Raw genomic sequence first — 121,050 nt, 5'->3', positions numbered from 1 at the left:
CTCCCAGGATGAGAGTCTGACCCCTGCCTGCCTCTGCTTCTTACTCCCCGCTCTGGCTGCGCTGCTGGCTGTACCTGGCACACTTCAGACCCCTTCTATCAGGGTCTCTGCTCTTACCCCTCCCACAGGTGGCTCCTTCAGTCCTCAGCCCTGCCTCCCGAAGACCTTCCCACCCAGTGGTAAATACAGTCATGCCCTCCCCTGTGACAGCCCTGTTTTATTCCCATCAGACTATGCATCGCCATCCGAGACTGTCATGACTTTTATGGGTTTGTCTTTGCCTGCCCGCCCCACCCGGGAGGATGCACGCTTCTTGCACAGGGCTCAGGAGCCTTTTCTGTCTTCACTGCTTTTTTCTTGCCTGATGCTGGCACATGGTAGACCCTCAATACAGCGTGTGCCAACATGGTGTGTGCTCAAGCATCTCCAAGTGGTAGTCACGACCTCTTTGAAGTGACCTGTCTGGGGTCATACAGCAAGCTAGTATCAGAGCTGGGCCTGGGACTCGAGGCCCCTGCTCCAGTGCTCTTCCCGGGGAGTAACCAGCATGCAAAGGGTGGCTTTGAGAGAGGTCTGAGCAGACCCTCCCCGCCTGTCCTGCACCATGGTTCTTGGTTTTTGAGTGGGTCCCATTTCTGTTTCTGCTTTTGCTCCTTGAGCATCCCTTCTGCACACAGCAGTCAGCGTGATCTTTTCAAAAAGGAAACTGGATCACAACCCTCCTCTGCTTAAACCCATTATGCCTTTCCCTGGAATAAAAGAATAAGGTCCAAACTCTTTACCATGGCCTATCCATAACACGTCCCTCCGGGGAGACAAATAACAACACAGCTTCCCTTTCTCCAGGCTGACAGCAGCCACATAGGCCCAACAGTTTGGTAACTGGGAGCCTTTTGTGCAGTACCCAACCTCTGCAACTATATCCTGATGCCCTCCATGAATCCCTCTAGAATCTGGTCCCTGCCTCTCCCTCTGATCTCAAATTGTTTCTCCTTCCATGTCACTTGTTACATCTAAGCACACTATCCCTTCTGCTCCTGTTCTTCAAATATGTCAAGCTCTCTCCTGCCTCTGGCCTTCACCCATGCTGTCTTCTCTGCCTGGAACACTCTTCTTTGCAAGAATGATTTCTCTATCCTCACACCTCAGCTGAAACATCACCTCCTCAGAGAGGTTTGCCTTATCAAATAGGAAGTAGTTCCCTGACCCCATTATTTATTATTTATTTATTTTTTTGAGACAGAGTCTTGCTCTGTTGCCCAGGCTGGAGTGCAGTGGCACAAAAAAAATCTCGGCTCACTACAAGCTCCGCCTCCCAGGTTCACGCCATTCTCCTGCCTCAGTCTCCCGAGTAGCTGGGACTACAGGCGCCCGCCACTAGGCCCAGCTAATTTTTTTGTATTTTTAGTAGAGATGGGGTTTCACTGTGTTAGCCAGGATGGTCTCGATCTCCTGACCTCATGATCCGCCCACCTCAGCCTCCCAAAGTGCTGGGATTACAGGTGTGAGCCACCGCGCCCTGCCGACCCCATTATTCTTTATCTTGAGTCTTCTGGGTTTGTTTGTTTGATTTTTGAGACAGAGTTTCACTCTTGTCAACCAGGCTGGAGTGCAACCTCTGCCTCCTGGGTTCAAGCAATTCCCCTGCCTCAGCCTCCTGAGTAGCTGGGATTACAGGCGCCCACCACGCCCAGCTAATTTTTGTATTTTTAGTAGAAACAGGGTTTTGCCATGTTGGCCAGTCTGGTCTCGAACTCCTGACCTCAGGTGATCCGCCCGCCTTGGCCTCCCAAAGTGCTAGGATTACAGGCAAGAGCCACCGCGCCTGTCTTATTTTCTTCTTTACTTCATAGCACTTTCTCCCAATTGGGAATTGCACTGACTTCTTTTGTTTCTGTCTTGCCTTTGTGAGGGCAGGAACCCAGCCTTGTTTGAAGTTGCACCTCCAGGGTCTAACAGAGCCTGGCACACAGGAGGGGCTCTATTAACTCATGCCGATGAGTGAATGCCTCCTTGGGGCCAACCCTGCCTAGGGGTGACCATCACCTCCCCACCTCTGAGCCCCAGGGGCTGGGTGAGACAGCCCCTCTTCTGCTCCATCTGTAGCTGGCATCTGTAGGCCCTTCTCTGAAAATCCCTTTGGGGCTGGGTGGCGGCCCCAGCCAGGGCACCTGCACCTGGCCACCCTGTCCTCCCTAGTCCCAGGAAGGGAGGACATTTGATTAAGAAAATGGAGATTCCCCAAGCTCCCTGTTTGAACAGCTGCTCTGTGACAATGACAAATATTGGCTCCCAGGGGCTCAGGTCTAGGGGAGGGGCCCCCTCACACCTTTGTTCCCAGATACAAGGCTGCCGGGAGACCAACTGCCTGGGCATAGCCTGGCACCTTACAGGGGGTGGAAGGCTGCAGGGGCCTCCCTAGATTTCTCCTCCGAGTAGAGAGTCCAAGTCCCTTGGCCACCAGTCTGTCCCCACCCCCTGCCATGTAGCTAGTCCCAGGAGTGATGTCGGTGCTCCCTCACCCAGGCTGATGGGGACTCCTGGCCAGCCGTGAGTTCATAGGGGAGGGTGAGGGGTGCCCAGGGCGGGGCTAGATCCCACCTCTCAGCTGATGGGATGACGGCACCAGCACAGCAGCCTCCTGCCGTGTAGGTGGGTGACAGGGAGTGACTAATGTGTGAGCTGCGATGCTAAAAATTAACCCAGGGATCGTGTTTGGCGGAGGGGGTGGGGGTGGATGGGAAAAGGAGCAGGGACTCAGAATATTGTGTGGTCGGTATTCCCCCTGCCCTGCCACCCCTCCTTTGCCTCCCACCAGCCTTCTGCTCCTCTCAAAGCCTCAGGGAACTCTGTGGGAGCCCCTCCCCCATGCTAGGGCAGAAGGGGCTCCCAACAATTCCAGGGAAGGACAGAGGCCTCCACTCCAGGCTTCATGCATGGTCAGGGGAGGGACATGGCCCTGCTGATAGGGTTCTGGTCTGAGGTCCCCACAGAGCCCTGCAGAAGCAGCCAGTGCGCCTAGCAAGGGCAGGTTCCCATCATCAGGCTCGGGGGTGGGCAGTGGGGGTGGCAGCTGCACCACAAGAAAAGAATAGGTGGCCAGGCGTGGTGGTTCATTGAAGCCTGTAATCCCAGCACTTTGGAAGGCCGAGGCAGGTGGATCACCTGAGGTCAAGAGTTCAAGAACAACCTGGCCAACATGGCGAAACCCCGTTTCTTCTAAAAATACAAAAATTAGCCAGGCGTGGTGGTGGATGCCTGTAATCCCAGCTATTTGGGAGGCTGAGGCAGGAGAATTGCGTGAACCTGGGAGGTGGAGATTGCAGTGAGCCGAGATAGCACCACTGCACTCCAGTCTGGGCAACAGAGCGAGACTCCGTCTCAAAAAATAAAAAAAAGAAAAGGATAGGTGACTTCTGTGTCCCTATGTGCTGGGCTAACACTTCCACATCCATTACCTTACTGAGACCTCACAGTACCTCTGAAAGCTCTCTCTATTTGACAGATAAAGAGACTGAGAATTAGGTTAAGGCAGCATAGCTGGCGCCTGGCAAGGCCAGGATGCTCTCATGCCTGTTTGTCTCTATAGCTTAGGGTGGTGAGAAGGAAGCCTTCCTGGAGGAAGGGGTGTGAGGACACGGTGGAAGAGATGGTGAGTAATGAGCTGAGCCTCTCAGGCTAGGGGCCTCGCCTGTGGAAAAAGTGGTGTTGGCATGGTGGGTATATGAGGTATATGAGAGGTAGGACCCGAAAGAGCAGGTCCAAGGTTTGCCAGGGAGCAGTAGGAGGAGGGGCCAGCCCAGAGAGTTTCCGGTTCCATGCATGCAGGTGCTGTGCTGGAGGGAGGGAGAGCATTCCCATCTAAGGGGAGCATAGGGGGGCTCTGGAGACTTGGTGGGGTCCACAGAATAGGGGAGGTGGGCTTGGAGAAGAGCTCTGCTAACACATGTGGGAAAACTTATTAGAAGGAGTGAACCTCTGGACCCTCCCATTTCCCCTGGAAACCAAACCAGAGACCTTGCACTGAATGGCAGCAGGAGAAGAGGAAGGACAGCAGGAGGCCCCTTCTGCTGCCCAGCCCAAGCTCATGAGGCTGGGAAGTGAGGGAGGCTGTGGGATTCCCCAGCTCAGGAGAGACGTCAGGCTGGCTGGCTGGGAGGCTGCCTGGTCCTGCACCGACAGGTGGATGAAATGACCATAACTGGGGAGTGATGGGCTCAGAGAAGTGAGACAGAAAGGAAGCTGAGGGCTGTGGAGGGGCCAGGGAAACCCAGGAGAGTTCCTCAAGAGAGTAAAACAGCCAGAGTGCAGCAGTGTGCTGACCCCTGGTGGGGAGCCAGGACCATACCAGGTGGAGAGGGGCACAGAGCAGGGCTCTCCCATCAGCCAACCACTGGGAGCAGCCTCCCTCCCTCCTTAGAGCCCACCTCTTCAGCCCTTCCTCAGCCTGCTGCAGGCTCGTACAAAGTGGAGCCTCCCCTGAACCCCACAATCATTTATCTGAAGTGCTCAGACACCCTCCCACTGCTTCTGGTCCCAGGGCCTCTCCTCACTCCACCACCCAGATTGTGGGCTCCCAAGGGAGTGAACCCCATCTCATGCCAGCACTGATTGAAGGCAGGTACGTCTGAATGAATGAATGAACAGTTGAGTTCAGAACATCTAACTAGATGACTAAATGACTCCAACCAACAGACCTTCTCTGCACAGAACCCTGTGTGGTATGAAAGCTCATGGACTGGGGTTGATAGCGGAGAGGAAACATACTTTTCAACGGCAAGATGCAAGAGTGTTTTTATTATTTATTTATAATTTATTTTTATTTTTAGAGATGTGTCTTGCATGCAATCAATATGGGGACCTCCCAGGAGCAGGAAGCCACCAGGTTGCCTAAGACATATGAATTTTTGCTTTCAGGGACACCTCCTAAGCTTCAGTGATCCATCTTGGAGTTGGCCTTTGTGGGGAGAACATATAAATTTATGCAAAAAGTAAAAATGCAAATACTGCCTCTGGGTCTCTTTCCCAGCTGCTCCCCTACAGAGTCACTTAGCCTTTAGTGACTCACAGTTGATCTGGTCCACTCAGCAACCCACAGAGTGACAGCCCACCCAGATCCCAGCATACATAGCATCTTCTTCTGGAGCCCCCCAAATCTCACTCTAATTGAGGGCTTGGCTGGAGCCACTCTCTCTGAGGAGTGTGGTCTCTGGGCAAATAAGGCAAGACCAGTGGCTGGCAGCTACAGCAGTCAGTAGGGTGGGGGACATTTAATAGCAGATAGGGCCATACTCCTACTCTTGCCATTCTTTTTACCCTTCCCCTCCCCCTTGCAATTCTTTTCTGGTTTTTTTTGGTTTTTGAAACAGGGTCAGCTGGATGCGGTGGCTCACGCCTGTAATCCCAGCACTTTGGGAGGTTGGTAGATCACTTGAGGTCAGGAGTTCAAGACCAGACTGGACAACACAGTGAAACCCAGTCTCTACTAAAAATATAAAAATTAGCCGGGCGTGGTGACACATGCCTGTAAACCCAGCTACTGGGGATGCTGAGACAGGAGAATCGCTTGAACCTGGGAGGTGGAGGTTGCAGCGAGCAGAGATTGGGACACTGCACTCCAGCCTGGGCAACAGAGCGAGACTCTGTCTCAAAAAAAGAAAAAAAAAAGAAAAAGAAAGAAAGAAAGAAAGAAAGAAAGAAAGAAAGAAAGAAAGAAAGAAAGAAAAGAAAGAAAGAAAGAAAGAAAGAAAAAGAAACAGGAAACAGGGTCTTGCTCTGTCGTCCAACCTGGATGCAGTGGTATAATCACAGCTCACCGCAGCCTCAATCTCCTGGGTTTAAGCGATCCTCAACGTTTGGAGTAGCTGGACTGCAGGCGTAGGCCACCACCCCAGGCTAATTTTTGTATTTTTTGTAGAGAGAGGTTTCGCCATGTTGGCCAGGCTGGTCTCAAACTCCTGGGCTCAAGCAATTCTCCTAACTCGGCCTTCCAAAGTGCTGGGATTACAGGTGTGAGCCACCACTCCTGGCCCCCTTGAGATTCGGATCCAGGAGTTCTAGGGTGGGCTGGGGTGTTGGTATTTTTAAAGCACCCTAGGTGCTCAGTGAGTCTTTATTGAAAGGATGTTGACTGAAGATAATTCTGGAGATCTCTGAGCTCCCTCCCACACAGATCCTTGGAACTCTAAATACGGCCGAACTCGGCCCCCTGAGGCTGTGTCTTCTTGGGGAGCTAAGGACCTGTGCCTCCCACTGGCCCGGAACCACTTTCTGCTTCCTGGTGTAAGCTTTGGTATGGATGGTGGCCGTCTCCCTACAGACTGGGAGCTGTTAGAGGGCAGGGATCCTAGCTGACACACCTATGTCCTCGCCTTGGTTGGAGGTAGGTATGGGTGGCGGCGAGGGAGGAGATGGGGGTGGGGCTCAACACACTGTCCAGCCCCTGTCGTCTGGCTGGGTGTCGCCAGTGCTCAGGGGCGAGCGGAATGGAGAGGAGGCGGGGCTCGAGCGCACAGCCGGCAGGGGATCCCTGCCGGAGTCTGCTTTTCACGGGTTCCCGTCTAGACCAGAGTTGGGGCTCAGCTTGGAGAGATGGGACAGGTGGAGGTGCTGGGGGTTGGAGCCCCACGCGCTGCTCAAGAGGCTGCAGGCTGGCCTTCAAGGCCTGGGCTAGACTGCGGCGCTTGGGGGCTGGCGGTGCGGCTCGGGTGGAGTCCGCCGGGCACCGCCCTCCCTCTCCACCCTCGCCCACCCCGGGGCCGCGAGGCTGTGGGTTGAGCTGCAGAGGCGAGCTCCCTCCTGGGCGTGCCGCCGCCGCGAGTGGGGTGGGAGCGCAGAGGGGGCCTCGGGGTTATGCTTTGCTGGGATCTGGGAAGGAAGCAGGTGGCAGCGCCGGAGTGAGTAACCGCCTCCCGAGGCAGCTAGTCCCGCCGCCTCAGGAAGTCCTGGCGCCGTAGCGCACCGCCGCCCGCCACACCGGGACCTTCCCCTCGCACTAGCCCGCCCCCACCCCGCCTCCATCTCGCGCTCCCAGCCGCAGACGCGGGCGCCTCTGCGCGCTCAACCCCTCACCCACGCAGACCCTGGCCCGCCGGTGACCTCCCCTGCCGCTCCTCCTTCTGCCCCGGCCCAGCCCCTCCCCTGCTGCTCCTTCTCCTGCCCCGGCCCAGCCCGTCCACCGTCCTCTCATCCCCATGGCCTCGAACCCCAGCCCGCCGAGCCGCTCCTCACAGGGTGCTGTGGCTCCCCGCTGCAAAGGGGCGGGTCCTGGTAGGGGGCGTGGCCTGGCCGACTTGCGGGGCGGCGGCGCCCTCTGCCGGCAGACTCGGGAACGGCCACACTCGTCACCCCGCCCCCGGCCCGGCTCCTGGACCCCCCTGGACCTCTCTGCCAGCTCTCCTCTCTCCTGGAAATGCGCCTGCAGGACTCGGAACGTGCAGAGGTCGGTCCTGGCCCCAGCCGTGCCACGGGCTATCTGAGGGAGAGTCGCGGCCTCTCTGAGGCTTGGCTTCCTTTCCTGTGAAATGGCTGTGGTGAGGAGCAAACGCTCAGCAGTGAAGAAGGACCCTTTGTAACCGCAAAGGAGCCTGTGAGTGTGAGGTATGGTTGTTATCAACGCTAAGGGCAGTCTTTTGCCTTCTGCGGGGGTGACGACCATCCTTCTCCCTGCCCCAGCCCCACAGTGGAAGGAGAACATAAGTCACCTCCAGAGATTATCACATGCAGTGGATTGCCTTCAGCCTTTTTTCTGGATATAAAATATACATATACGTATTTTAATACAATTGTGGCCCTTCTCTACGTGCTGTTCTGTGCTGCCTTTTTTTCCTCTCTCTCCAAGTGCTTAACTTATGTTTTAAAGCCCAGATTCGGCCAGAGGGGTGGCTCACCAACACTTTGGGAGGTCAAAGCCGGAGGATCTCTTGAGCAGAAGTTCAAGACCAACCTGAGCAACATAGCAAGACCTCGTCTCTACAAAAAATTTTTAAAAATGATCTGAGTGTCTGTAGTCCCAGCTACTGGAGAGGCTGAGATGGGAGGCTAGCTTGAATCCTGGAGTTCCAGGCTGCAGTGAGCCGTGATTGTGCCACTGGCCACTGCACTCCAGCCTGGGTGACAGAGTGAGATCCTGTCACAAGAAAGAAAGAAGAAGAAGAAAAGAAAGAAAGAAAAAGAAAACAAAAAACCAAAAAGAAAAGAAACAACCACAAAACTAGAGTCAGACAAACCGGGATTTAGGTTCTTGCTCTGTGACTTTATATTTCCACCCTTGAGCAAACCACACAACCTCTACCTTCCTCAGCCTCAGTTTCCTCCTTTGCAAAATGGTGGTAATGCCAGGAATACCCACTTCACAGGCAGTGGTGAGGCCCCGCACACAGCCCAGTGCATGCTGGTTAGGGCTCTCCTTTTGCTTCCTGAGCCTGCACTAGCTCTGCCTTCTTCATGCACCACGTGGTAAGGAAGGAGCTGGAGGCCTCCGCCTCTCGGACCTTGCTCACTGCTGCTTTTTTTTTTGACAGAGTCTCTCTGTCGCCCAGGCTGGAGTGCAATGGCACAACCCCGGCTCACTGCAACCTCCGTCCCCCGGGTTCAAGTGATTCTCCTGCCTCAGTCTCCCGAGTAGCTGGGATTCCAGGCGGCCGCCACCACGCCCGGCTAATTTGTCGTATTTTTAGTAGAGATGGGGTTTCGCCATGTTGGACAGGCTGGTCTCGAACTCCTGACCTCAGGTGATCCACCTGCCTCGGCCTCCCAAACTGCTGGGATTACAGGAGTGAGCCACCGCCCCAGGCCTCTTTCGGCACTGCCCTCAATCACATGGGCCTCATTGTTCTTCCGGCGTACCCAGACTTTCCCCATCTCAGCGCCTTCCCACCCGTCCTGTGTTTCCATGGCCTTTCCCCGGGTAGTGGCCTTTCTGTTCCTAGCTTCGCTCAGTTCCCTGCTACATTGTCGCCTCCTCGCAGAAGCCGTCTCTGGCCGTTCCGTATCGCTGGCGCCCTATATCATTCGCTAGCAGCTCACCCGGCTCTGTTTTTCTTCATTGCACTTCTCGTTATGTGCCGTTCTCTTATATAAGTTTTTGTCTTTATCCCTCCCATAGGAGGCACCTCCATGAAAGGCCAGGGCTTTCCGAGGTTCTTTTCCTCTGTGGTTCATAGAAGAGGGCCCGGCACATAGCTGGCCTTGGCTAGCTTTTTGCGTAAATGTGAAGGGATCCACGTTCCTCCTTTATAAGAGGTAGCAGTACCTCCTGTTACCAGCAGAGGGCACCACCGTACAGCACTTGGGGGCCGCAGGGAATCCTGCTGGGATGGGAGGTATTTAAAAAGCCCACAGGCCTCTCCTCCCATAATGTGGGCGCTCCCACAGCTGGGACCGGAAGCAGGAGGGCCCCCTGCGCTAATCTGCCCTGGCAGCAGCGAGCTGGCACGCCCTGGGTGCATCATCCGGTGTGCTCTGGTGCCCAAGGTCGGAATACCCTCACTGGTGGCTTGGACACACCCCTGAGCAGCTGATGCTTCTGGACAGATCACACCCTGTCCCGGGCTCTCAAAATGAGGGCAATGACATGAGCTGCACTGCTCGCTCACGCGTTTGCTGTGAGGTCGGGACAGGAGTGCATGGGAAATGTTTTATGAATGTAAACATGGGACAAATATAATTTATGCACGCCTTTATTGGTGGTGCAGCAGATTGACAACAAACGAGGGGAGAAGATAAGGTATTTAAAGGGAATTGCAAGGCTAAATGAAGGTGGGAATTAAGACAGTGAAGGAGAACGAAGAAGTTAAAAATAACAACTACCTTTCACCAAGAGCTTATTAGGAGCCAAGGCAGAGGAAAGTGATCTCCAAACATTGTCTAATTATAGCCAACACTTACATGGTGCTGACCTCATGCCAGGAACTCTTTAAGTGCTTTATGCATGAAAACTCACTGGATCCTCACAACAACTCAGGGAGGTAGGTCATATCGCTGTCCCGTTCTACACGAGGAAACTGAGGCCCGGACAGCTTAAGTGACTGGCCCAAGGCCACATAGATAGACAGGGCTGGGCAATCTGCCTCCTGGAATGTGCTCTTAAAGCCCCACAGTCACAGCCACACCAAAAGGGAGATATTATTATTATCATTCCATTTCCCAAACAAGAAACTGAGGCTTAGCAGATGTACAAAGCCCACCTAAAGCCACACTGGGAATATGTGTATTTGAGCCCAGCTTAACCACCCACCAAACTAGGCCTGCAGGAGCTAGGAGGGGCTTCAGGAATGTGCACAGGTTCTCTCGGAGGGCAGCAGCAGACATACCCACTCTTCCTCTGAGGGGGAACGGGAAGGTGAGAGCACAGAGGCTGGGCAGGGCTGATGGGGTTGAGGAAGAGGCTGCTTGGTGGCTTCAACTCCATGGACGGCAGATGGCCAGGCATCTTCTGGCCAGGAAGTGAGAGGTGTGTTGATAGGCACAGTGGCTGTCCACAGGGATTCCAGCCAGAGCTGTGGGCCCCCCACAAATCTCCATAGGGAGACTAGGGACTGAGGGGTGGGCCTTACAGTGGGAGGTGGGAGCAGCCCCATCCCTACCACAAGTGCCCCTTAGCCCAGCCCCGACTTCCAGCCCGTTACATAAGCTGCTGCATACCCAGGCCTGGAAATAGCTGATGCTGTACTGGCTGGGCTGGGAGATGTGATGAATGGTCCCCAGGAACATCAGCTGACCGCCCTGTGCTCCTGAAGTGACCTGAGGGCCTGCCAGCAGCTCGGGTTACCCAGCTCTCCCTGGGAGGCAGCCCTGCCTGGTCTGCTGAGGATGGCTCTGATGTGATTCTGTGTCTGGACATTTATGGTTCGAGTGCCCGCAGGATGGTCCCTCTCCCAAGCCTGAGCAGCTAAGGCAGCTCCCAGCCACGCTGTGCCCATTGGCAGCCTCTGGATGCTGGGAGCCAGGGCCTTGCCCAGAGCAAGCACTTGGATCTCTGCAGACAGTCAGCACTGGGAGGGCTGAGAGCTCTGCTGCTCTGGGTCCCGTGCTAAGGGCCCGCAAGGAAAGAGGAAGAGGAGCCTGAGAAACTCGGGGTGCACATGGGGGCTGCAGGTGTCATTCCAGGGCTGCACTCCACCCACATCCCCATGCCTCCTGTTTCACGGCCCACTCTGTTACTGAACTGGTGGCCCTGGGCACATGGGGGCACCCACACACTCTGATGCCCACTGCAGAGGGCAGAGCCACACACCCCTCCAGGGACTAGGCACATACACCCTTACTTCTGAGAGTAACGTGGCTAGGCTCAGGAGTGTAGGAGGGCGTTCTCCCAGCATATGGTGATCATATGTTAAGAATTATTATTATGTTGGTTGGGTGCGGTGGCTCACACCTGTAATTCCAGCACTTTTAGAGGCTGAGGTGGGAGGATTGCTTGAGTCCAGGAGTTTGAGACCAGCCTGGGCAACATGATGAAATCCTGTCTCTACAAAAAATACAAAAATTAGCCGGGCGTGGTGGCATGTGCCTTTAGTCCCAGCTACTCGGGAGTTTGAGGTGGGAGGATCGCTTGAGCCCAGGAGGTTGAGGCTGCAGTGAGCCAAGATTATGCCACTACACTCCAGTCTGGGTGACAGAGTGAGACCCTGTCTCAAAAAAAAAAAAAAAAAAAGAAGAGAGAAGTATGAATGATTATGGCCATGCCAATTCTGTGCCTTTAAGATACCTGCTTAAGGGGCCGGGTGCAGTGGCTCACGCCTGTAATCCCAGCACTTTGGGAGGCTGATGCAGGCAGATCATGAGGTCAAGAGATCGAGACCATCCTGGCCAACATAGTGAAACCCCGTCTTTACTAAAAATACAAAAATTAGCTGGGCATGGTGGCTCATGCCTGTAGTCCCAGCAACTTGGGAGGCTGAGGCAGGAGACTTGCTTGAACCCAGGAGGCGGAGGTTGCAGTGAGCTGAGATTGAGCCACTTCACTCCAGCCTCGTGACAGAGCAAGACTCCGTCTCAAACAAAACAAAAAAACAAAAAAACAAAAAGATACCTGCTTAAAAGACAAAAAGACCAGGCCAGGCACGGTAGCTCATGCTTGTAATCCCAGCACTTTGGGAGGCCAAGGTGGGTGGATCACGAGGTCAGGAGCTCAAGACCAGCCTGGCCAAGATGGTGAAACCCCGTCTCTACTAAAAATACAAAAATTAGCTGGGCGTGGTGGTGGGCGCTTGTAATCCCAGCTACTTGGGAGGCTGAAGCAGAGAATTACTTGAACCCGGGAAGCGGAGGTTGCAGTGAGCCAAGATGGTGCCACTGCACTCCAGCCTGGGTGACAAAGCGAGACTCCATCTCAAAAAACAAAAACAAAAAGACCAAAATTCAACTTCTCCCTAAAAATATTAATGCTTTAAGTGAAATTATCTCTCTAGTATTCCCCAAATCCTTTAGTGGAATAGGCATAATAGGCACTCCCAGGGAGCTAGGACCTGTTTACTCTGATTCCAGGACCCTCTGACAGGTGGGAAGCCCCCAGCTGGAGAAGTGCGGGACATTTTCTAAAAGAGCAGTGGAAAGTGAGTGAGTTGCCCCGTCTGCCTGACCACAGATTGCCTGTCCAATGACAGGAGGGACGCATACATGCACACACACTCCACCTCTCTCCTTGGTGCTCAGATGTGGGGGCAGAACTCCTCTCCAAACGCCTGCAGCAGCATTCCCTGAAGGCCCTGCCTGTGCCCAGACCCTGCCCATGACTTTGCACCCTCCTTGTGTGCCTGTGGGTCCTGCAGTTCTGAGCCCATGGCCAAGGCACAGGGGAAACAGGCCCCTAATGTACTCCAGAGACGGCCGGTGTGGTGGCCCACACCTGTAATCCAACATTTTGGGAGGCTGAGGTGGGTGGATTGCTTGAGCTCAGGAGTTTGAGACCAGCCTGGGCAACAGAGTGAAAGCCCGTCTCTAGAAAACACACAGAAATTAGCCAGGCATGGTGGCATACACCTGTAGTCCCAGCTACTTGGGAGACAAAAGTGGGAGGATCACTTGAGCCAGGGAGGCTGAGGCTGCAATGAGCTATGGTTGCATCACTGCATTCAAGCCTGGGCAACAGAATGAGACCCTGTCTCAAAAAACAAAAACAAAAACAAAAACCACACACACACACACCAGAACACCAGAGAGCTAAGGAATACCTACCCCTCTGCCAGATAAACCTGTGTGGGGAAGGGCTTGGCTTCCTTCAGTTCCCTCCTGCCTGCCTCATGTCTCTCCAGGCACTCTCCCTTGAGGGTTGTCACCGGTAACCAGAGCTGGCTCCCCTGGTGAGAGCAGGAGCAGCGTTACTTAGCAACAGGCACAGCACACAAAATCCAGCTAATCTGGGCTGCCCCAGTGGCCAGCCCTCCTTACAGCCTTCAGGGCGGTGGCTGCTGGCCAGCAGCACACCCCTAGAAGTGGACACTTACAAACTTCTGCATCTTCCTACCCCAGCAAACCCTAAGTTCCAGCTTGGGCAAGAAGGACTCTTGCACACAAAGGCACAAAGACATGGGCAGGGTCTGGGCACAGGCAAGGTCTTCAGGGAATGCTGCTGCAGGAGCATTTTCTCCACCCTCCCTGTCCCTCTCCCCTTTCTTAGGCCCTGTCTCCCTTCACAGTATCTACAGAACTCTCTGAGGCAGGGGTCCCAGCTCTGCAGCAAGCCATGAAATGAAGGGCAAATCCCTTCACCTCTGGGAAGCTCAACTTCTCTGGGAAGCAATCACATAGCAGCTCAGTGTAAGGACTTTGAGGCCACACTGGTCTGGATGCAAATCCATGCTGTGCTACTTCTCAGCTGTGTGACACTGGACATGTTTACTTAACCTTTTATTTATTTTTTATTTTGTATTATTTTTTGAGACGGAGTCTTGCTCTGCTGCCCAGGTTGGAGTGTAGTGGTGCAATCTTGGCTAACTGCAACCTCCACCTCTCAGGTTCAAGTGGTTCTCCTGCCTCAGCCTCCTGAGTAGCTGGGATTACAGGCATAGGCCACCATGCTGGGCTAATTTTTGTATTTTTAGTAGAGACAGGGGTTTCATTATGTTGGCCAGTCTGGTCTCGAACTCCTGACCTCATGTGATCCGCCTGCCTTGGCCTCCCAAAGTGCTGGGATTACAGGCACGAGCCACCACACCTGGCCTACTTAACCTTTTAGAGCCTCAGTTTCCTCAATACTAAAATAGTGCCCACCTTAGATGGCTGCTGAAAGAAGAGACAAAGGAAAAAAGTCATCAGCACAGAGCCTGGCACAAGGGCCTGTGGATTGGGCTGAGTGCTCCTCTCGCCGCATCCCCAGCTCTGTCCCCCTTAGTCACTGGCCTCCAGCCACTTGCCTTACCCTGCTGCTCTAACAAGCTGGTACTCTTTCATTACTGTTTCCTCTCCCTGCAATTTATCCCTTTCCCCTAACTCTCCACTGACAAACTCCCCTCAGTTTATTTATTTTGAGACAGGGTCTCACTCTGTCGCCCAGGCTGGAGTGCAGTGGTGCTGTCACAGCTCGCAACAGCCTCAGACTCCTGGGCTCAAGTGATTCTCTCACCTCAGCCCTGAAGTAGCTGGGACCACAGTCCCGTAACACCAAGCAGGCTATTTTTTAATTATTATTATTATTTTTAGTAGAAACAAAGTCTCTCTTATGTTGCCCAGGCTGGTCTCAAACTCCTGAGCTCAAATGATCCTCCCATCTCGGCCTCCCAAAGTGCTGAGATTACAGGCATGAGCCTCCAGTGGTGCCCAGCCTTCCCTCAGTTTAAAAGCTACTTCCCGCCAGGCACAGTGGCTCACGCCTGCAATCTCAACACTTTGGGAGGCCGAGGCGGGCAGATCACATGAGGTCAGGAGTGTGAGACCAGCCTGGCCCACATGGTGAAACCCCATCTCTACTAAAAATACAAAAATTAGCCAGGTTTGGTGGCATGCGCCTGTAATCCCAGCTACTCATGAGGCTGAGGTAGGAGAATGGCTTGAACCTGGGAGGCAGAGGTTGCAGTGAGCTGAGATCATGCTACTGCACTCCAGCCTGGGTGACAGAGTGAGACTCCGTCTCAAAACAAACAAACAAACAAATAAAAAAGCTACTTCCTTGGAGAAGCTTTCTCTTATCCATCTCTTGCGAAAATTACAGCTACCTGTTAAATATCTCACTGACATCCTCCATTTCATTTTCTCTTTATGGTTGTGATGGTTAATTTTTTTTTTTTTTGAGACGGAGTCTCGCTCTGTTGCCCAGGCTGGAGCGCAGTGACGCAATCTCAGCTCACTGCAACCTTCGGCTCACTGCAACCTCCGTCTCCTGGGTTCAAGCAATTCTCCTACCTCAGCCTCCGGAGTAGCTGGGATTACAGGTGCCCGCCACCACGCCCAGCTAATTTTGTATTTTTAGTAGAGACGGGGTTTCACCATGTTGGTCAGGCAGGTCTGGAACTCCCGGCCTCAAGTGATCCGCCCGCCTCGGCCTCCCAAAGTGCTCGGATTACAGGCTTAAGCCACCGTGATGGCTAATTTTAAGTGTCAACTTGACTGGGCTAAGGGATGCTCAAATAGCTGGTAAAATGTTATTTCTAGGTGTATTTGTGAGGCTGTTTCTGGAAGAGATTAGCATTTGAATCAGTAGACTGAGTAAAGAAGACCGCCCTCACCGCTACGGGCAGGCATAATTTAATCTGTTAAGGACCTGAATAGAATAAAAAGGCAGAGGAAGGGCAAATTTGCTCTTCTTTGAGGTGGGACACCGTATTTTCCCTGCTTCAGACATCCATGCTCTGATTCTTGCACCTTCAGACGCGGACTGGAACTACTCCAGCTTGCGGAGGGCAGACCTGGGTACTTCTCAGCGTCCATAATCATGGGAGCCAATGCCTCATAATAAATCTTTTTCTATATCTCTGTATATCCATCCTATTGGTTCTGTTTCTCTGGAGAACGCTGGCTAACACCATGGCACTTACTGCTTATGTGCAAGATTGTTGAACATTCATCTCTCCTACTTGGCTGTCAGCCCGGGGACAGGAGCTGTGTCTGTTTTGTTCTGTGCTGTGCTGTGCTGTGCTGTGTTTCCAGTGAGACGGCTGGCCTAGGTGTTTCTCCGAAGTATGTTCCAGCTTTCGGTACCTCTTTATTTCTTATTTCTTCCTTCCCCTGCTCTCCAAGTTGACCTAAATAGTTGTTGCACCTTTTCTTAGGTTCACTGAATCTCCAACCAGCGAGGTGTACCTGGAAAGACAGCTCAAGAATTAAGGGTGCTCACCCTTAATTACACTCCATTTTCCTCAGGACAGGCTGGAACAGATTTGGGATGGCGAGCCCCCAAACCAGCACTCTACAGATTTCAGGACCCCTCTTAAACTCATTTCCCCCATCTTCCCAATGACGTCTATTTGCCTACAGCAGACCCGAAGGAAGCTTCGGCTCAATGGTTCATTTGCATGCGCCCGTGCTATTGGTCGGAGGGGCGGCACCGTAGCCAATGGTGTGCAGGGGTGTTGGCCGAGCCGCAGCTCTGCGCTGCCGGGTGAGGTAATGGAATCCTGGCTGGACCTGCTGCGGCTCCCTCCGGACTGGCTAGTGACGTAGCGGCTTCCCCGGCCCCACCCCGCCCAGCCCGGCCTGGCGCAGCGCAGCGCGGCCGCCCCCGGGAGCGCAGCTGGAGCTCGGCCCTGTTCCTTCCGGCCCGGCGTTCCGGTCGCGGGCCCCTCAGGGAGGACCCGCCGGGCCAGATCCCATCTCTGGCGACGCGGAGAAAAATCTGGAAGCCGGCGTCGGAGGATGACCAAATCCTCGCTCCTCTGGGAGTGCGATTACGGGCCTCTCACTTCGTAAATCACGCAGGCCTGAAACGCTCACATTTGTTTACCACGAGCATGTTTGATTTTGTAATTTAACAAATAAAATTGCAGAGGATTTTTAAGAGCGCTTGCCTGGATTTAGGGGAAATCTCGCATTAATTCCAGGTCTGCCATTTCCGGTCTGGAGACCTTGGCCACTTTCTCTTGGGGCCCTGACGCCTTCCATGGCAACTAAGTAGAGCAAACGTGGAAGTGCTTCGAAAACACCAAGTGGGGTCTCCTCATCCTTATGCAATCTGGAGAGTGTAACCCCATCTGGGCGGTGTCTCTGGACAGCCCTTGAGCCCTGAGACAGCCCCAGGAAGACCCGTCTTTGTGTCTCTATTTTTTCGGCCCTTAAATTGCTTTTAAGCCTGGGGAGAGGTCGGGGGACCCCGGCCAGGTAGTTCTTGATCCTCAAGAAGAGGAAGGAAACCATGAAGGGAATCCCTTCCACAGCCCCTCTCCTTATTCAGGGCCAGGGCCTGAGCAGGGGAGCCCCTTCTTGGCCCAAATGCCCTAGGGAACCCCCTTGACATCCTTTTACCCCCGCCCCCGAGGGCCAGGATGGAGGTGGAGTGGAAGGGTGTCTCCTAGGTGGGGTGGAGTTTCAGATGCTGTGAGATGGAAGGGCACCTGGGGAGGGCCACTGAGAGTCTGGCTTATGGTCCTGGGTCCTGTGGCTTACCTTGGCCCACTGCTTCCCACCCTCAGGATCTCAGCCCTGCCCTGCCGCATACCTAAGCTTTGGGGGCAGCCTCTCTCCTCCATGGAGTGCCTTTTCTCTATACCCTGCCTGGTCCTGTCTCTTCTTTCACACTGGGCCCTACATTCTCTTCCTCCAGGGAGACCTCTTGAGACTAGTCCTCTAGATTCTACCCCAATGCCAGCTCAAGGCTTCTTGGAGGCCACTTCTTGGATGTCCTGGCAATGTTTCCATACCTATTCTTGTGTCCTGCCTCCCCATCAGACTAGGAGCCAGCTTTCTGTGTAGGAGCTTGTCCTCTAGGAACCTCCCACAATGTGGGGTGTCACTGGCCATGGGGCCTGTCTCCCCTCTGCTCCGACTCCCTGGGCCATGCACGTTGTTCACCTTTTCTCTCCTCACCTTTCCTATCTGCAATAGGGGCTGTGAAGCAGTGCCTGTAGAAAGGAGAGGAATTAGATATGAAGGAACAAGAGGCTGGGTAGAAAGAGCACTGGCCTGGGAGTCAGAAGACCAGGACTATGGAGACAGAAGACCAGGGCTATGGTTCTGGCTGGGCCACTCACTAGCTGAGTGACTTGGATCAGGGAGACAACAACGAGGCAGACGTTTACTGGACATTTGTAATGACTAAGAGGCGACATTGCTCCTATCTGTGCAGCCCCCAAGGCCCCCAGTATTCCCAATAAACATACTGGCTGGGCAAAGCTAGGGTAAGCACCTTGGATGTACAGCTTCAAGACAAGGTCCCAAGTCCTCCAAGTCCTCCTGTATGGAAATGGCAGATCTGCCATGATGTGCCAGACTCCGCTTCATGCTTTATGTCTGCTATCAAAGAGGCACTCTCATGGCAACCCTGTGAGATAGGTTTCTTATCATCTTTGTGTTTGAGGTGAGGAAACTGAAGCCCAGAGAGGGCAAGTAACTTCCCTGGAGTCATGCAGCTGGTAAGAGGTAGAGCCTCTTGTGGGTTAGGGAAATGAGACTCCTAGGGCAGAGCAGGGAGGAGAACTAACTCTGAGTGCCTGCTGTGTACAAGGTACCTCCACATCTGTTCAGTCCTCCGACAACCAGTGTCCATCCCAGACCTCTAGAGACTGCTTCTTCCACCATCTCACGCCGCCTCCACATGCCACCCAAAGCGTGCGTGTTCTGGCATTCCACATTTTAGAATATGTTTTATTTGATTATAAATAGGAGAATATATAATAAAGACAAGTTATGCTAAAAGTATTTATGGAAAGGAGAGACCTCTGTGGGCTGGAAGCCTTCATGGAAAAACTGGTAACTGAGCCCTTTTTTTTCCCTTCCTGTCTAAATAAATGTATTTCTCCCACACAGGCAAATATTTTAAAATGTATTTCAAAAGTTAGACTTCTGGAAAAAGAAAGGAAAAGAGGGGGTGGGGTAGCTGCTCCTCTAAGAAGCCCATGTGAAAGAAGCTGCTGGGGTAGGAAACAGGAGGGCACAGGGTGAGTGAGGAAAAGCCAGTCCCTTTCCCACACCCCAACGCCTTGTCATTTTTGAAGCCTCAGTTTCTTTATCTGCAAATTGATCTAATACTTGAACCTGGGAGAGAAATGTACAGGTTCTTGGGAGGTGATTTTGAGAGACAAACTCTGCAGAGGTTCTTGGAATCATTATGAAGAATGAGAGAAAGGGAATTCTGAGTTGCGCCAAGAGTTTAGGATTTGTCCAGCAAAGGATTTCTGGGGGTGGGCAGGGGGGTGGAGAGAGGAATGCAGCCCCTGGAATGAGGGCTGAGTGGAGGTGTGGGGCCTCTTTTGGAGAATTTTGAGCACAGAAGAGATTCTTTGCTGCGTGGGGCCTGGGCTGGGTGCTGGAGATTGTATAGCATGCTCATAATTTAAGGTGGCTCCAAAAAGGATCAGGGGCTAGTGGCTGGCACAGCAGAGCACATGACTGGATCCTCCCTAATGGGTGTTCCCCAATGACCTTGCCTGTACGGGGGTATAGGAGCAGAGATGGTAACCCCCAACCCCACCCAGCCAGCCCCAACCCCATTGCTCCAACTTGGGCCGGGCCTTCCTGACCAGCCTCTCCTGAGTGGGCAGCTGCTGGGGGAGAAGGATTTGCTCAGGACAGGATGGTTCTCCCATTTCCAAAGAGGGCTCCAGTCACAAGGGAGAGAGAAACCTTCCAAGTGCCTGCACCCCCAGGAAAATTCTTACCATGGAAGCCTGGGCCTGGAGACTCTGGTCAGAGGAGGGTGGGCTTCCCAGGGCTCCCTGGTCACGGTGGTGGGCCTCTGAGTGCATGAAGCACTCCTTTGGATTGGGGAGAGCAGGGAGAACTAACTCAGTATCTACTGTGTACAAGGCACCTCCACAGCTGTTATCATCCTGACAGCCAGATATGGTGGATAATCTGATCATATCATGTTTTGGAGATGAGGAAGCTGAGGCTCAGGAGGTCAAGTGACTGTCCTAAGTCACACAGTGGTATGGGAGCAGCCAGATCAGTGAATCCATCACCTGGGCTTTGCCGGGGCCTGCACCCCCGCCTCGGGAAGTGCCCTCTTCAGGAGAAAGTCCTATTTCTCTGTAAGCTGCCTTCTCGTGTGGAAGCTGGGTGCTCTGCTACCTGGGTTCCTTGCCCTTGGGGTGGCATGAATGCCAAGCGATGCAGGCAGGGCTCCCGCAGACTCAAAGGCCAGGCCCTGTCCTCGCCAGCAGCCGAATCGCTGTGTGACTTTGGACCGCCACCGAGTCTCTCTGGGCCTCGCTCTTTCCACCTCTTCCTGGGGAAGCCCCGGCTAAGTTTATTTATAACCTAGCCCCAGGTGCGCAGCCTCGGAAGGTGTGAGCGAGACCTCGGCACCCTCACCTGAGAACCAGCTCCCCGGCTCTGGCCGCCGGTTATGTAACCGGGTGTGCGGCGTGGGGGGAGCCGCGGGGCGGGGCGCTTGCGGCTATTCCGGGCGCCGCTATTTTTAGCCCCATTGATGAGGCTGCGTCGGCCGCCGCCGCCGGGATTCCGGAGACGTCAATGGGCACGCGTCACGGTCCCCGCCCCGCCCGCCGGGGGAGGCGCGCCGGGGCTGGTACAGCGCGCGGGCGGTCGCGGGCGCGGGGGCGGGGGGCGCCGCGCGGCCGGAACTGCGGGCGGGGGGCTTCCCGGGGGCGGGGGGCGCTGAGCGGCTGCGGCGCGGCTGCAGGAGCGCGAGGCGGTGGCGGCGGCGGCGGCGGCGGAACTGGCGGGGGTCCTCTCGCAGCGCCCGCGACCCCCGGCCTCCAGGCATGGGCGCCCCTGCGGCGCAGAGCAGCTCAGGGCCGGCGGGTGCGCGACCCCGGAAAGCGGGGGTGGAGAGGCGAGCGGAGCCCGCGGGGCCAGGTGAGGGGCTGCCGGGGTGGCGGGAGGTGGGCCCCGGAGAGGCCGGGCAATCTCGGGTCTTCGGTGGATGCCTTTGGGCGGGCTCGGGGCCACGCCGGAGTCCCGCTTGGAAACTGGGGAGTTGGGGGGAGGGACTGGATTCCCAGCGGAACCGCTGGCTCCGAGTCAGCCCCCAAGGGCGACGGCCAAGGCTTTCTCTCCCCAGTCCGCCAAGGGTGGGGTTTGGCCCACGAGGGGCGCTGGAGGTGGCCAGGCCAGAGAAATTCCTTCCATTTCTCCGTCGGCTGCGGGAACCGGTTCCAGGAGCGCGGGAGCTCGTCTGCCAGGAGACCCAGCCGGGAGGGACCGATGCTGCGTGATGCAACCCCTTCGCGGGACTGAGTCAAGAAACCAAGGCTGGGGGTCTCGTGGAGTCAGGCGGAGCTGGGGATTAGGACTCGGGGCTTGTGCCTCCCAGACGTGTTTTTTTGTTGTTGTCTTGTTTTTTTGCCACAACATCTTCCATCCTTATACTGAGTGGGGTGGGGGCGGGGGTGGTCTGTATTTCTAGACCTCCTTCATGGTGGTCTGGCTGTGTGGAGGGCAGGGCACAGTTCCTTGACTTGGCTCATTTCCCCCCAACCCCCCCCCTTTCTTTTTTTTTTTTTGAGATGGAGTCTCGCTCTGTTGCCCAGGCTGGAGTGCAGTGGTGTGATCTCGGCTCACTGCAACCTCCGTCTCCCGGGTTCAAGCGAATCTCCTGCCTCAGCCTCCAGAGTAGCTGGGACTACAGGCACCCACCACCACGCCCGGCTAATTTTTGTATTTTTAGTAGAGACAGGGTTTCACCATATTGGCCAGGCTGGTCTGGAACTCCTGACCTTGTGATCCGCCCGCCTCGGCCTCCTAAAGTGCTGGGATTACAGGCGTGAGCCACCGCGCCTGGCAGGCTCATTCCCTTTTTATGCCTTCGTTTTTGATAGATGACCTGGGGATGGGAGAAATGCTGCAGAGGTGGTTTATTTACAGTGAATTGTTAATTTGGGTGTGGGGCTAGTATTAGGGGCACATTGGGAAAATACAGGCTGGGCAGAGGTTGGTAGGTTCACAACAGTTATGCCCACTGGGTGCTGATGGATTTGGGGGCTGTCGTCGTCCTGGCTTGGGGCCCTAGTGGTGGGGCTACAAGGCTTGCTCCTAGATCTACTCCAAGTGAACATTTAAGATCAGTGACTTGGATAGAGACTTAAAAAGGAAGTCAGCCGACTCCTTGTAGTCATCCAGAGCTGTGAGGAATGACAAGTGCACAGTATAAAATCAAGATTCTAATTGAAGGTAACTGGGCAGAAGGATGGGCCGAGATTAACGGTGTGAATGTGACTGACGAGGCCTGTGCTGAGGCCTCTGCTGGACTTAAGAAAGTCAGCTGAGGAGTTCAGGCCCTGTGCCTGGCTCAAAGGCCCAGGGACCCAGGCCCTTAGCTTCTGCCCTGCTCTCTGGATGGAGGCTGTGGGACTGCTCTGTGCAGTGTGAAGCCTCCATCCGCTACACAGGTCCAAGTGGGTGGCAGGGGGAGCGAGAATGCCTGATTCTGGACTCCTTGGTTAGGCTCCCTGGTTTCTAATCCCAGTTTTGCCAATTCCTAGCTGTGTGACCTTGGGCAAGTTGCTTAACATTTCTTTCTGGGCCTTAGTTTCCTCATTGGTAAAATGTGCATAATAATAATCCCTTCCTCATAGCATTGTGAGGCTGAAATGAGAAAACGCATGTAAAGTGCTTAATGTATCTGGCACATGTTGTTTAACAAATATTAGCTGCTGTTGTTATTGCTAATAATAGTAATATGCCCACTTCTGGGTAGGGATATTGGCCAATGCAGAGCTTGTACTCAGGAGGCCACCAGGACCTGTCAGGCAGAGGGCCTGTCAGCGGTGTCCTGTTGCAACGGGCAGTTTATTAAGAAAAGACTAAAATACTTGCTAGGAAGGACTAGAATGAGGCTTCCTGTGGGTCAGTGCAGGGGACAGAGCTGGGATCCAGGGCTGGGGACTTTTAGAGTCAGGGATGTGATTCAACATAAGGAAGAACCTCTGCTCTGGCTCTTGGATCTGCCCCCAAATGGAAGGGACAGCTCCTGAGCTGCAATGCTCTCCCCACCTAGCTGACCTTCCTCACAGCACAGCTCCAGTGCAGGCATGTGCATCCCCCACCCTTCCACGCACACTTACTGAGCACCTGCCAGTGCTGAGCAGGGTTTAGAGACTGCAGACTCTGCAGTGATTGAGATGGACAGCGTCCTTAGATTCTGGTTGGGTAGACAGGTGATAAACCAGTGAACAGATGTGAACATTAGACCTATGATGAATAAAATCAGGCTAGTGTGGTGGGGTGGGGATGCAAGCTGTTCAGGGAAGTGACATGGGAATGGAAACCTGGTTGATGAGGAAGAGCCAGTTCTGGGCAGAGGGAATGGCAGATGCAGAGGCCCTGAGTGGGGAGAGAAGGCCCACGTGATGGGACCATAGTGAGTGGCTGGGAAATGAGGTTGGTGGGGAGCAGGAGCTGGGGACTGAAGTCTGGCCTGATGGTCCACCCCATTTTGGGGGCCACTTTCTCCTCCTCCAAGCCCACTCAGCCTTTGGTTTGCTCTCTGCACAGTGCAGACTGTACTTGACCTTGGTTCATCCCTTATCAGCTCCTGGGGCTCTGGGATCTTGGTGTGCTCATTCTTAGCTCTCCTGTTGTTCGGGGCACACTGCCTGGCTCCCGGGGGTCCTCAGTAAATGCTTGTGATGTGACTATTGAGGGGGGCATTTTGATCTGGAACAGGTGGGGAAACAGATACCTGTTTGAAGATGCTATGAATCATTTGTGGGCACCACCTGGTGCCAAACTCTGGCCCCCGTTCTGAGAACCAGATGGGGAAGACCTGGGCGCTCAGGTTGGGCCTGACTATGGTAGGTGGTATTTGGCCCTCCCTACCCTTCCTCCTCAGCAGTGGGGTGGTAGGGAGAAAAGACAAAGCTGGGGGAAACTACAGACCAGTTTCGGGGGGATGGGAGGATGACACTGTCATCCTGGAAAGCAGGTGTAGTCCATGGGCCGGGGCAGGTTGGAAGCCTTGTCTTGCTTTCTGTTTGGGGTTAAAGGTACTCCAGATGTTCCAGTCTGCCCTCCCTTCCCTCCTTGTCTCCTGTGGCCTTTTCCTGCTTCCCATCATACCCACAGGATCGGGAGAGAGGGGTGCTGACAATGTTGTAAGGGGAGAGCCTGGGTACTGTGGGCCAGAGGATCTTCCCTTGGCCTGTAGACCTTGGGCAGAGGTCAGGAGGGTGAGGAAGCCCATTGCCCACCCTCTGGGGTTCTCCTCCTCTTTGCCCCTCCTAGCTCCCATCATCTCCTTCTCTTTTCCCAGACCTCATCTCAGTCTGAAGGGCAGTCCAATAGCCAGTGAAGGCCTGGTCCTGCCCTCACTCTGGTGCGTAGTCGAGAGGAGAGAGCACTGGAGGGGATGGAAGAAGAGAAGGGGAGATGTGGGTCAAGGTGCTGTGGCTGAACGGGGTTGGGGGACAGCTGAAGAGGCTGGGGTGTGGGGTGAGGCACACAGTTGGCTTCCACCCTGGAAGGAGAGGCCAGGTGCCCAGGGTGCCTTGGACTAGGAACCAGGGTCTGGGGCTAGCTTTTATGTGTGTGTCCTCATTGAACTTATCCTAATATTGATATGTAGTAGATATGTGTATCCAGCACTGTCCTTAAGTCTTTTACACATTAACTTTTTTTAAGCCTGCTGATAACCCTGTGATTGTTAATTTTACAGATGTTATCATTTTTACAGATGAGGAGCATGAGGTACAAAGAGATTATGTAATTTGCCCAAGGTGATAAGCAGTGGAGCTAGGATTCGAACCCAGACAGTCTGGGATCCCACGTCCACTCTACTCTAAGTTGAGTGGAGCCCCTGTCTCTTGGGGGCCTCCGAGGCTTTAGGGGCCAAACTGGAGCCCCTTAAGGAGAGTGGGGTATTCCGCTCTGTCCTCACAATAGCTCCCTTCCTGTGCCTGCAGCATGCCCTTTTGTGCATGTCAAAGGCCGAGAGCCGGGAAGGGTATGAGGTGGAGGTGCTAGATGCTGATGTGTCTATATGGCTCTGAAATGCCCCAGATGCTATCAGCAGCTCCTGGCCACACCCTACACCCCTGGAAGCAGATTGCCTGGGGCCTCGGCCCCCAGGCTCCAATGCCTAACCCGGGGAGGTCCTTGGGCGCTGGCTTGTCCCCCTCTTGTGGCCTAGGTCCTGCCACTGCTCCCATTCCTGCGTGTCCTGGTCATGCTGTCTCCAGGGAATGTGCTTGCTGGCTGGTTTCTCTTCACTCACATCGACTCTCCCTCTGTAGGCCTCCACCATGGACAGAGGCCAGGCCCTGCCCCTCCCAGGCAGCCTGGCTCCTTCTGCTGGGCCCTGAAGGCAGACGGGATAATGTGGTTGGCCAAGGCCTGTTGGTCCATCCAGAGTGGTAAGTGCTCTGCTATTGTCCTTTGTACACCCCTCCAGCAGGTGGGGTTGGGGGGCAGAGGTGGGGGTGGAGCTGCCCAAAGCGGATGTGGTTAGGGGGATGGAGGGGAAGCCCTGGGGAGGTGGCAGCCGAGGTGCTGTTCAGTGTGCGGGATCTGATTTCTTCAGAGGTTGGGGTAGTGTGAGTGTGGGGACTGGGGAAGCCTTATTTTCTTGGCAGCATAGGCTGGAGGGCTCTCTGGGCCCAGGTGACACAGGCTCGTGGGAGTAGGGGATGACAGCTGCTCCCAAGGCAGCATGTGCCTGATTCCAGGAAGCAGATAGGGTAGAATAGGGTGTCTGGAGGCTGGGCTGGGAGCGTCATGGGGCAGATGTGGCAGCGGGGAACTGGCCTGTCTCCCAGGTGTAGACACTTCTCCAGGTGAGTGCATGAAGGGAAGGCTGGGACCTCCCCTTCCTCGTGGAAAGCATGGTGCCTGCCCCTCCTCACTGTGGCAAGCCGGAGGGCCTATGGAGTCTGTGGTGTGGGGGGTGGCCTCTGTGAATGGGAAGGCAGGGGCAGCCCTTCCACTACTGGTGTTCTAGCACATCTCCTTCACTTACAGAAGAGGAGACTGAGGTACAGAGGGGAGAAATGACTTTTCCAGGGGTCCTGCAATGAGGATGTGTAGAGCCAAGCCCAGAACCATGCCTCCTGGGTGGCTGGCAAGCACAGGCACCTGGTCTGACTGTGGAAGACATACCTTCCTTGACTGAGGGTGCTTCCAGAGAAGGCCCACACTGATCTGGGGCTGAGAGGTGGAGGACGGGAATGGGATTTTCAGCAGGCCTTTCCTGGGGACATGAGATGGGGCCAAGGGCACTGTAGTCCTGGTTCTGTGCCTAAAGGAGCTGGAGCTCTGCCTTAAACCCCAGACAGGGGTCATGAGATTCCCTTCCTCCTTCCCTGGAAGAGGGCCATCTTTGAGCAGCAGCCCTCCCAGGCCTTGAGAAATCCAGGATGAAGCACGCACTGGCTCAGTATCTCCCGCAGCTTCCCAAACACTGTTGCCTCATGGGGGGTCAGTGTTCAGGGTGCAGAGAGCCCCAGAGAGGTGGCTGGGGTGGGGAGGATGGGGTGTCTGGTCCCAGCCTGGAGGGAAGGGGGAAGCCCTGGGAAGCAGGGCCTCCTGTTCTGGGGGCAGGGATGGGTGTGTGCCTGGCCTCCTGATGGCAGCAGGTGCTGTACCACCAACCTCGGGCTGAAGACAGGGAGAGGAATTACTGTAAGGGGGAGAGGCAGGTGTTCTCTGGTCAGCTGGAGATCTGGACTTGGGAAGCACGTGAGTGAGGATGACAGCAGTGGCCAGGTATCCCTCCCTCAACTCAGCCCCTACATCCGCCCCCAGTCCAGACCCAGCTTCCTGAGCACCCAGCCCTCCCTCTGGGTACACAGCAGCCCTGGTGGGCAGAATTCCTTGTGTTTACCTCGTTGTCTGGGTGATGGTGGTGATTGGGTGGAACTCCCATGCCAGATATACTGCCAAAGCCACCCTGAGGGGCTGCCAACCGGGGCCCCATGAGTGCTAGAGCTGCTGGTCTTGTGACGTGGGCACCTGTCTGCCAGGCCTGGGCACGGGCCCAGGGTCACGCTCATGCTGGGGCTCCCGTCAGCTGACTATTTTGGGCTCTTGCTGACCTGGGCCAAAGTCAGGTCCAGTCAAGAGGGCCCAAAGTGGCTCCCCCCATCCCCAGAGGCCGGCTCTGGTTTCTGCTATATAAACAGAGGAGGACACGCCGGCTTGGAGGCAGCACCACATCCAGAGCTTGCTCAGCTGCTGCCCAGCCTCGGCTGTGAGGATAGGCTGGCTGGGCAGCACGTCTCTCCCCACAGGGCTCCCTGAGACCACCAGGAAGAGCCCCCAACCAATCTTGGGATTCTCCCTTCGTGTGGTTGTCTGGGACCTTTTTCCAGGGTCAAAGCAGATCGTGAGGAGGAAGCTGGTGAGTCTTGGGACAGGGACGTTGAGGAATGGGAGCTGGGCTGTTTGGATTTTTTCCCATTGTGACTGTCATGCCAAACCCTTTGGCCTTGGGCTGCGGGGAGGAAGCAAGGGTGGCCGACAACTGGAGGCATGAGTGTGCAGCTTGACCACAGCTGGATGACGGTAGTTGGACTTGTGAACGCTGTGACTGAGAACTAGGAGAGGTGTACAGAGACAGCTAATGCAGTCTAGCTCCTTTCTCAGAGCTTCCCCACAGGGTCTCCGTCCTCCTCTCCTCTCCACCCCGCCTGGATGAGGCACTGGTCACTGCGGCGAGTTTGGTGTCCATTGGGGTATCTCAGGATTGGCTTCTGAGCGGGGCCCCTAAGCCCCCACTAGTTGGGACTCAGTGGCTGGGCCAGGGGCTTGGCGTTCTGCTGAGCCCTCAGTCCCTGGCCTGCCCCGCTTGCCGGGCCCTTGCCCGGCCTCCCAGCTGCTTTGGGTGCCTGAGAAGCAGAGCTGGAGAGAGGTCTGGCAAGTCCGCCAACGAGCTTGCCACAAACACGCTCCGGGACCTGGGCCAGGGACTCTGGCCCGGCATGGAACAGGCAGCAGCAGCTCCTTACGTGGGAGGCTCCTGTGCTCTCCTTCCCAGTTTCAAAAAAAATTTTTCCCCTTTCTGAACGTGAGTCTCTAAACGAATCCAGAGCCTGTGACTAAAAATACTTTAACAATAGGAAAGTGCATCAGTCTTTCCGGCTGGGACTCGTTATCAGAGAGTTTTTATTTTGGAATTTGAAATTTTGCCCACATAGGCTGGGTGGAGACCTTGGGCAGAGGCAAGGGAATTTGGTGGGTGTTGATGTTCTGCAAGGTGGTGGGAGACCCTCCAAGGCGAGAGGAGAAGAGAGCTGGCCAGGAGCTGAAGAGACTGAGAGGGAAACTGAGGGAGGTTCAAGGCGTGGGGCAACCTTTCCCAAAGGAACTCCGTGATCTTGTCTGTGTTTTCCAGCCCCGTCTGGTTGTTCTTCCTGATGTCTGATCTTATTCTTTTATGCTGTATGTTAATTTCTTCTGGCCTGAGAGGGAGGGAGGGAGGGGTAGAGAAATCACTGGACTGAAGATAGCCTCTGTGGCCATAGCCTGACCTCCTTAATTAACTAGCTCTCTCCAGAGTATTAATTGACCACTCGCTGCATACACAGTCTGGAATTCTCCCAGTGCTGGGTAGAGCCACATCTCTGGGCACGCTCTCTTTTCCTCTCACTCAGCCCAGGAGTGGGAGAAGTAGAGATGGGGTTACTGTTTGTCTGTAGTTCCTGGAGCAGGAGGGCTGCCGGCTCCCCCGTCCAGCTGAGGACCCTGCTATCTCCTGCCCCTGCCGCCCTCCCTGCCAGCCCCATTCTGCTGCAGGCTGCTGTGGTCGTCCCGTTGCAGACATGAGTTCCACAGGGCCGAGTGTGGGACTTGAGTATGCATGGATTTTGGTATATGTCGGGGTCCTGGAACCCATCCCCGTGTAGCACTTCCCTGTGCCCTGGAGGTACTGCCTGCCTCCCGACTTCCACCCTCACTTGCCATTACAGGTTTCCCATGACAGTGGGGGAGCCCAGGCCCCACGCAGTGCTACATTTGGCTGTTGAGCCTCTCCTTTCCATTGTGAACTGAATTCTACCAGCACTGGGACTGGTGATGTCTGCATTAGGCAGATGAGGAAGCAGTCTTGGAGAGGACGAGGGACTGGCCTCAGGTCACACATCAGGCTTGCTAGCTCCTGGACAAAGATGCCTCTGATAGCTCTTCCATCTTTCGCCCCTGCTGAGAGCTGAGGGGAGGAGTGCGGCCACTGGCTGACCTGCCTGGGTCCCTGGGAGGCTGGTTTTGGGGAGGTAGTGATACGTGTGCGCATGGTAGGGCTTGGGCAAGGGCCAGGAGAGCAGAGCCTGGGCCTGACCTTTCACCCCTGGTTCCCAGAGCTGCCCATGGGAAGCCCCCAGGGCAGTAGGCAGTGCTTCCCTGCCCACAGTGCAAATCCCCCTGCCTACAGCCAAAGCAGGAAGAGGAAGTGGCCAGGTCAGGGCTGGCAATAGGCCCTGGGGCCGAGGAGGGGAAGCTCCCAGGGCCACTTCTGAGCTGGAGAAGGCGAAGCTCACTCCTTCTGCCCACCCCAGGGGAAGGGTGTGGAGGCCCATGGGTGGGGACAGTCTCAGTGAAAGTAGGGCAAGTTCCTGACCTCTACTCAGTAGGGGTGGGGCCCAGCCCAAGGTGGAGGGGCAGCGTGGGAAAAGGGCTGTGTAATTCCACTTCCTTCATCCCCTGTTTACCCATCTCCACCCCTACCCTCTGGGCTGGGGAATGGTGGTGGACATTGGCTGCTCATTTGGGGCCTGCCCTGGGCTACTTACTACTGAGGATGTACAAAGGATCTTCCCACCACGGACTAGGAGACAGTGCCCTTGTCCTCATGATGTTCACATACTGGTGGGTGAGGGATGGGTCTGAGTACATGATAAATCCCTGGGCCCCATAAGATTTGACTAGGAGGGGTAAGGGCCTGGTGAACTGCTCAGAAAATAAACTGTGTTGTCAGCAGGAGGACCCCTTTCTACTATGAGATATTGCATTCCCTGCTAATCATACTTGTGTTCTATCTGTTGATAGAACAAATACATAATGAGAAACAGCCACTGTGCTTTCAGAAGAACACACTTGAAAGAATTTGTTCTCAATAAATTACATCTGCATCTGGATCCATATGAAGAAATATGTTCTTCTCATTCAGGCGTGGCTATTTTAAAATAAAATTTGGGCTGGGCACGGTGACTCACGCCTGTAATCCCAGCACTTTGGGAGTCCGAGGCAGGCGGATCACGAGGTCAGGAGATCGAGACCATCCTGGCTAATGCAGTGAAACCCCATCTCTACTAAAAATACAAAAAATTAGCCGGGCATGGTGGCGGGCGCTTGTAGTCCCAGCTACTCAGGAGGCTACTAGGAGGAAGGGAAACAGTATGCACAGTGGGTGAAACAGTATGTGCAAAGTGGGTGGTGGGAAGGTTTAGCTCAAGGTCCTTATATGGGGTCGGTGGGGAACTGCGGTGATGAGGGCAGATGGATAGGCTGGGCCGTGGTGTGGGGGCCTGACTAGGTGGGGCTGTCTCTTGTCTCCATCGTGACATCTCTCCCCGCCCTTCCGTGTTGTCATGGCCTTGCTTTACCTCCAGGTCCCTGTCTCTAGTTTTGGATACCTCTCTCATTATTACCTGTTCCCTCCTACCCCATCTCCCCGACAATTAGCTGTTCACTCTGACCTTGTTCTTGAAGGTTAGACTTGGAGGGGTGTGTGCTGGGAGTCTCTGGCCAGTCTGGGACCAGCATTTGTTTTAGGCCTCCCAAAGTCCACGTCAATTGTGCCTTTCTCCAAAGTTCCACTAGCTGGACCCCACTCTCTCAGAGGCCCAGGCCATCCTCCCTGGAGGGCCCACAAGGCCTGGGATCCCCAAGCCCCTTTCACCTCTCTCGCCTTTATCTTAGGCTAGGTGCTCCACACGGGAACCTGCATTGGTGGCCCCAGCTGTGTTTCCACAGAGGGACTTTGCCTTTTTCTCCTTATTTACTTATTTTCAGAATGTGGTGTGTTGAGCACCCCCACCATCTCCCACCCCTGCAAGCATGACCAGGTGGCAGCTGTAGTTCCTTATCCTCCTCCAGGCTTTGGGGCAGCAGGACTGCAGCCTCCATAACCTGCAGCAGCTTGGGGAAGTGGGGCCTGGGCTGCAGGCCCAGATCTGGAGGCTAGATGCTGAGATTCAGACCAGGGACCTGGACAGCTCCTCACCACACTCAGTTTTCCTTGGGCTTATGGGTGGGCCTACCCCACAGGATGGTCTGTGCCACTTTTTACAAATGCCAAGTTGTGAGGAGGAGAGGAGGGTGCCTGAGCTTGAGGCTGGTTCAACTCTCAAAGAGCTAGCAAGGCTGGGCCGGGGGCGGTGGCTCACGCCTGTAATCCCAGCACTTTGGGAGGCCAAGGCGGGCGGATCACGAGGTCAGGAGATCGAGACTATCCTGGTTAACACTGTGAAACCCCGTCTCTACTAAAAATACAAAAAATTAGCTGGGCGTGGTGGCAGGCACCTGTCGTCCCAGCTACTCGGGAGGCTGAGGCAGGAGACTGGCATGAACCTGGGAGGCGGAGCTTGCAGTGAGCCGAGATTGCGCCACTTCACTCTAGCCTGGGCGACAGCACCATCTCAAAAAAAAAAAAACAAAACAAAAACAAACAAACAAAAAAGAGCTAGCAAGGCTGAGATTGAGCACAGACTGGTCAAGCCACAGATAACGCACTTGTTCTTGCTGGTTGGCAGGAAGAACAATGGCTTGGCTGATCATCTTTTGCTACCTATTAAAATTGGTTTTATTTTGGCCGGGTACAGTGGCTCATGCCTGTAATCCCAGCACTTTGGGAGGCCAAGGCGGGCAGATCACAAGGTCAGGAGATCAAGACCATCCTGGCTAACACAGTGAAACCCTGTCTCTACTAAAAATACAAGAAAATTAGCTGGCGTGGTGGCAGGCACCTGTAGTCCCAGTGACTCGGGAGGCTGAGGCAGGAGAATGGCGTGAACCCAGGAGGCGGAGCTTGCAGTAAGCCGAGATTGTGCCACTGCACTCCAGCCTGGGCGACAGAGCGAGACTCCGTCTCAAAAAAAAAAGTTAGTTTTATTTTCCAGGGAAGGCTCTGCTGGGGTGGAGGGAGACATCCTGGGGCAAAGCGGGTGCTAGGTGAGGAAGTCAGCCTGTGACATAGCTGGGATCAGTTCCACCCAGCAAGACTTGCTGTGTGCTCCTGAGCAAAGTGTGGCTCCTCTTGGAACCCTTGACTCCTAATCTGCAAAATGGGAGGACTTGAATTCTATACGTAGTTTTAAACCTTTTTTTTTTTTTAAGCTGTGGAGTCATTTTCCACAAAAGGATTCCACAAAATCTAAGCAAAATCTTATGGAAAAGCCTAAGAGAAAGAAAAGCAAAACTTTGCCTGAAATGAGGTAGGGATCCTGGATGGGTCCAATTGGCATCATCCTGCCCACACTTCACATTCAACCAGTGGCCTTGAAGGAAGATGGTTTGGAGCAACCCAGAGCTCTCTGCAGACCCATTCACGTTGAGACTGTATGCTGGGATGGAGGGTTCTGGCAGGTTCTGACCAGATGACTGAATGCCATCAGCATTACAGTCACCCCTTGGTATATGAAGGGGGTTGGCTCCAGGACCCCAACTTGTACTGCGAATACTCAAGTCTCCCTGTTGGCCCTGTGGAACCTGTAGATACTGAAAGTCGGCCCTCTGTATATGTGAGTTTTTGGATCCATGTTGGATTGAAAAAAATCCCCAAATCCCCATATAAGTGGACCTACACAGTTCAAACGTGTTGTTCAAGGGTCAACTGTGTATGAAGACTGCTCCATCTGTGGTGGACAGTGAGGCTTTAGAAAGAGGAGACAGGCAGGCTAATGGATGGTCTTCATGGGTGTGGGAAAGGAGGAGTGGTCACTGGGCGCAGGCAGTTGGTCTGTGGGACCAGTGAGGCATGGGCTGTGGCTGGCAGTAGGAAAGCAGGAGAGGCTGAGTGCAGTGGCTCATGCCTATAATCCCAGCACTTTGGGAAGCCAAGGCAAGAGGCTTGAGCCTGGGAGGTCCAGGCTGCAGTAAGCCATAATCGTGCCACTGCATTCCAGGCTGGGCAACAGAACAAGACCTTGTCTCGAAAACAACAAAACAAAACAAAAACGGGGAGAGGAAAGGACCCAAGAGATGTTCCAAAAAAGAATTTCAGGAAACAGTGAAAAGTTGCAAATGGGGCATCAGGAGCAGAGATTAGGTGGCAGGCAGGGGGTGCAGAAATGACAGGTTCTGTCTGGAACAGATGAAATTTGAGGTGCTTGTGGGACCTTTGAGTGGGCAGAAGCGGGGGCTGGAGACAAGGGTGTGGGAAAACTGTGATGGGGGTTGAGGGCGGAAATCGGGCCGGCAGAGCCTCCGGGTCAGAGGAAGTCCTATGGGGTGACCAGATGAGTTGAGAACTGGGTGGGTGGGTGCAGGCTCGATGGAAGCAGAAACTCATGGATATTGACTTACATGGGAGAAGGGGAATGGATGGGGGTCGCAGTGGGGTGGCAGGGCTCTCTTTTCCTTGTTTTTGTTTTTTTGCCCTTCCCTCTTCTCTTACTTTTCCGTGAGGGCTCCCCAGGCTCAGGAGAGATCAGAGTGGAAGGGTGACGGCCAAACCAGGGAAGGCTCCAGGTGGCTGAAGCCTGGTCTGTGCCCAGCAGGGCCCTGGCGGGCTGTTCCACACTCCACCGGGCAGGTGATAACTGGTCAGAGCTGCCTCCCCACAGGTGCTGGAGGTGGGGTGGGAGGGCCGGTGCTCCCTGATGTGGACAGGGGGAGGGGTATTGATAAGAGGCGTGGAGAGATCCCTAGAGATGCAGTCTGTGGCCCTGGGTTCCAACCCAGTGTGCCACCACCTGGCTGTGTGACCTTCAGCAAGTGCCATTATTTCTCTGAGCCTGTTTATTTATAAAATGAGGAAGAGTTGGCACAAGTTTGAAAAGATTTCTCAGGCTCCACCCGGTTCTGAAATTCGGTAATTTCCCAACTAGGGTGCACTCCCCCTGTAAGGGGCTGGGGAGGGGACGGTGCGAAACCAAGTTCAGCTTGTGGAGCGGAGCCAGAGCTGTTGGCCGAGCTTGGGCCTGGCCAACGCCTGCCCTCGGGAAGGTCCTGTGTAGGGAGACTGCCTGGAGGGACTAAGCGAGGGCTCTAACTGACGTCTCAGGGGCAGCCTCTCAGCCTGAGACCCTGCTGGGGAAGCCGCGTCCTGTGCACTAGCTGCGCCTAGGGCTGAGGTGAGGGCGCAGGCTCCCCAGGGTGTGTCCGAATTGCCCGCCCCAGCCCGCGGCCTGTCCTGACCGCCCAGCAGCGGCAGCAGCGACACCCTAGGGCTCCAGGAAGGGCTTGGGAAGGTGCAAAGGCGGGGCTAGGCTCGGAGGGAGCCGGAGGGACCGGGCGCGGTTGGCTCCCGGGAGCAACTGGAGGGTGAGGAGATCCTCATCCGGGGAAGCCCCGCGGCCGCGTCTCTACAGCGCCCCTTCTCGGGCTCTGGCCCTCCCGCTGGTTATTCTGGACCTGGGGGCCCCCAGCTGGGACCCGAGTCCGGTGCGGGGAGCCTAGTGGGCCTGGGAGCTGCTATTTTTAGCGGGCGCGGCGGGCGCGAGGAGCCTATTTATAGATCAAACAATCCGCGCTCCCTGCGTCAATGGAACCCCGCGTGCGTCACGCGCGCAGACATTCCAGGCCCCCCCTCCTCGCCCCGCCCCCTCGGGCTCCCCGGGCCGCACCTCCCCCTGGCCGCCTCCCGCCGGAACCGCACCGCCCCCCGCGCCCTTGTATGGCCAAAGCTCGACGGGCGGCCTGCGTCAGTGGCGCCCCCGCCCCTCCCTGTGCGTCACGGAGCGCTTAAGAGGAGGGTCGGGCTCACCCGGGGAGTCCCAGTGGCGGAGGCTGCGAAAGTTGGGGGAGTGCACAGAAGAACTTCGGGAGCGCACGCGGGACCAGGGACCAGGCTGAGACTCGGGGCGCCAGTCCGGGCAGGGGCAGCGGGAGCCGGCCGGGTAGGTTCCCTTCGGGGAACGTGCATCTGTTTTTAGGAGCCGTGCATGAAGGAGATGGGTGTACGCGCGGGCAGAGAGGATGTTGTAGGGCCGGCATGCAAGAGGGCGGGTGTAGTGTGCAGCTGTAGCACAACGGGATGAGAACCCAGGTCAGACTGGAAACTACTGGGTGCGGGGTAGGAGGCAGGGGAGGTTGACTACCTGCAAAGTGGAAGCTGTAGGGGGTTGGGGTTGGCGCCGGGAGTAGGGACTTGTCCAGCAGGCGGCTGGCCTTAGTTCAGTCTCCTAGGGTGCCCAACTGGGCGCACGGTGCTCTGAACTTGGGTGGGTGTGGATGGGGGTAACAGCACCGTGGGGGAACAGGTACACAGAGCTTTGGCGCTGCTGGGATCCGTACGATTCCAACTGAGATTGGATTTCCAAAAGGCCCTCCTTCCTCCCAGCCTGTCAGCCCCCTCCCAGTGCCCCGGTTGTTTTCTTAACACTTTAGAGGCTGTGGCTGAGTTGGCAGGGGTTCCCCACCCTGAACTTTGTGTCTGAGGTGCGTTAGGAAGCCTCCGGATCATTGAAGGAAGTGACTGGCTTGGTGGCTGAGCTGTGGAGGGCTGCTTGCTGTGTATTGAATAAAGGAGGCTTCTTGGGGTCAGGGGCAGGGTCTCTGTAAGCACAGGGAGAATTGATTTCGCTGGGGCTTGGATCACGTGTGTGTGTGTGTGTGTGTGAGAGAGAGAGAGAGAGAGAAAGAGAGAGAGACAGACAGAGGTGGAAACCCTTGTCCTTGGGGATCCTGGATAGAAGTTGCCAGTGTTGGAGTCTTGGGGCGGTGCTGCCTAGAGGATACCTCCCAACCATTCCAGCTCCAGATGCTGATCATCCCTATGCCTCCTCCCCCAGTAGTCTCTGTTGGATCTTACAGGTAGGGTGCAGCCTGAGGCTTGTTCAGCAGAACAGGTGCAAGCCACATTGTTGCCAAGACCTGCCTGAAGCCGGATTCTCCCCACTCCCTCCTTCAACCCCGCCTCTTCCTCCTCCTGTGGGACTGCTCCCCCCTCCTGTGAGGCTAGATGTAGGTCCATATCTTGTGTTGTTAAGAACCTGCATGAAGGGGGAGGGACTGATGGGGGTTGATCCGGATGTGGGACGTCCAGGTGGAGAAACAGGATTTGAATAAGGCAGGAACAAGCGCCCAGTTCTGCCCAACTGCTGTCTTTCCTCCTTCACCCCCAGCCCATCCCTGGCCAGGCTGTCCTAGTGCAGGCAGATGTGGCCACCCTCACCTCTCGCAGGGTGCTGCATGCCTGTGGACTGGTGCCACTGGGTGTGTGGGGCCCGAGCTACAAGGGTCTCTGTTGTCTTGGTTGGTTATGTGAATGTCAGGCTAGGGGTGGAGGTGCCCTGTTCAGGGCCTGTGGAGTTAGAAGGAAGGCTAGGACCAGAGAGGACTTCCTGGGCTCTTGGCCAGGAGGTGGTGACAGCCTTTGCCCCCATCACTGCACCCCTTGATTATGGTACTCTGTTCCTGCTTGATTTCTTCTCCAGCTTCCCTCATTGACTGGTGAGGCCAGAGTTATGCAGACCCCAGGCGTGTGGGTTGGGAGGGAGACTGTCCTGGAGCCTCCTCTGCATGATTTTTTGACCATTCTGTGAATGTAAGGATCTGCCTGAATGATGCTATCTCTGTTCAGGCTCTCTTCAGGCTCCTCGGGACTGGGGCTGTGTAACCCCCTTTGCCTGAACCTCTGGATTCTTCAGGGCACAGACCCTGCTTTAGTGGAGGGACCCAAGCAGGGGCAGAATGTCTTCCACCCACCCACCAGCAGGCTTCTCTTTAAGTCTTCTGCTGGACTCTCAGAGTTCTCTTATTAAGACAACTGGGGGCAGCAGAACATTCTTTTTAGGTACTGTTGTCCATTCTCCTGGGAGTCCAGCGGGCTGTGGTCTCCTTCCTCCCCCTTGCCCTGTCCCCAGCAAATGGCCTTTAAAGGTCTGGAGCCAGGTTACCGATGAGGAGGCCTAGGTTCCCTTCCTCTTTGCTTCTGGGAGCGTCTCGAGCAGTGCAGAGTGGCTTCCCAGCCCCAGATGGCAGGATTGGGGTGGGTTTGGGATCTGCTGCCTTTTCTCAGTGTGCAGGGTTGGGGTGGAAATGGGGGACAGGCTAGGGCCTCTGCATTAGGCTGCCTTCTTAGGCAGCTGGGCTTTCACTTCCAGCTCCTCTTCCATTTCCACGATGTCCTTCTTCCTAGGCACTGCGAGGGGAGGAGAAAAGGGGCTTTGCAGAGGCTGGGGTGTGCCTGGGAGTATTCCCAGGAAGTGCCTGGTTGGCGAAACAACCAGGGAGCTGCTCCTGGGAGCTGGGCTGAGGCTTTGCTGGGCTGCCTCTCCCACTCACCCTTTTCCCAGCCCCCACCACGCCTTCCCCAGCGGGGAGGGGCAGGGGGCTGGAGGAACACAGCTTCCCCCTGTTCCGGCAGAGAAATGCTGGCTGTATGCCTCCCCTAGGGTTCCCAGGCTGACTAGGGTGTGGCTGGCCTTCTGATGGAGCCCACTCATGCTGGGCTGCTGCCCAGGGGCTTTGTGGCACCTAGGTCGAGATGGTACTCAGGCCAGGGGTCAGGATTCCTGGGTGCTCTGGTCCCGGTGCCTCTGTCTCATCTTTAGGCTGGGCTTCCTGCCACCTTGCTGCTCTGGGGCCCAAATACTTTGAGACAAGGCTATAGGCTTGTCCCACTGACTCTCCTTTCCCTCCCTGGGATCTCCTCTCTCTCCAGAGATGCCCTGTATCCAAGCCCAATATGGGACACCAGCACCGAGTCCAGGACCCCGTGACCACCTGGCAAGCGACCCCCTGACCCCTGAGTTCATCAAGCCCACCATGGACCTGGCCAGCCCCGAGGCAGCCCCCGCTGCCCCCACTGCCCTGCCCAGCTTCAGCACCTTCATGGACGGCTACACGGGAGAGTTTGACACCTTCCTCTACCAGCTGCCGGGAACAGTCCAGCCATGCTCCTCAGCCTCCTCCTCGGCCTCCTCCACATCCTCGTCCTCAGCCACCTCCCCTGCCTCTGCCTCCTTCAAGTTTGAGGACTTCCAGGTGTACGGCTGCTACCCCGGCCCCCTGAGCGGCCCAGTGGATGAGGCTCTGTCCTCCAGTGGCTCTGACTACTATGGCAGCCCCTGCTCGGCCCCGTCGCCCTCCACGCCCAGCTTCCAGCCGCCCCAGCTCTCTCCCTGGGATGGCTCATTCGGCCACTTCTCGCCCAGCCAGACTTACGAAGGCCTGCGGGCATGGACAGAGCAGCTGCCCAAAGCCTCTGGGCCCCCACAGCCTCCAGCCTTCTTTTCCTTCAGTCCTCCCACCGGTCCCAGCCCCAGCCTGGCCCAGAGCTCCCTGAAGTTGTTCCCCTCACAGGCCCCCCACCAGCTGGGGGAGGGAGAGAGCTATTCCATGCCTACCGCCTTCCCAGGTTTGGCACCCACTTCTCCACACCTTGAGGGCTCGGGGATACTGGATGCACCCGTGACCTCAACCAAGGCCCGGAGCGGGGCCCCAGGTGGAAGTGAAGGCCGCTGTGCTGTGTGTGGGGACAACGCTTCATGCCAGCATTATGGTGTCCGCACATGTGAGGGCTGCAAGGGCTTCTTCAAGGTACTGCGCAGCCCCAGGTGGGGCCTTTTGTTGGAAATGGAGAGAGGCTGGCCTCATCCCATTGGGACCTGTGGTCTCCCCCTGGGTTCTCCTCCTAGCTAAGTCCTGTCCTGCAGGGTGGGATCAGCCCTGCCAGGTGGGCCGCCTTCCTGGAGACCCGTAGATGCCAGGGCTGGAAGCTTTCATTTGCCGGAACACTCAGGGGCCCATGGGATTGCACAGAGCTGGACGGAGGGGTGAGATAGGGGCAGATAGGAGCTGCAGGGGTGCCTGGCGAGCCTCTGGTTTTCCTCTGCCTGTCCTCTCCCAACTCAAGGTTCTAGTGGGAAGGGGTGCCCCCAGGCTCTCATGTTCCTGGCATGAGATGAAAGGATCCCTGCGGAGGGTTTGGTTCCTGAGGGCTGGGGGTGGACTTGGGAACAGGCTGTGTGTTTGTCCCAGCGATGGTGCCTGCTTAGCTTCCCGTCCCCACCCCCCAGCCCCTTGGCCCTCTCCTGTCTGCCCTAGGGAGAGGGCAGGCGGACAAGGGCCCATGAAAAAATACAGGTGTCTAGACTGCCAGGGAGACCCTGGCCCCCAATAGTGTGTCCTGGGGACTTCCTCAGAGCGAGAAACCTCCCCCAATGTCTTCAAGACTTTTCTCTCCCCCCCCAACCCCCTATCTCTCCCTCCCTTGCCACCCAAATGTTAGAAAAATAGCTGTGAACAGAGAGTGCTTTTGTCTGCAATGGCAGCAGGATCTGGACGGTCCCCTCCCCTAAGTTCCCCCCTCCCCACCCCATACTCTGACAGCTTGTTCCGTGTTGTCTCCCCACCCAGCGCACAGTGCAGAAAAACGCCAAGTACATCTGCCTGGCTAACAAGGACTGCCCTGTGGACAAGAGGCGGCGAAACCGCTGCCAGTTCTGCCGCTTCCAGAAGTGCCTGGCGGTGGGCATGGTGAAGGAAGGTGTGTGGCTGGGGTGTGGCCCAGCGGGGCAAGGGTAGGCTTGAGTGGAGTGGGACCAGCAGGGCCCCCAGGCTTCTGCCCTGGAGGACCCAGAGGAGGGCACATCTTATTTCCACCCCACCTCTGAACCCCAGGCCTTGGAGGGAGGCAGCCTACACCTGCCTGGATTGTGAGGGTGGTGGCAGGGGGAGGTTCCTATAGGGTACCTTGGATCTCAGGGACTCTGGGTCCTAGGGACTCGGTGGGGCGCGTCTCAGCAGTGGTGTGCACGGCTTGGGCTGAGAGGCCCTTCCTCAGATCCCTTCCTTCCTCACCCCTACCCATTCCTTTGCAGTTGTCCGAACAGACAGCCTGAAGGGGCGGCGGGGCCGGCTACCTTCAAAACCCAAGCAGCCCCCAGATGCCTCCCCTGCCAATCTCCTCACTTCCCTGGTCCGTGCACACCTGGACTCAGGGCCCAGCACTGCCAAACTGGACTACTCCAAGGTGAGGTCCCACCCCGCGTCTGCCTTGGGGAGGTCTATGAGCACATGCAGTGCCTTTGTGCGTGTTAGGAGAGCTACCCCCTCTGGAAGGACTGAATGAGAAAGGAAGTTTAAAAAAGAAAGAAAGAAAAGCGACTCCCTCCAGTTCGACAGATCAAAGAGAGGATCCCCCTCTCGGCTGACCAGATGGGAAAATGCACCCCCTCAGGCAGGTGGCCAATTAGAAAAATATGTCCTTCTGGCAGCTGCAGCCCTGGGTTAATATGTGAGACTTGGCAAGTGAGAGCCTGGGCAGGATCTCAGATCTACTCCCACTCCCGGGATCTGGCATCCAAGTGTCTGACACAGCCATACGTGGCAGTGGGTGCAGGAGCCTGCCTGGGGTGCTGACCCCACTGGACCGTCTTCCTAGTTCCAGGAGCTGGTGCTGCCCCGCTTTGGGAAGGAAGATGCTGGGGATGTACAGCAGTTCTACGACCTGCTCTCCGGTTCTCTGGAGGTCATCCGCAAGTGGGCGGAGAAGATCCCTGGCTTTGCTGAGCTGTCACCGGCTGACCAGGACCTGTTGCTGGAGTCGGCCTTCCTGGAGCTCTTCATCCTCCGCCTGGCGTACAGGTGAGAGCTACTGACGCTCTGCCCAGCCCCTTTCCCTGATACACCTGCCTGTGAACCACCCTGATCGCTCTTCGTGCCCATCTGCCTGCCAGGTCTAAGCCAGGCGAGGGCAAGCTCATCTTCTGCTCAGGCCTGGTGCTACACCGGCTGCAGTGTGCCCGTGGCTTCGGCGACTGGATTGACAGTATCCTGGCCTTCTCAAGGTCCCTGCACAGCTTGCTTGTCGATGTCCCTGCCTTCGCCTGCCTCTCTGCCCTTGTCCTCATCACCGGTGAGTGACCAGCACCACACCAGGTCCAAGGGAATGGGCGTCAGGGGGTTGACTGGTTCTCAGGAGTACACTGTCCCAGGGAGTTTGGTGGGCCGGGATCTAGCACTTTCTGGGCCCCTGCACTGCCCCGGGCTCATGCCAGCAGTAAAGTAGGGACCATAGGAATTGCAGATGGGCTCAGCTGCATCCAGCTCTAAAGCCCAAGACAGCCTTTGGTCCCAGACTGTCAGGATCCAGACTGCAGGTGTCATGTATGTGGCCTAGGGTATTGGCTTGTTTTTAAAACCTTCCTGTCAATTATGCTGCATATAGAAAAGTACACAAATGGTAAATTTTCATAAACCGCACTTACCCAACCAGCGCCTTGGTCAAGAAAGAGCACATAACTGCCCCCCAGAACCCATTATTGTGCCCCCTTCCAGTCATTTGCCCTCCCCAAGGGTAACCACTACTTTTTATTTAAATATTTTAAAAAATAAGATGGGAATCTCACTATGTTGCCCAAGCTGGTCTCGAACTCCTGGGCTCAAATGATCCTCCTGTCTCAGCCTCCTAAAGTGCTGGGATTACAGGTGTGAGCCACCACGCCCAGCCCTTCACTGTGACTTCTGACAGTGCAGATCAGATTGGTTGTGCCTGTTTTGGACTTTATGTAAATGTAGTTCTGCAGGATGGAATCTGGTGTTGAATGCAGAGGTTTTCAGATTTCTCTGTTTTTTAAAGGAAAGAATCCACCCTCGTTCATTTTTTCACTTAAATTGCACAGGGGACCCAACTATATAGAACACAATCAGAGGTACTCTGGGCTGAGGGAGTGCTGGGTTCTGAGGCTGGGTTTCTCAGAACAGTGTAGATTTTAAAAACCCAATGATCTAGCCAGAAAACCTAGGTTAGGATTTTATTTCCCGTTTGTGACCCTGGGCAAGTCATTAGCCTCCTGGGCCTCGGGTTCTCACTTGGAGTATGAGGATAATGAGGATTACTGCTTCTCAGACTTGTGACGATGCTTACTAATGGCCAACATGTGAATGCGCTTTTGTGAAGTGCCAGCAGAGCATGAGGGGTGGTCAGGGGCAGCAGTTTTAGGGGCCTGGGGGAGGCTGGGGCTTTGGGGGCCTGGTTCTCAGATGTACGGCTAATCCTGTACCCTTCCCGCAGACCGGCATGGGCTGCAGGAGCCGCGGCGGGTGGAGGAGCTGCAGAACCGCATCGCCAGCTGCCTGAAGGAGCACGTGGCAGCTGTGGCGGGCGAGCCCCAGCCAGCCAGCTGCCTGTCACGTCTGTTGGGCAAACTGCCCGAGCTGCGGACCCTGTGCACCCAGGGCCTGCAGCGCATCTTCTACCTCAAGCTGGAGGACTTGGTGCCCCCTCCACCCATCATTGACAAGATCTTCATGGACACGCTGCCCTTCTGACCCCCGCCTGGGAACACGTGTGCACATGTGCACTCTCATATGCCACCCCACGTGCCTTTAGTCCACGGACCCCCAGAGCACCCCCAAGCCTGGACTTGAGCTGCAGAATGACTCCACCTTCTCACCTGCTCCAGGAGGTTTGCAGGGAGCTCAAGCCCTTGGGGAGGGGGATGCCTTCATGGGGGTGACCCCACGATTTGTCTTATCCCCCGAGCCTGGCCCCGGCCTTTATGTTTTTTGTAAGATAAACCGTTTTTAACACATAGCGCCGTGCTGTAAATAAGCCCAGTGCTGCTGTAAATACAGGAAGAAAGAGCTTGAGGTGGGAGCGGGGTTGGGAGGAAGGGATGGGCCCCGCCTTCCTGGGCAGCCTTTCCAGCCTCCTGCTGGCTCTCTCTTCCTACCCTCCTTCCACATGTACATAAACTGTCACTCTAGGAAGAAGACAAATGACAGATTCTGACATTTATATTTGTGTATTTTCCTGGATTTATAGTATGTGACTTTTCTGATTAATATATTTAATATATTGAATAAAAAATAGACATGTAGCTGGAACTGGGATTCAGTCTGTCTCTGATGCCCCCTCCCCACTCCCCCACCAGACACACCCCATCATTACATAAGAGATGGGCTGCTCAAGATGAAACTTGGATGTTACCAGCCTGAGCTGTCAGGCCTCAGTGTACTCATTTGTAAAAGGCGGATAATAATGACACCTGCTTCACGAGGTTGTTATGCAAAGCACTTAGACTAATTTCTAACACGTGGGAAGCCTGCATTAGCTGTGCCTGGCTCATTGCTGGGGTCTGCAGTGGCCGACTAGCCCAGGGGTTACTGCAGGGCCCTAGCAATAGACTTAGCCGCAGATCTCAGGGTTGTCATGGTTCCTAATCTGGACATATTATTCTCTGATTCTTGATTTCCACATTCATAAAACAGGAATAGACCCAGCCTCACAGAGCTTTTAGGATCAGAGGAGTGTGTGTGTGTAATGCTTAGCATGGGCTGGGTTTAAGTAAGCCCAAATTGGTAGTAGCTGTTACATTCAGTGTTTTAACATCCCCATTCTCAACATTCCTCCCCACTCTCCTGCCACCCCAGCAAGAAGATCCATGGATCTGGCGGCCCTCACCTTCTTGGCAAGAAGATTGTACTGAAGTCCCTACCTGTGCCCGTGTCCCCACGTAGGCCCTCCAACCCCCCAGGCTCATCAGTTGTTTAGTCAGCTGGCTTAAAATGCAGATTCCTGGGATCTACCCCCAGAGACTCAGATTTGGGGAGGTGAGGGGGCCCACAAACCTTCAGTTTTAGCAAGTACCCAGGTGCTTGTGATGCAGGTGGCCTGGGGCCACCCTTTTAAGGAACAGATGTAGATGGACCTAACCTGAGGCCCATGGGAGTTGGTCATCATGCAGGGTCTGGCACCTTCCTGTGCTCAGTGCTCACCCAGCCTCACTGTTTGCTTCTCTAGGACCCAGTAGGAGGCCTGAAGGCAGTGCCCTCACACGTGTTCCTCACAGCCCTTGGCCCAGGACCCCCCACGTCTCCACCTCCATGGCTCCTGGGAAGTGGCTGGCTGAGGGGCAGCTCCTACTGGATGGGGCCCGACAGAATAGGGCTCTCAGCTGTGGATGGGGGAAGCAAGGGCCTTCCCTGGTGCTCCAGCCACAGCTTGCAGGGAGCACCCATCCACCTACCCTCACTCGGGTTCTGGGAGCACAGTCCAGCCTCAGGCCTGCTGAAGGTCCCAGTGAGGCTGGGGTAGGGAGACCACGGTCCCGACCCTGGGACATGCTCCCAGCAGTGCTGTGGACTTCCAAACATGTATCCCTGGCATCGCCCACCCAGCCCCAGACCCCTGAGCGAGGCTTTGTCAGCTGCACCCGCACCTGACGACATGGGGCCATCAGTAGGTGGGCTTCTGCTTGCCTCCAACTCCATGCTGCTCTCTGAGAAGTCCCTCCTCCTCACCGAGCCTCAGTTTCCCATCTGTTCAGTGGGGAGGTGAGGCTGGTTAGGAGCAGAGCTTGCTGGGAAATCTCCCGCCAGCTGGCTGGACCGAGTCCTTTTCCTTTGTGTCACTCGCCTCCAGCTCCCTGCCTTTAGCACAGACAGACGTGAGGACAGGACAGGCACTGGGGAAGGCAAGAGGGCTGCTCAGATGCTCAGGGAGGGGCCAGGGCTGGGAATGGAGTGGGGCTGAGGGAGCATCTCTATATCTATGGATGAGGCTGGCGGGTATTAGGGTTCACGCTGGCAGATTCTTTTCATCAGACGCTTGTGATTTCCAGCCCTTGTGCTTGTGATTTCCAGCCCTAGCTGCCATCCCATGAAGACAGCCTGGCTATTCCCAGTTCACAGGGGCACCACGGGAGAGTGGCGAAAGCAAGGACCCTGGAGCCTGAGGCCTGGGTTTACATCTTGGCTCCAGCTCTTACTAGCTGTGTGATTTGGGGCAAGTTTGTTAATCTTTCTGTGCCTCAGTGTCTTCACCTGGAAATAAGAAAACGAATTGAATCTATTTTATGAAGTTACTATAAGGATTATAGGAGTGAATACATACAAAGTGTTTTTCACAGTGCCTGGCACACAGCAAACACCCAATAAATATTAGCTATTGTTTTTACAAAAGAGGAGAATTCATTTCAGAGAAAGGATATGACTTTCCCAAGGTCACCTGGCTTGTGAGTAGCTGAGCTGGGTGCATCTGGCTACTTAACCACTAGGTCTCCCTGCCCAGGGCCTCAAAAATAAGAAGCTCCATTGATGGTGGTTCCTTTTCAGGACCCTGGCAATTAGGGTACGGGGTGGGGGGCTAGTTCCTCCAGCCCCACCCTGCCCCACCCTGCCCCGCCCAAGGGCTGGAGCCCGGAGGCAGGCCCTTTCTTTCCACTCAGCAACTGGAAGAACTGGCCTCCAACTCTTGCTATGGGATGGGAGGGCAAACAAGGGGGCATTGAGCCTGATGGGGCCTCACAATGGCTGCTCTGTCCAGGCTGGCCGGGGGCTGGGCCCATTTCCGACGGGGACAATAGTCAAAAGGCAGTGACGCCGGCAGGGCCTGGAATCCCAGGCGGGATTTTCCAAGGCCTCAAAGTCTGCTGTTTGTCCTCACGCGGAGACCCAGGAAGCCTGCCTCTCTGTCTCCCCCACCCCACCCACGCTGGGCCCAGTGCCCAGAGGCCCCTGGCCCCCTCCCCAGCCCTGAGGTGCCACTGTGACTGGGGAGGGGTGGCTTTGAGGTCTAGGGACTGAGGGAGAGCTCTATACTCTGAGGGTCTCTGCCTGTAGCCCTTCCCTGAGGCCAGTGTGGAGGAAGCTGCCCCACACCTGGGCTCCAGCCACCTGGTCTTGGTTATGGAGGTGTGTGGCAAGGGTCAGCCTCCAGGATGTGAGAAGCACTTGAAGGTCATGGGAGACCGTGCTATAATGGGGTGTCCTGTCCACATGGCCTGCTCTGAGCACCCAGCATGCTCAGCTGTGTGGCAGCAGCTCCGCTGCTTCAGAGGGCAGCCTGAGAGAGACTTGTCAGAGGCAGGTGGCCACTGTGTGGTCCCTGGACAGTCAGCAGTGACATCCTTTTGCAGCCATGAGGCAGTTGTGCCAGGCACGTCAGAGTTGTGCCCTGGTGAGGCAGTGCTGGGTGGCCTTGTGTGAGCTGGGCCTGGGATCCTAAGAGAGTTTTAGCTTGGACATCTGGACGAGCCCCAGCCCCTCTCTCACAAGTCTCCGAGTGCAGCAGAGCCCCAGGGCCATTGGGCCTCCTCAGAGGATGAGGTTGAAGGGGTGAGCCCTGGGTGTCTATCTGGCACCCAGCCCTTCAGGGGCCTGGCCTTGCAGCCTCATAGCTCAGGGAGCAGCTGCTCTGTCTTCCCCGGGGCAGCCAGTGCTCAGCTCCGGGCTGCAGTCTCTGCCCCAAACCTCTGCCTCCATCCCTGCTCCAGCTTCAGGCTCTCAGGCCTCTTCCTGGGCCCCAGGCTGGGAGACTGTCTGGTTTGGCCTAGGCTGGCCAGTGGGACTTTGAAACCTCCAGCCTCTGATGGTGGGTACAGGAAGGAGTCAGTGCAAAGCAGAGGAAAAGCCCTTTTCACTCTCCAATATCTCCTTTCCCACACAAGCCAGAGACCTTCTGAAGGCAGGAGGCACATTTCCGGGTCCCCAGCTGGACTTGGAGCCGGTGGGAAGCCTATGGGCCCCTGGAGGCCCTGGCCTTGGCTTCCACCTCCTGCCGGCCACTCCTGGGCCCCTGCTGTGTTCATCCTCCCCAGCACCCTGGCTCCCCGTCGTCTCCTCCTGGGCCCTGACCCTGCCAGACCAAGGGTGCCACTTGAGGTCTCCTCAAGGTCTGACCCAGGCGCTGGCACTGTCCAGCCCCAACTCAGGACCATAAATCAGGCCTGGCGTGGCCGCAGGGGCTGGGGGTGGCAGCTGGGACAGGGAGGGGAGTGCGGGGGGGCCTGTCCTGGTACATGCTGCGTTAGCAGGGAGCAGTGCCCAGCTGCAAGCCAGGCGGGCAGGGTGCTGACTGTTGCTGCACTCCTAGCCTGGAGAACATCAGAGGAAAGAGGCCTCCAATCAGGGAGCCCAGCCTTGGCATAGCCAAGCAGGAAACCTGGACTCCACCCCAGGGCCCCAGGTAGCTGGGATACCACAAGGACAGATAGAGATGGCCCCTGCCCCGCAAGAAAGCAGGGACAGAAAAACAGCTCCCCAGTGGCAGATATAGAGACTGCCTTATCTGGGGCAGATAAACAGCCCCCCAACCGTTTGCAAGCACAGTCGCCCAGAATCCTCTTCCTTAAAGAACGACAGATGCTCAGAACGGCCTGCCAAAGGAACAGATCTTGCAGCAAGGAGAGACAGTCCCGCACCCCCCGAGGGACGGAGGCACAGAAATAAAGCCCGGCTTCTACCTCAACTTGGCCAAACACAGACCTTTCTGGAAAAAAAAAAAAAAAAGAAAAAAAGAAAAAAAAGCCACAAAACACTTCCCCAACATGGACAGATCCCTGGGTCCTCAGGAGAACACACAGCACACAAGCTGCTCCCGGCTTGGTCCTGGTCTCCGGGCTGCCTGGTGAGGTTGGCAGGTTGGGGCTGGGAGGTGCCCCTTTCTCACGCTCTCTGCCACTCTTTCATCCGCCCAGACATTTTCCCCGTCAGGGAGGGTGGGGGCTGGAAGTGACATCCCAGAAAGGGTGGGAGGTGGAAGAGCCCCTGCCCACGGTCCAGGGGGCAGATGTCAGAGAGGGACAGCTGGTCCTCCTCACCCCCCTCAGCCTGCCCAGGCTGGAGGGTCAGCAGGCAGTGTGCTGGCTTTCCAGCCAGCCTGGCCACCATCAGGAGCCCTGGCCTGACGTCAGTCCCACTCATTGTTGTTGCTGGGGCTTGAGTCACTCCCTGTGACGCCACTGGGGTCAGTGCTGGAGCAGCTGGGGTGGCTTGCAGGGGCAGCTTTGGGGCTCAGCTCTCCCCTGGGCACACACCAGGATGAGTTGGGGCCATTTGAGGCCACATTCACCAGGCGAAGCCAGCTGCCTACTCCCAAGGTCTTGGGTTGGCCTTCAAGGTCTCCCCACAGGCCTTTGCTGCAGGCATGGCTCGGAGAGTCTGAGCCAGTCGCCTGTCTTCTTGGCAGCTGTGGCTCTGGGCTCGGGCTGAAAATCTGCTCTCTCTTATCCTTGCCTCTCTCACCCCCAGAACCCTCAGTTTCTACTCTCTGCCCCCGCCCCGTTTTTTTTCTTCCCTCTTCTCCAGGGAGCTTTCCTAGAATAATTCCCACTTCCTCCTGGAATCAACCCCCTTCCCTGCCATCTCTCTAGGTTGCTGCTTGGTGCTCTCTCAAGCTGTCCTCGTTTTCTCCTGGTGCCTGGTCACTTCCCAACTTGCTGAGAGCAGGGCTTGGGACTCCTCTTCACTCTGAATGTGTCGCTTTCTGTTTTTTGTTTGTTTTTTGAGACAGTCTTTCTCTGTTGCCCAGGCTGGACTGCAGTGGTATGATCTTGGCTCACTGCAACCTCCGCCTCCCAGTTTCAAGCCATTCTCCTGCCTCAGCCTCCTGAGTTGCTGGGATTATAGGCATGTGCCAGCAGGCCCAGCTACTTTTTGTATTTTTAGTAGAGATGGGGTTTCACCATGTTGGCCAGGCTGGTCTCGAACTCCTGACCTCAGGTGATCCAACGCCTCGACCTCTCAAAGTGCTGGGATTACAAGTGTGAGTCACTGCATCCAGCCTGAATGTGTCACTTTTTATTCCAGGTAACCAGCATCTCTCCATCCTGGCCCTCTTGGGTCCCCACAAAACCTGCTGCCGTTTCTTTCATACCACTTGTTGGGTTTTCTTACCCACAGGTATCTCCTGGTCCACCTCCTCTGAAGACTCTGAGCTCCCAGAGGGCTAGAACTGTGACTTGTCCCTCTTGGCATCACAAGGTATTACAAAGGCCTGGCATGTGGACAGTTCCACATGTATGGCATGAATGAATGAAGAGACGATTACGTCTTGATCATCAGAGGTAGGGGCATAGAATGAGATAATTCATCCCACACAATCCCAGTTTTTTAACCACTCCCTCCCCTCCCTGATGGGACTACTCAGAGGGGCTGAGACCCAGGGTTGCAGTGAGAATTTCCCTGTAAGTATTCAGGGAGGTAGGAAGAGGCAAGTGTGGGCCAGCATGTGAGATAAAGAGGTGAGAGGACTCAGCCTTCCTTATGTTCCCCAGTCCAGTAGGCAAGGCTCCATGGAAAGGGTGAGTGCCAGAGTAGGGACATAAGTGGGTGAAAAGACTGGTGGAAGGAGGAAAGAGCAGCTGCATGGCCTTGGACGTGTACTAGTCAGGGTTCTCCAGAGAAACAGAAGCAGTAGGACATAGACACACATAATATAGAGAGAGAGTTTCTCCCCCATACATACGTGGCGGGAGAAAGAGAGGGATTGATTGATTGATTGATTGAGATGGAGTTTCGCTCTTGTTGCCCAGGCTGGAGTGCAATGGCGAGATCTCAGCTCACCACAATCTCTGCCTCCTGGGTTCAAGTGATTCTCCTGCCTCAGCCTCCTGAGTAGCTGGGATTACAGGCATGCGCCACCACACCTGGCTAGTTTTGTATTTTTAGTAGAGATGGGGTTTCTCCATATTGGTCAGGCTGGTCTCGAACTCCCAACCTCAGGTGATCTGCCTGCCTTGGCCCCCAAAGTGTTGGGATTACAGGTGTGAGCCACCACGCCCGGCCGAGGGGATTTATTATAAGGAACTGGCTGACAAGTCCTAAGATCTGAAGTCAGGAAAGCTGATGGTGTCATTGCAGTCTTGAGACCTAGGAGAAGCAGTTATCTGAAGGCAGTTGGAACCTGAAAGCAGGAAAATACTAATGTCCCAGTTCTAAGACAGTCAGGCAGGAGTTCCCCTTACTCACTGAAGGGTCAACCTTTTGGTTCTACTAGGCTTTCAACTGATTGGATGAAGCCCCTCCACACCGGGAAGGGAAATCACCTTCACTGTCTGCCAATTCCAATGTTAGGCTCATCAGAACACCCCACAGACACGCCCAGAATCATACTTAACCAACTGTCTAGGTACCCTGTGTCCCAGTCAAGCTGACACGTAAAATTAAGCATCACAGGAAACCACTATGCATCACTATGTATGACTGGGCTTCAGTTATAATATCAAGTAAATCAGAGAGTGGAGTGTCGGGGAGGTGGACTGTATCTACCTTGAAAGGTAGTTGGAAAAATCAGCACAATAGGGCCTATGAGTGCTGGCATTGTACCTATCAAGGTTCAATGATTGGTAGTAGTGATGACGATGATGATGATGATGATGTCAGGCTAGTGGTCGCAAAGGGCTGAGGTGGAGTGTGTGGATGGCCAGAGAGATCAGTCACTTCCCTTATTCACTGGCAGTCTCTGGGGATGGGCTCTGGCACCTCCTCCACTCCAGGACTGGTTCCAACCTCCCTTGGTCCCTCTCTCAGCTCCTTACAGACCCTTCCCTCTCAATATTTCCTCCTGATTGCCTTCTGGTTTTGTGCAGCCTCCCGAAGAGGTTGCTGGTCTGTAGGGCAGGCAGCTTTCTCTTTCTCCCAGGAGAGGCACCCACACCTGGGATAAGAGGCAAGGGCTGAAAAAGGGCAGAACTGTGGGGAGGAAGGAAAGAGGATAGGGAACAGATGATGGGGGAAAGGCCAGCCTGAGGAGGAGCTTGTGCAGCCAGGTTTCGAAGAACTGAATGGGAGGGGGAAGCCTAAGGGTGAGGTGGTGACAGTGGTGTGCTGGAGCCAGCTGGCACTGGCCCTCAAGGGCTGATTTTAACCTTGACGATCAAGATGCAATCATCCATCCGTTCTGGACTCTGCATTCATTGATGTCTTGTAGTTTGAAATCACCTATGATAGGAAATGGGCAAATGCTACAAATCAAGGCATTTCCCCTACCAGAGAGCAGGTGTGAAGCATTTATCAGGACACCACTGGTGGGTGGGGGTGTATTGGAGAGTGGTGGTACATAGGAGAGAGTTGGCTGAAGAAGCCAGCCAGAAAGAGAGCTCCCATAGTGGCAAAGAGCTTTGGATTTGAACTCAAGGCTCTGTTATTTACAGAATGACCTTGGGCCACTTACTTAACCTCTCCCCAGTCACTTTCTTTTTCTTTTTTTTTTTGAGATGGAGTCTCGCTCTTTCACCAGGCTGGAGTGCAGTGGTGTGATCTCTGCTCACTGCAACCTCTGCCTCCCCGGTTCAAGCGATTCTCCTGACTCAGCCTCTGGAGTAGCTGGCATTACAGGTGTGTGCCACCAAGCCTGGCTATTTTTTTTTTTTTTTTGTATTTTTAGTAGAGACGGGGTTTCACCATGTTGGTTAGGCTGGTCTCGAACTCATGACCTCAAATGATCTACCTGCCTCGGCCTCCCAAAGTGCTGGGATTACAGGCGTGAGCCACCATGCCCGGCCCAATTTCTTATCTATATTGCAGGATTGATTAGTATCAGGTTTAAATTTATATGTACATATATATGGTATTTAAAATCATGACCTTTCTATTCCACCTAATAAATGTTATCTATTATCGTTTTGGGAGATAAAAGCATGTGTTAGAAAAATCAGCTTTTTTTTTTTTTTTTTTTTTTTTTTTTTTTTTTTTTTTTAGACAGGGTTTCTCTCTGTTGCCCAGGCTGGAGTGCCGTGGTGCAATCTCAGCTCATTGCAACCTCCACCTCCCAGGTTCAAGCAATTCTTCTGCCTCAGCCTCCCAAGTAGCTGGGATTACAGGTGCCTGACACCACACCTGCCTTTTTTTTGTTTTTGTATTTTTGGTAGAGATGAGGTTTCACCATATTGGCCAGGCTGGTCTCAAACTCCTGACCTCAAGTGATCCATCAGCCTCGACCTCCCAAAGTACTGGGATTACAGGCATGAGCCATCACACCCGACTTTTTTTTTTTCTTTTTGAGACATGATCTTGTTTTGTCATTCAGCCTGCAGTGCAGTGGCGTGATTATAGCTCACTGCAGCTTCAACCTCCTGGGCTCAGGTGATCCTCCACCTCAGCCTCTGAAGTAGCTGGGACTACAGGGGTACACCAACACGCCGAGCTAATTTTTTAATTTTTATTTTAAAGATGGGAGTCTCACTATGTCGACCAGGCTGGTCTTGAACCCGCGGCCCCAGGTGATGCTCTGTCCTAAGCCTTCCAAAATGTTGGGATCACAGGCGTGAGGCACCCCAATGGCCAGAAAATGAGCATGGTAATCCCCAGCTAACACCTTAAGAATGCCTCCTGGCCGGGCGCGGTGGCTCGCGCCTGTAATCCCAGCACTTTGGGAGGCCGAGGCGGGCAGATCACGAGGTCAGGATATCGAGACCATCCTGGCTAACACGGTGAAACCCCGTCTCTACTAAAAAAAATACAAAAAAAATTAGCCGGGCGTGGTGGTGGGCGCCTGTAGTCCCAGCTACTCGGGAGGCTGAGGCAGAATGACGTGAACCCAGGAGGCGGAGCTTGCAGTGAGCCGAGATAGCGCCATTGCACTCCAGCCTGGGCGACAGAGCGAGACTCCGTCTCAAAAAAAAAAAAAAAAAAAGACTGCCTCCTATTGGAGGTGGGTGCATTAACCGAGCTCTCGAAGCCCTGTCTGCTCTGGGCTTACAATCTACATGGAGAACCAAATGCGCTCCAGGAAGTTACACAGCACTAAAAATACACTTGTATTCATATTAGACTTTACAGGTCACAAAAATCTTTCATATGAGTTATCTCCTGTGATCCTCACAACAGCCACCTGTTTATAGAGAGCATCAGAAAGGATGAGTGATGTTGAGGGTCACGCAGAGAAGCAATGGCCGAATTACTAGCCTCCGAAGGACTGTCACCAGATTGGTCACCATGGGGTATCAAGTAGTGCTGCTGCATAAAGGCAGCATTGAGAGATGAAGCCCCTTTCTCCAGCATCTGTGTGGGTGGAGGGCCAGGGATCCCGTCTATTACGCACATTGAACAAACTCAAGTTTTGCCATCCACTGGGCGTCCTGCAGTACAGCGGTGTGGGCTCATCTCCAGGACCTCTCTCTACGGGGTACGCCCCTCATCTTGCGGTGATCAGTGTTCCTTCCAGACCTCTCAGTCCGGACTGAGTTGGGCACCGCGTCAGCGTCTCCCGGCCAGGCTCGCCGCCGATGACTCCGCTCGGCCTAGGGAGGCGGCCGAGAGCCCGTAGGGCTCCTCCTTCCCTCCAGTCTCTATGGCGGAAGTGAGTTGTACGTGCCGAAACACCACAGCGTTCTCGGTGGTGGGCTGAATGGACTCGTCCACATGAGGGGGATCTTCATCACCATCAACTCTTAAAATCCGAGATATAACCACGAAAGGAGCAGCCCCCAGATCAGAGAGCAACGCATGACTATCTGCGTGTGCTTCTGTGACTATGCGGATGTTGTGGGCGGCTACATGCGTGCGGGGGCCCGGCGAGCTGGGCAGGTGCCCCCTCCGGGGCCGTGGGATCTGGTGAGCTTCCCGGCGCGCGGGGGGCAGAGCGGCTTCCGGTCCCGGCTCAGCCTCCGACCCAGGTGGTCTGGAGCCTGCCGGGAGAGTGGTGGCATCTGAGAGGCCGGTCGTGGACTGTGGTTGGGGGAGGTGGGAGCTGTTTTAACCGTGTGCCCCCTCTCCTGTGCCGGCGTGGGCATCCCCCGGGGCAGTGGAACGCGGGCGCTCCTCCAGCTTCCGAGTCCAGCCAGCCTGGGCGCGGGGCGCCGCCCCCGACACCCGAGGAGTCCGTTCCTCCCTGGTTACGTGGACTGTGGAGGTTCGCGCGTAGTGACGGCGGGGGGTACGGGACCCTGGCGGGAATTGCTTCCTGCGTCCGTCCCGAGTCTCTTGATATGGAGCCAAGTAAGCTTTCTGGTTTTGCTTTTAGCTGGTCTCTTGTGGCGCAGCGCCGTGCGGAGGTTGAAGCGTACCTGCGGAGGTCGCACCAGGGCGTGAGGAGGAGGAGGAAGGGCATGAGCCGAGCTTGAGGAATCCGTGCTCCAAACTCTACACTCAAGGTGGGAATGGGCGCACCCTGTTCTCCAGCCAGGCTTGAGAAGGCGGCTGTTAGCCTCTGCCACTGGGGGGGACAAGAGGGACGAGACTTTCCAGACCCTACTCTGGTGGGCCCTGCTGCTCACTGCTTACTGTGTGGGGCAGGGGACAACAAGGTTTTCACAGACCAAATGTGGCTGCTGTGGGAAGGAGAATGGGGTTGGTCAGGACTGACTTCTTGGAGGAGTGGATCCTAAAATAGCACGTAGAATGAGGGAGGAGCCCAGGCTTGGGGCACAAGTGAGATGTGTGGCTTGTGTGAACGATTGCGGGGGACATAAGAGGGAGAAGTCGTGGAAGAAAGGGAGCCGGACCAGAGCCGGGAGTCTCTAGATGGGAAGAAAACTGCTGGATGGAGTAAAACTGGAGGGCAAAACGAGCAAGAGAGCCCTTCTCATTCTTGATCCAAGCATGTAGGAGAAACTAATCCAGCAACCCCTGGCAGAACCTGGAATTCCTGGGTTGGGATGAATTGAGCAGTTGTTTTGTAGAAGGTACTAGGAATTACCGTTATAGTGATGAATAGAATATAGTCTCTGCCCTATAAGCAGAATATAGGAATTGTTTGCCTAGTGGTAGAGACAAAAACAAAACGTGATGGTGCTTGATAGTACAGGTAGACGCGAGCTGATCGCCAGCTGAGAGGCAGAGCTAGCCTGATCTCTGTGCAGTCCACAGACCGTTGCCCTGTATCCTGTGCTGAGCAACAGTTTAAAAGGGGCAGACACAAACTGAAATATACTTTTTATATTCGCCATCTGTCAACCAGATGAGTGAAATATACTTAGAGGAGAGCTGCTAGGATTCCATGCAGATAAGATGTGATGTGGAACAGACATGTTTTTGAGGACTGGGGAACTTCAGCCTGTAGAAAGGGTGAGGGGGTGGTGGAATTGCTGCCCCTAAATAAAAACTCACTTGTGGAAAAGAGGTGAGACTTATTTTGTGTGGCTTTGGGTACCAAAACTAAAACTAAAAGTGGTTTGAAGCACTAAGAGACAGATTCTTCAGCAGAAAGAATAACTGGACTGGGTGCGGTAATCCCAGCACTTTGGGAGGCCGAGGCGGGTGGATCTCTTGAGCTCAGGAGTTCGAGACCAGCCTGGGTAACATGGCAAAACCCTTTCTTTACCAAAAATACAAAAAATTAGCCAGGTGTGGTGGTGTTTGCCTGTGTTCCCAGCTGCTTGGGAGGCAGGGATGGGAGCCTGGGAGGCAGAAGTTGCAGTGAGTAGAGATTGTGTCACTGTATTGCAGCCTGGGTGATGGAGTGAGACCCCATTTCATAAATAAAATAAATAAATAAATCAGAATAACTGAATAGAACTTCCTGAGCATTGACTGGTTGTTGTGAGAGCTAGTGAATTCCCAGTCAGGGGAGGTTTGCAAGCTGAATACTCTTGAGTTATAAGGAACTTGAAGTTCCCTCTCCCTCTGGGCATGTATTTAGTTATTATGTTCTAGTTCTCAAGTCTCTTGTTCTCTCCTTCCTACTCTCTCTACCACTGCTGTGGTATAGCCTTGCATCATCTCTTGGCAGTAACAATGTAATAATGAATTATAGCAGCTAATACTTAGTGGATATTTACCATTTGTCAGGTACTTATTTAAGTGTTTTATACATGCTAGCTCATTCAGCCCTCAACCCTTTCAAGGTAGCCATTATCATCTCTTTTGTGTATGTGGCAGATAGGTGTTAAGCGGCTTGCCCAAGATCATGAGCATGGAGCAAGTGGCAGAGCTGGAGTTCCATTCCAGGTTGTCTGGCTTTCAAGTCATCGTTTTTAACCACTTTTCTACTGTATTTTACATGTGTTACCTTAATTCTCACTACTATCCCCATTTACAGATAAGAAGTTCAGAGAGGTTGAGTGATTTGCTTAAGATCACAGAGCAAGATGTAGATGAGGTGGGATTCAAACCCAGGACTGTAGGACATGAAAAACCGCCCACACCTGATTATGCTGCTTCTGTAACTACATCTACTGTAGTGGTCTTTAACTGACTTCCGTGCCCAGCCTTTGTGCCTTAAATCCACAAGTTTTTACCCTGGAGTCTGTGGATGTGGGTGTCTCTAGAAATAAGTGAGATTTGGTATATGCGTGTGTGTGAGAGTCATGTTTTTAAAGCCCAGCCTTCATGGCTTCATTCACTTCTCAGAGCAGTTTGTGACCCCAATACGGTTTAGAGCCATTCTTTGCCCTTTAGCCAAAGGTACTTGTCTTTTTTTTTTTAATTTATTTTATTGCTTTGTATTTTTGTTTTTTTTGAGACAGGGTCTCGCTTTGTCACTCAGGCTGGAGCACAGTGGCATGATCTCAGCTCCCTGCAGCCTCAGCCTCCCACATTTAAGTTATCCTCCTGCCTCAGCCCCTCAAGTAACTGGGACTACAGGCGCCTGCCACCAGGCCCAGCTAATTTTTTGTATTTTTGGTAGAGATGGGGTTTTATCATGTTGCCCAGGCTGGTCTTGAACTTTTGAGCTCAAGTGATTTGCCTCGGCCTCCCAAGTTGCTGGGATTAATGTGAGCCACCACACCCGGCCTAGAGGTACTTTTTTGATGCACAGATTTGATCTTGGCTTAGTGATGCATTGACTCTTCGCTGCTTTTAGGACAGAGTCCAAATGCCTTAACCTGTTCATTCAAGGTCCCAGGAAATCAGACTCCAATCTTTCTGTACTTCTTACTCCCACTCTGTACTCTCTCCGTGGTGATAATGTTTAGTTGCGTGCTTTTTCTTCATCCTGTCAGCCTGAGGGCAGGGGCCGTGCTTGCCTTTGATGTCTAGTACCTGACAAATGTTGCACAGTGAGCATCTGCTGTAACACATTGAAGGCTGTAAAATGGAATCCCAGCCTGTCATTTGGACTGATAACTTTGAAGCTCTTGCACTTTCTGATCCTGAGAGTTGATGATTCTTTGATAGTGTGTGCTGCCAAAATGCAGAGAAGGGCCAGTGGAGGCAGAGGCTGAGCTGAGCCTAGAAGGAAGTGAGCAGATAACACGTGGACTATTCTTGTCAGCATTCTGACCTGGGCTCCTTTTGCAGGGTGGCCCTTGGGTAGGGTGAAGATCCCCTGTCTTTATCCTAGTTCCCCACCTTGGTGTGGGTTACTGGTTGCAGGATGAACTGTCGCTCGGAGGTGCTGGAGGTGTCGGTGGAGGGGCGGCAGGTGGAGGAGGCCATGCTGGCTGTGCTGCACACGGTGCTTCTGCACCGCAGCACAGGCAAGTTCCACTACAAGAAGGAGGGCACCTACTCCATTGGCACCGTGGGCACCCAGGATGTTGACTGTGACTTCATCGACTTCACTTACGTGCGTGTCTCTTCTGAGGAACTGGATCGTGCCCTGCGCAAGGTTGTCGGGGAGTTCAAGGTAAGGGTGTGGCATAGCAGATGGCAGGGGGGCCTCGAGTGCTCCTCCACCCCAGCTTGGTGTTGAACCAGCCTTCTCTTCCTGAGTGTGTGAATCGGGTTCTTTCAGATTCTGAGAAACAGACGTGTTGAGAGCTCCTCTTCAGGGGAGGGCGCGCGGGCGCACGCGTGTGTGTGTGTGTGTGTGTGTGTGTGTGTGTGTGTGTGTGTGGTGGGGGAGGGAGATACTCATAAATGTGCCTGGGGGAAAAGGGAGAGCAGGAAGCTGAGCAGTGTTGGCGGCCAGGTCCCCTGGGGCCATCCTTGCTTCTGTGGTCTTGACCTCTCTGGCTACAGCTCTCTCTGCTTCTGCTTCCACTTTTCCTTTCCCACATGAAACTCCCCCAGAGGACGACTTGCTTGGTTCAGGTGGCTGCCATCCAAGATGGGAGTGTCCCTTTTGGCGGTGTGGCATTGTGTGCCTGGGTAGGAGAAAGATGTGGAAGGGACACGGCCGGCTGCTGCTGTTGGTCACCTCAGGAGGTGGGAGTGGTAGTGTGCCTTCTCCTCTGGTCTTTGTTCAGAGTCACAGTGTTTGACCATTTCATTGAGTGCGTACTTTTAAATTTTAAAGTAGCAAAGATAATTTTTCTTTCTTCCTTTTTTTTTTTTTGAGACACAGTCTCACTATGTCACCCCAGTCTTGAACTCCTGGGCTCGAGCAGTCCTTCCACTGCAGCCTTCCAAGCAGCTGGGACCACAGGTGTACACCACCACCACCATGCCCGGCTAATTTTTGAAGATTTATTTTGCCAGGCCTGGTGGCTCACGCCTGTCGTCTCAGCACTTTGGGAGGCTGAGATGGCCGGATTGCTTGAGCCCAGGAGTTCAAGACCAGCCCTGGAAACATGGCGAAACTCCGTCTCTACAGAAAATACAAAAATTAGTGGGGCGTGGTGGCACATGCCTGTAGTCCCAGATGCTCGAGCAGCTGAGGTGGGAGGATTGCTTGAGCCTAGGAATTCGAGACTGCAGTGAGCCATGATCACGCTACTGTACTCCAGCATGGGTGACAGAGCAAAACCCTGTCTCCAAAAAAAAAATAATTTTTTTTGTAGAGATGGGGTGTCACTGTGTTGCCCAGGCTGGTCTTGAACTAAAGGCTGGTCTTGAATTACTGGCATGAGCCTAAAGGCATCTGCTCTGGGGTTAGAACACGGGGGAGCTGTGTGTCTGACTTTCATTCCATAAATATTTGCAGAGCCCTTCTCTGTGCTGGGTACTGTGTGCTCATTGCAGGGTGTTGCCCAGTGTCAGGTGAAAGCTGTCTCTCATTGTCCCGCCAAACCCAGAAAGGGCAAGTTCATAAGTGGTTTCCTAGTCACCCTTAAGAGCAGCAGCAGCACTCAGCCCTGTGTCCTCCAGGTGTCCATGAGAGGCAGGTGGAGCAGAGTGGTGAAGAGCATGGGCTTTGGAGCTGGGGTCTGCCACCCAGCAAGTGTGTGACCTTGGGCTAGTGGCTCCACTCAAAATTGCAGTAATAATCTTGCTTGCTTCAAAGGGTGTGTGCACTGCAAGGACTGAATAAGTCAAATATGCCTAGTGTTTGGAACAGAGCCTGGCACACAGTAAACATTACAGATGCGTTAGCCATTCAAGGTTACTTGACCTTGGTTTGTCAGTGAAGGAGAGCCTCTTCCCTGATGAGTGTGGTTCAGGATTTCAGGCATCCTTACCCTCTGGGTTGGTATTAACTCAGATGGAAAGGAACTTCAGCGTCCTGGCTGCCCTAGGAAGAGGAGTATGGGGCCACTCACACCCATGGGGTGGCAAGGGCAGAATCATTGGACTGGATGGTCCTGTTTGCTTCTCAGGGGAGAAGAGGGAGAAGTGCCAGGTCTGGTCTGTCCTTCAACTTCCCTTCCCCATTCTGTTGCTTGGTTTCCCTCTTTTTGAGCAAGGACCACTGGGCTCTACAGTTCCCTCTTCCTTAGCTCATAAAAGAGACTGTGAACTGGGCGCAGTGGCTTGTGACTGTAATCCCAGCACTTTGGGAGGCTGAAGCAGGAGTATTGCTTGAGCCCAGGAGTTCGAGACCAGCCTGGATAACGTAACAATACCCCGTCTCTAACAAAATAAAAAAAATTAAAACTTAGCCAAGTGTGCCTGTAGTATCAGCTACTCAGGAGGCTAATGTGGGAGGATCGCTTGAGCCCAGGAGTCCGAGGCTGCAGTGAGCCACGATTGCTCCAGCCTGGGTGACAGAGTAAGACCCAGTTTCTTTAAAAAATATCAAAAGAATTATGTTTAATTGGCAGTGGAGAAGACAAATAGAGTTTACAGGGGAAGAGGGAAATGTTGACGAGGTGATTAGAACATTTTGAAGGATATGGGCTAAACGGGTGGTGTGGAAGGAGGAGGCCCTTGATGCAATGTAAAGGTGAAAAAGCAAGGATTTAGAAATCAGACAATCCAGATTCAAACCCTGGTCCAGTCATCCATAGGCATGTGACTCTCGCAAGTTACCTTACTTCTCTAAGCCTCATCGTGCCATGGTGAAAGCTCATGGGGTTGTTGGGAGGAGCCAGTGGGATTGTGTGTGTTAAGTTCCTAGCACAGAAGACGTGCCTGCAGACCAGTAGTTATTCCTGTAATATCAGTTCTTCACCAAGCTGGAGGAGTTGGGCTTGGAGACAGATTTTATTGGTTTGCTTGAACTACACAATTTCAGGCTGGCAGTTTGCTGTGTCACTAAACCCAAATCGTTTACCCTCTCCCAGTCTTGTTTCCTTGCCATGCTTGGATGATGACTAGAGCTAAGAGAGCATAATTCCCTGGGGTGTGGGAAGCAGGCCCTCACAGGTGGGAACTCAGAGGCCTTGGCTTGCTCATTCGTTCCCTTCTTCCCAGGATGCACTGCGCAACTCCGGTGGCGATGGGCTAGGGCAGATGTCCTTGGAGTTCTACCAGAAGAAGAAGTCTCGCTGGCCTTTCTCAGACGAGTGCATCCCATGGGAAGTGTGGACGGTCAAGGTGCATGTGGTAGCCCTGGCCACGGAGCAGGAGCGGCAGATCTGCCGAGAGAAGGTGGGTGAGAAACTCTGCGAGAAGATCATCAACATCGTGGAGGTGATGAATCGGCATGAGTACTTGCCCAAGATGCCCACACAGTCGGAGGTGGATAACGTGTTTGACACAGGCTTGCGGGACGTGCAGCCCTACCTCTACAAGATCTCCTTCCAGATCACTGATGCCCTGGGCACCTCAGTCACCACCACCATGCGCAGGCTCATCAAAGACACCCTTGCCCTCTGAGCGTCGCTGGATCTCTGGGAGCTCCTTGATGGCTCCCAGACCTTGGCTTTTGGGAATTGTACTATTGGGCCTTTGGGCTCTGGAACCTGCTCTGGGTCATTGGTGAGACTTGGAAGGGGCAGCCCCCGCTGGCATCTTGGTTTTGTGGTTGCCAGCCTCTGGTCATCCTTTTAATCTTTGCTGACGGTTCAGTCCTGCCTCTACTGTCTCTCCATAGCCCTGGTGGGGTCCCCCTTCTTTCTCCACTGTACAGAAGAGCCACCACTGGGATGGGGAATAAAGTTGAGAACATGAGTTTGGGCTGAGCCATCTCTCCCTTGTCTTGTGTCTGCCCCGACGTGTTAACACTTTCTGGCATTCCTGTGAGGACACAGGTGTGTGTTGAGGGCATTGCTCCAAGATGAGGGGGGTGGGTGGATGGGATTAAAGGTGTATGAAAATGGACAGATTTTGCACTTGGCTGGATATTCACACAAAACAGGTGTTACCCAGATGTGGCTATAGCCAGTCTCATGAAGGAAGGTGCATTGTAGGGTGAGGGTCTGTTGCTTTTGGATGTGACTGAGCTGCTCCTCCTTTTTCCCCCCACCAATCGACTCCCTATTTCAACACTTCCAAACTCACTTTCCTTTTTTTTTATTTTGTAAACTTTTGCAGATTATTTTATCACTCAGGTATTAAGCCTAGTACCCATTAGTTATTTTTCTGATCCTCTCCCTCTTCCCATCCTCCAAAAAGCCCCAGTGTGCCTTGTTCCCCGCTGTGTGTCCATGTGTTCTCATCATGTAGCTCCCACTTATAAGTGAGAACATGTATTTGGTTTTCTGTTCCTGTGTTATCTCCACCTTTTCTAAGGAAGCTGTGACATCCCTGGCCTTTGTGTTGTCTGGTCTTGCTTCACCATGGCCCCAGAGAGTATCTTCTCAGTCTTCATAGAGCACATAGATCCCCATGTGCACCAGAAAGGTCATTTGATGTGGGTCGTGTCTGGAGACACATTGGCCAGCTTGAGACTATCCGGCATCTGGTGACACTTCTTCCAGCTTGGGCTGGCCCTTGCCATTGCCTCGGTAACTCACATTCATTTCTGCACCCCCATACTCAAGCCCCCATTGTGTGCTATGCTCTCATCAATACAGTCCGTGTTTTACAATGCTTTTTGGCTGCTTCTGAGCCGGTTCTAACCAGACTAAATGAATTGTGTGTAGGGAGGGATGCTGAGGGAGAAATGGGGTGGGAGTGGGGGCTCTTGTCCATGGTCCTGGAGCAGGGTAGGTAGTCAGGATGACCAGGAAGTGTTTGCACTTGGAATGCGCTTTTCCCATTCCGAGTCACCCTTGGCCACGTGATGTTTCTACTCTTGATCTCTGGGGCATCAGAGAGTTGGAGGACTCAGGAGGGGGGTTTATAGTTGAAGAAGGCCAATTTCTAGCAAGTCCTTGATAGCATGTGACCCCCCACTTGGCCTGCTGCAGTCTGGGGACTCTTCCTGTTTTCCTACCAGACAGCCATCAGCTAATCTAATCCCTTCTGAGGTGACTGGTACAGGTGGTTGACTGGCAGTGACTTTATTTTTTAGAAGAGGACTCAAGGCTTGCTACAGAATTTTTTGGTAGACCTGGCAGGAGGGTCTTGCTTCTCTGTCCACTTTTCCAGTCTTTCTGCTTTTCTGCAGCTGGACTCTGCTCCACTCTCCCACCCTGGCTTGGCTGTGGGACACCTAGCTGGCAATGGGCTACCCTAGTAGACGGGACAGTAGCATTCCCTTCCCTTATGGCATTGCGATTTTCTGAAGTGGGGGACTAATTTATCCAGGGTCAGGACTGCAGTCCTGGTGGATCAAATCTGTGCTCTCCCATTGGTCTGTAAATGTGACTCTCCTTGGCCTATGGGGCCTGAGAAAAGGAGTGGGGGTGGGCCTTAAATTCCCCATGCTCTGCTCTGCTCTTCTGTACCCGAATGTCTCCCTGCTGTGGAGTGTGCAGGAGGCATTGGCCTGCTTGTCCAGCCCCAGGAGGCTTCTGAAGGGGATGATGGACGAGGAAGGGTGGGACTCACCCTTATGGCTGCCCGTGTGCCTCCTGGCTCAGCAGCCACCTGGGCCACCTAGCAGCATAGAACTTTGGTCTAGGGACAAAAAGCCCAAGAATGGGGACAATCACCTTTGTCTTGTGTCCTGCTCAGAGGGGCAGCACCCCAGCCTGCAGCTGGGATGGGATCTGAGGATCTTCTCAGGGCTCTGCCCAGGTGTACCTCTTGGCCCACTTTGTGAAGGGGAGGGACTCCTGGGGACAGGGCTCCTGGTTTTGGCTGACTGGACTTGCATGGGGGTGCCTGTGGGCCTTGGGGATGAGAAGAAATACAGCAGGCCCGGAGTCTGGGCCTATGGAGAAAGGGCCGTAGCCACAACGGCTGGAGCTCTTTGTCTAGGAAGTGCCGGAGCGCTCTGCGCAAGGGGTAGGGGCGTAGGGCGCCTGCGGTCCGCCCCTTGGTTCCCTCCCCGACGCAGCCGCCGGCCCGCCCGCCAGTCTGGGCTCCCGCACATCTGGCGATCCCGCCACATCTGGGCAGCCGGCGCTGGAGCATGAACGGCTCTCAGGCGGGCGCCGCGGCTCAGGCCGCCTGGCTGAGCTCCTGCTGTAACCAGTCGGTGTCGCCGCCGGAGCCCCCCGAGGGGCCGCGCGCGGTGCAGGCGGTGGTGCTTGGCGTGCTGTCCCTGCTGGTGCTTTGCGGGGTCCTGTTCCTGGGCGGCGGCCTCCTCCTCCGCGCCCAGGGCCTGACAGCGCTGCTGACCCGCGAGCAGCGCGCGTCCCGCGAGCCCGAGCCGGGCAGTGCCAGCGGAGAGGACGGCGACGACGACTCCTAGGCGCCCGGCTGCGCTCGGTGGTCGCGGCCTCCAGGCAGCCCCTGACTCCGAGCGGTCCGGAGCATGCCCGACGGCTGCTGCGGTCCCGACCCCTTACCCGAAGCGGCGCGCCCCACACAGGTGAGAGGGAGGGTAGCGGGAGTGTGGGCGCGGGGGTTCGGGGGGCTACAGTAGCTTCTTTACTGAGGAGGCTTCTTGGGGCGCGGCAAGGCACCTGTCTTTGGAGAATGAGTCGCTCTTCAGCGACTCAGGTTCCCAGCTCTGTAAGTCCACGGCCGGTGGGGCTGCAGCCCACCCAGGTGTGCGGGATCAGGAGGAGGCCGCCCCGCCCGGGATTGTGTCTCCTGCAGCTCTGGCCCCCTCCTCCCATCTTAAGTGTTCCAGCCTTATGTTCTTTTTCTAGGAACAGAGGCTGCTGTGTAACTGTGGGGTGGTTGTGGAGGCAGGAGGCCACAGTGTGCTTTGGGGGCTTCTTCCCTAGCCCCCACCCTCACCTCCATGGTCTGCATCTGCCCCAGCCTCTATAGGTCCTAGGCCCAACTCTGCGGGCCCCAGCACTGCCCACTCCACCGGGCTGAGGAGACAGGCAGATGGCTCCAGCCTTTGGCCTCAGCTTCCTGAAGCCTTTTCCCTGGGAGGGTGCTTGAGGGAGATTCCTTGCCTGGCCTCCCTCTTGAGACAGGGAGGGGAGTGTGGTCATGTTTGAGGGCAGATCCAGGGGCCTGGGTGGCCCTGGGGAATGGGGAGGTGTGTGGAAGGCCCTTCCCTGGACCCTGCTCAGGTCGTGGGGAGGGGGTGGTGAGGGGTGGGGGAGTAGATGTAGCCCAGAGCAAGGAGCTTTGTGTGGTGTGTGTTGGGGGGTGTGGATGGCAGGGTTCCCCGCAGCTGGGGGGCCTCGGAAGCGCTGCTCCGGGAAGTGGGGCTGAGGATTTCCAGCTGTGGGGGCTCTGTCTGGGTGTCTCGCTCTGTCTCTCCAAGGACAGGAGCCATCTGGAGGGAAGGGCCTGGATGGCCTGAGGACAAGGTAACTACAGGCGAAAGCCACCTGGGACAGAGCCACAGGGGCTGGAGAGGCCTTCTCTGTTCCTTCCCTCTGTTCAGCTTTGTACCTAGGAGCCCTGGGGGTTTCTGTGGGTGGGAGTGTTTGTTTGTCAGGGGTGACTTTGGCCTCTCTTGCCCCCCCTCCCCCGATTCTGGAGCCCCTCCCCTGCTTATCTGGGGTAGGGCAGGGTCCCAGTTTCCATCCGAGAAAGGAGTCAGGCTGAGTGCCTGTGAGGGGCAGCGGGAGGGTGTGGGCAGGTGCAGCTAAGCAGCTGCGAAGCTAACGACGACGTGTGATCCCTGCCCAGCAGCCCAGGATTTGGCACTAATCCTGGGCAGCGGCACCACACTGGCCTTGCTGAGCCAGAGACTTCTCACCTCAGGGCCCCCCCAGCTCCCCCCACTCCACCCCCTAGGAGGGAGGGTTGTCCAGGGCCCTGAGGCGTGTGTGTGGTGTGTCTGTTACTGCACCTGGCACAGGCAGGGGGCTGGGCCCAGGGGACATTCCCCCCTCCCTTTGCTGGGGGAGAGGGTGGGAACTTCCTCTCTTGATTGTACCCGGTTTCACCCAGCTGCCTTGCCTGTCACCCTCTGGCCCCATACTCTCCTCTCCTTTCCCAGCTGGGAGAGAGGGTCTCCAGATCACTGGGAACCCCTTCCTTTTACACGTGGGAGAACAGTAAGTGACATGCTCACATGAATGACAGAGCTGGAAGCAGACCCTGGGCCCTGATTCCAAGTTCAGGCCCCCTTCTGGCACTTGGGGGCCCCTCTCACTCTGTCCTCTTCCCTTCCCTGCTTTCTCATCACTCTTTGAGATGCTGGTGCAAAACGCGGCCTCTCTTCATACATTTGCAAATCAGGGATGGACCCCCAAACCCCTGTGCCACTGCCCCCTTCCCATCCTGCTTCCCCAGGGCCCTGCCTACCTTCTTGCTGTGGGGAGCAGTCTTCCAGATGCCGGCAGCAGCTCCTCAGCCAGCTGGGCTCAGCTTTCCTGGCCTGAACCTGAGGGGGGATGGGCTTAGAGGGTCAGCTGGAATAAACATCCGTGGAAAAAAATCCAAGCGGTCAGAGCCGAGGGATCAGGGCCGAAGGCTGATGACCTTCCGTTTGGCCTTTGGGCTCCAGTTCCTGTGGTGTGAGGGTGTAGATTGATTTGGTGCCGGGAAGGGCTGTGCCCCCAGCATCATTGTGTCTGCTCACACCCAGGACAGGGCTGGGGCGGGGGTGTAGAGGTGGGGGCAAAGGCTTTCTTCATCCAACTTCCTCCTGTTGCTGTTCCTGAGTCCAGTGCTTGGAGGACAGGGCGTGGGGTGTGCCAGGGACCTCAGTGTTCCTGTGGGAAGGGACTGAGATGTTTGCTGTGGAATTCTGACCCTGGTCAAGGCTGTCAGGCTGAGTGGGCAGGAAAGAATGTGGAAAATTGGGAAGTGGGTGCTGCTGTTACCCCATCAGGCTCCAGCTGGGAGTGAGATGTGGGGGATGGGTGCAGGTCTGAGTGCCAGGGAGAGAAGCCAGGCACCCAAACTCCTAGCCAGCTCACTTAGCCTGCACCGTCCATAGGGGAAGGGCTGGGACGGCTGATGGGTTCAGATCTTGCCCTAACCTTCCTCCAGCCCCTGAGATTTTCCCTAAGCTGGGAAAGCCTGTGAGAGGTTTATGGAGTCCATTCCTCAGTCTCCACATAGTGCAGCTCCCTCTGCAGCAAAGACGGGGGTGGCTCTCTCTACAGATTCCTGAGCCCCACATCGTCTGCCAGCAAGAGAGCCTGCTCTCCTGCTGCCGCTCTGGGGATCCCCTGCCACCTTCAGCCCATTCTTGCTGCAGATGACAGACTGGGAGATACCTGGCTTGTGGTGAGACCTCAACCTGGGATCCTTGCACCCAGCTGCTGCCTCTGAACTGCTCTACTGGACCTCTGGAAGTGCTTGGTGTGGGCCTGGACCTGGGAGACCTGCACTCCCAGCCCGCTTGAGGCCTGCTGCATGTCCTGGGCGCTGAAGTGGCCACACATCCTGGATGCCTGGTGCAGGAGGTGCTGGCTGTTCCCCCTGCCTTCTGGCCTCTGAGGACATGAGTGCAGCGCCTGTACTGTTTGGTGTGAGGCAGCAATGGTCTGACAGTGACCGGCCCCTGCTGCAAGTCAGTGCCTCTCATTTGCAGGCCTGCAGCACCCCCTCGATCCAGGAATGCTGCATCGCTTTCTGTGGCCTGTTATTAAATATGCTGGTGATGCAAGCTTCAGGTCTATGATCTATGTCTCCAGCCTTTGACTCTAGGAATTAGTGGTTTGTTCCCCGACTCCCCTCCAGTTTTACCTGTTTCTAGCAGATGTAGCAACCCCAGCCCCTGTCCCCTGGCCTCTCCTCAGTGGTGGCTTTTCCCCTTGCACCTTCAGATCCACATCTTCCGAGGGTGGGTGTGAAGTGGGGCAGAAAGCCACCCTCACGCCAGCACTCGGCTGTCCCCCTGTGGCCAGTGTGGGCAAGAGCACCGCTTCATTCAACCAGTCACTGTTGGGGTCTGTCTCATCAGAGTCCAGCCTGAGCCTCGGCTTTGAGATGGGAGTGGGTATCGTGAGCATGTGCATGGAATTCTAGATTGCAAAACTTTCCTAAACCTCAGTTTCTTAGTTTATAAAATGTAGGTGACAATATCATAGGTTTGTCATTGATCAAATAGGTAACATGCTTATTTATTGAAAAAAGTCTTTCTGCATAGTAATCATCCTGTGGCATCATTATTTTCCCTGAACCTGACCATTCCTAGAGAGGAGAAGAAGAGAAGAGAAGAGGAGAGAAGAGAAGAAGAGAGGAGAGAAGAGAAGAGGAGAGGAGAGAAGAGGTATAGAACCAGCCCTCTATTCCTGGGAACACTCATTTTATTCTCTTTTCCATGAGTATTTACTGAGTGACCGCTCTGTGCCAGGCATACTCTGGGACATGGGGATGAGGAGATAAACGACAGGGCTGGGTGCAGTGGCTCACGCCTGTAATGCCAGCACTTTGGGAGGCCGAGGCAGGTGGATCACGAGGTCAGGAGTTTGAGACCAGCCTGGCCAACATGGTGAAACCCCATCTCTACTAAAAATACAAAAATTAGCTGGACGTGGTGGTGCATGCCTATAATGGAGAGAATTGCTTGAATCCAGGAGGCGGAGGTTGCAGTGAGCCGAGATCGTGCCACTACACTCCAGCCTGGGTGACAAAGCAAGACTCCATCTCAAAACAACAACAACATCAACCACAAAAAAACAAAAAACAAACAAAAAAAACCACAAAAAAACAAGACAGAACCCCTGTCCCTGAAGAGCTCACATTCTAGTAAACAGTGGTGCTCACAAAACTGAAGTTAAAGTAGACAATGAAAAGAGCCCAGAGTGAAAGAGCCGAGAGCAGAGAGTGAGAGCTCTGCTGGGATTAGCAAAGCACAACTCACAGAGGAAGTGGCATCACCACTGGGCATTTACCTGGCAAGAAGAGGGCAAGAGCATTTCAGGCAGAGATTTGGAGGTGTGAAGCAGCGAGCTTCAGAAGCAGGGGGGCTGGGGCAGGGCGGGTGAGGGAGGCGTGACCAGGGTGGTGGGTAGGGCCAGACTGGGCAGGAGTTGGAGCTTACCCCGGGAGCAGTGAGGTGTCTGGAAGGTTTCATACGGGAAGTGACATGTTAAGATCTGGATCTGAAAGAACTTGGGGGTAAGTCTGTGGTGGGGATAGCAGGCTGGAAGTAGAGAGGAGGCAAGGAGACTGTTGTCAAAACCCAACAAAAATGATAGTCGCCTGGACCAGGGGTAAGAAGAGGGCCAGGGCTGAGACACCAGCTTTGGTCACTGGTTGGATGTGAGGGATGAGGGAGAGGGAGGAGGGGAGGACGATGTTCTGGTTTCCAGCCTGAATACTGTGTGTGCGGTGGTGCCACCCACTGAGAGGATGTGTTATCAGTTAGAACTTTTTTGGTCTGAATTTATAGAAAACCCAAACTATATTTGGCTCAGGCAGAAGGGAGCGTATTGTCCCATGTAACTGAAAAGTCGAAGGGTGGTTCTGGCCACAGGCCCAGCATGATTCAGGGCTCCATGGTGGGAGCAGACCTCAGTTTCCCCTCCTCTCGTAGCTCTGCTTGCCTGTGTCGGCTTCTGGCAGTAGAGCCTGGTGGTTGAGAGCAAGGACTCTGGAATCACATGGTCTGGATTTGAATTCTGGCACCGTAGGTATTACCTGCATGGCCTGACAAGGCCCTGAACCTCTCTGTGGCTCAATTCCCTCCTCTTTAGGGTGGGGAAAAATAGGGCCTAGCTCGTGCCATGTTTTGTTAGGATGAAGTGAGATCCACACATTTAGGGTGCTTGGCACATACCTCATGCCAAGAAAATGCACTGTGAGTGTTGATGGTGTGCGTTCCCGGCCTCCATGTGAGGCAGGACATTGGCTTTAAGCCTCTCAGGTTCAAACCTATCAGGAAAGAGGGAGGTCTTCTCCCCTGTCACTCGGGCCAAACCCTGGGGTTTGCCGCTATTGGGCCTGTTTGACTCTGTGCTAACCCTGAAACAGTACTATGCTGAGAGTATGGAATGTTCTAGATTTTGGTAACATGCTGTACTTGGGTTGGGGTAGAGGTGGAGGGAACACCACAGACCACAGGGTCCAAAGCAGAGGGCTGTCTGTGCACCAAATCTGGGCCTGTTCAGTCTTGGGGTGAACAGATGCTGGGTGGCCATGAGATAACTCATGTCTGCTGCTGATGGGGCCATGGGCGACAGGCAGCTGATGAGCTCAGCTGTGGCTCCTTGAGTTGGAGGCGAGCTGTCAGGTGGACAATGAGTATATAGGACTGGAGTTCAGGAGAGAGAGTTCTGAGCCCCGATGCTGCTGGAGGTGGAAAGTAAAGCTGCAGGAATGCATCAGAATGAGGCGAGAAGGCAGGGGACGCAGGACGCAGCCCTGTTGGACCACCACTTAAAGGCAGGAGCAGACAAGGAGTGCTCAGGGATGGGGGAGGGAGCCCGAGGAGTGGGCTCTCTTGGCAGTTGAGGAAGAGAGGATTTCAGAAACTGAGGGGTTGGCCAGGGGCCTCCATACCCTGAGCAGTTCTGGGGTGCTGAGAGGGGACCTGCAGCCTGGGACCTTGGAAGGAAGAAGTGGGGAAGCCTTCTGCCCATCTGAGCTGCAACCACCACTACCCCTCAGGCTCCAAGAAAACCTCCATACAGAGGAAGATGGTGGTGTGGTTGCCTCTGGTCTGTGAGCCCACTGCAGGGCGAAGAACAGACTTATTAGAATATACTCTTTCATGCTGTATGAATGCTATCCCAGGCACATGTCTCACCTAGGCATAATAAGACAATAAAAAAATAAAACAAACATGCAAAAAGGATCCTCATCCTGCTCCACAGCTGCCAGGCTGCCCTTCCTAGCCGCAGCTGACTTCCACGAGGCTTCTGTGAGTCCTGCCAAGAGGCTGAGGCTGCAGCCGCACACCCACGCCCACGGCTCCTCTGGGTGTCCACCTGCCCTGGCTCAGAGCTGCAGCCTCTCTGGAATCCCTCCTTGAGAGGCTGTGCTTTATGGCCATGCCTTCTACTCTTTCAACCTGCTCACTCCGACATTGTCACTCTGGTCCCTTGACCTCTTTTACCTCTGCTTCCTCCCTGACCCTCAGCCTGTTCCCGGCTGCCCCACTTCCAGTGTAGATTGCTTGGCTCATTACCTCAGTCACTGTCTTGCCCATGTTCTAACTTCACTCCATCCACAGAACCATCCCAGTGAAACCTCATCCCTGGATGACTTCAACTCTCTGTCCTTTGAACTTTTACCCAGGCTGCTGGGTGCCCCCAAAGAACATCACACCCTTGAGCAGACTGATGGCACTGAGAATGGTCACGGGGTCCCACTGCCTGGCCCTCGCTGCAGCCAGCTGCCTCTCCTGCTGCATTACTGCAAGCCTTCCCTGCTCTTTCAAACCTGACCCTCCCACCTCCCAACTCTGCTCAGGTGCCCTCTCCTCCTCCTACTTCCCATGGAAAATAAGTGGCCAGAGGAGGGCCGGGCCTCCGCCTCTGCAGCCCCTCCACCCCGGTGCTGAGCCACCCCACTTCCTCCTTAACTCGATTCTTCAGTTGCTCCTCTGCTGGCTGTCACGTCCAAGCATACTCCGGTTTCTGCCACCTTAAAATAGCGCTCTTTGCACCCACTGCCGCCTCCGGTTACTATCCTATGTCTCACTTGCCTTTACAGCCAAACTTCTCCAAAGTTACCCACGCTTGCCGTCCCCACTTCCTTGCCTCCTGTTTATGTCTCCATCCTCTTCAGCCTGGCCTCCACCCGGCTAAGCTGACGGCCAGGTCGTCAGATCCCCTGGGTGGTTGCTCCAGCGGCTGCTCTCCTGGCCACATCTGCTGTGGCTGACCCCTTCTCACAGATCTCCTCCTGCTCCTGTGGCAGCTCCCGAAGAAGCTCGGTGCCATCAACAGGAAAGGATGAGACTTTGGATTCCAGAAGAACACTGCTGGGGCTTCCCCCCGGAGTCTGCCACTTGCTGTGTGAGTTAAATCCTCTCCATCCTTAGGAAAATGAGATAGTGATCATGCCCACTTGGCAACACTCAAATGAGATGAAGGGCACCTTAGTGTCTGGGCGCCGGGGCTCTGGAGCGCCTGCCGGGTTGAATCCAGGCTCCCTCAGCTCCTAGGCCTGCCCTTGGGACATCTCCCGTCTCTCCTTGAGAGTCTTGTACCAGGGTTTCCTCTTTCCTGTCCCAACACCAAGTTCCTCTGGGCTCTCTCCTAGATCTTCCCCTGGGCTCCCTGCCCTTCCCTGGATGGAAATCGCCACCTCTTGGCCCGTGGCTCTGAAATCAGCAGCTCCAGCCTAACCTGGCCCCTGAATGCCATGTTAATCTGCCCACCCATTCTACAGAGATTTATTGAGCAGCTACTGTCCCAGGCACTGGAGAATGTGTTGTACATGAGACAGAGGGGTCGCTGTCCCACAGAGCCTGTGCACTTGCTGGTGGGAAGGGCCCTTCAGTGTACCTGTAAGCAAATGCATGAGGTGCCTGCAGAGAGTGATTGTGCTGCAACGGAAAGACAGCAGAGTGACGGGATGGAGACCTGTGGGAGACTTTCATGAAGGTGGCCAGGGAAAGCCTCTCCAAGGAGGTGACACTTGAGCTGAGACCTGGCCTGTGAGGTGACTCCAGCCAGGGAAGATCTGGGGCACAGTGTTCCTGCCAGAGGGGCGGGAAGCTCCTGGGGTGGGAATGAGCCTGGCGTGTCTGAAGGGACACCAAGAGGCTAGTGCGGATGGGGAAGGACTGTGGAAGGTGCCAGAGCACACCCACAGCCAGGTTCTTCCCTCGGGAGCCGTCTCCCTGGCAGGTTCTGCATCTTACAGGATGGTTTCTCCACCCCAGCAGCTGTCCCTGATTCCCCTCCACAGCCAGTGCGTCACCAAATATGGTCCCTTCTGCCTGACGGAAAGCTTCGTTTCATGTCCCCGGCTGCCACCTCGCCTTGCACCTGGTCCCTGTGTCCCTTGGGGCTTCTCAGCCAACCCATCCTCCACTCTGTTGTCAGAGTCGTCTTTAGCAGAGGCGCGTTCTGTCTGGCCACACTGTCTGGTCCCTGTTTCACACTCCCTCAATGTGGTGTCCACTGCTCATAGGATGGCATCTTCCTGTGGCCCCCCAAACTGCTGCCCTCTTGATTCCCTGCTCCTGTATCTCTCACTACTGTCCCTCATGTGCTCCACCATCTCCAGTCTTCTGGGCCTTTGAGGATGCTGTGCCCACCCCTCTGCCAGGCACCGAGTCTTCAGTGGCCGTGGAGGAGTGCTAGGCTCCAACCATTCACCCCTCACTCATCCAGCCGCCGCTGCTTGTAAAGCTTGTACTGTGTGCCAGGCACTGCTCCAGGCACCAAGGGAACAAAACCGGTGGAATTCCCTGCCCCTGTGCTGCCTGCTTTCTTGTGAGGTGAGACAGATGATAAAGTACACAATTTAAAAATAGAGCCTGTCAGATGGTGTATTAGCTCCTGGGACTGCCATAACAAATACCACAAGCTGGGTGGCTTGAAACAGCAGACATTTATTCTCTGATAGTTCTGGAGGCCAGAAGTAGGAAATCCAGGTGCTGGCAGGGCCATGCTCCCTCTGAAACCTGTAGGGGGGTCGGGTGGGGTGGCTCACACCCATAATCCCAGCACTTTGGAAGGTTGAGGTAGGAGGATCACTTGAGTGCAGGAATTGAAGACCAGCCTGGGCAACACAGTGAGACCCCCTTCCCCATCTCTACAAAAACATTAAAAAATTAGCCGGGCATGGTGGTGCATGCCAGCTACTCTGGAGGCTGAGACAAGAGACTTACTTGAGCCTGGAAGGTTGAGGCTGCAGTGAGCCATGATTGTGCCATGCACTCCAACCCGGGCAACAGAGCAAGACCCCCGCCTTCAAAAAAACAAAACAAAACAAAACAAAAACCTGCAGGAGAATCCGTCCTTGCCTCCGCCTCGCTTCCGGTGGTGACCGGTGGTGGTGGCCGGCAATATCTGGTGTCCCTTGGCTTGCAGCTGCACAGCCCAGCTCTGTCCCATCACATGGTGTTCTTCCCGCGTCTCTGTCTCCAGATTTCTTATGAAGACACCAGTCCTTTTGGATTTGGGGGCCCACCCCAGTTCAGTATGACCTCGTCTTAATTTAACTAATTACATCTGCAGTGATCCTACTTCCAAATAAGGTCACATCCTGAAGTACTCAGGGTTAGAACTTTAGCACATCTTTTTTGAGGGGGACACAGTTCAACCTATGGAGCAAAGCAAAGCAGGGAGGGTGCATGGAGAGAGCAGCAGAAAGGCTGGAATTTTAAATGGAATCATCAGGGAAAGTGTCGCCAAGAAGGTGTTGTTTGTTTGTTTGTTTGTTTGTTTATTTTTGAGACAGAGAATTGCTCTGTTGCCAAGGCTGAAGTGTGATGGTGTGATCTTGGCTCACTACAACCTCCACCTCCCGGGTTCAAGCGATTCTCCTGCCTCAGCCTCCTGAGTAGCTGGGATTACAGGCACGCGACCACCACACCTGGCTAATTTTTTATATTTTTGGTAGAGATGGAGTTTCACCATGTTGGGCAGGCTGAGTCAGGCTGGTCTCGAACTCCTGAACTCAAGTGACCCATCTGCCTCAGCCTCCCAAAGTGTTGGGATTACAGGCGTGAGCCACTGCGCCCGGCCAAGAAAGTGTTATTTGAGCAAAGACCTGAATGAGAATGGGCAATAGAGAGAATGGGGAGGGGGTGGGCGGGGGGAAGCACTCCAGGCCACGGAACAAGTGCTGAGACCCAGAGGAAGGAGCGCGCCTGCTGTGGTCGGGGAACCATGGGGGGGCCCAGGGAGCTGCGGCTGCGGTGAGTGAGCAGGGAACACCGATGAGAACACAGAGAGGCTGCAGGTGAAGTGGGTCTTCCATGGAGAGCCAGAAAATGGACTTGTCTTGCACATTTTCTCAGGAAGCCACTGAAGAGTGTGCTCTACTCAAACCAGAGCGTCAGCCTGAAATGATGGAGGCCTCTTCATGCTCTGGCAGAGAGGAAAGACCGGGCAGCCAGTCTCATGAGTTCTCAGTTGTTGGAAATCCATAGGTGGCTGGAAATGCTTGTTGGCTGGAAATCCATAGGTGGCTGGAAATGCTTGTTGGCTGGAAATCCATAGATGGCCAGCGAGTGGGGCAGCTTCTTCTTGAATACAGGTCCCACGCCTGGCTGCCATCCTCACCATCCTCTCAATACACACTGAACCTCACTGGACGCCCAAGAAGTACTTTAGTGAAGGATCAAGTAAGGGTTCCAAACCCACAAAGGTGATAAAGCTTAGGCAACTCTCTCCTTTCTTGTTTTTATTTTTGTTATTTTTTTCTTATGAAAACAGGGTATCACTCTTTCACCAGGCTGGAGTGCAGTGGCACAATCATGGCTCATTCTAGTCTCAAACTCCTGGGCTCAAGTGATCCTCCTATCTCAGCCTCCCCAGTAGCTGGGACTACAGGGGTGTGCCACCACATCTGGCTATCTCCTTTCCACCATATAGAGTTCCCTGGCGTTTTTGCTCCATGGTCCCCTCTGCGTTCCCATCACGGGTTTCAGGTTTCAGGTGGCCATTCAGGGAGCTGTCCTCAGCCTGAGCCTCTGTTCTTTCTGCAGGGGGAGCTCCTGGGGGCTTCAACTCAAGCTCCATCTTTGGAATCTCTCTCTTCTTGAGCAACCTAAACCCATTCACCCCTATGAGAGCTACTTTTTGTTGAAATTGAGTCTATGTGAACTCTCCTCTTTTCATGACTTTGAACCCATTCCTTGCAAATAAATCTGGCTCAAGGTGGATGTGTCTGCCTCTTGGACCGGTTTGCATGATAAGAGCCACTATATTCGCTGGGAACTTCCCTGTCCGAGCCATCTGCTCAAATGCCAGCTCCGTTAGGATGGGGATTTCTGCTGTTTTGCACTGCACATGGAGGACCATGGAGAAATATGTTATTGAACGTTACTGAACAAGTGGAACTACCCCTTAAATTTTTCCTTTGATCATAGAGTGGGCAGGAGGGCGGAACTGTAGATGTATGATAGCTCCTTAACTTTCTCAAACAAAAATGTATGAACTCCCAGAAATGTCCCAGAATCTAACGGAGGCACATTGGAGTTGGTCATATGATATGCTGCTGGCGTGAACAGAAGATTTAGGGAAGTGTTAACAGCAAAGTTTAAGGAGGACAGTTGGTAGACTTACAGATATTGTCAGGCTCATCTTTTGGATTTAGCAATAATGAAGTTTTGTGAGGAAATCAAATAATTCCAAAATGTTTTCGAGGCTGTCAATTCTTTAAATACCACCTTCATGGATTTGCATTTTCTCCCAGTGTGCAGGCGGGGTGGAGAGTGACACAGCCACGTAATTGGTTGAAAATTTGAACGGCATGCTCTTGTACCTGGGAGGGCGATCCAAAGGCTATGAAAACATTGGGAACAGACTCAACCACTTCAAAGGCACAGGTGGCTGGTGAATGGAACCCTTTGCTGTCTGCTGGTTCCCAATTTTGAATGTATCTTTTTGTTTAAAATGTCTTTGTTACAAACCAAACGTTACAAGAATTGTAGGGGAAATGAATTAAAAGTAGAAACAATATTTCCTCCTGTGTCATTTGAGAGAAATGATGAATATTTCAAAACCATTTGTCAGAAAGCAGGGAGTTATGTCCCACTTCTCCTCCCCCAGAGACCAAGGCGGTGTTTCCTTCAGTGGGTTCCAAGGTCCTCTAGCGCCAAGGGACTTTTATGGGTGTTACTTGAAAAAAGGGTGGTTAATAACTTGAGGATTCTGTGTTAAGCAAAGATAAACAGGCTTCTTTATTGTAGTTCTTTAAAGAGGCATTACTATGCCAATATTAGGATGAATCTAAAAGAGAGAGGATTTCAAAGCAGATTTGGCCAAATAATTCTTTCACCTCCTTCTTTTTTTAGAGGAGCATCTCATGGGACCACCATTCCAACATTCATGCTTTGGGAAACATTCTAAAACCTTCCCTTTGGAAGAGTAGAACAATTTTAGAAAAAAACAAAACAAAACCAAACCATGCCACTTCAGATGCATTTCCTTTGCTTTGTCAGGACAACAGCATAAAATTAATTTTATTCCCAAGGATTGTAATGCCATGTTACTAAATTTAAATTTACTTGTTTTTAGTAAAGTAGTTTTTTTTAAAAACTCTTTTAAAGAGTGATTTAGAAAAAACACATTTTGGGCCGGGCATGGCGGCTCATGCCTGTAATCCCAGCACTTTGGGAGGTCGAGGCGGGCAGATCACGAGGTCAGGATATCGAGACCATCCTGGCTAACACGGTGAAACCCCGTCTCTACTACACTACAAAAAAAAAAAAAATAAAGAAAAAATTAGACTGGCGTGGTGCGGTGGTGCACAGCTGTAGTCCCAGCTACTCGAGAGGTTGAGGCAGGAGAATCGCTTGAACCCGGGAGGCAGTGGGTGTAGTGAGCTGAGATCTCACCACTGCACTCCAGACTAGCGACAGAGCGAGACCCCGTCTCAACAACAACAACAACAACAACAAACAAAAAAACCCACACATTTTGGAACTACAACTTACATAAAACAAATCTCTACAGGGAGTGTTGGCCAAGGATGTTCAATAGTTTCATACAGGATGGAAATGTAGCCCCAGAATTTCATTTTTGCCACAACTATTTTACCCAAACTTTGTTGTATTCTGTGGTTCCGGCAACTTGGCTGGTTTTCCTGTAGCATGGTTGTCACAAGGAAGGCCTGTTCCTTGCAGGTGGACTATTTTGTTTGCTGATCTCTGTGGCAGCCCGGCAACCCTGTTGTCTAAAATGAACTGACCCAGAGACTGGGGTCAGTAGGCTGCGCCGTTGGCTGAGGTATGGGGATTCGGGGCCAAACCCAGGGAGCCTAAAGGCCTGACTCGCTGTCTCTGCTGGGAAGTTGGCTGTATTGGCCAAGAGACTGGTAATGTTTTACTAAATTAATCAAGCTTATCTTGATATGTTTTTATCATGTTATACATTTGGAACTTTAGCTTCTGGGTTGTAATGCTGGCTTCTGTGGTTATGGCTGAAGATTGTCAGGTCGGCTCTATTGCTGGACTAACATAATAGAAATGGACAGATTCTTTATTCAATTGGATTATCATTCAACAAAAGCAACCCTTTTGGAAAAATCTGGCCGGGTGGGGCATGGTGGCTCACGCCTGTAATCCCAGCACTTTGGGAGGCCGAGGCAGGTGGATCACCTGAGGTCAGAATTTTGAGAACAGCCTGGCCAACATGGTGAAACCCTGTCTCTACAAAAAATAGAAGAATTAGCTGGGTGTGGTAGTGGGTGCCTGTAATCCCAGCTACTCGGGAGGCTGAGGCACGAGAATTGCTTGAACTTGGAAGGCGTAGGTTGCAGTGAGCTGAGATTGCACCACTGCACTCCAGCCTGGGCGACAGAGCAAGACTCCATCTCCGGGAAAAAAAAAAAAAAAAAAAAAAAGAAAAAGAAAAAAAGAAAAATCTAACTTGAACAATTCCTATGAAGTTTTTGATTTTTTTTTTTTTTTTGAGACGGCATCTTTCTCTGTCACCCAGGCTGGAGTGCAGTGGCAGCACAGTCTCAGTTCACTGCAACCTCGGCCTCCCGGGTTCAAGCAATTCTGCTTCAGCCTCCCGAGTAGCTGGGACTACAGGCGTGTGCCACCATGGCCAGCTAATTTTTTTGGTGTGTATTTTTAGTAGAGACAGGGTGTCATCATGTTTGCCAGGCTGGTCTCGAACTCCTGACCTCAGGTGATCTGCCTGCCTTGGCCTCCCAAAGTGCTGGGATTACAGGCCTGAGCCACTGTGCCCGGCCAACACAAAGCTTTGTTCTTGTTGGATTAAGGCTCACTCAAAGAGGGAAACTCTTCCATGCACATCCAGGTAACCTGCACCTCTGTACCCCCTGGGATGTTGGTCAAGCTATGGCTTGGCCTCCAAACGCACTTGTGGCTGACCATTCGTTGCTCCTCCCTCCTGCTGTGCGCTCACCTCTTGGCCTCTGCAGCGCCCTTTGCTGTCCTTGCTTCCTCTGTTGTCGATCAGTCTAGGTGTTCTTTGGATTTAGTGGAGCTTCTGTCTCTCCTCTGGGTCTCTCATTTTAAAGTCTAGCTTGAGCGTCTTCACATGGTGCTAGGTCCCAAGAAGTTAGTTGATGACCTTCTGCTATAATATGACCAATGGTCAAAGCAGGTCACAAGGCCAGTCCAGATTCAAGGAGAGGGAACATAGACTGCCCACCCCTACACCCCTGCCCCCTGTTTTTTTTTTTTTTTTGAGATGGAATCTTACTCTGTCACCTAGGCTGGAGTGCAGTGGTGTGATCTCCGCTCACTGCAACCTCCGCCTTCTGGGCTCAAGCGATCCTCCTGCCTCAGCCTCTGGAGTAGCTGGGACTACAGGCATGTGCCATCACACCCACTTAATTAAAATTTTTTTTTGTAGAAATGGGGTGTCGCTATGTTGCCCAGGCTGTTCTTGAACTCCTGGGCTCAAGTGATCCACGCTCCTTGGTCTCCCTCCGGCTGGATATTACGATCCATATCGCAGGGGGTCGGGCGCCCCCCGCAATGCGGGGAGTAACATCTCCCCCCTCTCCCCCACTGGATATTACGATCCACATCGCAGGGGGGCGGGCGCCCCCCGCGATTCGGGGAGTAATATCACCCCCCTCTCCCCCGCTGGATATTATGATCCACGGTGGTCCCATAGCGTGTTTACGTTTGTCAGTAATGTCTTCTCCGCCTCTGGAAATTACCAACTATATCACAGACGGGTGTATATCCTCTGCAGTATTTGCAGTAATAGCATCCTGTTCCCCCTGGATATTAAGAACAATATCACAAGAGTGTTTCTACCCCCAGTGGCATTGGGTGTTGTATCATCCTCTCCCACGTTGAAATTAGGAACAATATCACTGGAGGCGTGTCCACCCCATGCAATATTGAAAGTAATGTCATCCTCTTCTCTCCTGGATCATGGGAACAATATCACTGGGGTGGTGTACATTTTCTGCGGTATTGGGAGTAACATCATCCTCTCTGCCTTGGAATATTAAGGACAATATCACAGGGGGGCTGTACACACCCTGCACTGTTAAGAAGAATATTATCCTCTCCCGTCCTGCATATTAGGAAAAATATCACAGAGTGGGTGTACACCTCCTGCGATATGGGGGGTAGTATCATCTTCTCTTCTTCTGGATAGTAGGAACAATATCACACGGGTTTGTACACTTTCTGTGATATTGGGAGTAATATCAACCTCTCCGCCTTTGAATGTTAAGAACAATGTCACAGAATGGATGTACACCCCCGGCGATATTGGGAGTAATATCAGCCTCTCCTCTCCATGGATATTGGGAATAATATCCCATGGTGGGTGTACACCTCCTGCTGTATGGGGAGTCTTATCGTCCTCTCCCTTCCTGGCTATTAGGAATAATATCACAGGGTGGCTGTACACAGCCTGCAATATTGGGAGTAATATCACCCTCTCCCCCTCCGGATATTAGGAACAATACCACAGAAGGGGTGTACACTTCCTGCGATACTGGGAGTAATAGCATTCTCTTCCGTGAATATTAGAAGCAATATCACCGGGTGGATGTACACCCACTGCTATATTGGGAGTAATGTCATACTCCACCCCCTGGATATTATATTCGGGTCAATATCACCGGGTGGGTGTACACCTACTGCGATATTGAAAGTAATACCATGCTCTCTCCCTCCCTGGACATCAGGAACAATATCACAGGTGGGTGTACACCCACTGTGGTATTAGGAGTAATATTAGTATTAATTATTACTCATTTATTATTAACATTAATATTAATTACCAATATTAATATTAAGAAATGATAAAAAGTTTTTGGATTATTAACATTAATAGTAATTATTAGGAGCTAATATTACTGTTTTCTGATGAATAAGATCAGTACCAGTTATTAATATCAGGTGTTATTAATAATTAATATTAATAATTTATTGTTATCGTCAGTATAACTATTGAATATTATCATTATTATCGGTAGTGATTTTAAAAATTATATTATCAGTTATTAATATTGATAATTTATATCAATTAATAATTGATATTATTAATTGCGATAGTAATATTGCGACGTTCCTCACAATATTGCAGAAAATGTACACCCCCCTGTGATGTTGTTCCTAATAGCCAGGGGTAGACGACGACATTACTGCAAATATCGCACTGGGTGTACATCCCTTCTGTGATCTTATTGCTAATATCCAGGCGGGGAGAGGACGGTATTAATCCCAATAATCCAGAAGGTGTAGACCTCCCCTGTGATATTGTCCCTAATGTCCAAAGGTGGAGAGGAAGATATATCTCCCAATTTCGCAGGGGTCGTACACCACTCCTGTGATATTGTTCCTGATGTCCGGGGTAGAGAAAATGACATGACTCACAATATGGCAGGGGGTGAACACCCCCTCCATGATATTGTTCCTAATATTCAGGGGGGAAGAGTATGATATTGCTCCCAATATCCCAGGGGGTGTATAGTATCCCGACCTGTGATAGGCTCCGCCACGATGCGGGGAGTACTATCACCCCCCTCTCTTTCCCTGGATATTATGATACACATCGCAGGGGGGCGGGCGACCCCCGCGATGCGGGGAGAAATATCACCCCCCCCCGGATATTACGAGCCACATTGCAGGGGGGTGGACACTCCCAGTGATGCAGGGAGTAATATCTACCCCCCTTCCCCATGGATAGTACGAGCCACATCGCTGGGGTGTGGACACTCCCCACTGATGCGCAGAGTGATATCAACCCCCGTCCCTCCCTGCACGTTAGCAGCCACTGTGGACACACAGTGTATTTACAATATTTCCAGTAAGATCATCTTTTCTATTGAACCTTATGAACAAGATCACAGAGGGGTGTACACCTCCTGCGATATTGGGAGTAATATCATTCTCTCCTCCACTGCATACTGGGAACAATATCACAGGGGCGTGTATTCCCCCTTCCATATGGGAGTCATATGATACTTGCCGTCCATATATTAAGAACAATACCAAAGCGGGGATGGACACTTTGACGATATTGGGAGTAACATCATTCTCTCTACCCCTGGATATTAGTAGCAATATCACAGGGGGATGTACATTTCTTGTGATATAGAGAGTAGTAGTATTTTCTTCCCCGCTGGATATTAAAAACAATACCACAAGGGGCATCAAACCATCTGCCAAATTTGAAGGAATGTTATCCTCTCCCCCGCCCCCGCCCCCGGATATTAGAGACAATAACACAGGGGTAACGTACACCCACTGCTTTATTGGGAGAAGTATCATCCTCTCCCTTCTTGGATATTAGGAGCAATATCACAGTGTGCGTGTACGCCTGTCGCGAAATTCAATGGAATGTCATCCTGTGCCTCCCTGGATATGACGAACAATGTCACGGGGGATGTACAACTTCTGAGATATTGGGAGTGATATCATCCTCTCCCCTCTGGAAGTTAGGGACAATATCACAGGGGTAGTGTACACCCTCTGTGATGTTGGGACTAATATCATCCTCCCGTCCCCTGGATATTAAAAACCATGTCACAAGGGGCGTGTACACACACTTCGATATTGGTATTAATACCATCCTCTCCCTCTTTGGATATTCGGTGCAATATGTCAGGTGAGGTATACACCACCTGCAATATTGGAAGTAATATTATTTTCTCCCCCCCGGATATTAGAAACAATATCACAGGGGGTGTGAACAAACCCTGCAGTATTTGGAGTAATATCATAGTCTCCCCTCATGAATATTAAGAACAATATCGTAGGGGGGACGTACACCCCATTTGATATTTGATATCATCCTCTTCCCCCCTGGATATTGGAACAATATCAGGAAGGGATGTACAGACCCTGCGACATTTGCTGTCATCTAATTGTCTCTCCCCTAGATATTAGGAAAAATGTAACCGGGGATGTGAACACCCCTGCGATATTGGGAGAAGTATTATCCTCTCCCCGCTTGCATATTAGGAACAATATCACGGGGGGGGGGGGGTGTACTGCCTCTGCGATATTGGGAGTAAAATTATCCTCTCTTCCCTTGGATATTAGGAAGGGTATCAGAGGGGGAGGGTGTACATTCCCTGTGATATTCAACGTAATCTTAGCCTCTCCCTCCCAGGGTATTCAGAACAATATTACAGGAGGGGTGTACACCCTTTGCGATATTGAGAGTCATATCATCCTCTTTCGCTCTGGATATTAGGAACAATATCACAGGGTTGTGTACACCCCCTGCGATATCGGGAGTAATATCATCCTCTCTCCGTCTGGATATTAGGAAGAGTATCACAGGCTGTGTACACCACCTGCAATATTGGGAGTAGTATCCTCTCTCCCTCTGGATATGAGGAAGAGTTTCACAAGGATGTGTGTACCTCCTGCGATATTGGGAGTAATATCATCCTGTCGCCCTCTGGATATTAAGAAGAGTATCACAGGGGTGTGTACACTCCCTGCAACATGAGTAGTAATATCATCCTGTGTCCTCTGGATGTTAAAAACCAAATCACTGGGGTTGTACACCTGCTGCGATATTGGGAGTAATATCTTCCTCTCTCTGCCTGGATATTAGAAGTAATATCACGGGTGGTTTACATCCCCTGCGATATTGGGAGTAATATCATCCTCTCTCCCCCTGGATATTAGGAACAACATCACAGGGGGGTGTCCACCTCCTGGGATATTGGTGTAAAACCCCCTGTGATATTAGGAGCAATATCATCCTCTCGCCCTCTGGATATTAGGAACAGTATCACGGGGTGGGGGGTGTACATCTGTGCGATATTGAAAGTAATATCCTCTCCTCCACGGTTTTTAGAAACGAAATCACAGTGGGTTGTACAGCTGGTGTGATATTGGTAGTGATATCATTCCCTCCTTCCCTGGATATTAGGAACAACATTACAAGGGGTTTGTATACTACCTGCGATATTTGGAGTAATATGATTCTTTGCCCACCTGGATATTAGGAACAACATCATGGCGTGGGGGTCGTGGAAAACCCCGGCTATTTTGAAAGTATCATCCTCTTTTTCCCTGGATACTATGAACAATATCACAGGAGGGATGTACACCTTCTGCGATATTGGGAGTAATGTTATCCTCTCCCGCCCTGAATATTTAGAAAAATATCACAGTGGGGTGTACACCCTGGTGATATTGGGAGTAATATCATCCTCTCCACCCAGGAAATTACTAACAAGGTCACGGGGGGTTGTGTACTACCCCTGCGATATTGGGAGTAATGTCGTCCTCCCCAAACTTGGATGTTAGCAACAAGATAACAGAGGGGGTGTACACACCCTGTGATATTGGAAGTAATATGATCCTCTCCCCCCCGATACTGGGAAAAACATCACAGCGCGGGTATACATTTCCTACGCTGTTGGGAGTAATATCATTCTTTTCCTCTCTGGATATCAGGAACAATATCACAGGGGTGGTGTACACTTCCTTCGATATGGGGAGTAATATCATCCTCTCCCCGTTGGGATATTAGGAACAATATCCCAGGGGGGTGTCCACCCTCTGCGATATTGGGAGTAATATCATCCTCTGTTTCCTTGGATATTAGACACAATATCACAAAAAGGTGTACACCCCCTGCGATATTGGGAGTAATATCATACTCTCCTTCCCTGGATATTAGAAAACAATATCATCGGGGTGAACACCCCCTGCGATAATGGGAGTAATATTTTCTTTCTTTTTTTTTTTTTTGAGGTAGAGTTTCACTCTTGTTGCCCAGGCTGGAGTGCAATGGCACAATCTCGGCTCACTGCAACCTCTGCCTCCCGTATTCAAGCGATTCTCCTGTCTCAGCCTTCTGAGTAGCTGGGATTACAGGCATGCGCTACCGCGCCCAGCTTTTTTTTTTTGTATTTTTAGTAGAGACAGTGTTTCTCCATATTGGTCAGGCTGGTCTTGAACTCCCGACCTCAGGTGATCCACCCACTTCGGCCCCCCAAAGTGCTGGGATTACAGGCATGAGTGACCGCGCCCAGCCACCACTTAGCATTTTCATTTTACATTTGTTGAAGTTATAGATTGATACACACATTGATTGCTGCTTTATTACATACACTTGCATATACATAAAATGGGAAGTAGAAAAGAATAAAATGGGCACAGTATCCCTAAAGTTTCGCATTCTGAGACATTTTAAAAATATTTGCTTTTTAGAAATTTGTTTCAATTAAGAAACTATGGTATACACACACAATGAAGTATTATTCAGCCTAAAAAGGAATAGAATCCTCTCCACTGCAGAAAAAAATGGATGAGATTGCAGGTCTGTATATTAAGTGAAATAAGCCAGGCACAGCATGACAAATATTACATGTCCTCACTTATACGTAGGAACAAAAAAGAAAATCTTGGCCAGGTGTGGTGGCTCAGGCCTGTAATCCCAGCACTTTGGGAGGCCGAGTCGCACGGATCACTTGAGGCCAGGAGTTCGAGACCCTCCTGGCCAACATAGTGAAACCCCGTCTCTACTAAAAACACAAAAAATTAGCCGGGTGTGGTGACGTGTGCCTGTAGTCTCAGCTAATCGGAAGGCTGAGGCCCAAGAAGCACTTGAACTCGGGAGGCGGAGGTTGCAGTGAGCCCGGATTGTGCCTGTATACTCCAACCTGGGCAACAGAAAGAGACTCCATCGCACACCTACACACAAAAGGAAACTCAGGAAGGTGGAGAGTATAAAGGGGGTTAGCAGACGCTAGGAAGAAAAGGGGTGGGATGGGGAATGAAGAGAAGTGGATAATTGGGTCCCAAAATACAGAAAGATGGAGTAAGTGAGTTCTAGTGTTTGATAGTACAGTATGAAAATTTAACTCACAATAATTTCTTGCATATTTCCAGACGCTTTGGTAAGAAGCTTCCTAACTTTCTCATTATGCTGGTTTTTAAGCTCTTCTCTTTCTGCTCTTGAAATCATGCTGTTTTTTTGTTTTTTTTTGTTTTGAGATGGAGTTTCGCTCTTGTTGCCCAGGCTGGAGTGTAATGGTGCAATCTTGGCTCACCACAACCTCTGCCTCCTGGGTTCAAGCGATTCTCCTGCCTCCACCTCCCGAGTAGCTGGGATTACAGGCATGCGCCAGCACGCCCAGCTAATGTTGTATTTTTAGTAGAGACGGGGGTTTCTCCCTGTCGGTCAGGCTGGTCTTGAACTCCTGACCTCAGGTGATCCGCCCACCTTGGCCTCCCAAAGTGCTGGGATTACAGGCGTGAGCAACTGTGCTCAGCCCATGCTGTATCTTTATCTGTTGTCTCTTGCTGTTTGTTTGTTTTTGAGCCCAGAAATAGCTTCTCACCTATATGTTCAAATGATTTTTAACATGAGTGCTAAGAAAGTTCATTGGTGGAAAAGCAGCCTTTTCAAGAAATGGTGTTGGAGAAACTTGATCTCCACATGCAGAAGAATGAAGGTGGACCCTATGTCACACCAGGTGCAAAAATTAACACAAACTGGATCAAAGACCTAACCCCAAGTGCTAAAAGTATAATATGCCTAAAAGAAAACATTGGCCACACTTTCATGACATCAGATTGGGCAATGCTTTCTGGGATGTGACACCAAAAGCATAGGCAACAAAAGAAAATTAGATTCCTTGGATTACATCTGAATGACAGACACTTTTGTGCATCAAAAAACACTGTGAACTGAGTGAAAAGATAACCCATGGATTAGGAAAAATATTTGCAAATCATATATCTGAAAAGAGGCTGATATCCCTCATATATAAAGAACAGCCAAAACTAAACAACAAGAAACCCAAAGCATCCCATTAACAATGGTCAGAAGATTCGAGTAGACGTGTCCCTAAAGAAGATATAGCAATGGCCAATAAACATCTAAAGTGATGTTCAAATCACTAATCATAGGGAAGCACAAATCAAACCAATAATGTGATACCACACATTAGGATGGATATGATAAACAAACAAGCATTGGTGAAACTAGAGGGAAGTAGGAATGCTCGAATGTGATTGGAGGGAATGTAAAACCATGAAGGAACAGGGAAAATAGTATGGCGTGTACTGGAAAAATTAGAAACAGAATCATCAGATGTTCCCGCAGTTGCACTTGTGGGTTCCTACCAAAAAGAATTAGAAGCCAGGAGTGGAAGAGATATTTGTACACCCATATTCATAGCAGCATTATTCACAACAGCCAAAATGTGGAAGCAACCCAAGGGTTCGTGGACAGATGAATGAAAAAACACGCTGCAGTGCATTCATACAATGGAAGACTATTCAGCCTTAAAAAGGCAGGCACTTCTGGCCGGTGCGGTGGCTCACACCTGTAATCCCAGCATCTTGGAAGACCGAGGTGGGAGGATCACCTGAGGTCAGGAGTTCAAGACCAGCCTGGCCATCTTGGTGAAACCCCGTCTCTACTGAAAATGCAAAAAATTAGACGAGCATGGTGGCGTGTGCCTATAGTCCCAGCTACTCGGGAGGCTGAGGTACAAGAATCGCTTGAACCTGGGAGGCGGAGGTTGCAGTGAGCCCAGATTGTGGCACTGCATTCCAGCCTGTGTGACAGAGTGAGACTCCATGTAAACACAAAATGAAACAAAATAAAATAAAGCCAAAAAAAAAAAAAAACCAAAAAACAAAACAGACAGGCACTTCTGACACAGGCTGCAACATGGATGAACCTTGAAGACATTATCGTCAGTCAAATGAATAAATCCTAAAAGGATAAACACGACCAGACTCAGTGGCTTGCACCTGTAACCCCAGCACTTTGGGAGGCTGAGGCAGGCAGATCACTTAAGGTCAGGAGTTCGAGACCAGCCTGGCCAATATGGTGAAAGCTTGTCTCTATTAAAAATACAAAAATTAGCTGGGTGTGGTGGCACACGCCTGTAATCCCAGCTACTCGGGAGACTGAGACACAAGAATCGCTTGAACTTGTGGAGGTTGCAGTGAGCTGAGATCACGACACTGCACTCCAGCCTGGGCGACAGAGAAAGACTGTCTCCAAAAAAAATAAATAAATAAATAAATAAACACGGTATGATTCCACTTATATCAAGGGTCTAGAGTAGTTAAACTCATAGAGTTGCAAACTAGAATGGTCGCCCCCAGGGGTGGGCGAGAGAGAGGAATGGAGAGTTTGGTTAATGGATGCAATTTCCATTTTGAAAGATAAAACAGTTCTGGAGATGATGGCGGTGATGGTTGCTAAACAATGTGAATGTACTTAATGTCATTAAACTGTAAACTGAAAAATAGTGGAACTTGTAAATGTTTATACTGGCCATTCTATATGAAATAATATATATTTATAATTTTTAATATTTATATGTGGTATATTTTCCCATAATGAAAGATTAAAATTAAAGCAGTTGGATCTTTAAAAAGAAAAGAAAGAAGTGAATAATACACACCAGCTTTCTCCTGATTAGAGGAAGAGCCCCAAAGCTTCTATGGACACTCACTTTTCTCTTCTTCTTCTTGCATTATTATGAGGAAATCCTTAGAGGTTGGGGAACTTGGGCGACTTTGGCTAATGAGGAGCTCTGTGCCTTGAGCCCCCCAGGCCATAGAATAGTAAATAGTCTGTGCCTCCAGCCCTGCAGTGTGAGGTTCCAGTCCTGTGGGCTCCACACCCGTCACCTGTATCAGGAGGCTCATGTCTCACCCTGTCTTCTTGCCAGCCTTGAGGACGGAGTCTGAGCCTCCATTGTGCACCATGCAGGGAGGACAGTGGACCTGTTCTCCGTGGTCATGGCCCAGCAGAGGGGAAGGGCAGTTCAGTGAGTGCTGAGGGACGGCTGGGAGCCTTGTTTTGTATCCTCATCCTCAGGAAAAAAACAGGAGAGTGCGGTGGGCAGATGGGAGGAGACCAACGTGCAAACTGTTGGCTCAGCAGACTGTGGAGTTTCTGTTCTTGGTTATGGTGTGTGTGTGGGGGGGGTGTCTCAGAAATCTTATTCAAAATTTTGCTTTCCTCCCCCACTGGTTGTCCTTTTCATAGACATCTCACCCATGATAGCAGGGAATGAGTCCCTCTAAACTATTCCCTAAGAACAATAAAAAGATTATGAAGGTGATGATGAGGATAAAGAGGATGATGACAGACACCATGGCATCATGAACCGTCACTGAGGGCTTCCTAAAGGCCAGGCTCTGAGCTCTGTGGTCTGTGCAGCTTGTTTCATTTCCTCTGCATAGTCTCCCAGTTATTAGTGCACGTTTCATTATTATTTTACAGACTAGAAAAGGAGCAACGCATTTTCATATAACTTGTACCAGATCATGAAGTCAAAAAGGGTGAAGTCCAGTTTGAACCAGGCAGCCTAAGTCCAGACACATGGCATTTGGCCAGTCCTCTCCCTGCATCCAACCTGCCCTCTCAAATCCTTGTCACTCAGGCCGATGCCCCTGCTCACTGTGCCCTTCCCTTTGGGGGTTCCTTGTAGACCACAGCTAGACCAGTGGGTGCCACAATCACTGTGTCAAGTATAGAAAGGGCAGCTGAGATCACATCAAAGATTCCAGAAAGAATTGGCACAGGATCATTCGGGATGCATCTCTCCCTTGCCCCTGTTCCTGGCTTTCCTTACAGCTCTCGACTTCCTCAAAGGAGTCATAAATTCGGAGTTCGGCTTCTGTTCCTGTTGAGGAAGCTGGAAACCGTTTCAAAAATGCTCCTCAGATGTACCTGTGGTTAAGACCTCTGAGCTCTGCTTAAACCTTTTTGAAGCTGGGAGCGGCGGCTCACGCCTGTAATCCCAGCACTTTGGGAGGCTGAGGCAGGCGAATCACAAGTTCATGTGTTCGAGACCAGCCTGGCCAACATGGTGAAACCCCGTCTCTACTAAAAATAGAAAAAAATTAGTCGGGCATAGTGGAGGGCGCCTGTAATTTCAGCTACTCAGCAGGTTGAGGCAGGAGAATAGCTTCAACCTGGGATGCGGAGGTTGCAATGAGCTGAGATCACTCCACTGCACTTCCAGCCTGGGCAACAGAATGGGACTCTGTCTCAAAAAAACAAAAACAAAAACAAAAACAAAAACAAAAAAAAACCCCACAACTTTTTGAGAGTTGGAAGACCATGAAGTATAGTATCTGGGACTTAGAGTCTGGCCATTAATTTTGAATACCACCCTTTCTACTTATCTGTATGGCAAGAGGTGAGATGTCCATCCTCTGAGACTCAGTACTCTCATCTGAGTTGATTTCTAGTTGATCCAATGGAAGTGAGCGATGATTAAACCGATCGTGGGCGCCCGCTGCATGATCTCTATGATGGATGCATAAAGTAAAGGTAAAGTGAATTTTAGGTACATTCGTTAATATTTTAAGCTCAAACTCCATACAATTCAATGGAAATATCCCCTGACCTGAAGTTCTGGTTTCCCTGCATTCCAGACAGGACATTTTATTTTGTCCTTATCTCAGTGAGTACTGAGTATTGTGAGAGGAACAAGTGAGTCTCTTTTGCTTCTGACTCCCCAGAGCCTACATCTTGCTTGGCACATAGGAGACAGCAAAAGTAAACATCTATGTGAATTATTGAATTGACACTTCCTTGGTTCACAAAAATTGGCTGTCACCAGTGTGACTTCGACTTACGTGATTCTTTTTGTTTTTTGTTTTTTGAGACGGAGTTTTGCTCTTGTTGCCCAGGCTGGAGTGCAGTGATGTGATCTCAGCTCACCGTAGCCTCTGCCTCCCAGGTTCAAGCCATTCTCCTGCCTCAGCCTCCTGAGTAGCTGGGACTACAGGTGCGCGCCGCCATACCAGGCGAAGTTTTTGTATTTTTAGTAGAGGCGGGGTTTCACCATGTTGGCCAGGATGGTCTTGATCTCATGACCTCATGATCTGCCCTCCTCGGCCTCCCAAAGGGCTGGGATTACAGGCGTGAGCCACCGTGTTTGGCCAAACTTTCTGATGAAAACTCTAAGTCCACCTAAGCTAAGGACAGGAGTTATAGCTTACATGAATTTTAAAACAAGACCCACCGATTTGAGTAAGCAATTACTCTCTTGGAGGAGAAAAGTCAGAAAACATAATGATGAAATCACTAGGACCTAACTGGCATGTGGAAGTATTTTCTGCTTATGAACTATCAACTTTAAGTTCATTTCCAGATGGCATGGTCTCAGCTGTTATACAGTGTTTATAAATGTTCTAAATCAAGGGAATTTGTATCAATCTATTAGAATAAAAAATATTTGAATTCTTAATTTCCTTTAGTTAGGATAACCTTTTTCTTAAAGTGAAGAGAATGGTTTTATTACATATTTTTCTTTGGAAAAGATAGGCTGTATTTTCTAGCAATTATGAATTTGTTATATATGATGATCTGGTTCTTGGAACATTCTTGAATCTAGTGTCTCTAAGGCAGGTGTGTACAGCAAGAAGTGAATAACACAGAATCAATGATGAAAGCATTATAAGACAATTGATTTTGTCAGAACTGCAAAATATTCCTGAGTGTGGATTGCACTGGAATCTGAAAACATTGCTTGTGAATTGCTTGTATCCAAAATGCAGACACAATGCTGGGTGTTGGTTTACTTGTTTCTGATTTCTCAACGCTCTTTTCTAGGCAAAAGTTGTCCAAACTATACAGACCCACAGAATCTAACAGATGTCTCTATATTCCTCCTCCTAGAACCCTCAGAGGATCCAGAACTGCAGCCCGTCCTCGCTGGACTGTTCCTGTCCATGTGCCTGGTCACGGTGCTGGGGAACCTGCTCATCATCCGGCCATGAGCCCTGACTGACTCCCACCTCCACACCCCCATGTACTTCCTCTCCAACCTGTCCTTGCCTGACATCAGTTTCACCTCCACCACGGTCCCCCAGATGATTGTGGACATCCAGTCTCACAGCAGAGTCATCTCCTATGCAGGCTGCCTGACTCAGAAGTCTCTCTTTGCCGTTTTTGGAGGCATGGAAGAGAGACATGCTCCTGAGTGTGATGGCCTATGACCGGTTTGTAGCCATCTGTCACCCTCTATATCATTCAGCCATCATGAACCCGTGTTTCCGTGGCTTCCTAGTTTTGCTTTTTTTTTTTCTCAGTCTTTGAGACTCCCAGCTGCACAACTTGATTGCCTTACTAATGACCTGCTTCAAGGAGGTGGAAATTCCTAATTTCTTCTGTGACCCTTCTCAACTCCCCCATCTTGCGGTTGTGACACCTTCATCAATAACATAATCATGTATTTCCCTGCTGCCATATTTGGTTTTCTTCCCATCTCGGGGACCCTTTTCTCTTACTATAAAATTGTTTCCTCCATTCTGAGGGTTTCATCATCAGGTGGGAAGTATAAAGCCTTCTCCACCTGTGGGTCTCACCTGTCAGTTGTTTGCTGATTTTATGGAACAGGCATTGGAGGGTACCTCAGTTCAGATGTGTCATCTTCCCCCAGAAAGGGTGCAGTGGCTGCAGTGATGTACACGGTGGTCACCTCCATGCTTAACCCCTTTATCTACAGCCTGGGAAACAGGAATATTAAAAGTGTCTTGCGGCGGCTGCACGGCAGCACAGTCTAATCTCAATATCTTCTTATCTGTTCCATTCCTTTTGTAGTGTGGGTTAAAAAAGGCAGCAAGGTCAAATAAGAATGATATCACAGGGTGAACACCCACTGTGATATTAGGAGTAATACCTCCCTAGGATATAAAATATACTGTCACAGAGTATACACACATGCGGTACACCCACTGTGATATTAGAAGCAGTATGTCCCTTAAATATTATGAAAAATGTCACAGGGTGTGCACACTGTGTGATATTAGGAGTAATATTTACCCTGGATATTACAGCTAATATCAAGGGTGTACACACACGGGGTACACGCACTGTGATACCAGGAGTTGTATCTCCCTAGGATATTATGAATAATATCACAGGGTATACACTATGTGTGTACATCCACTGTGATATTTGAAGTAATATCTCTCTATGAGATTACAAATAATATCAAAGGGTGTACTTCCCTGTGACATATTAGGAGTAACATCCTTCTAGGTTATTACAGATAATGTCACAAGCTGTACACCTTCTGTGACATTTTGTACACCCTTTGTGACATTAAAAGAAACATCCCCCTAGGATATTATGAATAATGACACAGGCGGTTTACACATGGTGTACACCTCCTGTGCCATCAGGAGTAACATTCCCCTAGGATATTATGAATAATATAACAGCAGGTGTACGCACATGGTGAACACCCCATGTGACATTAGGAGGAACATGCCCCTAGGATATTAGGAATAGTATCACAGATGTTGAATACGCATGATATACACCCCCGGTGACATTAAAAGTAACATCCCCCTAGGATATTACGAATAATATCACAGGGAGTACACCCCATGTGACATTAGGAGTAACATCCCCCGAGGATATAACGAATAATATCAGCGGGTGTACATGCATTGTGACCTTAGTAGTAACATCTCTTTAGGATATTACAAATAATATCACAGGGTGTACACGCATTGTGACATTGGTAGGAACATCCCGCTAGGATATGACGAGTAATATCACAGGGTGTACACCCCCTGTGACAACAGTAGTAACATTCCGCTAGAATATGAAGAATAATATCACAGGAGGTACAGCCCCTGTGATTTATGAGTAATATTGCCATAGAATATTACAGGTCATATCACTGTGTGACTCTGTGTACACCCCGTGTGGCATTAGGAGTAACATCCCACAAAACTATTACGAATAATATCACAAGGTGAACACCCCCTGTGACATGAGGAATAATGTAGTTTTAGGATATTATGAATGATATGACAAGGTGTACACAGCCTGCGATGTTAGGAGCAGTATCCGTCTAGGATATTAGGAATAATATCACAGGGAACACACCCCCTGTGATATTAGGATATTATGAATAATATCACAAGGTGTACACGCATTGTGACATTAGTACTAATATCCCTCTTGTATACTATGAATAATATCACAGGGTGTACCTCCCTGTGACATTAGGAGTAACGTCCCCCTAGAATAGGACAAATAATATCACAGGGGGTACACACTCTGTGACTTTAGGAGTATCACCGCCCTGGAATATGAGGAACACTGTCTCAGGGTATTAACCCCCTGTGACCTGAGGAGTAACATCCCACTGGAATATTACGAATAATATCACATTGTGTACACCAACTGTGATATTAGGTGTCCTATTTATTTTTAGGATATTAGGATACACAAATAGTGTGTACACCCACTGTGATATTAAAAGTTATATCTCCTTAGGGTATTGTGAATAATATAATGGGTGTACACCCACCGTGATATTTGAAGTAATATCTCCCTAAGATACGACAAAAAATATCAAAGGGTGGACCCCGTCTGTGACATCAAAAGTAACATCTCTTGTGGATATTCTGAATAATATCACAGGGTGTACACAGTCTGTGACATTAGGAGTAGCATCCCCATAAGATATTCCGAGTAATATCACAGGGTGTACACCCCATGTGACATTAAGAGTAACATCTTCTTAGGATATTACGAACAACATCACAGGGTGTACACTCCCTGTGACTTTAAAAGTAACATCCCCCTAGAATATCACAAAAAATATAATGGGTGTACACCCCATGTGATATTGGGAGTAACATCTCCCTAGGATATTACGAAGAATATCACGGGGTGTACATCCTCTGTCATATTAGGGGTAACATCCTTCTAGGATATTATGAATAATATCACAAGGTGTACACACACTGTGATATTTGGAGAAATATCTCTCTAGGATATAAGGTATCATATCACAGAATGTACACACATGGTGTACACCCACTGTGATATTAGAAGCTATATCTCCCTATGATAGTATGAAAAATATCAAAGGGAGTACACTGTGATATTAGATGTAATGTTTACCATGGATATTACAAATAATATCACAGTGGGTGTACACACTGTGGTATTATTTGTACTGTCTTAGAGAGATATAACACAGAGAGCTATAACTCTGTAATATCTCTGAGATATTACAAATAATTTCACAGTGGGTGTAGTGTACACCCACTGTGAGATTTACAGGAATATCTCCCTATAAGACTACAAATATTATCAAAGGGTGTACACCCCCTGTGACCTTAGCAGTAACATCCTTCTGGATTTCAGGAATAATATCATAAGGCATACACACCCTGTGACATTTTGTACACCCTTTGTGACATTAAAAATCACATCCCCCTAGTATATTATGAATAATATCAAAGGCGGTTGACACACATGGTGTACACATCCTGTTACATTAGGCGTAATATTTTTCTGTGATTTACGAATAATATCACAGAAGCTGTACATATATCGTGTACACTCCTGGTGACATTAGGAGCAACATTCCCCCAAGATATTAGAAATAATATTATCAGGGTTGCATACACATGGTGTACTCTCCCTGTGATATTGGCAGCAACATTCCCCTAGAATATTATGAATAACATCAGAGGGGGTGTACACACATAACATACGCACCTTGTAAAACTAGGAGTAGCATCTCCCTAGGATGTTATGAATAATATCACAGAATGTGTACACACATGGCGTATACCCCATGTGATGTTAGGAGTTACATCCTTCTAGTATGTTAGGAATAATACCACAAAGGTGTTCCCTCATGGTTAACAGCATATGGAATATTAGGATTAACATCCCTCGAGAATAGTACAAATAACATCACAGGGGCTGTGCGCACATGGTGTACATGCCCTGTGATATTAGGAGTACATTTCCCTGACACATTACGAGTAATATCACAGAGTGTACACCTTCTGTGACATTTGGAGTAACATCCCCTAGGATAGTAAGAAAAATATCACAGGGTGTACCTGGGGAGTAACATCTTTCTAGGATATTGTGAATAATATCACAAAACGCACAGCCCCTGTGACACGAGGAGTAATATCCACCTAGGATATTATGAATAATATCACAGGGAGTACACCTCTTGTGACAGTAGAAGCAACCTCCCCCAAGGATATAATGAACAAATACAGAGGATGTACATGTGTTGTGACATGAGCAGTAACATCCATTTAGGATATTACGAATATTACCACAGTGTGAACACCCCCTGTGATATTAGGAGTAACATCCCATTACAATATGGGGAACCATATCATACAGTGTACACCCCCTGTGACACTAGAGGTAACATTTTGTTAGGATATTATGAATAATATTACAAGGTGTACAGCCCCTGCAATATTAGGAGTAACATGTCCATAAAATATTACAAATAGTATCACTGTTTGTACACCACGGGTGACATTAGGAGTAACAGCCCCCAAAACTATTATGAATAACTTCACAGGGTGTACACCCTCTGTGACATTAGGAGTAACATCTTTCTAAAATATTACCAATAATATCGCAAAATGTACAACCCCTGTGACATTAGAAGTAACATCGCCCGAGGATATAAGAAATAATAACAGATTGTGTACCTGCATTGTGACATCAGTAGTAGCATCGCTTTAGGTATTACGAATGTTATCAGAGTGTGAACACCTTCTGTGACATTAGGAGTAACACCACCCTACAATATTGGGAATAATACCACACGGTGTACACTGCCTGTGACATTAGTGGTAACATTTCTTTAGGATATTAAGAATAATATGACAGGGTGTACATCCCCTGTGCTATTAGGAGTAACATATCCAAAAAAACTTTAAAATAATATCACTGTTTGTACACCACGTGTGACATTAGGAGTAACATCCCCTGAAACTATTATGAATGACTTCACAGATTGTACACCCTCTGTGACATTAGGAGTTAACATCTTCCTAGAATGTGAAGAATAACGTCACAGGATGTACACCCTCGTGACATGAGGATCAACATCCCTCTAGGATATTATGAATAATATAACAAAGTGTACACAATTTGTATGGTAGGAGTAACATCCCCCTGGGATACTACGAATCATAGCACAGAAAGCACACCCCCTGTGACAATAGGAGTAACATCCCCTTAGGATAGTACAAATAATATCACAAGGTGTACACGCATTGTGACATTAGTAACAATATCCAGCTAGTATATTGTGAATAATATCACAGCGCATACACATCTGCGATATTAGGAGTAACATCCCCCTAGAATAATATGAATAATATCACAGGGTGTACACACCCTGCGACTTTAGGATAATCATCCCCCTGGATTACTACAAATAATTTCACAGGATGTTAAACCCCTGTGACAATAGGAATAATATACTTCTAGGATATGATGGATAATATCACAGTGTGTACACCCACTGTGACATTAAAAGTTATACCTCCCTCATATATTGTGAATAATATCACAGGGTGTACACCATGTGTGCACACCCACTGTGATTTTTAAAGTAATATCTCCTTAGGATATTACGAATAATATCAAAGGTGTACACACCCTATGACATTAAGATAACATCCCTTCAGGATATTCCAAATAATATCCCAGGGTGTACACCCCATGTGACCTTATGAGTAACGTCTTCCTAGGATATTACGAATAAGATCCCAGTGTTGACATCCCTGTGATTTTAAAAGTAAAATCCCCCTAGAATATTACTAATAATTAACACAGGGTGTACACCCCTGTGATGTTAAGAGTAACATCCTCCCAGGATATTACGAATAATATCAGAAGGTGTACACACATGGTGACATTAGTAGTAATATCCTGCTAGTATATTGTGAATAATATCACAGGGTATACACACCTGTGACATTAGGAGTAACATCCCCCTGGAATATTCTGAATAATATCACAGGGCGTACATCTCCTGTGACTTCAGGAGTATCATCCCGCTAAAATATTACGAATAATGTCACAGGGGTTTAGCCTGTGTAATATCACAGGGTGTACACCCCCTGTGACATTAGGAGTAACATCTTTCTAGAACATCATGAGTAATATCACAGTGTGTACACCCCCTGTGACATTAAAAGTAAAATCCCCCTAAGATATTCCGAATAATATCACAGGGAGTACACCCCATGTGACATAGGAGTGATAACCCGTGAGGATATAACGAATAATATCAGAGGGTGTACACGTATTGTGACATTAGTAGTAACATCCCGCTAGGATATTATGAATAATATCACAAGGTGTACACCCCAGGTGACATTAATTTAGGTAACATTCCCCTGGAATATGACCAATAACATTACAGGGTGTAGAACACCTGTGATTTATGAGTAACATTTCTATAGGATATTACAGGTAATATCATTCGGTGTGCACCCCATGTGACATTAGGAGTAACATCTCAAGAAACTGTGACGAATAATTTCAAAAGATGTACACCCTCTGTGACATTAAAAGTAACATCTCACTAGGATATTATGAATAATATCACAGGGTATACAGACCCTGGAACATGAGGAGGAATGTCTTTTTAGGATATCACGAATAATATAACAAGATGTACACACCCTGCGACTTTAGGTGTAACATCCGTCTGGGAGACTACAAATACTATCGCAGCGAACACACCCGCTGTGACAATAGGAGCAACATCCCCATAGGATATTATGAATAATATCACAAGGTGTACACACATTGTGACTTCAGTGCTAATATCCCTCTCATATACTGTGAGTATATGAGAGTATTACGAATAATATCACAGGGGGTACACACGCCTTTGGTTTAGGAGTAATATTCCCCTAGGATATTACAAATAATATCGCAGTGTGTACACTCACTGTGATATTAGGAGTCCCATTTTCCTAGGATATTATGAATAATATCACAGGAGGTGTTCACCCATAATGTGTACACCATGTGTGTACACCCAATGTGATATTTGAAGTAATATGTCCCTAGGATCTTATGAATAATATCAAAGGGTGTACACCCCATGTGACATTAAAAGTAACATCCCTTTTGGATATTCTGAATGCTATCACAGGGTGTGATATTAGGAGTGTGATATTAGGAGTAACCTCTTCATAGGATAACCCATGTGGTATTAGGAGTAACCTCTTCCTAGGATATTACGAATAACATCACAGGGTGTACACCCCTGTGACTTTAAAAGTAACACCCGCCTAGAATATTATGATAATATAAGAGCGTGTGCACCCCTGTGACATTAGGAGTAACATCTCCCTAGGATATTACGAATAATGATGTCACTGGGGGCACACCCTCTGTGATATTAGCAGCAACATCTTTCTAGGATATTATGAATGATATCACAGGGTGTACACTCACTGTGATATTAGAAGGAATATCTCCCTAGGATATAAGCTATCACATCACAGAGTGTACACACATGGTGTATACTCACTGTGTTATTAGAAGCAATATCTCCCTATGATATTATGAAAAATATCACAGGGTGTACCCTCTGTGGGATACTAGAAGTAACGTTGACCAATATCGCAGCAGGTGTACAACCCCCGTGATTTGGTTTTTAACATCCAGGGGACACAGGATGATATTACTACTCATGTTGCAGGGAGTGTACACACCCCTGTGATACTCTTCCTAATATCCAGAGGGCGACAGGATGATATTACTCCCAATATCGCAGGGGGTGCACACATCCCTGTGAAACTCTTCTTAATATCCAGAGGGAGAGAGGATGATACTACTCCCAATATTGCAGGGGGTGTACACAGCCTGTGATACTCTTCCTAATATCCAGAGGGAGAGAGGATGATATGACTCTTAATATTGCAGAGGGTGTACACCCCTCCTCTAATATTGTTCTTAATACCCTGGGAGGGAGAGGATAAGATTACATTGAATACCACAGGGAATGTACACCCTCCCCCTCTGATACCCTTCCTAATATCTGGGGGAAGAGAGGATAATTTTACTCCCAATAACGCAGAGGCAGTACACCACCCCCCCCCCATGATATTGTTCCTAATATCCAAGGGAGGAGAGGATGATACTTCTCCCAATATCGCAGGGGTGTTCACATCCCTGGTTACATTTTTCCTAATATCTAGGGGAGAGACAATTAGATGACAGCAAATGTCGCAGGGTCTGTACATCCCTTCCTGATATTGTTCCTAATATCCAGGGGGGAAGAGGATGATATCAAACATCAAAGGGGGTGTATGCCCCCTCTACGATATTGTTCTTAATATTCATGAGGGGAGACTATGATATTACTCCAAATACTGCAGAGGTTGTTCACACCCCCTGTGATATTGTTTCTAATATCCGGGGGGGAGAAAATAATATTGCTTCCAATATTGCTGGTGGTGTATACCCCACCTGAAATATTGCACCAAATATCCAAAGAGGGAGAGGATGGTATTAATACCAATATCGAAGTGTGTGTACACGCCCCTTGTGATATGGTTTTCAATATCCAGGGGGCGGGAGGATGATATTAGTCCCAACATCACAGAGGGTGTACACTACCCCTGTGATATTGTCCCTAACTTCCAGAGGGGAGAGGATGATATCACTCCCAATATCTCAGAAGTTGTACATCCCCCGTGACATTGTTCGTCATATCCAGGGAGGCACAGGATGACATTCCATTGAATTTTGCGACAGGCGTACACACACAGTGATATTGTTCCTAATATCCAAGAAGGGAGAGGATGATACTTCTCCCAATAAAGCAGTGGGTGTACATTACCTCTATGTTATTGTCTCTAATATCCGGGGGCGGGGGCGGAGGACGGGATAACATTCCCTCAAATTTGGCAGGTAGTTTGATGCCCCTTGTGGTATTGTTTTTAATATCCAGTGGGAAAGACAATAATACTATTTTTGATAGTTCGATTCATCCGCTCCACCTTTCCGGAACTCTGAGGCTGGTATGCGGCATGCAGTTTCCATGTGATCCCCAATACCTTCGCCGTCTTCTGTACCAAGTCAGCCACAAACGCAGGCCCGTTATCTGAGCCGATCCGTAAGGGCAGTCCAAATCTAGGAATCAGATCTCGAAGAAGCGCACGGGTTACTTCACGAGCTTTCTCAGTTCCTGTTGGATAAGCCTCCACCCACCCAGAGTAGGTACACCCAAGAACTAGTAAATACTTCTGACCTCCACACTTTGGCATCTCTGAGAAGTCTACCTGGAGATCTTCAAGGGGGGCTGCTCCATAAGCTTTTATGCCGGGCAGAATGGCTGGACCTTGTCTCGCATTGTGCTGTCAGCAGTTAACACACTGCTGTGTCACCGTTTTGGCAAGGGCTGACAAATGCGAGATGTAGAAATACCGGCCTAACAACTTTTCCAGTGACTCTGACCTAGATGGGTGGTTTCACGCACAGCCAGTACAACTGCAGCTCCTAGCAGCTGTGGCGCAGCTACTCTCCCACCTGGTAACCGAATCCATCCTTCCTCCATCACTTGTCCTTCCCTCTACCTGGAGAAATTCCTTTTCTTCTTTAGAATAAGTAGGTACAAGATCAAGTGCTTGAGGGAGCAGAGGGTCTGTGACTGATGCCCGGAAGGGGGCAGATCCTGGTTTTCGAGCCTCTGAGTCAGCGTGGGAATTCCCCAAACCCACCAAGGTGGAAGCTCGCTGGTGTCCTCTGCAATGCATAACTGCCACCTTGTGGGGTTTCCATATTGCTTCTAATAACTGCAAGATTTCTTGTTGATATTTTATGTCTTTTCCCCCAGAGTTCAATAGGCCCTTTTCTTTCTATAATGCTCCATGCACTTGAAGGGTTAAAAAGGCATACCGAGAATCAGTGTCAATGTTTACAGTCTTACCTTCATGGAGTTCTAAGGCCCAAATTAAAGCAATGAGTTCAGCTTTCTGGGCTGAAGTGCCCTGGGGCAACGATCTGGCTTCAACAACAGTGTACAGGATTACCACTGCATACCCTGCACATCTCTCTCCTTGTGGGTTGATGAAGCTGCTCCCGTCCACGTATAGTTCCCAGTCTACTGATGCCCAAGGCTGGTCCCGGAGGTCAGATCTGCTAGAGTCAACTGAGTCCAACACTTCTACACAATCATGCCCGACAGGGCTCTCTGATACTGGGAGCAAGGTGGTGGGGTTTAGGGTGTTCCAAACTTCAATGGTTATACAGAGATTTTCACAGAGCAAACTTTGGTACTTGGTGAGTCTAGCATTCGTTAGCCAATGATGTCCTTTAGTATTCATTAAAGTCACCACAGCATGGGGAGCCTTTATGTTCATGTTTTGCCCAAGAGTCAGCTTATTTGCTTCTTGTACTAGCAGGGCAGTTGCTGCCAAGGCCCTCAAACACAGGGGCCATCCTTTAGGAACCCCGTCTAGTTGTTTAGAGAGGTAGGCCACTGGCCTCGGCCAGGGCCCCATAGTTTGGGTGAAAACTCCAACTGCCATCTTTTCTCTCTCTGACACATACAATGTAAAAGGCTTTGTCAGATCGGGTAGCCCCAGGGCTGGGGCTGACATAAGTTTTTTCCTTTAACTCATGAAAGGCTTGCTGTTGTTGAGATCCCCATTCAAAAGGTTCCCGGTCCCCCACTTTGTGACCTCATACAAAGGCTTGGCTAATACTGCAAAGTTTGGGATCCACAGTCTACAAAACCCCACAGCTCCTAAGAATTCTCTCACCTGCCTTCTGCTCTTAGGCTCCAGTAGATTGCAAATGACCTGCTTTCTTTCTGATCCCAGGCTGCATTCCCCGTGTCGGATAGTAAATCCCAAGTAACGTACCTGCTGTCGACAGATCTCAGCTTTTTTCTTGGACACCTTATACCCACAGTCCTCCAGGTGCCGAAGTAGGGCATCCGTTCCCTTGGCGCACCTGACTGCCGTGGGGTGTCTCAGCAAAAGGTCATCAACGTACTGGAGCAACACACAGCCTAGGTCTCTGGTGGGAAGCTTCTGGAGGTCTCTAGCCAATGCCTCCCTGAAGATGGTGGGGGAGTTCTTGAACCCTTGGGGAAGCCGGGTCCAAGTGTACTGAGTAGTGAAACCTGACTCCGGATCTTCCCACTGAAAGGCAAACAGCTTCTGGCTCTCGGGGGCTAATCTGATACGAAAGAAAGCGTCTTTCAGGTCCAAGCAGGTGAACCAGCTGTCCTCAGCTGGCAGCAATCCCAACAACATGTACGGGTTAGGTACTGTTGGATGTAAAGTCACTGTAGCTTGATTAACCAAGCACAAATCCTGTACCGGCCTGTAGTCCTTGGTCCCTGGCTTGGGAACAGGCAGGAGGGGAGTGTATACTTGGCATGAAGTACAGCAAATGGAAAAACTTAAATTTAAAAAAAAGAAGAGGGGGGTAGGATGAGGCCAGGCGCAGTGCTTGTAATCCCAGCACTTCGGGAGATCAATGGTGTGAGCCAGTCTAAACCTCCATCTGTGACCTGAAGCTGGCCTATGGGCTGCCGATTTTTGACCTCTGATGACTGACAGGGCTGTCTTCAGTTTCAGTTCCCTCCTGAGCATCAGAGCCATACACAGAACAGCCTACCAGATGCTTCCACTGGGATGTCCTAAGACCTCTCAGTTTCCATGTGTTCAAAACCACACTTGCCATCTCCAACCTGATTCATCGTGGGTTTCTGTTCCTAGTGATGATACATAAGCACCCCATTGCCCCGGCCAGACACCCAGGAGACCTCTGAGGCCCTGAGCATTCCTTCCCCTCTTTCAGTGGGTCTCCACGATTTCTTGGCTCTGCTCACTTGTGGCATGCCAGGTCTCACGAACGCAGGCCTCCATAACAACTGTTTCAGTACTGGCTGAGTGGTTAAGTTAAATATTAAATAGCCAGTGCCCTGACAATCCCAGAGTCCATGCCCTCCCCGTTTCTTTGCCTCCCCATTTCAGGCCCCTACCCTCCTTCACCTGGACCATCTTCACAGCCTCCTAACTGGTGCAGCTATTTACATTTGAATTAATTAAAAGGGGCCAGGCTCAGTGGCTCATGCCTGTAATCCCAGCACTTTGGGAGGCTGAGGTGGTGGATCACCTGAGGTCAGGAGTTCGAAACTAGCCTGGCCAACAAAGTGAAACCCCTGTCTCTACTAAAGATACAAAATTTAGCCGGGAGTGGTGTTGCGTGCCTGTAGTCCCAGCTACTTGGGAGGCTGAGGCAGGAGAACTGCTTGAACCCAGGAGGTGGAGGTTGCGGTGAGCCAAGATTGCACCACTGCACTCTAGCCTGGGTGACAAAGCAAGACTCCGTCTCAAAAAAAAAAAAATTAATTAAAAGGAAATGATGTTTAAAAATTAGTTCCTGCGTCTTACTAGCCTCATTATTTCAAGGGCTCAATAGCCACACTTCCTTACTGCAGAAAGTCCTGTGGGAGCATGTTGCCCTATGATCATGTTTACTTTGCCTAAGCCCGCCCTGGGGGTCATTTCCCTCCTGGTAGAGTCCAGTCTCCTTGGTCCAGGTTACCTCTCCGCCCTTGTCACCACCTCACCCTCCTGCTGCCCCTCCTCCTGTTTGTCCTCACGTGCACCCTCTCCAGCCACTTCCACCTGGCTGTCTCTACCTTCATGCTCTGGGGCCCTTGGCCCTGAAGCTTGAAGCGCCTCCCGACACTTGTTTACCGGCTCACCCCAGGCTCAGTTCCAACAGGGCTCACTTGGGGTTTGGTAGCACCCCACCCTCCCCCATGCACCTGCCTGCATCACCCGCTCACGCGGGATGCCCTTGAGGGCTCCCTGTAGCACTTCCCACCCTGCTGATAATCTGTCCCCCTCTCTGGGTGAGGTCCAGCTGCGCTTCCTTCCTGTCTGCACTCTCCAGGCCTAGCTCGGGAGGCGGCACTCAGGGGTGGGGCTGGGGTTGGGGAGCTGATGGGAGCCCGCATCTTAAGAAGTGACTCAGGGTTGGCCGCAAATTTTCATTTGCGAGGAAGCACCTCACTCACTTGGCGCTGAGTGAAGGGGGCTTATCAGCCAGAGTAACCGGCCAGGGCAGGGCGGTTTGACTGCGCTCTGGGGTGTTGGGGTCTCCTGTTCCAGGCGGGCGTGGTGCAGCCGCCTGAGGCTGGCGCCCCCGTGTGGCCCTAAGAGTATAGCCGCTCCCAGGGCCTGGGCTACCTGGTGCAGGTCCCTGGCGGGAGGGAGAGACTTTGGGAAGCTCTCCCAGAAGGGCGAGGAAGCAACTAAGAAGCCTGCATCAGGCCGGGCGCAGAGGCTCACACCTGTAATCCCAGCACTTTGGAAGGCCGAGGCGGGCGGATCACGAGGTCAGGAGATCAAGACCACGGTGAAACCCCGTCTCTACTAAAAATACAAAAAAAAAAAAAAAAAAAAAAGAAAAAAAATTAGCCGGGTGCGGCGGCGGGCGCCTGTAGTCCCAGCTACTCGGGAGGCTGAGGCGGAAGAATGGCGTGAACCCGGGAGGCGGAGCTTGCAGTAGGCCGAGATCGCGCCACTGCACTCCAGCCTGGGCGACAGAGCGAGAACTTTGTATGCGCAACCTAGAGCCCATGGAGGAGTCAGTTCCCAACAAAGACGTGGATCGCTTGGGGAGGTGTGTACACCAGAAGTAAAATTAGGGATGTTACCAAGGAAAGGAGGAGTGGTTGTGTTACCAGAAAGGGGTCCCAATCCAGAACCCAAGAGAGGGAACCTGGATCTTGCACAAAAAAGAATTCAAGGCGAATCCATACAGTAAAGTGAGAGCAAGTTTATTAGGAAAGTAAAAAAATAAAAGAATGGCTACTCCATAGGCAGAGCAGCCCCGGGGGCTGCTGGTTGCCCATTTTTATGGTTATTTCTTGATTATGTGCTAAACAAAGGGTGGATTATTCATGCCTCCCCTTTTTAGACCATACAGAGTAACTTCCTGTCATTGCCATGGCATTTGTAAACTGTCATGGCGCTCGTGGGTGTACAGCAGTGAGGACAACCAGAGGTCACTCTTGTCACCATCTTGGTTTTGTGGGTTTTGGCCGGTTCCTTTACTGCAACCTGTTTTATAATCAAGGTCTTGAACAACTTGTATCTTGTGCTGATCTCCTATCTCATCCCGTGACTCAGAATGCCTTAACCATCTGGGAATGCAGCCCAGTTAGGTCTCAGCCTCATTTTACCCAGCCCCTATTCAAGATGGAGTTGCTGCGGTTCACACACCTGTGACAGTTGGCTAGGAGGAAAAGGAGGAGTGGCTGGTTGCTGGGGAGGATCTGTCGACTTTCCCACAGGTGGTTAGCCGGGAGGCAGCAGCAACCCTGCCCCCACGTAGGAGTGGGTAAAAATCCGAGAGGCACCCCCATTCTTTCCCTCCTCCAGCTTTGGGGAGGAACAGTCTCTGCCCACAGCTACTTAATGGAGAAGTTTGGGGAGGTGGTGGCCCCCACTCGCCGTCCCCCCAGCTCCAGCCGCACTGGCCTCCATCTCCTCTGAGCACGCTGCCCTCGCCAGCCTCAGGGCCCTCTGAGGCTGGGCATGGCCTGGAACACTTCCCCCGAGGGTCCCCTGCCCATGCTCCCTTACCCGTGCTGCGGGTGGCTGGGGACCTGTCTCAGCTTAAACATACTCCATATAAGCTCTCAAACACTCTGAAAGGGTGACCAGGGCGTTGCAGAGCGCGCTAGGTTCTTCACAGGGAAGCTGTGAGTCCAGGAGGGCCAACCGCACAGAGCCCTTCTCGCATTCTGTTTCCAGCAGGCCCTCGGGGACCAGGAAGCAATAAAGGATTCTGGACAGAATAATGGGGACCTCCGGAGCAGCACAGGCGCCTTGCAAATGTGGAAATGCTCTTTTCTCAATCTCATTAGTCTGAACTTCTAGTCCCCGGGAGATGCTCTGATGTCCGTCGCAGCTGGAGCCACCTGGGAAGGAACCGGCGGGGCCGTCGCGCCCTCTAGTGGGAGGTCCTGAGAAGGAACCAAATGCCAGGATTCGGTTCATTGTGGCCCCAGGACCCCACCCCTCTCTCCCTCCAAGCCCCCTCCCATGGTGCTGCTGAGGGCCGGCAACAAGGAGTTGCCTCTTCTTCCCCTACCCTCCCCTTGCTGAGGCCTGGGGTACTATTTAGAACCGCAGGACTCAGATCTGACGCTGATGAAGAAGGAAGGTGAAGTTGAAGGAGGCTGGGAGCAGGGTGGTTTCCTGACGGGCAGGGAGAGAAGGAGGGAGTTGCTGGGGGGTGGGGAGACCCCGAGAGCAGCTGGAGTGGAGATACTGTGGGTAGGGAGTCACTTCCTTGGGAAGGCCCGGGATCTTTAGGTACATTTTTGCTTGAAACTCAAGGGAAATTCCAAGTCAGTTGGGACTTTAACAGTTTTCTCTCAGAAGAGGAATAATTCCCTCTTGAAATTGCTCAAACATGTCAGTAAAGAAATGTGCATGCCTGGTAAATGTGTCCTTGGGAGATTTAATGGATGCAGTGGCAAAGGGAGCCCGTGGCACTCATCTTCTTCCACTTTCCAGCAGAGAAGATGTCAGCCTGCTGAGTAGCCAGGTTTATGGGGCAATCTACGGCTCTAGAGGTGGCAAAACAGCAGTGGGAGAAATAAACCAGAGGGCATATGCAGTGGTGACAGAGACCAGGTCTTCTGTTGGTGCCCAGAGAACAGAGAATTCTGCCAACCCCACCCTGGGAAGAAAAGGAAGGTTCCAGCTTCCCAGGAGCTCCAGGAGCACAGATGACGGTTCCTTCATGTGTGCTGGGCACAGTGTCCCAGCCCTCAGCACCCATCCTTCCTCCTTCTACATGTCTTTCTGGACTGCTGAGATGAGAAAGCCGAATGCACTTCCCAAACTCCCTGCAGCTAGAGCACACTTAGACAGTGCTCGGCTGGATTTGGTGTGGTGAAGGCCATCTTCCTGCCGCTGCTTCTGCTGACCAGCAGGGATGTAGAAAGTGGTTGTGGCCTTTGAACTCTGTGTTCTAGTGTCTGGTCATGAGTGTCCTGGGTGTCCTGGCAGTTGTGGTGGTGGCAGAGGCAGTGCAGTGATTATTGATCCACAGATGGCAGCATGGTGGTGGGTGGGTGTGTCCTCGAGCTCAACAGTCCCACTGGAAGCCTCCTGCCTCTCCAGCTGCCACCCACCACCCACTCCTGTGATTTTATAAGCACCTGATTTCCTGTGCCCCACTTGCCCCCACTTTTTTTTTTTTTTTTTTTTTTACCTAGAATGGTTTGTTTCTGCACTGCTGATGCAGTAGGTACACAGCAAAAGATGGCTTGGATGGATAAAACAGGATGTTGAATCTACTTCTAAACAGATCTTTGGGACCATTGGCCGTAAAAGGGAGGGCCACAGTGGATTGGCGGTAGGAAGTAGGAGGAACCCCAGAGGTGCAGGGCTGGATGGAGTCCTGTGTGATAGAAGCCAGTGTGAGGCAGGAGGGGAAAGTGTAGTTGGGGCATAAAGCAGAAGCTCCTGGGAGAAGCAGCCTCTTGCTAAATGGTGACATTGGCTGAGTTGACCTTCAGGACCTTAGACTGTCCTTCTCTCCTCACTCTTCCCAGGATCCTGTCAGGATGGACTTTTGTTAAACACACAATGACCCAGGTGTTCATCCTCCCTTAGCCAAAGCTGCTCCCTGCAGAGGCCTGGCGAGCCCACTGACATGGAGGCAGAAGGGGCGTCAGGGCCCAGTGCCGACTCAAAGGTGGTGGTGGGAGAGGGGCTGGGAGGAGCTGCTTTAGAATAAAAGTCCCCTCTAGATCAAAGCCTTTGATCTCTCGCTGGGAATTCCAAGCATCAGCTGTGGGAAGGGGAGTTATTTTTTGATGTTAGGACACACTGAAATCATAGACCTGAGCTGGCTAAGGAGAGACCTCAAGAGGGAGTCGCTTATGGTGTTATGGACCATGGCAGTTTAAAACAAGCTCCCGCATTCTTTGACACTCCTCCCATGGAAGTGGGGTCTATGTCCCCACCCCTTGAAACTGGGCAGGCTTGTGACTGCTGTCACCAATAGAGCACAGGGGATGCAAGGCCAAGAGACTTCTTCTGTTTTTTTTTTGTTTGTTCGTTTGTTTGTTTTGAGACAGAGTCTCGCTCTGTCGCCCAGGCTGGAGGGCAGTGGCGCGATCTCGGCTCACTGCAAGCTCTACCTCCTGGGTTCACGCCATCCTCCTGCCTCAGCCTCCTGAGTAGCTGGGACTACAGGTGCCCACCGCCATGCCCAGCTAATTTTTTGTATTTTTAGTATAAACGGGGTTTTATCGTGTTAGCCAGGATGATCTGGATCTCCTGACATTGTGATCTGCCTGCCTCGGCCTCCCAAAGTGTTGGGATTACAGGCATGAGCCACCGTGCCCGGCCCTTTCTTCCGTTTTTTTGAGACAGAGTCTCGTTCTGTCACCCAGGCTGGCATGCAGTGGCGCGATCTCGGTTCAGTGCAACCTCCGCCTCCCAGGTTCAAGCGATTCTGCCTCAGCCGCCCAAGTAGCTGGGACTACAGGCGCCTGCCACCACGCCCGGCTAATTTTGTATTTTTAGTAGAGATGGGGTTTTGCCATGTTGGCCAGGCTGGTCTTGAACTCCTGGCTTCAAGTGATCTGCCTACCTCAGACTCCCAAAGTGCTTGGATTACAGGCGTGAGCCACAGCGCCCAAAGGCCACATGACTTCTAAGTGCAGGTCATTAAAGGCCAGGCAGCTTTGGCCTGGGTCTCTCGAAATGCTGTTCTTCAGGTGTCCCTCTGTGACAGTCCCTCTGAGAACCTCACTGCCAAGCTATGAGAAGCCATGGGGAGGCTCCCTGGAGGTGCTTCAGTTGACAGTCCTAGCTGAGCCATGGTCCTGTCCAGATATGGAAGTGAAGAAGCTGGAGCAGTGAGTCCAACCCAGCCATCCCAGTCACCCCCAGTCATTCCAGTGCTCCCAGCTGAGGCTCCAGGCTTCACCCCGTCACACCCTACACCCAATTCCAAACCCCTGACCTCCCCAGACTCTGCAACATAATACAGTGATGGCTGTTGTAGTCCATGATGTTGGAGGTGGTTCAGAACACAGCAGCACCTCAGTGCAACGTGGGGTCACCGTCCCTGCAAGAGCCCTGCTGTGGGCTGGTTGCTGACTCCAACATCAGTGGGTTGTGGTGGGGCCCGGCCCCTGTTAGAGTCACATTCCCAGATGCACCTTCTGAGACCCGCCGAATGTGTGGCTCACTTCCCCTCCACTGTATGTGCCACCTTCACGTGGCAGCCGGGTCACAAGTGGACCCCATCACAAGGCTAAGTGTCTTCACCCGGCTCTGCAGAAATCCCATGACTGCAGTGTTTTGTGATGTTTAGGAAGACCTCACTGAGAAGTGCGGAAGGCAGCCTCCCGCCATTGTTCTCACCGGTCTTGGTCTTCCGTTCCCCCCTTCCCCCTCCCTTCCAGCCCCCAACACCCTGTCCCCACTGTTTCTCCCTTTATAATGCAAAGGAGCTTCCCTCTGATTCCTGGTCACAGCCTGCCCTGCAGACCTTAGGTGCTGGCCTGGCCTCCAGACAGGCTTATCCAGGCATTTCCCCACAAATAGGGCCTCCACCGCTAACTGCGCAGGCAGTCTCTGCTTGGTTGAGCAGGTGAACAACAGGACCCAGCTCTCTCAGGGGAGCAAACACCATGCAGCTGGCAGGCCTGGATTTGGGACTGGCTCCACCAGCCATTGCTATTGAGCCCTCAGGCAGATTTGGCCATTCCTCCGAGCTTCAGTTTCCCCATCTGTAAAACAGGGATGGTGTTAAGTCCCTTGTGGGGGGCTGTCCTCCCTCTGGGAGTGTTGGTAGTGGAGACTGTGCCAGGAAGACATGCAGGTGGACACAGTGCTCAGGTGCCGGCCAGGTGGTCCTGGGGGAAGGCAGTGGCATTTCATTGGTAGCTCCTGGGACATGAGCTCATCTATAGACTTGTCTGTTGCATTAGAGACTCAAAACAACAGTGGTTTGAACAACATGGAAGCTTGGACTTCTCTCACGTAATAGTCTTGGCAGGAGGCTTTCAGGGCTGGAACAGCAGCTGCACAGGGCCAGTGCCTCAGGCTCTTTCCGTCTGGTTGCTCTGAAGGCTGATGGACAAGTTTGATCTGAGATGGCCAGCCACCACCTCCTCTGTGTTCTAGCCAGAGAGAGGGGACGAGGCAGGGAGAGGGTGTCCCCAGCTTATCACCTCTACTCCCCTCTTGTTGCTCAGGACTCAGCTGTGTGACTCTCCCAGTCTCCAGGGGTGCCAGGAAGCACCACAGGCAGCCATGTGCCCAACTACAATTAGGGCTCCATGACTTCTACAGAAGCTAGGGGACAAAAGAAGTGTCTGCCACTTCTTTTGATTGAGGGACCTGCCTGGATCATCCACCCACCCACCCTTTCCAGTCACCTCAGCTGTTGAGGGTGGGGCAGGGGCTGAGTTAGTTACAGAGATAGAAAGATTGTGTCCCTGCTCTCAAGGGACAACCAGTTCCTGGACTCAAGGGACAACCAGTCTCTGGACTTAAGGGACAACCAGTTCCTCGGCAAACAAAAGTGGGTGGAGGGTGTTCAGAGCAGGGCTTTGAAGGGCTGAACTGTCCAGCCAGCTGCCGGGTACTCCGAGTTCTGGCCCTGACCAGACCCTCTGCCCTGGGAGAGTGTGTCCTTGGACCACGCTGGCCTCTCTTCTGGAGGACTCTGCATCCCTGAGGTTGTTGGCGTGGTGTCCTCTGTGTTGGTCAACAGTCACATGAAGTATGCTTTCCTTTTGCTGCAAAAGTGATTTTTCAGGCCATAGCCAATCCATCGCATCCCTCAGCGTTCCTTACAGGAAGGCCCAAGTGAGCAAATTTTATGAGAATGTATTGTAAGGGGAAAACTTTGTCCCTGCAGAGCAAACAGTCTGCTTCCTGCAGATAGTAATGGATCAGATTTCTTCTTCCCCTTGGCTGCCTCGAGACGTAATCATGGCATCTGTTGCTGCTCAGGTCTGCCTTTTACAGTCTCTGTTTTCTGTGGCCTAGCATTTTACATCTTTGAAGGATGTTGCCTCCTACATTCTCAGTCTATCATTATGGATAAAATAGAAAATGAGGGAAGAAGCAGACCTGGTGGCCACGAGGGGTGGTACCATTGCTGTGCTTGAGTATCGGCATTGTCTGTAGTCTCCCAGCAGCCGGGGCAGAAAGGGAGGGTTCACAAGACTTTCTCCGCAAGAAGGAAGCAGAGCAATGTTGTGAGAGAAGCGAGGCAGCAAGCCCTGAGCTTGTGGTAGAGGCCCCTGCAGCAGTTTCGGGTGCAGAGAGACCGGGAATCTGGGCACTGATTGTAGTGCCACCAATCAGAAGCTGTGTGACCCTGGGGGAGTCACTTAACCTCTCTGTGCATCAGCATAGTAATAGTAACTGCTATATGGGTGTTGGAAGGGTTGGATGTTTAAATTAATGCACCAAAGGGTGAGAATAGAGGTTGGCACTTAGTAAGTGCTCAATAAATGTGAGCTTGCATTATGCTTGTTATGGATGGAGGAAGGATGGGGGAGGGGTGAGTATTATGGAGACTTCTAGCTCCATAAGTGTTGATACAGTGTTGATAAGGATTTGGGAACCCAACAAAACCTAGAAGGCAGAGCGTGGGGGTAGTAAGCTGTGTTTTGTCTCACTGAAGGTGGAGATTGGGATTCACGGGAATGGAGGAATTCAGGGTGGGGGCTCAGCTGCTTGGCACGGGCATGTCTAAGGTCATCCTCACTGTGAGCAGAGGGGCATCCCTGGGGACCTTCTCGATCCCTTTTGAGGCAGGTCTGAATTGAGTATATGCTGACTCTTTGGTTTTGAGAGCCTGGGGCAACCTTGATTGAGGGTGGGCCCAGGCCCATAAGAAGGTAGCCTGGCCCTTCCACGTGAGGACACACTGGCAACGGGACAGTTTCTTCAGAAATGGTCCCAGAGGATTTTAGGGAGGGCCTGGCAAAGGCCAGATCTCCTCTTAACCACCTGTGACTGTTGGACTATTATTATTTGGACGTGAGATGCAAGCAGGAGCTCTAAAGATCAGAGACGCTGGGACCTCTGAGATCACGGGGGAAGATAGGAGAGAGAGAGCGGGGAGATGATCAAGAGAAGCTGAGAGGAAGGAACACCAGGAAACATTTGAAGTGAAGAATGTTTATTTTGATTGTGGTGATGGTATCACAGTGTATGCATATGTCCAAACTTGTCAAATTGCATACGTTAAACATGTGCAGGTATTTTTTTGTGTATCAATTATTTCTCAATAAAGCTATAAAAATGAACTGTTATACATCAGTAAGACAAAGATGGACAGCCCACTAGGAAAGTCTGAGAGATTTGAACAGGCACATTACAAAGGATAATACCCAAATAACCAATAAGGATGAGAAGTTGTTCACCCTCACCAGTTACCAATGAAATACAAAATAAAATCACAATGAGGCCGGGTGTGGTGGCTCATGCCTGTAATCCCAGCACTTTGGGAGGCTGAGGTGGGTGAATCACTTGAGGGCAGGGTTGGCCAACATGGTGAGACCCCGTATCTACTACAAATACAAAAATTAGCCAGGGGTGGTAGTGGGTGCCTGTAATCCCAGCTACTCAGGAGGCTGAGGCAGGAGAATCACTTGAACCTGGGAGGCAGAGGTTGCAGTGAGCTGAGATTGCGCCACTGCATTCCAGCTTGGGTGACAGAGCGACACTCTGTCTCAAAACAAAAACAAAAACAACAGACAAACAAACAAACAAACCCCCCACAATGAGATAGCTAGCTCTACATTTCCATCAGCATGGCTAAAACAAAAAAGACTGAATTGATAAGGATTTGGAGAAACAGAATTTCTCATACATTGCTGGGGGTTGCACAAATTGGTAGAGATACTTTGGAAACTATTTTGACATTAAATACCAAAGATGAACATTCTCATATCCTATATCCTAGGCTTATGCCCAACAGCAATGCATGCATATGAGCACCAAGAGATATGGTCAAGGATGTTCATAGCAACTTTATTTGTAGTATCTAAAATGGAAACAACCCAAGTGCCCATCAACAGTAAAATGTATACATAAGGCCAGGCGCGGTGGCTCATGCCTGTAATCCCAGCACTTTGGGAGGCTGAGGCGGGCGGATCACGAGGTCAGGAGATCGAGACCATCCTGGTTAACATGGTGAAACCCCGTCTCTACTAAAAATACAAAAAATTAGCTGGGCATGGTGGCGGTTGCCTGTAGTTTCAGCTACTCGGGAGGCTGAGGCAGGAGAATGGCGTAAGCCCAGGAGGCGGAGCTTGCAGTGAGCCAAGATCACACCACTGCACTCCAGCCTGGGCGACAGAGTGAGACTCCATCTCAAAAATAAATAAATAAATAAAAAAAAGTGGCTGGGCGTGGTGGCTCACGCCTGTAATCCCAGTGCTTTGGGAGGCTGAAGTGGGTGGATCACCTCAGGTCAGGAGTTAGAGACCAGCCTGACCAACACGGAGAAACCCCGTCTCTACTAAAAATACAAAATTAGCCGGGCACAGTGGCACGTGCCTATAATCCCAGCTACTCGGGAGTATCAGGCAGGAGAATTGCTTGAACCTGGGAGGCAGATGTTGCAGTGAGCCGAGATTGTGTCATTGCACTCCAGCCTGGGCAACAAGAGCAAAACTCCACCTCAAAAAAAAAAAAAATGTATACATAAATTATGGTGTATGTAGACAATGGAATTCTACACAGCAATGAGAATTTATGAATTACCTGCAATGCATGCAAAGGGTGAGAATAGAGCCTGGTACGTAGTAAGTGCTCAATAAATATAGCTTGCATTATGCTTGTTATGGATGGGGAGGATGAGCAAGTATTATGAAGACCTCTAGCTCCATAAGAGTTGACACAGTGTTGATAAGGATTTGGAGACATTTAACAAGATGAATAACAGAAACCAGACATGAAAGAAAAAATATTGTATGGTTCTAGTTAGATTAAGTTCAAAATCAGGCAGAACTAAACTATAACATTAGAAATTTCTAGTGTAGTAGGCCAGGCACAGTGGCTCAAGCCTGTAATCCCAGCACTTTGGAAGGCTGAGGTGGGTGGATCACTTAAGGCCAGGAGTTTGAGACCAGCCTGACCAACATGGTGAAACCCCATCTCTACTAAAAATACAAAAATTAGCCAGGCATGGTGGCGCACTCCTGTAATCCCAGCTACTCAGGAGGCCGAGGCACAAGAATCACTTGAACCCAGGGGATGGAGGTTGCTGTGAGCTGAGATCCTGCCACTGCACTCCAGCCTGGGTAACAGAGAAAGAACCTGTCTCAAAAAAAAAAAAAAAAAAGAGAGAGAAATTTCTAGTGTGGAGATAGATGGGTAGGCATGAGAGAGGTTAGTGGGGTAGTAACAGTTCTCTTTCTTCACCTGTGTGGGGATTAAACAGGTATTTGCTTTGTTATGATTTATTGAGCACATTTAGTTTTTGTGAATGCATGTATATGTACATATATATTTTCTGTACGTGTATTATACTTAATAAAAAAAGTTAAAAGTAAACAAATCATACACACACACACACACACACACACACACACACACACAAAAGAGAGAGGCTGAGAGGAGTTGTTCACTTCTTTCGGGGGAGGAGGGTCTCTGCCATCTGGCATCCCACTAGGGGTCCTGGAAAGGAAGGAGCTGAATCTAAGTGCTGGGTTTAGCCCACAGCCCTCGGCGTACTGCTCACACACCTGCCCAGTTCCGACACAATGCCAGTCACCTCCCTGGCTCCTACTGTGAGTCTCAGGTGGCCCTGCACAAATGCCTCTCTCCTCCAGCCTCTCTGCAAACAAGCCCTGGAAGGCCACTTTCTCCCAGACAGCTCAGGAGCCCAGGCAGCCTGAGGCCTCTTCCCTGCCAGCTTCCCCTTTGCTCTCTGCCTCCAGCTGTGACTTCTGTGCTTCTTGGCCAGAACAGCCATTCAGCTGTTGGTTGGTTCATTGACTCTTTCATTTCTTCTTCTTCTTCTTTTTTTTTTTTTTGAGACGGAGTCTCACTCTGTCGCCCAGGCTGGAGTGCAGTGGCGTGATCTTGGCTCACTGCAAGCTCCACCTCCTGGGTTCACACCATTCTCCTGCCTCAGCCTCCTGAGTAGCTGGGACTACAGGCACTTGCCACCATGCCCGGCTAATTTTTTGTATTTTTAGTAGAGATGGGGTTTCATCATGTTAGCTAGGATGGTATCGATCTCCTGACCTCGTGATCCGCCCACCTCGGCCTCCCAAAGTGCTGGTGAACAGGCATGAGCCACTGCACCTGGCCGCATTTCTTCTTTTACAAAACTTTTATGAGCACAAATTATCTGCCAGACACTTTGCGAGGCACTGAGGATACAATGATGAACAGTTCCTGCCCACACAGGGCCTACAGTCTGGTAGGGTCCTACAGACATTAGTCGGCCAATCCCTCAAATGATGAAAAACTGCAACAAAGGCTACAAGGGAGAGGCAGAGACTTAGCCAGCAGCACAGGAAACTGGAAATGTGTCTGTGTGGAAGTGATGTGTGGCTTTAGTGGATCTGAGGTGGGAGGAGTTAACTGGAGAGTCAGCAGGGGATGGAAGAGCATTCTAGGCAGAGGGAACAGCATGTGCTGAGACTGCATGGTGGTGACAGGTGAGGGTGGTGAGCACCACTGACAGAAAAAAAAAAAAGCCAGAGAGGCTGGTGCAGTGAGGCTGGCTGGGGAGGAGCTTACTGATTTGGGAGCACGCTCCTGAGAGACACGGTTTCACCCCTTGGCAAGGACTCTGGGAGATGGGGTCAACTTACTACTAGGATGGAACCTAGAAGCCCAGAAGAGACGGATTGCACTAAGTGAAGTTGCAAGGCCAGCCTTGCTGTGGCAGAGTAGAGGAGGGGACTAAAAGGCTCTGGGAGTGGGGCATGCTGGAGGGGATACAGTATGTATGGCCAGGAGATTATCCTGATACGTTCTTAGGGCAGGACCAGAGCACACACCATTTACACACCAAGGCAAAAGAAATGGGCTGGAGAGAGGGGCACAGACCCCCTAAACATGTGGGGAGGCCCTCCTTCTCATGCCAGGCTGGTGGTAGGAGGGGCTTTTAGAGATTAGGCTCAGTGATTGCACAGGGAGGGGGGGCGGTGAGGTGGCAGAGGATAGAGCCCTGTCCATAGACCCTGTCCATCATCTCTCGTGATGATTGTAATGAGCACAGGGTTGCAGCCAAGGAAACCTAACCTACAGAGCTAGGAGATGGTTAATAGAATACAGTGTTCCTAGGGGCAAGTTAGATGAGGAGCCAATCCAGAAACTACCCAACTCGTGCCATCAGGAGAAACCAAGGATGGATGACCATAAGACTGGGCACTTATGACCCTGTGTCTGGTTTCTGGACCTGGAAGCACAGGAAGAGAATGAAGAGGAGGTTTGGTCTCTATGAGGATGGAACCTGCAACACCACAACAGCCTTAACAGGATTGATATCCCCAGTCCTTTCCCAAAGGGACCTATGGCCATTTGCTTGGAGAAACTGTAGATGGGGGAAATGGGAGTAGCCAAACGTTTGAGGCTTTTGGACGTGGAGCCTGAGTTGAGCTTGACACTCAGGAACAAGAAGCATCACCGTTAGAGTGATGTGTGGTGGTTTTGAAGCATCTCCCTTCAAGAGATGAGCTTAATTACCCTTCCCTTGAGGGTGGGTTGGACCTAGTGACTCACTTCTCAAGAATAGATTATGGCAGAAGGGAAGGCCTGTCACCTCCAACGCTAGATGAGGGGTTGGCACACTTTTGCTGAAAAGGTCCAGAGAGTAAATACTCTTGGCTTTGTAGGCGATATGGATTCTGTTGCAATTGATTACTCAACTGTGCCATTGTAGTGTGAAAGCAGCTGTAAACAATATGTAAAGGAATGGGTGTGACCAGATTTGGCCCAAGTTGGGTCAGATTTGGCCAGCAGGCTGGAGTTTGCCAACTCCTGGACTGGTTCATAAAAGGCATCCTGACTTCTTCTCTGTCCTCTCTTGTATCAGTCTTTTTGGAGGCAGCCAGCTGCCATATCATGAGGTGAAGTGAATAGCCCAAGGAGAGGTTCATGTGGGCAGGTGCAGGACCTGAGGCCTCTTGCTGGCAGCCACGTACATGAGCCGTCTTGGAAATGGATCCTCTGTCAAGCCTCACCAGCAGCTTAACTGCAACCTCATAAAAGACCCAGAGCTAGAACCAGCTGCTAAACCATGCCTAAACTTCTGACACACATAAATTATGAGAGGATAAATGTTTTTGGTTCTAGGCTGCTAAGTTTTGGAGTTATTTGTTACACAGCAATAGATGACATATCGGGGAGCAAGTAGGGGCTGGGTAATAAGGTGTCCTAGCCAAGGTCTGGCTTACAATGGCTTAAAGTTAATCACATACACCCAGTGGCCATTTCCTTGATCCTGAAATGTATAATTGGGATTAAGAGGGCATGCAACTCCCACCTTAGGTCCTTGGCCTGTGGGCTAGGGCTATCAGAGTGGGAAAGGCCAAGTGGAAACCTCTGAAACTGCCCCTCCCCACCACCCTCAGCCAAGAGTGAAGTCAAAACAATATTTCATCCTGGGGGAATGGCCATTAGTGTCATCCTTAATCTTGAAAAAATGCAGGAGTGGTGGTCCCCATCACATCTCCATTTAATTCCCCCATGTGGTCTTAGCAGAAACCAGGCAGAATCTGGAGGGTGGAAGTAGACTACCACATACTTGACCAAGTAGAAGCCCGAATTGCAACTGCCATGCTGGATGTGGTGTCTTTGCTAGAGCAGATCAACACAGCCTCAGACACTTAATATACAAACATGGACTTGGCAGATGCATTCTTTTCTATTCCAGTCAGAGAAGAGGATCACAACACAGTTCACATTCATATGAACTGGGCAGTAATATAATTTGCAGCTTTGCTCCAGGGTCATGTTAAATCTCCTGCACGCTGTCATATGATAGTTTTGGTGTTTTTTTTTTTTTTTTTTTTTTTTTTGAGACGGAGTCTCACTCTGGGGCCCAGGCGGGAGTGCAGTGGCGCAATCTCGGCTCACTGCAAGCTCCGCCTCCCGGGTTCATGCCATTCTCCTGCCTCAGCCTCCCGAATAGCTGGGACTACAGGCGCCTGCCATCATGCCCGGCTAATTTTTTTGTATTTTTAGTAGAGACGGGGTTTCACTGTGTTAGCCAGGATGGTCTCGATCTCCTGACCTCGTGATCCGCCCACCTTGGCCTCCCAAAGTGCTGGGATTACAAGCGTGAGCCACCGCGCCCGGCCTGGTGTTTTTTTTTTGTTTTTGTTTTGACAGGGTCTTCTGTGCTCAGGCAGGAGTGCAGTGGCATGAACGTGGCTCACTGTAGTCTCCACCTCCTGGGCTCAAGTGATCTTCTTGCCTTAGCCTCCCCAGTAGCTGTGACTACAGGCATGCACCATCACACCCGCTAATTTTTAAAAATTTTTATAGAGACGGGGTCTTGCCATATTGCCCTGGCTGGTCTTGAACTCCTGGGTTCAAGCAATCCATCTGCCTCAGCATCCCAAAGTGTTGGGATTAAAGGTGTGAGCCACCACACCCGGTCTGTCATATGAGTTTGAAGAGATCCAGATTCTCTGGACATCTGCAGATGTTTTATTGATCTGTCCCATGGATGATATTGTGCTAATAGGGTCTGATGAGCAAGAAGTGGCTAGTACTCTGGAGGCAAGATACGTGTGCTTCTGATGGTGGGAGATAAACTCTACAAAGATTGGCCGGGTGGGGTGGCTCACGCCCGTAATCCCAACATTTTGGGAGGCTGAGGCGGGCAGATCACTTGAGGTCAGGAGTTCGAGACCAGCCTGGCCAACAGGTCGAAACCCCGTCTCTACTAAAAATACAAAATTTAGCCAGGCGTGGTGGCGGACACCTGTAATCCCAGCTACTCAGGAGGCTGGTTCACTTGAACCAGGTAGGTGGAGGTTGCAGTGAGATGAGATTGCGCCATTGCACTCCAGCCTGGGTGACAGCATGAGATTCGGTCTCAACACAAACAAACAAACAAAAAAACGCTACAAAGATTCAGAGGACTATGAAATTGGTAAAACTTTCAGGGTCCAGTGATCAAGGTACATGGCAGGACATCCCTCCCAACGTAAATGAAGGGGAGAAACGAGTCTTATTTGACATGTTAACTTTGAAATGTCCATGAGGCATTCCAGTGGAGATGTGAGTAGGCAGGTGGGGATAAGAGTCTGGAGCTCAGGGGAGACCTTTCACCCCATATACCTCTCATCTGTGTTATCTGTATGTGCATGAAAATACCTATCAATTACTTATCACCATCAATTTATTGCCATTGTCTTTGATGCCTTCTAGTTTTTAGCATCTACCTCTCCTTCTGTACTTTCTTTTTTTGAGACAGAGTCTCGCTTTATTGCTCAGGCTGGAGCGCAGTGGCGCGATCTCAGTTCACTGCAACTTCCACCTCCCGGGTTCAAGCAATTCTCTGCTTCAGCCTCCCGAGTAGCTGGGATTACAGGTGCATGGCACCACACCCGGCTAATTTTTATATTTTTAGTAGAGATGGAGTTTCACTATGTTGGCCAGGCTGGTCTCGAACGGCTGACCTCAGGTGATCCACCTGCCTCGGCCTCCCAAAGTGCTGGGATTACAGGCCACCATGCCCAACCCTCCTTCTGTAGTTTCTATTTCTTTTTTCTTTTTCTTTTTTTTTTTTTGAGACAGAGTCTCGCTCTGCTGCCGAGGCTGGAGTGCAGTGGCATGATCTCAGCTCACTGCAAGCTCCATCTCCCGGGTTCACACCGTACTCCTGCCTCAGCCTCCCGAGTTGCTGGGACTACAGGCGTCTGCCACCACGGCTGGCTAATTTTTTGTATTTTTAGTAGAGATGGGGTTTCACCATGTTGGACAGGATGGTCTTGATCTCTTGACCTCGTGATCCACTCACCTCGGCCTCCCAAAGAGCTGGGATTACAGGCATGAGCCACCGTGCCCAGCCATTTTTTTTGTATTTTTTAAAGTAGAGATGGGATTTCACCATGTTAGCCAGGATGGTCTCAATCTCCTGACCTCGTGATCCACCCACCTCGGCCTCCCAAAGTGCTGGGATTACAGGCATGAGCCACCGCGCCCCGCCTGTTCTTTCTATTTCTTATTTATTTCTACTTATCTCCTATGATCCACTGTACTTTGCTGAGTCAAGCTGGATGGTGTTCACAGTGCCACTCCTGAGACCCCAGGGCTCGAGTGAAGGTGGAAGAGAAAAGTCTCATCTATACTGCATAGGCGAAAACTGGGAAGTGTGTCTTTAGGAACCCCAAGGTCCCCATTCTCTGGCTCCTTGCTGCCTTTTATTGCCTAATGGCAAATATTCTTCCGCTCTAACAGAACCTGGGCACAGGGGAGGCTGGCATGGCCCTGGTCTCTGAGTTGATTTCTACTTCTGACCTTGTGGGAAAAGCTTCTCCCCTTTTTTGGGCCTAAGTCTGTCAAGTGTCAGACTGGGGCAGCTGGATCTGACGTCCTCTGTGACCCCTTCCAGCTCTGAAATTTTTAAAGACCTGCAACCATGGAATTCTTCTCCCAGAGATGTTTTCATTTTAAGGACAGTATTAGTCTACTGTGGCTGCTGTAACAAATTCCCACCAACTTGGTGCCTTAAAACAACAGAAATGGAGTCTCTCACAGCTCTGGAGTCCAGAAGTCCCAAATTAAGATGTGTGTATGGCTGTGCTCCTTCTGAGGGCTCTCGGGGAGAACTTTCTGGCCTCCTCCAGCTTCTCATGGCTGCAGGCATTCCTTGGCTTGTGGCTGCATCATTCTAAACTCTGCCTCATCTTTCTATCACCTTTTCCTTCTCTATGTGTCCATGTCTTCTCCTGTCTCTTAATGACACTTGTCACTGGAATTAGGCCCTACCCAGACAACCTAGGATGATCTCGCCTAGAGATCCTTAACTTGATTAC

At 51.7% G+C, this 121,050-nt stretch overlaps 3 protein-coding genes across 10 annotated transcripts; all 3 read left to right on the top strand.

Annotated features, from left to right (window-relative positions):
• Positions 1 to 20,737: 20,737 nt before the first annotated feature.
• NR4A1 (nuclear receptor subfamily 4 group A member 1) lies at positions 20,738 to 42,978 on the top strand. Of its 5 annotated transcripts, none has more exons than XM_019038878.4 (8): positions 20,738 to 20,910; positions 25,284 to 25,403; positions 37,808 to 38,685; positions 39,505 to 39,634; positions 39,969 to 40,120; positions 40,532 to 40,734; positions 40,827 to 41,005; positions 42,164 to 42,978. In XM_019038878.4, the coding sequence occupies exons 1-8, from the start codon at positions 20,817 to 20,819 to the stop codon at positions 42,418 to 42,420; spliced, it is 2,013 nt and encodes a 670-aa protein (XP_018894423.3). In that variant the 5' UTR covers positions 20,738 to 20,816; the 3' UTR covers positions 42,421 to 42,978. The 5 variants fall into 5 exon arrangements, with proteins under 5 accessions (XP_018894423.3, XP_063550041.1, XP_004053205.3 ...); XM_004053157.5 differs by lacking the exon at positions 20,738 to 20,910 and adding an exon at positions 21,182 to 22,224; XM_063693971.1 differs by lacking the exon at positions 40,827 to 41,005 and having other exon boundaries at positions 20,758 to 20,910.
• A 10,448-nt stretch (positions 42,979 to 53,426) lies between these two features.
• Positions 53,427 to 60,980, top strand: ATG101 (autophagy related 101). Of its 4 annotated transcripts, none has more exons than XM_004053158.3 (4): positions 53,427 to 53,725; positions 53,837 to 53,966; positions 57,055 to 57,382; positions 60,271 to 60,980. In XM_004053158.3, exons 3-4 carry the CDS (start codon positions 57,131 to 57,133, stop codon positions 60,673 to 60,675), a joined length of 657 nt encoding a protein of 218 aa, XP_004053206.1. In that variant the 5' UTR covers positions 53,427 to 53,725; positions 53,837 to 53,966; positions 57,055 to 57,130; the 3' UTR covers positions 60,676 to 60,980. The 4 variants fall into 4 exon arrangements, with proteins under 4 accessions (XP_004053206.1, XP_004053207.1, XP_018894421.1 ...); XM_004053159.3 differs by having other exon boundaries at positions 53,440 to 53,556; XM_019038876.3 differs by having other exon boundaries at positions 53,455 to 53,725; positions 57,130 to 57,382.
• A 2,162-nt stretch (positions 60,981 to 63,142) lies between these two features.
• Positions 63,143 to 91,550, top strand: SMIM41 (small integral membrane protein 41). The gene is made up of 3 exons (XM_031001025.2): positions 63,143 to 63,661; positions 67,355 to 67,429; positions 90,870 to 91,550. Exon 1 carries the CDS (start codon positions 63,260 to 63,262, stop codon positions 63,539 to 63,541), a length of 282 nt encoding a protein of 93 aa, XP_030856885.1. The 5' UTR covers positions 63,143 to 63,259; the 3' UTR covers positions 63,542 to 63,661; positions 67,355 to 67,429; positions 90,870 to 91,550.
• Positions 91,551 to 121,050: the final 29,500 nt, after the last annotated feature.

Source organism: Gorilla gorilla, chromosome 10 (genome assembly GCF_029281585.2).
Source record: "Gorilla gorilla gorilla isolate KB3781 chromosome 10, NHGRI_mGorGor1-v2.1_pri, whole genome shotgun sequence".
Lineage (NCBI taxonomy): Eukaryota > Metazoa > Chordata > Mammalia > Primates > Hominidae > Gorilla > Gorilla gorilla.
Note: the sequence above shows the minus strand (reverse complement) of the source record. Positions and strands in the feature narration are given on the sequence as shown.

Bases quoted from the DNA above. Each gene is read 5' to 3' on its own strand.
- NR4A1 (XM_019038878.4), top strand. From the start codon at position 20,817: ATGGGCGCCCCTGCGGCGCAGAGCAGCTCAGGGCCGGCGGGTGCGCGA. The intron at 40,121-40,531 runs GTGAGGTCCCAC...CCGTCTTCCTAG, and splicing joins CCAAACTGGACTACTCCAAG to TTCCAGGAGCTGGTGCTGCC. The intron at 40,735-40,826 runs GTGAGAGCTACT...TCTGCCTGCCAG, and splicing joins ATCCTCCGCCTGGCGTACAG to GTCTAAGCCAGGCGAGGGCA.
- ATG101 (XM_004053158.3), top strand. From the start codon at position 57,131: ATGAACTGTCGCTCGGAGGTGCTGGAGGTGTCGGTGGAGGGGCGGCAG. The intron at 57,383-60,270 runs GTAAGGGTGTGG...CCTTCTTCCCAG, and splicing joins AGGTTGTCGGGGAGTTCAAG to GATGCACTGCGCAACTCCGG.
- SMIM41 (XM_031001025.2), top strand. From the start codon at position 63,260: ATGAACGGCTCTCAGGCGGGCGCCGCGGCTCAGGCCGCCTGGCTGAGC.